Source organism: Mirounga leonina, unplaced genomic scaffold (genome assembly GCF_011800145.1).
Source record: "Mirounga leonina isolate KUSES-001 unplaced genomic scaffold, KU_Mleo_1.0 Mir_418, whole genome shotgun sequence".
NCBI classification, from domain to species: Eukaryota; Metazoa; Chordata; class Mammalia; order Carnivora; family Phocidae; genus Mirounga; species Mirounga leonina.
Window position 1 is genome coordinate 7,038,817 of NW_023270739.1, and position 138,742 is coordinate 7,177,558.

Here is a 138,742-nt window from a genome sequence, read left to right on the forward strand (position 1 = left end):
AGCTACACTGTATATTTGTCTGCTGATGGTAAAGGCACATCAAGCAAACACAGAGAGTCAGCGCTTGCTGACTATGATAGAACAAAATTACATTTAGGCCAAAAGCATTAAAAATGATGAGAATGTGGACTTTATAAAGCTAAACATTATAAAGAGATTTTAAAATATAAATACTTATGCACCAAATAATAGCATCAACAACCATAAGGCAGAAACCACAGGAAATTTGAGGAGAATTGAAGCATGTGGGGAATAGGAGCCTTGGATCGTCTTCTCACAGATCAAATGAGCAAAAGAATCTAGAACCGTTGGCTGACCGTGAAGCTGCCGTAAACCCAATACTCAGATATGTACTCAGACGTACCCCAAACATCTATCCTATTCTCCACCTAGAGACAAGTTCATATACTATGCATTTCACGGCTCAGTCAGACACATTCAGATGCACACGCTTAGGGATAAAAGTTTGAAACATTTTCACCAAACTGTTACCACTCTCTGGACAATGATATTAGGAGTTTTACTTTCTTCTTTTTGTTTCTCTGTGTTTTTAATTTAATCTACAATGAATGTATGTCACTTATATGCTTTCCAACATTGTTTTTTTCAGTGCAGAGCAGAGAGGATTCTGGTTAGTTGGAAGTTCAAATGATGCAGACTTCAGTACAGGGAAGCCTGCCTTTCATCTCTCCCTGCATGAGGAAGGTGATGAAGATTCATCCAGAAGACACATCACAGAATATGCAGAGCCCACAGTGAGCACTCAGGGAACTGCACTGTGTTGGTATTCCCACCCGCCTCCAGGTCTTTCACTCCAGCCACTGTCTGACTGGTTCTTGAGCCTCTCCTCCTCCTTTCTCCCCTCTGACCCTGTCCTAGACCAGGTCCCACCATCTTTCACCAGGATTAATATCTCAGCCTCCTAACTGGACTCCCTGCCTCCAGTCTCTCCCAGCACCTCCCTCTCTCCAAGGCCAGCATGCATCTCCCATAATGCTTTGAGAGTGAACTTCATTATTTTTTTAAGTTTTTATTTATTTATTTATTTGACAGAGAGAGAGAGACAGGGAGAGAGGGAACACAAGCAGGGGGAGTGTGAGAGGGAGAAGCAGGCTCCCCGCTGAGCAGGGAGCCCAACACAGGACTCAATCCCAGGACTCTGGGATCGTGACATAAGCCAAAAGCAGACACTTAAGGACTGAGCCACCCAGTCGCCCCGAGAATGAACTTAAAAAAAAAAGTCTGATCGTGTTGCCACACTTCCTCCTTCTTAAAGTTTCTCCATGGCTTCTCATTGTCCTTAGGATAAAGTCCCCTGCCAACCTTTCTAGTGTCACTCTGACCCCTCCCCTGTTCTCCATACCCTAAGTCCAAAATAGCTTGCATTCCAAATATCTTGCACTTCTTCCAAATTCCCCATGTGCTTTATTTTCCCTGAACCTTTGTTCATATATCTTCTTCTTCCTCAATTACCATTAGGCCACTTTTCCCTCTGTTCAGACCCTTCTCTCTAAGGTTTGACCCGAATATCCCCTCCATCAGGAAGCCCTCCTTGATTGCTCCAGCACAGTTCCCTTTGCTGAGCACCCTCAGCACTTGGTGCACAGGATCATTTCCTAAGACCCTTGTAAGTCCCAGACTGACCTCACATCATATCAATCATATTAAAAAGTACCCATATCGGGGTGCCTGGATGGCTCAGTCAGTTAAGTGTCTGACTCTTGATTTCCTCTGCCCCTACTAGCCATCTTGCTCTCTCTCTCCCTAAAATAAATAAATAGATAAATAAAATCTTAAAAAGAAAAAGAAAAAGTACCTATATCAATTATTAAAAATACTTGTTTGGCTATAAACAAGTTTTAAAAGATTTTTGTGATTTTTTTTCATTTGAAATTTTGTTTAATTTCTATTTTGCTGGGTTTTTTGCTTATTTTGCAGCTAGTGCTTTTGTGTTTAGTTCTCAAACATTTTTGTGGGGTGACAAAAAGCCTCTAGGCCCTGAGCCCTGAGCTCCCCCTGCCAAAGGTTAAGAAGACTGCACCCAGAGCTGACCACTGTTGGGTGTAGTAAATTAGGCGTTTATCCACCTATCTTCTCTGAGGGACCACGGGACCTCAAGAATCAGAGCCTGCCTCCTCTCTGTGCCCGTGGTGGCCAAGAGTCAGCCAGCACAGAGCAGCGCTCAGGCACTGCCCATAGAATGAATACGTTCATGACTTCCCCTAAAAAATCTTTCTTCTCTATGAATCTAATGAATTGCAACTCGTATTTATTTCTGTATCTGTCAATTGTGTCTCTATAAAATATTTCTTTTTTTTTAAAAGATTTTATTTATTTATTTATTTATTTATTTGAGAGAGCACAAGTGGGCAGAGGGGCAGAGGGGGAGGGAGAAGCAGACTCCCTGCTGAGTAGGGAGCCTGATGTGGAGCTCGATCCCAGGATCCTGGGATCCTGACCTGAGCCCAAGGCAGACACTTAACCAACTGAGCCACCCAGGTGCCCCTCTATAAAATATTTCTATACTTTATCCAAAGATCTCTGCTCACATCACACTGTTTAAATGTCCAAAGCGTACACAGTCAGGAGCCCACGTTACCTTTCCTGAGCCTCATGACAACTTCATGAAGTAGATCCTGTTATCACCGTTTAACAGAGAACAACACTGAGGCTCAGAGTAGAGAACTAGCCTGCAAGTAAGAGACTGCGGAGTGAGGAAGTGAACGAAGGACTGTCCCGTTCCCGGTTCCCCAGCTCCCCTCAACACCCCTCTCCTGCCACCCACAGATCCCACCGCCAGCCATCAGTCCCAGCCTGCTCCTCGTCCCATTCCTCGGCTTCCGGGCAAGATGCGGACCTATCCTGCGCCCAAACGCGCCATCCTGCCAGCAGCAGGGCTGTCTCCACACCATCGCACCATTCAGTCCCACCAACCTACCATGTGCCAAGCCCAGTGCAGAGAACCAGAGCTAAAACGAAGAATGCCAAGGTCACCTGGCCACAAGCTCCTGAATGGCAGGGACCGAGCCCAGAGCAGAGAGACAGCGGGGGCCCTCACCAGCCATCCTCTACCTGGAGGATGGTGGAGAATGTCGCTTTCGTGCACCCGCCCCCTCTCAAGCCAGCCAGGGAAGCCCTGGGCTGCCCCATCTCTCACCCATGTTGAGTCTGTTCTCCTGAGCACAGAGATGGGCCTGGCCCACCTGCCACCCTCTTCCCAGGGCCTCTCCAGAGGATCGGCACATTCACGAGGGGCCCCAAATGGACCGTCCTCAAAACTCCCCAAAGGTAGAGCACTTTTCAATTGGCAAAAGGCTCCACCTGCTTTCCTTCCATCGATCCTGTCCCCATCCCACCTACGGGGAAGGAATCCTCCAGGTCCACTTGGCTCCTTTAGGCAGAGTTCGGGCTGGGACCCCGGAGTCCCTTAGAAAGGCCCCTCTCGGGCGCCTGGGTGGCTCAGTTGGTTAAGCGACTGCCTTCGGCTCAGGTCATGATCCCGGAGTCCCGGGATCGAGTCCTGCATCGGGCTCCCTGCTCGGCGGGGAGTCTGCTTCTCCCTCTGACCCTCCCTTCTCTCATGTGCTCTCTCTCATTCTCTCTCTCAAATAAATAAATAAAATCGTTAAAAAAAAAAAAAAAAAAAAGAAAGGCCCCTCTCCTTCCTAAAACTCAGCTCCCCATCTGTGCTCTAAGGGGGTTCGGCTGGACAACCCCTGAGATCCCTTTGGGCTTCAATGTGCCCAGGGTCCACCATGGAAAGGAAGGCTGGCCCCGTGACAGAGGAGGGCACTAAGGCCCCGAGGTTTCCAGGACCCCGACTGGCGGTGCACGGTGGCCGAACAGTGTGCACAGTGTCCCGCAGCTGCACTGTCAGGGAGAAAGGCGCCACCTCCCACCAGGATCGGCAGGAGGAGCCACCCAGTGTGGAAGCAATGCTGGCACGAGGGGGTTTGGGAGCCGGGAGGCTCACCCCCACCAAAACCAGCCATGGGATTCCTAAAATCCACCTGAGCGGGCACAGGCTGCCAGGCACGGATTCAGACAGCCCAATGGTACGCACGGTATGCCTCTCAGCCCAGGGCTGGCGGAAGCGCCCAGACCTCCAGTAACGATGAGCAACACAATAAAAATAGCAGCACACTCAGTGGTTCGCGTGCCCGTTACCTTCCCTCCCCACAAAGCTGCTCATCTCATTTTACAGATGAGAACCCCTGGCTCTTGCTCTGCCCTAGCTCACACAGGCAGGAAGTAGGGCACCCTGCTCTGACCGCCCCAAAGCCCTCATCCTTCGACGCCCCCATCACCCCGGTTCTGTCTGTCCCCCGCGGTGGAGGCGTGTTGCCACTCAGTGGCCTGGGAGGGCCTCGGTGGGCCAGGGTCAGGGCAGAGGGCTGAGAGGGAGATGACCCAGGGGCAGGCGAGTGCCCGCCAGGGACCTCAGCCAGCACGTCTGCAAAACCAGGAATTTGACCAAGAGCTTCGCCAAGGCCCTTCCTCAGGCTGTGATATTCCTGTGTCTCCAGAGGCCTGCAGACCTCCCCAGCAGGCCGCTGCTGAGGCTGACGCCCGTGGGGGGCTGCACCCCTGTGGGGGCCGACGTGCTCCAGTGCCTCCCACGTGCCGGCAGCTGATGGTGTCTGTGGTCCCTTGGCAGGAGTGTGTCGGAGCTGGACCTGGAGCCAAGCCACAGACCTGAGGACAGAGGGTACAACTCAGGAGCCTGAGCTGGTACTCCACAGTGCCAGCCTCAGGGCCGTTCCTAAGGGAACAGCAAGGACCCCTAAGCAAAGATAGGGACAGAGTAGGGGCACCCAGAAGAGCAGGCCCATCGGCCCGCCCCGACAGGCCCATAGCCTGGGCTGGGCTCCAGGCCTCAGGGGAGACAGTCACATGGTGGTGGAGGGTGTCGCCATCCTGGGAAAGAGGGAAGACAGAAGGAGGAGACCCTTGGTGAAGGAATGACAGGAGGGGGTCCCCATCCCAAGTAGGAACAGGGGTCCATCTGTGATGAAAAGCAGACCTCCAATCTTAGGGCCGTGGGCCCACCCGCCAGGGCGGGCTCCCATTACCAGCTGGACCCTGATGCCCTTCCTTTGACATGTCTGCCTCGGGCCTCTCCCCGCGCCACCCCCACCAGCAACTCTTTTTCTCTCTCTCTCTCTTGCATTCCTCTGGGAGCTGATCAGGGCTTGAATGACACCCCAGATGACTCTTTGCTATTAATTCCCACACACAGAATGGGCCCCTTGTTCTCCTCTCCCGGAGGAATAGCCGTGGCCAAAGCCATCCCAAGAGTTCCTGACTTAACCCTTCTCCCGGCTGCTCCTCCGCACGTCCCCACACCCAGGGCCACGGGGCCAGCAGGAGGTGGGATGCAGAGAGGGAGTCTGGGAAAAACAGGGACTCCTCCAACCCAGAGTTGCTGGAATGAAATCCCTAGGATGGGACAGCAGGACCACCCAAAATTCCCCAGGGATTCTGACCCTGGCTGCTCACCTGAGGCTCTCAGCCAGGCCCTGGTGGCCAGAAGGTCTCGCCACCAAAGTGCGGGAGGCCCCGGGCCTACAGCCTCGCCAGCCTGAGGCCTCTGTCCCCCTGGGAGGACCCTTCAGGGGCTAGCTGGTGGGCTTGGGCTCTCAGCCCTACCTGGCCCTGAGGGGGTTAACAGGACTGGAGGCAGCAGTCACCTGTCCAGGCAGGTCACTGATGAGAGACAAGAGGTGCGTGGCCTTTGGAGTCTGGAAACAGAGGAGGAACTGGTCTGTTGAGTCAAAGCACACCATCCCTTCTTTGCCGGCCCCCACCCCTCCAACTTAGACAATGGGAGTGAGAAGAGCTTCAGAGGCCATCTAGGCCAGCCCCTCCCTGCTCAGGTGGGGAAACTGAGGCCCTGAGAGGGGGACAGGATGGCCTCCATCCCTCCACAAGTCCGTGGCACAGCCTGGGACCCAGATCCCTAGCTTCTAAATCAAGACACTTTCTCCTCCATCCCCTCCTTTTCCATATTCCACCCTCTCCCTCCCTGCCACTGACCCAGTTCTGCAAGCCTGCTGTGTGACCTTGAGCCCATCACCTTGGCTCTCTAGGTGGTGGAGAGCTCATGCTTGAAGGGAACATAAACATCTGCTCTATGGTCAGCATCAGCCACCTCGGCCTCCTGCCCCAGGACAAGGTACAAATCCTTCCATCTGCAGCTCAGTGAGGACCACCCCAGAAAGACTTGAACCCATCCTCCCACCTTGCCTCTTCCCATCACGGACAGTGCTGTGGGAACTCAGGGAGAAGACCCCAGAGGCAGTGGCAGTTAAGCTGAGAAGAGGAAGAGGGAGGTGGGGTGCAGGGCACAGGCCCAAGACAGCAGCAGTGCGGCCAGTGCGTGGAGGTGGCCAGGGCAGGGCGGCCTGGGGAGCGGCAAGCTGAACCGGCAAGCTGAACCGTGGACTGGAGCCAGGCTGGGGGGGGTGCGGCCTGGAAGGTCAGGACAGGCAGCCCTGGGTGCTCAGCCCCAAGAGCTGCTCTGCAATCACGTGCTCACATCTTGGTTGCTCTAACTTGTCACCTCTGCCATTTCTCTCGCTTTCCTGGGGCCCTCCACCCCCTGGCAGCCTCCCCAGATTTCCAGGTAGACGGGGCCAGGGCAGGTGAAGGATGGCCAGGGGAGCCGGGGGGGGGGGGGGGGGAAGGGCGAAGACAGAGAAATTTGTGGAGAGAGAGAGAGAGCGCGAGAGATGGAGGCCTTGAGAGCAGAGCCCGGGCTGGAGAGAGAGGGAGAGCAAGGACAGAGACGGCCAGCCAGGGGCAGAGTCGGCCAGAAAAGGAAGGACGCTGAGAGACAGAAGCAACTGGCTGTGGGGTCAAAATGACAAAGCCTCCTGGAGACAGGAGACTGCGGACAGAAAGAGGAGGGAGAGGAAGCAATGGGCAGAGAGAAGGAAATCGGGCGGAGAGGACAAGAGGCAGAGCCAGGCGTGGAAAAGAAGACCGAAGGCAAAGGTCAGGAGGAAGATGCACGGGCCGAGGAGGAGGGCGGAAGGGGGCCCTGCCAGGCAGGTACCAGCAGCCCCCTCGCAGCACCCCGCTCGCCAGGCACGCGCACACGGCGCTCCAGCAGCATGCAGAAGGAGGGCCAGGAGCTCAGCACACAGCAGCAGGGAGGGCACCACGAAGCCCAGAGGGATGACCTGCCCCAGAGGCGGGCGTTTTGAGGCTGGGGAGGGGGACTTAGAGACCATCTATTCCAGTAGTTTCCCAACCAGCTGCACCATAGTCACAGCGGAGCTTTTAAAAAGAGATTCCCGGGGCGCCTCAATCGGTTAAGCATCTGCCTTCATCTCAGGTCATGATCCCAGGATCCTGAGATTGAGCCCCATGTCCGGCTCTGGCTCAGCAGGGAGCCTGCTTCTCCCTTTCCCTCTGCCTCTCCTGCTAATGCTTTCTCTCTCTCTGTGTGTGTATCTCTGTGTCTCGAATGAATAAATAAAATCTTAAAAAAAAAAAAAAAAAAGAGAGATTCCCACCTAAATCTGTGACTGAGAAGCCTGCAGACCCACGTGGCCCCGGGGTTAACCAGGCAAACAGATGAGGGGGCCGCTGATGGCCACGCAAGGTTTCCTGGCAAAGCCAGGGAGGCCTCCCAGGTCCCAGCCCCGGGGCTGCACATGGGAAGGGGCGAAGTGGGCAGTGCCCCCTCTCTTTCACTCCGTCCCTCTAGCCTCAAGGCCAGGGCCCAGTTCTTTGGGGGCTGCCAGGTCAGTCACCATCCTGAGGCCCAGAAATCAAATGGGGGAAAGGAAGGCATTGGGCCAGAATAGGATTTCTGTCCCCCATTTCCCCACCCCCGTCCCCCTAGTGCCAAGGCCTAGGGCTGTGAGCTCTAGCCAGAGATGGGGGCGGAGGGTGGGGCAGGAGGGAGGAGGGGGAGACCCGGGTGCTTCCTGTGCCCCCCTCTTTCCCTTGGCCTCCTGGGACTCAGGGCTGGGTCCCCTGGGGCGGTGGTGTCTGAAGCTGACAGATCTGCCCTGTCCTTCCTGCCTGCTAGGGGAAGGGGTGGAGCTGGCTGGGGAGCTGGCTCAGATCCCCCTTCCCTAGGTCCTCAGGGGTTTGGCGTCTCACTAAACCCAGCCTGTCCCTCCAGGAGCCCCAGCTGCAGAAGAAAGAAGAATACCGGACTAGGGATCAAGCCGCCTGCCTCCATCACGTGAGAGACCTTGGACCAGTCTCCTCCCTCCAACCCTCAGACTCAGACTCCCTCCTTGCTCCTTTCCCCTCTCCAGGCCTCCCACCCCTTCCTCTACCGGTCCTCACCCCTTCATTCATTCATTCACCCATTCGTTCATTGGACACCTCCAGCATGCCAGGCATTCAGCAGATCACCAAGGATTCGTGGAGCTGACATCCTTGTGGGAAGACGGACAATGAATAACTAATCTCACAATAAACTTAAAATCGTAAATTGCAGTGAGCGCTCTAAAGAAAAAGGCCAGAGTGCTGTCACAGGGAAATAACTGATGCTGGAGAATCAGGCGGTGTCTGTAGACACGACCTCGAGGCTGAGCCCACAGGAGGAGCCAGCGAGGAGACTGTGGAAGTGCATTCAGTGGAGGGAGGGCATCTGTGGGGCTTGGCAGCCACTCTGGCTGGAGTGTTGGGGATGAGAGTGGGGCCAGGATATGAGGGCCAGGCTGAAGATTTAGGATTTTTTTTTAAAGATTTTATTTATTTATTTGACAGAGAGAGACACAGCGAGAGAGGGAACACAAGCAGGGGCAGTGGGAGAGGGAGAAGCAGGCTTCCTGCGGAGCAGGGAGCCTGATGTGGGGCTCGATCCCAGGACCCTGGGATCATGACCTGAGCCGAAGGCAGACGCTTAACGACTGAGCCACCCAGGCGCCCCAAGATTTGGGATTTTGATCCCAAGAGCCATGAGAAGGAAATATGTATTTGATCCATCTCTGATTTGAAGTGTTATTTCCCTACGTGCACGTGCATCTGCCACATCTGTGCGCTTTAGACCGAGTGAGCAAACAGCTGACTGTGGTGTGAACTCGTGGGTCTTGCCCCAAAGGGTCAGATAGAAATGACGTGATCAGGCCTGAGGAGAGGAGAAGTAGCACAAGGTTCTTAGTGGGTTATCCCTCTGGTCAACGAGGTTGGACAAGTCCTTGTTGAGCACCTGCTGTGTACTCCCGCATCCAGGCCTGAGCAGCTGCCTCGGGGGAGACAAGACCAGATGTGGGCCTTTTCCTACAGAACCCTGAAACCCCTGCTAGTAAATCTGAAAGAGCCCCCCTGAGATCAGAGGCCAACTCTCTCATTGTATAGAGGAATGGATGAGCAAGCCCAGACAGGGCAGCTGACTACCCCAAGGTCACACAGCAAGAGTCTGGACCTTGGCAGAGTTGGGAGCAGCTCCTCCCACTGTACCTGCCAAAGCTGAGATTTCCACTCAGGGTTCTAGCCCCAAACGGAAGACATTCAAACTCTCTGACTTCTCAGCCTGCCACCTGGTAAGGGGGCGAGACATGCAAAATCCCCATGCCTGGCAGCCTCGCGGATATATTACACTTCTGCTTGCACCAGAGCACCCGGACACGCGACCACACCCCTAGGGTTGTGCCTGAGTCCCTCGGTCTTATCGTGGTAAGTGCGTCTCCTCCCCCAACAAACGAAAGAGATTTTCCTGAGTGTATTATATCCAAGTCATTATCATATCCAATACATTAGCCGTCCTACCTGGAAAACGTTGGACACCGACGAGAGAAGTGAATGGCCATGTCTACCTTTTGTTTCGGGCAATCTGCTGGACACTTGCTATTTCTCATTGCTTTTTCATCTTTGAGACATTCCCAGGAGGCAAGTATTGGCATCCTCATCTTACAGATGAAGTAATTCATTACGAAGATAAGTAAGCAGCCCAATCCCACAGCAGATTAGTGGGGCAGGACCGAATTTGAACCCTGGTCTCTCTGGCTCCAGATCTCAGGCTCATCACTCAGCTCCTTTGTCATTATAAAGTGACATCATCAAAAGAAATGGTAACTTTCTTGTGGAGGGGCCCCTTCGAGCTCATACAAACACTGAAATCCCACCAGATCACCCTGTGTTCACTTTCAGGGGAGAGAGGGGAACTTTGCAAGAGCAGAGATACACTCACAACGCCAAGCTCAAATGGGTGATCCTGACTCCCATCACGCCCAGCCCGGTCCCCTGCCCTTCAGCATCCACAGCCCTGGTCCGTGGTCATACCCTGGATGACAGAGTGAAATGACAGGGTATCTGGTGTGGGCAGATCTGGGTTTTTCCAGCCACCCCCTAAACTGGGCCACCTGGACGAGTCCCTCGCCCCAAGCTGCCCAGGTGATGGAGGTTCAGAGGCCCTCGTTAGCCACACTCAGCCCACCCTGCTATAACAGCAGCAGCCCCCTCCAGGTCAATACCAGGGTCCCCTCTGAAAAAAGCCACCCTCGGCCCTCCCCCCCCCTCCTTTCTTTTCTCCACCTTCCCCAACCCGATCTCGTCACCCTCAAGCATGTCTGCACCATGTTGCCCTAATAGGTGTGGGAATGTGTGAATGAATGACCCAACTCCCCATTCATCAACAAGCTCCTCAAAGACAAGCTGACCATTCGCCCCTCTCTATTACCCCAGACAGCAGAGCCTTGCCTAGGGGTGGGTCCTTGGTAAACCTGGGGCAAAAAGTCAGGGCAAAGAGGTCAAGTTCCAAGACTAAACAGTCATGTGACCTCAGTCAGTCAATCGCTTCCCTTTCTGCTCTTGTTCAACGGGACGATGGCCCTGCCCTTGTTCTGCCAGCCCCCAGCTACTAGGGGCTGACGGGAGAACATCCAGTGATAGCAACAGCACTTGGACAGGGAATGAGGCAAGGACCACTGTCAAACCCAAGGTCAACTGGCAGCCACCTTCCGAGGGCCGACCCCTAGATGCTGAGAACAATAGCTGCCATTTACTGAGTCCCGTAATGTGCCAGGGACCATCCTAAGTGCTTACACACTACATCCGGTTTCATCCTCCGCACAGCCTAGTAGGAAAGTGGGACTCAGAGGTGTCACGTCCTCTGCCAAGGACACACAGCTAATAAGTGGGGGTGGCAGGATTCAGACCCAGAGCCGTCTGACTCAAGAGCAGCACATCTTGCTGCCTGGGCAAGTTTATCTCCTCGAGAGGCATTCGTTCATTCGCACCGCTGGGCACCTTCTAAGTGCAAGGCATCATGCTGGAAGGCGGGAAGGACCCAGCTCACAGGGACAAGGTCCCGCTGGAAAGGCGAGGGATGCAGGAGTCGGAGGAGGCTCCAGGCCCGGCCACCAGGTGTCCTGAGCGATGCTTGGCCGCTGGGGCCTGGGCCGCAGAGTGGGGGTGGGGAGAGTACACAGGGCTGAGGAGGAGTTGGGGATAAGTTTTTTTTTTTTTTTTAAAGATTTTATTTATTTATTTATTTGTCAGAGAGACAGAACACAAGCAGGGGGAGAGGCAGGCAGAGGGAGAACCAGGCTTCCCGCCGAGCAGGGAGCCCGATGTGGGACTCGATCCCAGGACCCTGGGATCATGACCTGAGCCGAAGGCAGACGCTTAACCGACTGAGCCACCCAGGCGTCCCGGGGATAAGTATTTTAAACAAAGATCCATTTCCTAACTGCAGAACTTAGAGCTTTTGACAGGCCCTGCATCTCTAAAAAGAGGAAGTGGAAAGCAGGGTTTCCGTAACTTATTTGCCCACAAAACTGCCTTTTCAAGAGACGCCAATCCATCTCTGAGGAACACCAAGGCTTGGAAACGTTAGCTCAGGCACTGGACGCTCGTTCTGAAACATAATTCACGTGCTACCAAATCTGGAAACGCCCTCAGAGATAACCCAGTCTGCCCCTCATTTTATGGATAGGGAAACTGAGGCCAGGGGAGGGTAGAGGTGGCCGGGGCAACAAAGGGCCTCCACAGCCCAGCCGGGACTCAAGCCCAGCCCTCGGAGTCCCCGTGGCCCACACAGCCCTGGAGGCCCTGGGTTGTGCCAAGGCACTGGGTATCTGTGTAGGCCTCTCCCCTCAAACTCTGAGCTCCCGTGTCTCATACAGAGTACATCCCCGAAAGTTCAGCTCAGCGTGAGAGATCCGGGGCAGACACCAGGAAGGGCTTTCTAGCAGCAGGGTCTGGAGAACAAGAACAAGAACAAGCAGTCTCCTTCTGGGAGCGCTTCTGAGAAAAGGGCAGAGGCCAGCGGCCCTGAGGCTGCCCGAGGCACTGGCCCAGCCTCCTTGTGGCCAGAGAGAGTGGGGCAGGGCAGGAAAGGAAGACTCAGGCCCCAGGAGCTACCTTCCTGGCTTGGGGTGGGACCCTCAGCTTGGACCAGAAGAAACAAGGACAGGCGAGAGCCCCTGTTGGGACAAGCCCTGGAACGCTGCCATCCTTCATCCTCCACAAGAGCTCAGGCCCTCCACCTCCAGGAAGCCAGTCCTGCCGGTTCCAGCCTCGCCTATCTGTTCCTCCTTGGAACCCTGACAGCAACTCAACTCAGGAAAGACTCCCTGAGGTCATGCTGGGCCCTGGGGGGGCCAACACCAAGAAGGAAGGCATGGCCCTACCCTCAGGGGGCTCCAGATAGGAGGTGGAGACCGGCCAGACGCCAGGCTGTGTAAGGGGAGGTGCAAGGCCATCTCCACCCCCACTGGAAAGTAATACAGGAAGAGAATTCCAACTGAGTTCGTGTCCAGGAGTGCATCCCTGAAGACAGGGCCTCCAAGCTGGGCTGTAAGCAATGATGGATGGGGAGCACAGGGAAAGTGCAAAGGCCTGGGGGGTGGGTGGAGGAGGGGACTGGCCCATGGTGGCACCTGGGGTCTAGTGGCAGGGGGGCAGAGTGGTCAGAGGCTGGGCTCAGGAGGTAAACTGTGGGTGCCAGTGCATTCCCACCTATCACTAGCTGGGTGAGCTCGGGCCTGTCACTGAACCTCCTGTGCCTCAGTTTCTTTCCTAGAAGGAGAATAATAACAGTACCCACTCACTGGGTTGCTGAGAGGACAGAGCGCTCAGAGCTGGGCTGGCCCACAGGAGGCTCTGGAAGTGTGGGTCTCTGCTGTCAAGGGGGCACAGGGTAGGGGAGGCCCGGCCCCGAGGAGCTTATCACACACCACCCTGGTCTGATGCTGGGATTCGATGGGCAGATTATAAACTCCTGAAGGCAAGTCCACAGTGGCTACTCAGTAAACACTTGCGCACTTGAACTGATGTGAGCACCGTTCCCACCTCCCAGCACATAAATTACTACTACATACCAAACGTTGAGCCAGGTACTTGTGTGCGTGCGTGCGTGCATGTGTGTGTGTGTGTGTGCATATTCTTAATTAATTCTCCCATCCACTCCCACATGTAGTGATATATAATATTATCAGCATTTTACACATGCAAAAACCAAATCCCAAGAAGCTAACAGCATAAATTGCCCAAGGCCACGTGGATGCTAATGGCACAACTTCCTGACTCCAAGTCCAGTGCTCTTTCTATTGCCCTCCAAACCACAAACAACACAGCCTGTCCAGAGGCAGTGGGAGCCTAGGAAATGTTCGAGGGAGCTCTCACACTCCCCATGCACTCACCCAGACTAAGCTTCTGTCGAGGTCACTACCATACCCTTGACCCCTGACCTGTGCCCCTGAGCCCTCCCTCACCCCAATGTGCAGCCCCTCCCCTGCCACATCCCCCAAATCCCCACACACTCCAGTGTGACTGCAGTTCTGACCTCCAGCTCTGGGGTCCAGAGCCCTGGCCCCCTGCCCTCTCCCCAGAGATTTGGGGCTCTGCAGGGGGTCATCACAGCCTCGGGGCTCCAGACACCCAGTGAGGGAGAGCAAGGCGCAGAGAGCTCGAAAAGTAAACACATCTGGACTGTCCCCCCCCCCACCCCCCATTCAGAATCAGCCAGTCTGTGGTGGGAGCCAGGCTTCAGTACTTTTAAAAAACTTCACACATGATTCTAAAGTTCAGCAAGAATTAGAACCAATCCTCCAGACACCTGCCAGGAGCTGGTGAGAAATGCAGACTGGCAGGTCCCATCCCAGACCTGAAGAATGGGAGCCAGCGTGCTGCACACCTTTATGGTGAAAAGTACTGCCCTGGGCCGACGCCCGGCTTCCACACAAACCAGCAGGGAGGGATGAAGGCGAATCTCCTCCCCCTCCCCGGCCCCAGGACACTGGACGTGGATAGTGAGTATCTAAAGCACTGAGAGAGGGGGCCACAGGCCTGAGGGAATGAGGGAGTGACAGCCTAGACCAGGCAGGTGCCTGGAGGTGCTAAAGTGCTTTCCCAGTGTCCCCTCATCTGTCCTCAGTCAGGAAGAGAGTGTCATGCCCACCTGGGGAAACCGAGGCTGGAGCAGAGGCTCGACTTGACCAGCACCACCCTCGCCCTCACACAGCCCCAGCCCCACTAAAGAGCAGATTTCCCCCATCTCAGCTCAGTGTGTCCTGGGAGGCAGGCAGGGAGGCACTGGGGGTCACTGCCCAGGTGAGAGATAAGGGCCTGAGACCCAGGGCAGGGAGCCCAGGGCAGAGCCTTCCACAGAGCAGGCCCAATGCCCTAGGAAGAGAAGCTAAGGGGTTAAGGGTCACTGCTGACGGAAGCAGCTCTGCCAGGCGGGGTCCTCAGCGGGCTTTCCGTCTGACGGCCAGGGGCTGTCATTCACTGTCAGGGCTGTCTGAGCAGTAAGGCTGGGGCTGGCGGCAACAGAACCCAGGCGGGGTCCCAGGAAAAGCCTGTAGCTCCTGAAAGTCCTCTCCACCCAGGGAAAGAAACCTAACTCTGCACCATTACGCTCACACTGTGGGCCCCCGTCTCTGCTGGGGAGAGAGGGCAGGCCACAGAGTCCACCGGCCGCCACACCTCAGTGAGGATGGGCAGACTGGTTGGGGTGTGGCTGTTCTGCCAAGGGCAGAAGCCAGGGTATCTTCACCCAGCACCAGTGCCCGCTCTCCAAACTCACTGCTCTCCAGGGATGGCTGGGGCCTTTGCCCTCTCTGCTGGAGGAAGCTGGGGCCCCCAGGGCCTGGGATGGGATGGAGAGGATTACAGTTGTCAGCATGGGGGTGGTCACGGCAGGGGTTCCCCCTCCCCTTCACCCCCCTCCATGCCCACAGCTCTGGGCATCTGGCAGCCCCTCCCTGCACCCCTGAAGGCCCACCTGCCTTATCCAGCACCTCTCAGCAGAAAGCCCAAGCACAGCAATGAGGAAACGGGAGAGAGGGAGAGAGAGAGACAGAGGGAGGGGAAGAGAGAGGCCCCCTCTGTCCAGCGTGGCTTCTCTGCAGACCCAGAGCGCCCACTGCCACCCCCACCCCCATCCTGGCACAGCTGGGCCAAGGAGGGTGAGGGAGAAGGCGGGGAGCCGGAGAGGGGCGCTGTGGGACCCCACGCCCGGGCTTCTTACCCTGGGCCCTCTCCCTCCACAGCCACCCCTCCCGGCCCAGGGGGTCTCAGACACCACGGGGAGCAGGGAAGTCCTTCCCTTGAAGAGGAGGAACCAAGGGGACGGGAGGACGAGTGGGGACCCACCGGGATCGAGAGATGCCAGGCAGGCGGGCAGCGGGCCGGCAGCAGCGAGTGCTGGAGACTGCTGCAGCAGCTGGACGCGACCGGCTGGATGCGCGTCCCTCCGTCCCTCTGTCCACCCAGGGCGGCTCCTCTCTGGGCGGTTCTGAGGCCGGGCGGGCGCTGTTAAAAAGCTTTTTATGTGTGTGTGTGTTAATCACATGATTGCCGTTCACCTGTATTTCGAACAAAGACAGCTCACTGTTTCAAGGCCCCGAACAAGAGTCTGGGCACAGGGAAGAGAAGGGAGGCGGGGGGAGGAGGGTTGGCAGCGCCGGGGGTGGCGTCGAGGAAAACTGGGGGGAGATTGTCCAAGGCCGGCAAGCGAGAGAAAGAGAAAACCCTTATCAAACTCCTAATTCACTGGGCTCCGAGGCCCCAGACACACTGGCCCGATTGTCTGGCTGGTTGTGTGTGCGAGCATGTGTGTGTGTGTACTCCAATGTCCGTTCCCCCCACCCCCAACATGCCTTTGCCTCGTGTGACTACCTCATTGTGTCCCATTACCCACCCCCTCCACCCCCTTGGCCTTTCCCAAGCATGAGGCCTTGCCTAGACCCCCTTTGCAGGCCCACTCCAGACAAGACTCCCTTGGGGTGGGCCTAGGGCCTTGCCCAGCCGCTGAGTTCAGAATCGTACATGGTCGCCAGCGCGGCCCGGGCTCCATCTGCCCCCTCCATGCCCACCCGCACCTCTGCCTCGACACCCACCCTCTGGGAAGAGAGAGGGGCTGTGACCTTTGGGGGAGAGATCTGGGAAAGGGGAGAGGAAAAGGAGCCTTGGGTGATGGGCGGGAAAGAAAAAGGAGAGCAATCACCTCACTAGGGAGGTGGCTGAGGACAGAAGTGGGCAGAGAGGCGGGAGAGGAGGGTGGGGGAGTGCAGGACTTCATGACAACCCGGCCTGAGACCCCCCCACACACCAAGAGAGCATGAACCCAGTGTGGAGGGAGCTGCGGCCCCAGAAGCCTTTTGGACCTACTTGAAGAGGATCCCCCAGCCCAGGCCCACAGCCAGCCCCCTAGGAACTTCAGTCCTGCCTCTCTACCTTGAGCCAGCCCAGCCCTTACAAGTGCTGCGCATCTGGTGAGAAGGGCCCAGGGGGGCAGCTAGGGCCTCTGCCCTGGGCAGGGCGTATCTAGCTGCCCCTGCCTCACCAGGTATGGACCCGCGTGTGCTCTCTCGCCATATGAGCAGAGGCAGAGGGTAGCCTGGGTCGGGGTGGGAGGCAGGCGAGGCAGGCTGAGAAGCAGCGTCGCTCCGACCACAGTAGGCACTCCCTAAGAGTCTTAAACCAGCGATGCAGGCCAGCCGCCCTCAGATGTCCACAGAAACTTCACCCGTGTTCTCCTCATCCAGCCCCAATCCTTTGCCACTTGCCCATCCCACCACCTGAGGCAAAGGTTGGGGGTCCCAGTTGGGCCCAATTTTCCTGCAAGTAACAGGTTCTGACCCTGCCCACCTGCATCCCTTGGCTCGCCTGGCCTAACCACCCCCACTCCTACACCTCCCTGACTAAGCCCAGGCCCCAAGACAGGCCTGGGACAGCAGCGCCTGGAGCTGGGATGGGGGGGCCTGGCGGAGGAGCCCTGAGTGTTGGGGATGAAGGACAGCGCTGGAGGCTCCACCTTCTGCCCTTCCCTCCCTCCCCTCCCCCTCCCCCTCTCCCCCTCCTTCCTTCCCAGCCCTCCGCAGCAGCTCAGTGCTCAGTCAGTCTCGGGCTGTCCGGCCAGGGTGGTTGGTGGTGAGGTTTCAGGCTCCGTCCTGACGAGGCCGTGGCCTGAGGCTCAGGGCCCCCCAGCCCCTCCCTCCCAGCCCACCAGCGTCACCCCCAAGCCCCGAGCTGGACCGCACACCTTGGGACACGGTTTTCCACTTCCTAAGGACGAGCCCCAGACTGGAGGAGAGGTCCGAGGAGGTGAGTGAGTGCGCAGACCGCTCCTCGGCTCCTGCCTTCGTGGGCCCCGGCCTGGGACCCTGCGGTGGGGCGTGGGTGGAGAGAGATTGACACCGCATCTGCCCCCCACCCAGCTCCTCTAGACCCCATCGGGGGGCAGGCAGAAGGGAAGACGGAAAGGTGAGAGAAAAGGTGGGAAATTCCAGGAGCCAGGATTAGAGCAGAATAAAGAGTCCGTTTTTCTTCCTTTCCATCAACAAACCTCCACCCAAAAAGAGGTTTAAAAAAACCCAAACCCACCCACACCAAGAGACGGTTGGGACCAGGTGGTGGGAAGACGCGGAGGCGGGCGCTAGGAGGCCGAGCCCGGGTCTGGCATGTGCGCGGGCCCCAGGGGCTCTAGCGAGTTTAGGGGGAGCCGAGCGGGCGCCACCTCGGGGCTGTGCCCGTGTCGCGTCTCGGGCTGCCGTCGGGGCTGCGCGCTCGGCCGCTCCATCGCGCCCTCCTTCCCGTCCAGGTGGGCGTTGGACTCTTCGCAAGGACCCCGGCGGCGGGCCCCGGGGAGGCGGCCGAGGCGGCGGCGGCCGGGGGCGACATGGCGGAGGAGCAGGACCTATCCGAGGTGGAGCTGAGCCCCGTGGGCTCCGAGGAGCCCCGCTGCCTGTCCCCAGGGAGCGCGACCTCGCTGGGGCCCGACGGCGGTGGCGGCGGCGGCGGCGGATCGGGCCTGCGAGCCAGCCCGGGGCCCGGCGAGCTGGGCAAGGTCAAGAAGGAGCAGCAGGACGGCGAGGCGGACGATGACAAGTTCCCCGTGTGCATCCGCGAGGCCGTCAGCCAGGTGCTGAGCGGCTACGACTGGACGCTGGTGCCCATGCCCGTGCGCGTCAACGGCGCCAGCAAGAGCAAACCGCACGTCAAGCGGCCCATGAACGCCTTCATGGTGTGGGCGCAGGCGGCGCGCAGGAAGCTGGCCGACCAGTACCCGCACCTGCACAACGCCGAGCTCAGCAAGACGCTAGGCAAGCTCTGGAGGTGAGCGCCCCCGACTCGCCTCCGGGGAGCTCCCGCGGGCCCCCTAGCTGCGGGTGCATTCAGGCTAGACCGGCACTGCCCGGGCCCTTCTCGCGGGGGCAGCCACCGCTTTGATGGGACTGGAAGACCAGGTGTGGGCACTGGGCCCGCCCTTCCCCCCATGAGTACCCCCTTGAGGTTGCACTGGCTTAGAACTACAGCGGCCTAGGCAAGGCTCCCCACCCGGGGCAGCGGACCGGAGGGCGCCCCCTCGTGGTTGGAATTCTGTCGGTGGCAGGCGAAGGGCCTGAGCTTCTTGCTGGGGGGGTGAAGGCGAGAGGGAGGGGAGGATCCCGAGGGCCCCACTCCAAAGGTCTTCACCAACGGCTTTCCCGCCGGCACAGCACACTCGCGGGAGCCACCGCCACTGGCCCCAGTGGTCAGGGGGATGCCTGAGAAATGCTTGGGAAAGAATGGAAGGCCTGGCTGGAGAGGCAGGGAAACTAAGGCAGCCAGATGGAGAACTGGGGGGCAGTTCAAGGAAAATAAGGAATTCAGACAGGAGTCTTTGAAAGAGTGAGGGATGGAGAACTGCCAAGGGCAAATCTATCACTGCAGGATCCTGTCCTGTCCCAGCTACCTTCATCGTGCCTTCCTTATCCTCCCCTCCTTTGGGGGGGGAGGGGGCTCTTCTCTTTATCCTCTAGGGAAGGGGACACAGAAAGAAGTCTCCCCTCCCACCCTGTCCCAGAGCTGCCAGGCCTGCCTCTCTCTCCCTTCCTCCCCCAGTCCGGCGCCATCTTCTTTTCCAGGGCCCCACCCAGCGTTGAGTAACCTCCTACCCCTCCAGCCCCAGAGCTGGAGCTGAGAGCCCTGGCCAGGAGGAAACCTTGGCTCCTCTTCCTACCCAGGGTGCCTCAGAGTCCTTGGTTCCCTGGGTCCAGCCCAAAGCTCTGGGGAAAAACATGCCCCCCAAAGAGGAAGTCTGCCACCCCTCACCTCAGGTCTGGGGCTCAGCCTGGCCCGTTGGGTTATGTTGAGCAGGGTAACAACCTTGGGTTGTGTTGAGTAGGGTAACAACCTCCCACCTCAGGCGTCCTGGGCAGCTCAGAAAAAGAACAGGGGTTCCAAGAGATGCAAGCCTGCAGAGACCACCTGATTCCCCACTAGCCTGCCCAAGAGACAGGCCCAGAAAGGCAAAGGGACCTCAAAGGCCACAACACAGCTGGTGGCAGAGCAGGGCCACAACCCAGGTCTCCTAACTCTTCGTCTAGTGGTTTTCCCCCACACTGTCCTTGGTGACAGTGGCGGGTCACCCCTTCGCTCTAAAGCGTGATGGGGGGGTAGGGCAGAGAAGGGGAGAGCAGGAGTGAGGCATACCTGAGTTTCAGAAAGTTGGGGCTTCTCAGAGGAGCCTGCCTCCCTCCTGCTGCTGCCCACCCCTTGTGGGCCCCGGCATAATGGAGATTGGGCCTAGAAGGCCAACGGTTTAGAGTAGTAGAAGAAGCAAGAAGGTCCCCCAAGAGACCCAAGAGGGATTCACATCCAGCCCCGTGGCCCCATGTGTTTGCTGATGGCGTGGTGCCCCTTCACCTCCCCGACCCAGCCCTCAGCGCTCTGCTCATCCTGGGCAGGCAGGCTCTGGGCTTAGTGGCCAGCCTGCTGTGTCAACTCAGAGGCTCCAGCTCTGCCCAAGAGCAGAGGTCAAAACTAGCTCCTCTGCCCAAGGTCCATCTGCACCTGGGTAGGGCGCAGCCCAGGCCAGTACCCTTGGTGCTGTGGGACAGAGAAGAGCAAATGAGAGACAGACAACCAGGAGGGAGACAGACAGGCAGATCGAGCAGACCTGGGGCATCAGGAACCGACCACAGCACCAGCCCAGGGACAGCATCAAAGCAAGGATGGACCCCCACTTCTCCCTCAGCCCACTGTGAAGGATTTAAGACTGGACCTGCCATTGTCCCTGTCCCTGTTCCCCCAGCCCACAACCCTGGGCTCGGGCTCTCTCAGGGGACTAGTTTCTGGCCATCACTGATTGGCCCCAAGGGCCAGTCTAGCATAGGGCCATCAGGAAAGCGGATGCTGCTTGCTCAGGACCCAAGCCCAGGGGTAGGAGGGTGGCAGGACAATGACAAGGATGAAAGGCTATGCCTACAGGTGGGGGGGACACCTGGGTCCTGGGTGGGGACCCCTCCTGAAATCCCTCCCAGGCTCATGACTCCCAGGCCTCCAGGAAGGGGGATGGGCTAGACAGGCAGAACTGGAAAACAGGGCCCTGTTTTCCAGGCTATGCCCACAGGCTGGGGTCGGACACACCAGTGTCCAGGTCCTGGCTCCTAAGAGGCTATGTGAGCTCTGACAGTCAGGCTAACCTTCAGGGCCCACCTGGGAAAGGACTGCTGGATGCTGATCACATGTTGACGCTTGTACATCGGTTGACGTGCCCGGAGAGAGTAATTAGACCCCAGAGACTAGAAAGGGGGTCACAGGCTGGAGCCTCTCCTGACCCCCAAGTCCACAGGTGCCTTCCCTGACAGGAAGAGCAGATGGAACAGCAGCCGGTGCCCCACCTTGGGAGCCCCCGCCCCGGTCGGGATTCCCCGTTTGCAGGGGTAACCAGCCTACCCTCTCCTGGCCCCTATTCCAAACCTTGGAGACCTAGAGGACAGAGGCCAGGTGGAGAGCAAATGAGGATCAGGTTTAAAGTTAGAGCTTTGGGTGACGTGGGGGCCTGGAGGGCAATGCTGAGCGAGGCTGGTGCTGGGGTCAAGATTAGATTTGAGGTGGTTTACCTGGTGGGGGCAGGATGGGCCTGGGGTTAGGAGAAAATGAACAGAGCTGAGGTTGGGGTCGGGGCTTGGAGGCTCGTTAGCCAACTGTAGCTGCTGAAGGACTGGGACTGTTGAGGGACTGGGCTGGGGTGGGTGCTGAGGGCTGGGGGTTGGGAGGGCCGGGGGTCAGGATTCTGTCAAGGTTAGGGTATTGCGGGGAACTAGCAAGGGAGGCGACAGGGTGTGCTGTGTTTAAATCTTCCCTCTCTCCATGCCCCCTACTGTTTTCTGGCTGATTCACACCCAGTTGCCAGCTGGACAGAGGGCACAAGGAAGGTTTGGGGTAGGAGAGGAAGCTCAGTGTCCCCAGCCATTCCAGAGCCTCTGTGCTGGGGCCCTTGGCTGTGGGCTGAGCCTGCTCTACGCCCTCTAGTGCAGCTCTCTCCCCGCCCCCCAACACACACACACACACACACACACACACACACCTTCAGGGCCCGCCCCTCTCTGCTGGCCAGCCTCCCTGAGGCCTGGCTGGAGTGGGGGTTGGGGTGGGGGGTTGGTCTGCATGGCTCGGGGAGGAAGGCTGCAGCCCACTCCCTCACCCCGGAGGAGGCGCTGGTCTGGGGTCTTCATGCCATCACTCAGCTAGAGGGACCCTTGGAGAAAGCTGCCTTAGGGCTGGGTTCTGGCAGCCTGCGGGGAGGGGGTGGCGGGGTGGGGGGGGAGGCTAAGCTGCACAGGAATGCTGCTGCCGGCTAGGAGGTGCCTGGTATGACCACCCCCTCCCATCCTGGGCAGGAGGGCTAGGCCTTCCTGACTGGGGGAAGAGGGCACCCACTGGGGAGGGGGTGGGCGGCTGGAGAGAGAGGCCCTTTGGGCAGGACAGAGTCGCACCCACACTGTCCCTCACATCTAGGATTCTATGAGTTTGTTCTTTCCCCTCAGCCCCCTCTGCAAGGTACCCTATTCCGCCCTCCTCACCTAGGGGCAGGGGGAGAGGGTCTGTGGGCCTCTGTCCCAGGGTCTGGGAAGAAAGTCTAGCTTCCTCTAGCCTCTGTCACCCCCTGGACAAGGAGATATGATCTCCCCCAGGATGCCGTGACCCCGCATAGCGAAGGGGACTTACATCCTGCCCCTTCGGCCACACCACACTGGAATTCACAAAATGAGCGTTCCAGAGTTGAGAGGGCCCACCCCAGGTCCTCCTGCCCAAGCCCCCCAGCAGTAGTAGAACAGCACCTGTTTCTCAAGGTGCCCGCCCTCCATCCCCAGGCCTTGTGCAAAGTGCTTCACACCCAGGACCTCGGCCAATCCCACACCCACTGAAGTAAGCATTATCATCCTCATTTGATAAGCAAAGAAACTAAGGCTCATAGAAGTGATTTGCCCATGGTCACACAGCTAGCCAGTAGCAGAGACTGGACTCTTCCCCCTCACTACACTGTCGCTCAGTTTGCATACCTCCAGCCCCAGGGAGCTCACACCCTAAGGAGGCAGCCAGCTCTACCTGCAGACAGCTTTGATGATGAAAAAATTTTTTCTTTCCTTGAACTGAAGCTCTGTGTCCCTCAAAAGCTCTATTCCTGGGGCGCCTGGGTGGTTCAGTCAGTTGAGCATCTGACCCTTGGTTTCGTCTCAGGTTGTGAGCTTCTCCTGACTCCTGGGGTCGAGCCCCAATCTTGGGCTCCTCAAGCAGAGTCTGCTTGTCCCTCCCCATCCCCCCTTGCCCCCCCCCCCCCCCCCCCGTCGCTTGTGTGCTTGCACTCGCGCACTCTCTCTCTAGGATAAATGAATAAATCTTTAAAAAAAAAAAAAAAAAAAGAAGAAAAAGAAAAAGCTCTATTCCTACTTTTAACTCCATCCTCAGGGTTGCCAGGAGCAGCAGGCTGATCCCTCTCACACCCCAGCCCCCAAGAGTTTAGGGAGAGAGATCACAGCCTTCTGAGCCTGTGGTTCCTTGGGCCTCACTTCCTAGTTTGTAAATCAAAGAGCAAGCCCCTGCCCTGGGCCCTGCCTGCCCTCTGGGCTTGCCATCCCTGGACCTCATTTGTTTGAGGGCAGAGACTCACGCTGGCCCCTCTACTATCTCCCCCAACTGTACCACCCCAGGCTGCTGAACGAGAGTGACAAGCGCCCCTTCATTGAGGAGGCTGAGCGGCTCCGGATGCAGCACAAGAAGGACCACCCGGACTACAAGTACCAGCCCCGGCGGCGGAAGAATGGGAAGGCGGCCCAGGGGGAGTCAGAGTGTCCTGGCGGGGAGGCGGAGCAGGGCGGGGCTGCCGCCATCCAAGCCCACTACAAGAGCGCCCACCTGGACCACCGGCACCCGGGAGAGGGCTCCCCCATGTCAGACGGGAACCCCGAGCACCCCTCAGGTGAGCGCTGGGCTGATGACGAGCTGTGGGTGGGGAGAGCCTGGGCACTGGGGAGAGGCGAGGGCTGGCTGCTGTGAGACCCGGACCCACAACCGGCCTGGGGGCTGGGGAGGCTGCCAGGCTGCACAGTAGCCCCAGCTGAGGTGCAGGGTCCCGGAGGGAGCTCAGTGGGAACTCAGACGCCAAAGGAAGTGGCTGGGCACGATGGCTCCGGCTGATGGAAGAGGGTGCAGCTGCTGAGTGAAGAGGCTAGTTAAGGAGGCCGTGGAGGCCAAGGGGTGAGTTACAACTGGAAAAGCAGAGACAGAATGATTTTGAGAAATGGGAGATCAGATGCAGGAGAGATCACTGCCGGGAGCCACGGCATGTGATGTTGAGCAAGTGCCATGGAGGGGCCAGACACAGGGCATCTCGTTGCATTTGCATTTATGAAAAGAGCACCTACTGTGTACCAGGCACCCTAATTGCCTTAGGTGTAATAACTCATTCAATCACTCTGAGCTGTGATGAGGCAGCCACACTGCCTGGGCTCAGACTTCAGCTGTGTGACAAGTGACTCCCATGTCCTAGATGAGAAAACGGGCACAGCTGAGTCTGAGCCCAGGCAGCTGGACTCTGGGGCCCCTGCCAGCACCACCGCTGCCCCGCTTGTGCTCGTACAGCGTATAGAATATGCCATACGTGGGCTTGGGCACACAGGAAGTCTCCGTAAGCACAGCTCTGCCCTCAGGAGACATGCCCGAGCCCTCCTTTGTGCCAGACCTGGGAGCGGACACCAGGGGCACCAACAAGAGAAGCTCCCTGGTCTCGGAGGTCCACAGTCTAGAGGGAGGAACAGGGATGAAAACGAATGAAGAAGAAACAAGTGTGCATGAAGCCTGTACCTCCAGAAGGAGGCCATGTCTGAGCCGCTCGGTATCATCTTTGTTTTACTGATACGGAGACAGGTTAGAGAAGATGGGCATTTTCCCAGGATCACACAGTAAGTGATAGAACCAGGATTCAAGCGCAGGCAGCTCTCAAAATCCAGAGCACTTGGCCAGTGCAGGACCTGGCATTGCCTCTGGTCTGATGAGGGAGACACGGGCCGGCCCTCAAGGAGCCCCCAGTCTCACAGACCATGGACATGTTCTCTCCCCGATGGGATCCCCAGTCCGGCTGTCTCTCCCACACACTTACATACCTCATCTTCAGAGATTCAGGGACACACCACACACACACACACAGAGCAGAAGACCCCAGACCACATACCATACAGCCACCTCAGAATATAACTGTGGGCATGGGCTTTTTCTCAGCCTTCAAGGCCAGCTCAGCTTCCTCTCCTCAGGGAGACCTTCCCCAGGTCCCCAGGACAGGGTGGGTGGCTTCCTCCTCTGGTCTCCTGAGCCCTCTGCATATCCTGTCACTTCTGATGCTGCCCTCCAGTTCTGTGTGTCTCTGGATCCTCCACCAAGACTCTTGAGCTTGTAAAGATAGGACCCATTTTATTTATGTTTGCATGCCCTGCACCTGGCACCGTGCCCCCTAAGCATTTGCTGAATGAATATGTGAACGAGAAAATAGAGGAACAGGGGTGGAGCAAGTCAGCTATCTAAGTGTCCTCCTGATCAAGCAAGGAAAAGCAGCTGGAGGGACGAGGGGCAGCACAGCTGAGCGAGAGGCCGGGGGGGCAGAGTCAGAGGGAAGGCTTCCTGGAGTGAGGGGCCCTTGAGCGGGCTTTGGGAGGACAGACGGGGCTAGAGGGGACACATGGCTGTTTGGGGGCCAAGGGCAGAGGGGGTGGGGGTAGGAGGTACAGGCAAGCTAGCCAAAGTGAAGCAGTCAGTAGTGATGAGGGCAGGCGAGGTCAGCAGCAAGGAGAGCAGCGGGCAGAAGCCAAGCATGCGTTCGAGAGAACAGGCACGCACAGAGCGATGGGCCAGACCCGTCAGGGCGGACAGCTAAGCAGCAGTGGGAGCAGGGAAGGAAGCCGACTTCAGCTGATCTGAGGAACAACTTCCCAACAGGGAAGGTTTTTCAAAATGCAGCACGCCTGTCTAGGAGGTGGGTGACAGAGGGAGTCCTGCTCTGGGGGAAGAGGCAGACGCACCCCTCAGAATGGGAAATTTCAGAAACAACTGGAGACCAGCTCTAGACCGTTACAGAATTAAGTGCCAACTCGGGCTGCCCAAACACGTAAAGCTTACAAGGTCATGCAGTGATCCATCCTCGGCCTCCTGGAGGCATCTTTTCTGATGGTGAACCTTCAGAATCCAGAAGCCTCTGACCTCGCTTCCCACTTTCTGTCTCCCTTTCACCCAGGCCAGAGCCATGGCCCACCTACCCCTCCGACCACCCCAAAGACAGAGCTGCAGTCGGGCAAGGCAGACCCCAAGCGGGATGGGCGCTCCATGGGGGAGGGCGGGAAGCCTCACATCGACTTCGGCAACGTGGACATCGGTGAGATCAGCCACGAGGTAATGTCCAACATGGAGACCTTTGATGTGGCTGAGTTGGACCAGTACCTGCCACCCAACGGGCACCCGGGCCACGTGGGCAGCTACTCGGCAGCCGGCTACGGGCTGGGCAGCGCCCTGGCTGTGGCCAGTGGACACTCCGCCTGGATCTCCAAGCCACCAGGCGTGGCTCTGCCCACGGTCTCGCCACCCGGTGTGGATGCCAAAGCCCAGGTGAAGACGGAGACCGCGGGGCCCCAGGGCCCCCCACACTACACCGACCAGCCATCCACCTCACAGATCGCCTACACCTCCCTCAGCCTGCCCCACTACGGCTCCGCCTTTCCCTCCATCTCCCGCCCCCAGTTTGACTACTCTGACCATCAGCCCTCAGGACCCTATTATGGCCATTCAGGCCAGGCCTCTGGCCTCTATTCGGCCTTCTCCTACATGGGGCCCTCGCAGCGGCCCCTCTACACGGCCATCTCTGACCCCAGCCCCTCAGGGCCCCAGTCCCACAGCCCCACACACTGGGAGCAGCCGGTATATACGACGCTGTCCCGGCCTTAGAGCGAGCCCCGTCATCACCACCCTGCCCGGCCCCTCTGGGTAGCAAGCCCCTTCCCCCAGCCCTCGTGCCCTGTTCCTCACCCATCTCAGGCCTGCTGGTGGCTGTGGAGGAGGCTGCAGAGGCTGACAGCTGAGGGAAGGCTTTCTGTCTGGCTCACCACCTTTGATGACCCCACCCCGTCCTATCCAGGCTCCAGCCCAGGCAAAGCCCTGGGCTACTAGGCTGGGCAGAGGAGAAGGAGGTTGACTGTCGCCCCTAGAATGAACGATGAGGGGCTGCACCTTCCCCCCAGGAATGACCCTCATCCCAGGACCTGAGAAAGACCCGCTCACCCTCCTCTGGGAGTAGGGGAGGCATCCAGGGTCAGATGGGAATCGGAGGCCCTGCCACACCTGTGCCCGTGTTCGCGCTCTCGTGGAGAATGAGGGGTCTGACATAATCCGTGCCACTTGGGCCACGTGCCTAAGATCAAAGCCGGCCAGAGACCTGCATCAGTGCCTACAGTGGGCTACAACTGCCCCTCGGGGGCTGAGGACAGTTTTGAACAGCTTTGGGGGGGATCTCAGAGGGAGGGCTCCTCATCCCCTCAGGGCCCCCTCCCTTTCTGAACACAGGGAGGAATTGGCACAGAGGCCTCCAGATGCAATTCTGTGCCAATCACTTCATTCTTTGTCTAACGGAGAAAGAGCACCCCGGCCCTACTCCACTACAACCTCCCAGACCTTGAGGCACCTCCCGGATGAGGAGGCAGGGGCTCCAGGAAAGGATTCAGAGACAATTCACAGAGCCTTCCTCCCAGGCTCCCCGCCAACTCCCTCTCCCCTCACCAGGCTCTGCGGTCCCTGCTCTGTCAGCCCCAACTCCTCGGGCTTCCCAGAGCGTCATAGCTGCTCGGGCCCCAGCCCTCAGCTCCAGGAGGAGACACAGGGCCTGACACCCAGGTTGCTGGCAGCAGGCTGGACACTAAACTCCTGACATGTACGTTCTGCCCTGGCCTTTTGCCCTTTGCCTCCCAGTGGTATTTGAATAAAGTATGTAGCTCTGTCTGCCCCTATTTTCCTGTTCTGCAGCCCCCACAGTCCACATGTAACTCATTACTGCCCCCCTTATTTATCTCAGTAGAACCCTCTCCCCTCTCCCCTCCTCCTAGGTACTCCAGCCCCTATTAACTCTGCATTAAGCATTCCACATAATAAAATTAAAGGTTCCGGTTACCTGCTTGGTGGGCCTGACCTGGCCTGTCTCTTGGTCTCTTATCCCTGCACCTGTGCTTCCTCAGAATCTCTTTCTGGAAACAGCTAGGGGGTAGAATGCAAAGGACAGATAATGCAAAGGTCTCCTCTCTCCCGTGAGAAGGTGGGGGCCCTGCAGTGTGTTGGGACAACTAGCATCCCAATGGGGTCAGTGGGTGCCCAGGGTTGAGGCCTCCGCTGGGAGCTCTCTCCCAGCCCAGCTGTGCCCATACTGTAGGTGGGTCACTTGCCGTTCCAGCTGGAGCTCAGCAAGAGCACCTTCCGAGTAGCCCCTTTCACTTGTCCAGCAGAGGGGTGGGGCTTGAAAGAACTCAAGGCACACGTATTTGAAAGAGGTGGGTCAAGCCTGATGTCTGGCTGTCTGCAGCCAGCAGTCCTGTCCGTTAGGATGTGTGGACTCTCACTGCCCCCCTCTCTGTGCCTCCCCTCCTCCAGCACATATACACCCCTTGGTCTGCTCCGGGATCTAGCCAAGTCTTCCTGGCAGTTGCCTGTGTCTGGGTGTGAACCCAGGATGGCAGACATGCAACCTCATCCTTCAGTGCTCATTCCCTAAGAGCTCTCCCCTCAGTGGAATTCCAACCTGTGCTCGGGGGCAGAGGCCACTCCTCAGGGACAAGGGAAACCTCTTTACCGCCATGCTCCACTCATGGATGGCTCTGGGGTTGGAAGTCTCCCTTAGACCTGGCTCCTAATGACAGGAACAGCTCCCGTGCCCTGAGTGCTCCCTGACCAAGTGCTCTGTCGAGCGCTTTATTATCATTCAGGCCCAGGAGAGAGTGGGTCCACTCGCTATCCCTATTTTCCAAATGGGCAGCTAAAACTTTGAGAGGTTGATGCTAAGAAGCACTGGTACCAGAATCTGCAGCCAGCTGACTCCAAAGCTTGTCACCTCTTTCACCCTGCCCATGGCTTGCAGGCCTCACTTCTGCTTGTCATCGGGAGTGATGCTTCTTCCGCTGCTCCAGACCAGCATCCCCAGCTCCCTTATCCATTTCTTCCATCCGTGGGCTCCAGCCCCTCACCGCCTAGTCAGGACCTGGGGTGGGGCAGGGAGCACCAAGAACTAGCCCAGTCCCCCAGGCTGGCCACACTCCCATCTGGAAGCTGCGTCATGTGGGCTCTTCTGCCAACTTCAGCCACAACCACTGGCTCCCATGAAGCTTAGTGGTAACTACAAACCCCTGTTCTTATAGATATATCTGCTGCCAAGTCCGATCACCCCAAACTGTATAGAAACTATTTTCTGGTGTTTTCTTTCGTTGCGTTGTGGATAAAGGCAGGATTTTATACTGATTTTTAACAGATTTCATCTTGTTGGATTTGACCATTTTCCCACCTATACTCACTCTTGGAATTCTGAATCCAACTTACTGGCGCTCCTTCTGAGCTTTAAATATCTGCAAACTTGAATAACCTTATTCAAGTCACTAATAAAAAAAGGTTGAAATGAAGAGGACAGGCCCACATCCACAACTAAGTACTTCTCCATCATCAATTCTATTACCTACACTCTTAGGGAAAGACTGTCCAATCAATTTTGAATCTAACTATATCGCCACAAGTACAAACTTCTCCGTCATAGCTACATGGGAAGACTGCCTGATGACTTGCTAAAATCAAGATTCGCTGCATCTGTCGCATTCCTCCAACCTACCAGACCAGACCTACCAGACTACTAACCTTTGAGAAAAGGAAATTTGATTCATGTGGCAATATTCTTAGAAACTCTGCTAGCTCCTGGATCTCCTTTTTATTTACCTATGTGTTCTCAAATACGCAACAACCTATTCTAGAATTTTGTTAGGGATCAAGGAGTACTAACCTTAGGTTCTCCTAATTTTTACGACCCACCCGTTCCCCTCTATTGCAAAGCATGTTGTTAGTCCATTTCCAGGTGTTCACTGCTCCTGCTCTCAGTGGGGTTGTGGACACAGAGCCAGCAGGGCAGAAGGGAGGGGCTACATCAAGATGAAACCAACACTTCCAGGACCTGCCTCTTAAGAGATGGAGATGGGGATATGGGAGGAGGTAAAATGGCCCCAGAGAGGACAAATGACCTTGGAGAAGTCGGAAGACCTGGCTTGTGCTGACCCCTTTAGACCTAAGGTTCTGGATGTGCTTGGGCCTCAGGAAGGCAGTGGCTCCATGTGTGGAGAGATGGGGCCAGGTGTTTCTGGAAAGGATTAAAGAGGCTGTGCCCAGGCCTAGTCAGCTGAGCAGCAAGGGACTGACTCCATGAAAGAGGAGCAGGATGGGAAGGGAGAGATGGGAGGAAAGCCACCCCTTTCTCCATCTCCCCCACACCCTATCCCCTAAGGGTTAACCCCCTACTCCCTCTCTCAGCCCCTTCTCTCTTCCCCCGCCCAAACCCCATCTCCCTTTAATCACATCTGATACTGAGCGGCCCAGCAGGAACAAAGAGACCATTTAGAGAATCGGGGCCGAGAAAGTGACCCCGCACTCCGGGGCGGCCGGCTGGACGCCAGCACAAAGGCGGCATTTCAGAGCTGGAATTTCAGCACCCTACTTGATTAAAGGACTCCACAGGCTTGGAGGAGGGAGGAAGGGGGTGCAGAGTCCACTGCTCCCTGGATTAACCCTTCTCCAGAGCTGCAGGCACCCCTCCCACTCCTGGGGACACTCGTCACTCCCACTCTGTCCACGGTGCGCCCACCCCGGAGGCCCTGCCTCTTGCAGAGGTCAGGCAAGCCCACTCCTCTTCTTCCTGGAAGGGAAACCGGCAGCAGAATGGAGGTCAAGGCTGGAATATTCAGGGAGCCAACTTTGCCTCTATCTCTGTTGGTATCAATATACACCCTCTCCCTGTCCCCCCAAGGGAGGGAGAAAGCAATGGGATTGGTCTTACTAAGGGTTGGGTAAAGCAGGGTGAAGAGAGCAGGACCCAGAACCTAGGGCAGAGGAAGCGCCAGTCTCGACTTCATGTCACACCTGGAACCCGGGAGCCCTGTTTCCCTGCCCACCGTCATCCCAGTCAAGGCCTTGGAGGGGCACGGGCCCTACACAGAAGGGAAAGGACATCCTGCAGAGGTGGGGAAGGAGACGGGATGGGTGTGGCGGACCAGAAGACCATGAAGGACAGCGGCCTAAGGAGTGGGGACAGAGTGAGGACAGGTGTTCGGTCCTTGCTACAGCTGTTGCCTTGCCCAGCAGGGCTCTGCCTGGGGAGGGCGGGAGATCACTGCATCCCCAAGCTTCCTGCTGGGGCACTAGCTCCTGAAAGGGGATCCGAGCCCACGATAAGAGGCTCGAGGCAGGTCCTCAGGAAACAATGGGTGGCTTGATGAGACCTGCTCTGTGATACTCCTGAGAAGGGAGAAGCCCCTGCAGCCAGTCCCCACTGGAAAGGAAATTGGGGGTTTCCGTGGCAACCAGCTCCCTGGGCACAAAGACTCGTCTGTCTGCTGGGAAGGCAGCTGAGGTGTCTCCCTGCAGCGGCCTTTGCGCTGGTGAGCGGGGAGATGGAGGGAGGGATGCGGGGGATCCACAAGGAGTAAGGCCCCTGGTGCTCCTCAGCGCCAACGGTCACGGCGCCACACAAATGGCAGGCAGCGGGGCAGTAACAGAGAAGTAGCGAGTGGGCATCACAGAGAGCTGGAGGCAGAGCGGGGTGAAAGGTTGAACAGTTTATTATTTACATGTAGAAAGAATGTGAAAATAGAAATTAGGATGAGGCACAGGCAGGAAGATGATTCCAGCTCAGTCGGTGATGATGAGCTCGTCTACCCCCCAGTCTTCATAGCTCCCATCTGGCAGGTAGCGGCGAATGATGATGGGGATCTTTCGGGCCCTGTGGCGGGGAGAAGTCACAAGTATATGAGGGTTGATGACCCCAGTTCTACAGCAGATGAGACAGACTGTGTGCACAATGCCAAGAAAGAGAAGTCCTAGCGGCATCCTTTTGGGACTATGAGGGCACTCTGTGGGAAAGAAATTACAATAAAAAGAAAGTTCCTGCATCCCTGAGTGTGGGACAGTGGGTCCAGAAAGGCTCTGCCATCCTATGGCTTAAGGGAGAAAGAAGAAGCGGGGAGGGATACTGGTAAAGCCAAGGGCAGCAGGAAGAGGGAGATTTCGACAGACAGGAGAGGACCGTGTCTCATTAAAGCCCTCCCCCTTCACCTGCCCCTCCCACCCCTCTTCGTAGCGGGCCTCCTGAACAAACTAAGGACCGACAGGAACAAGAATCACACCTCCCCAGCCAGGGATGTGGGGGTGGGGGTGTGCAGCAGAGAGGCCAAGGGATGCCTCCCAGGGCTCTGAGGCAGTGAACCACGGTCTGGGTGACTTACTTGAGCTCTTTCATGGCGATGAGCAAGGGATCTGTCTCCCCCTCCAGCTCCACCATCACAGGGGCACACATCCTGTAGGTATAGGGACACGTGTTGGGGGAGAAAGGCCCAGCAGGAAGACGGGGGGGGGGGGGGGTGCTCACTTCACAAACAGGATCAGATCAGCACCCCAGTCCTCCCTGGGAAAGGTCACCTTCTAGGGAGGCAGGCAAGCGTGGGGGGTGGGAAAGGGTTCGGGGGCACTGCCGTAGTGACTATAAGCAAGTGGGAGCCAGAATACTGGATTTAAATTTTGCCTCCAGAGACACTGAATTTCTCTCCAAATCTCAGTATCTTCACTCAAAAATGGGAGACAAAGAGCCCTGACTTGCCTACAATGACATGAAAACACTACTGACTAACCTAGTCCCATATGCTGTTCTCAGCTCTTTCCATAGAGGATCTCATTTGAGGTGACGACTGCTCTAATTTCCATTTTACTGAGGAGGAAACTAAGGAACAGAGATCAGTGATTTGCCCAAGCTCACAGAACCAGTAAGTGGCAGAGCCAAGACCGGAATCCCATATGCTCCTACCCACTATGCTGTAACACCTCCCATTAATAAAGATCCATCAACTTGGGGGCGCCTGGGGGGGCTCAGTCGTTTAAGCGTCTGCCTTCGGCTCAGGTCATGATCCCAGGGTCCTGGGATTGAGCCCCGCATGGGGCTCCCTGCTCATCAGGGGGCCTGCTTCTCCCGCTCCCTCTGCCACTCCCCCTGCTTGTGCGTGCACTCTCTCTCTGTCAAATAAATAAATAAAATCTTTAGAAAATAAAAATAAAGATCCATAAACTTAAGAAAGGTACTGTGTGAGGGGCACCTGGGTGGCTCAGTCGTTAAGCGTCTGCCTTCGGCTCAGGTCATGATCCCAGGGTCCCAGGATCGAGCCCCGCATCGGGCTCTCTGCTCAGCGGGGAGCCTGCTTCTCCCTCTCCCACTCTGCCTGCTTGTGTTCCCTCTTTCACTGTCTCTCTCTGTCAAATAAATAAATAAAATCTTTAAAAAAAAAAAGAAAAAGAAAAGAAAGGTACTGTGAACAGGACGCATGTAGGCTTTTGACACTGGGCCATATGACATTCTTCTTGTGAGTTCCCTTGCTTGCCAAGGGCCTTCCACAGACTCCTGAGCCTGGCCCCCACAGCAGAGTATTCCAGCACAAAGGATTGGCCATGCAGAGGCTAGCTCTAACCCAACTCCTCAGGCCTGCCTCAGGGCCCAGCCAGCTCATTTTCCTCCTCTATCCAGGCAACACCCCTCAGGGTCTTGGTCTTCCAACCTCCACACAGGGCCTGTGGTCAGGTGCTCACCTCTTTACAACCCTTCCACGACACCCCACGGCCATCAGGCAGAAGCCAGTCTGCTCACCTTTCTGGTAGCACCTTCTCATGCTACTTGCCTATACTTATCCCATGTTCCCACCATACCAAACTCCCATGGTTCCCCGGACACACCCTGCTGGCTCCCTTCTGCATCCTCTTATAAGCTCTTCCTCTCCTTACAAGTCTGGGAGAGGCTCACATTTCTCTACTCTGGCAGTCTCTGCCCTGGAAATCCCTACTCTGGCAATGCTCAGCGCCCTGACACATTTCACCTAAGCTTCTCAATCTCCCTGTACTGTAGTTGCTTATTTGAAGTCTTCTGCATTAGACCATGAGCACCTGGTGGCCCGGGACCACACGCCCTAATACAACACTCGGCCCGCAGCAGAGGCTCTCAAAATGAACAAGAGGAATGCCAATTCTAGGCCTACCTCCTCTAGGAAGCCACCATTCATGATTTCAACACAAGTTTACACGAATGGATCCCAAACCCGACAATCATCAGAATTACTAGGAGAACATGCTAAAAATACAGGCTCTCAGGTCCTGCTCCAGACTCTCTGAATAGAAATTCTAGTGAAGCCTGAGAACCTGCATTTGAAAGCTCACCAGGTGATTGTGATCATAGCCAGTCTGAAGGCCACCAGTTTACACAATGTAATTTACTAATTTTATTATTATTTTGATTTCTGTTACTCCCAAAAGCCTGAAAATTTCCCAGGGGCAGAGACCAAATGTTTAACTTTCCCCATATCCCCTCTCAAGTATTTTAATTTAAAGCTTTAAAGAATGTAGCGTATACCTTATTTTCCTGATCTGCGTACACCTTATTTCTTTCAAGATATAAATAATTCAAGTCCATTCATCCAGCCTTGTGCATACAACGTGGGAATCATGAGTGTGCCCTTGGGTATTTTGTCCTGCACCAGGGACCCCACAAACTTGGCAATGATCCTCAGGAAATGGCTGTGGTAAACATCAGCCGCCAGGTGGTGCTAATGAACCAGAGTGAGACTTCAAAAAAAATCCAAGAAATGTTTGTTCAGCACCTACAAGGTGCAGGGTCCCATGCCTGGTACTAGGTGACAAGATACAGCCCTGGCTGTCCGAGGGCCTACAGCAATCGGGGAACCACCAGACAGCGTCCTAGCCCTTACATAGAAGGAGCACAATAGACCCAACTAAGCTGAACCAAGCTTCTCTCTCAAAACAAAGCAAGACACTGGGACTTGGTAGTGTACTGAATGTCTGCCTCCCAACTTTTGAGTGCCCCACACTGCCCACCAAATGCACGCTGATCTTCTGAACTTGTCACTCAAGGCACCAGTGACATCTTTTCCAGTCTTCTCCAGCCCAGCTACTTGCCATTCCCCCACCACAATCCATGCCTTGCCTGCCCCTCCTTGTGCTGTCTCTGGCACCTGGTATACCCTCAAAACCACCGGCCTTTACCCATCCTGGGCTCTCCCAGGCACCCCTATAGTGACTCCCTTCCCTCCTTCCTCATGCCTTCTCTAAAGCACAGCGCCCGTCTGCTGTGGGTTCTGGTTCTTTGTGAGCCATCTTGCCCCAGCAGGCGGCGAACACCTGGAGGCCTGGGGGTCTGGGGCCACCTGTAGTCAGCTTCACCTCCGCAACAGGTGCAAGCACAGTACCTCACTCAATGCTGAAAGACTCTAAGCTTGCAGAGAATCATTCACTTGTTTGAAAAATAATTTAGAAGTTATTCTTTCTGCTGGATCATTTTTAGCCTGGACAAGCGCTGCCCACTGGAATGTTCTGCAATGATGGAAATGTCCTCTATCAGCACTATCCACTATGGAGCCCCTAGCCACATGTGGCTACTGAGCACCTGAAATGTGGCTAATTAGACTGAAAATCTGAACTTTTAGGGGCGCCTGGGTGGCTCAGTCAGTTGGGCATCTGCCTTAAGCTCAGGTCATGATCCCAGGGCCTGGGATCGAGCCCCACATCAGGCTCCCTGCTTGGTGGGGAGCCTGCTTCTCCCTCTGCCTGCTGTTCCCTCTGCTTATGCTCGCTCTCTCGCTCTCTCTCGCTCTGACAAATAAATAAATAAAATCCTTAAAAAAAATTTTTACTTAACTTAAATGGCCACATGTAGCTAGTGGCTACCATAATTGATGGTACAGACCCAGAGGATCCTGACCCAAAAATTATCAAAATTATCATAGTGAGTGCAGCTCTCATTCCACCCAGACCAGCCAGGAGTACCACCAGGCTAGAGAGGTCTACTACTTTGAAGATGAGGAACAGTGTTGCCCACCCATAAAATCCTGTTCAAAGTGGATACGGTGGTCATCTTTACCCCGTAGGACTAGGGAGGATAAAGCCCAATGCTATTTGAAAACAAAGAAGGGAACACAGATTAGAATCTCCTCCAGCATGCAGGACTCCACAGAGCTGACCCCAGCTTTTCTTTCTAGCCAATTTTCCACTATTCCCTACTTAAAGCACCCATTCCTCCAGATACCCACCATTTCTCACACCAGCTTATAAGATGTTTGGGGTGGGGGTTCATTTCCTCAGCCTGTGTTTCCCTGGGGAGGACATTCTATTAGAGTAACCAATAACACTTCTGCCCCCTCTCTATCCCCCGACTCACTCCTCCCCAGGAAGGAGGAATAACTCCCAAGAGGAAATTCTGGGAGAAAAAGCTGTTACCTGTAGCTCAGCGTCGACAGTCCCTGCTTTCTCAAAGCCACCTGCCTACAAGGGAGGGTGTTTTCAGGTCTGTTCACCCACAACCTTGGCTTGGCAGACACAGCTCCTGGATGCCTGCACTGGCTATGGCTGACAGGGTGAATATGCAATCATCGGACATTTTGATCTCTACCTGTCTACTGGCTAGTTCCTAAATCTTGTTATTCTTCACCTGGCTCCAAACTTGGGAAGAAAGGAACGGTCTGATCTGCCTCTACGTGGAGGGGATCCCCACTCCTCGGGGCTGGCCACAGTCTACCTCGAGTCAAGAACCACCTTAAGCCAGACAGGTGCTGCCACAGCCCCCTTGACTAACCAGCCCACAAGGGTCTATGGCTCCCTGTATTCACACTTCTTTCTTTCTTTGTTTTGCTTCACTAACCTGACAGGCACTCAAGTTCTGTATTTTTATGTTCCTACTATACTGTTATCTGGCTTCTCAGATGGTCATGTTCTATTTCTCCCATTGGATCACAAACTCCCTGAGGGCAGGAGTCTAATATACTGCCTGGCACACAGAGACAGCACCAGCCTTGTTTAGCACGTGAGAGCAGGGAGAGTGTTTTCAGGTGTCTGCTGGGCCACATCAATAGCTCGGAAGCTCACCATGGCCTGACCGACGGAAAAGACCATGAAGGGACATACACTCACGCGATCTGGAGGGCGCGGGTGCCGAGTACACGCGCTCGCTCATACTTCGTCATATACGGTGTGGTGATTCGCTTCTGGTTGGCCTGTGGTCGCTCTCCAGAGGGGAGAATCTCAACATTCTCCTGGCCCTCCTGGACACCAAGACAGAAAAGACGGGAAGTCTCAGGGAGTATGTTCTGGGTTGAGGGGGAGGATGATGATGACAACGATGACAATCACCGCTACCACGATCGCTTATTACATGCCAGCGCTCACGCTGCTGTAGTTAGTGACACCTCATTTAGTCCTCACAGTAACGTTACAAGGTACGGTGACAGTGCCCATTTCAGAGGCTCAGAGTGGAAGCTAACTTGGCCAGAGTCTCAGACCTAGTGAAAGAGAAGAACCATGATTGGGATTCCAGAGCCAGCTGCCTCATCCAGAAGAGAGAAGCAGACAGCCTGGAGATGGGGTGGTCCCAGAACATTAGCTGTATGCAAAGTCCTTGAGCACAGACAACAAATCTCTCTAAGCAGGAGACAAGGAGAAAGCACTCCATCTTTCAGACAGGTAACTGAATCAATAGGTCAAGTGGCTAAAAAGTCAAAGTGACGGCAGAAATATACACACATTCACATGTATTCAACAATTACCTATCAAGCATTTGTCATGTGCCAAACATCATCATAATGGGTGATAAGACAGCAAGCTAAGCAGTTCTGCTCTCAAAGAATTCAGTCAGAGGGGGGCCTGGGTGGCTCAGATGGTTAGGCGACTGCCTTCAGCTCAGGTCATGATCCCGGGGTCCTGGGATCCATCGGGCTCCCTGCTCGGGGGAGGCCTGCTTCTCCCTCTCCCACTCCCCCTGTTTGTGTTACCTCTCTCACTGTCTCTCCCTCTCTGTCAATTAAATAAATAAAATCTTTAAATAAAAAAAAAGAATTCAGTCAGGAGAGGAGACGTGGGTAAACAAAACAGCAGGTGCTACAAAGGGATGCAAGTGTGGGGGTTAGAAAGACAGTCCAGAGATGAGACTTGAGCTACTTAAGAAGAATGAGTAGGAGCTGCCAAGCCAATGAGGAAGAGAAGAGCATTCTAGGCAGGCCAAGTTGCATGCATAAAAGCACAGGGGTGGGAGAGAATGTACTAGTTGTGAAGTATGATTAGAGCAAAAGGTGAGCATAGCGTTTTAGGCAGGAGAGTAAATTCTATAATAAATAATTAGGGGCACTTGGCTGGTTTGGTGGGTAGAACATGTGACTTTTGATCCTGGGGTCATGAGTTAGAGCCCCATGTTGGGTGTAGAGATTACTAAAATAAATAGATAAACTTTTAAAAACAACAAAGAATTAAGTCAACAAATATTGAGTATTACTGCATGTCAGATAGTGTTCTAAGTGCTTGAAATAGAAGAGTAAGACAAATAAAAATTCTTTCCCCTATAGAGCTGATGTTATGAGAAGAGATAACAAAATCAAGTAAAATATGTAGTATAAAAACAAAAGAAAAAATAAGTAAAATTAAAAACAAACAGAAAAAAAGACAGGGAGTGCCAGAATGGGTGTGTTGGAGGAGGGGGAGCACATTGCCACTTTAAATAAGATGGTCATGGAAGCCTCACTGAGGGGACACTTGGACAAAGGCCAGAAGGAGGTGAGCAGTAGGTGATGTGCATATTTACAGGAAAAGCATTCCTGTAAGAGGGAACCGGGTAATCAAAGATCCTGAGCAGGAGTGACCTGGCAGGGACAGCAAGGAGAGATGAGAAAGCAGGTGGCCAGAGCATGGAGAACCTTGTACTTCTGTTTGGCACTTACTCTGTATAAGACGGGAAACCCCTGGATGAGGGTTCCAAATAGAGGAGAGACACAATTTGACTTAAGATTTAAAGGTATCCCGACACCTGGGTGGCTCAGTCGGTTAAGCATCTGCCTTCAGCTCAGGTCATGATCTCAGGATCCTGGGATAGAGTTCTACATCTGGCTCCCTGCTCAGCGGGGAGCCTGCTTCTCCATCTCCCTCTGCCCCTCCCCCCTGCTCGTGTACACACGCTCTCTCTCTCTCTCAAATAAATAAAATCTTTTAAAAAAAGTAAGATTTAAAGGTATCCCTATGGATGTTCTGCTGAGAATAGTCTGCAGAGCGCAAGGGCAGAAGCAGACCCTCTAGGAAGACCAGTAGTAATCCATCAGGTAAGAGAGACCACTCTGGCAGCAGAATGGCAAATCAAGCACCGTAGCAGGAGACTGAAGGCAGGAAAACCAGTAACACATTTCCACAACAAAGTGAGTGAAAAGCAATGAAGACCTAAAGCAGGCTGAAGCACTAAGAATGGAGAAACAGAACCAGGGCCGGACCATGTGTGGGAAGCAGAATCAACAAAATAGGGATGGTAGGGCACCAGGAGGATGGAGAGGAGGTTTCTGACTCAGTGAATAGGTACCTGAGAATGCCATGCAGAAAGAGAAAAACCAAAAAGGGCGGCTTTGGCTTCCAAGCCTAAAAAAATTGAGGGATCGTTCACTTTATGGGAGCCATAAAGCAGTTCTTCCTCCATCAGTCACAGGACAGAAAGCTCTATGTCTTTCATGAAGTTAGCAACCCATCCACCTGGTTACGCAAGCCGGAAACCTGGGGGTCGCCTTTGTCATTTCCCACTTTCTTAGCTCCGTATCCAATCCACCAAAATATGTTTCATCCATTTTCTCATCACCTACATTATGAGCACCCAAGTCCAAGCCACAGGTCTCTCACCTGGATGGAGAGACTCTAATGGTCTCTTTTACTCCTGCTCCTCCCCAACTCACTCGTCACCCTGGGGCCAGAATGCCCTTTCTAAAGTGTAAACTGGATCATGCCACTCTCTGCCTCAACACTTGCCGGTGGCTTCCAGTGCCTTTAGGCTAGAAAATCCTGCCTGATGTGGGCCCTTACCTCTCCAGCTTTATCCCAGGTCACTCCCCCGCTTGGCTCCTTACATAAACCCTGCCCACTGGGCACCTAGTACATAATAAACATTCAACATATGCTTGCTGAATGAATGACAATATTTCACCCATCAGCAAACCAACTGCCCCAAAAGCCACAAGTTATGGCCCACCCTGTAGGACTTTTTCACTACTCAGTACTGGAACACTGCTCACTCATTCAGGCAATTATCACCGACGCTTATTTGGCAGCTTGGGCTGCAGAGAAAGGGAGCCCACAGCTAAATACTCACCTCCTCGGCATTCTCCAAGTCACCTAGCCCTTCATCCTCCTCCACATCATCAAAGTCGTCACCATCAAAACTGTATAAGAAGAAGGGATCAGTTAGTTGGAGCATCAAACTACAATCAAAGAAAGAAGAGATCTCTGTCTCAACTGATATGTAGAAAGGGCTCAATAATAAATAACTAGTTAATGAGTGAATCAAACTTCTGTTCCGTTTTACTCCTTCATCCATACCCCATCAGCCCACAAATTTTGCTAGGACTCATTCATTCACCATCACTGTTTCCCTCTCTAGTGGATCATTCCCATCAACGTATAAACATGTAGTTATTTCCCCATCTCAAAAAACAAACAGGGGTGCCTGGGTGGCTCAGTCGGTTAAGCGTCTGACTCTTGGTTTCGGTTCAGGTCATGATCTCAGGGTCGTGGGATGGAACCCTATGTGGAGCTCTGCGCTCAACACAGAGTCTGCTTAAGATTCTCCCTCCCTCTCTCTCTCTCTCAAATAATCTTTAAAAACAACCAAACAAACAAAATTTACTTCTCTTATACCACCCAGGGCCCTAGTTCCATGCTTCTCTTAGAAGCAAAATTCATGAGAGATGCCCATCTTCCCTGTCTCCAATTCCTCTCTTCCCATTCTGTCATAATCTCACTCCAGTAAGACCTTCACCTCCACAGTTCCGGCAAAACCACTCTTCTCAAGTTCATTAACGACTGCCACGTTGCTGAATCCAATCGACAATTCTTGTTCTCATTTGGCTTGATCTATCAGTTGGCACACTAGACCACTCCCCCACTCCCCCCCACCACCACTCAATATACTCTCCTCACTTGACTGCAAGGCCTCCTCTCTCTTGGGGTTCCCCACCTCACTGGCTGCTCCATCTCGGTCTCCTCTGCTGGTTTCCCCTCTTTTCCCACGAGTACTCAATGCTAGAATGCTCCAACAACTCGATCACCAGCCATCTACTCTTCCCTACTGACACTCCCCTGGTGATCTCACCTGATTCTTAGTTTTGACTAATATGCTTATGCTGATGATTCCACTATTTTTACCTTCAGAAGAGACTCTCCTCCGATCCCGCACATCCGGAAATCTTCGCGCCCTAGCTTCGAAATCAATCCAGAATTCAAAACCACTTGTCACCACGGCTACTAGCGTCACCCCAGTCCAAGCCACTACCTTCTTTCACCGAGATTACTGCAACCCTTCCAGGCCTTTACCACCCCCGGGTCTCACCACACTCTCCCCTGGATGACTTCGATACTACACACTTCTACCGCGTACTCTCACACGAGCCCGTACTATCTGTTTCTGGGCCTGTCCCCTCTCCGGTGAGCAGGGACTATGCCGGATTCACCTCAGTACTCCCATTACAAAACACACAGCCCGGCCCGCTGGAAGTCTGCTGAAAGACCTTTTTCACTGCTCCTCTCTGGACCCTCGAGTCGGGCCTTTCCGTGCCCAGCCTCCGGCGGGTCTCTGCTCCTGGCTCCCCGCCCTTCCCCTCTCCAGTCCCGCCGAGCCCCCTCAGCACCCACAGTCCCCTCAGACACTGCCCCTCGAGCCTGGCTCCGCAGCCTCCTTCGGCCCAGGCTCCCGCTTCACCCGCTCCTTCCGAAGCCCCCGCACTCACTTGTCCTCGTTGTCTGACATGACGCCCGCACCGACGCGACACGGCTCTGAGCCCAAGACCCGCGCGGAAACCCGCAAACAGCGTGCCTGCGCCTCGCGCGGCGCCCCGCGTACTCTGCGCCTGCGCCGTGACCCAGAGGCAAGTACTTCCGGGAGGCAGGCCGGAGCCGTAACTGTGCGCACGCGCCGAGAGGCGTGTGCCCGTTACCATGGTAGCCAGAGCAGCTAGCGGCGGCTCTGGTCGCCGAGATCTGCCAGTATTTGTGCGGGGCCCAGGCGCGGTGCCGCTGCGGAGCTGTGGTTACGGTCTCCCGAGCCCAGCCGCTCTCTGTGGCGGGGGACAGCCAGCCGGGGTCTTACTTTAGGGTGAGGTTTCAATTTCGGCGTATGCCCCAACGGGCCCTGTCCGGACCACTGCTGTCCTAACGCCCCCTTCCTCCAGAGACGCTTCCCTGCCGCAGGCGTCGGGTCAGGATGAGGTCTCCGTTCGTGTGTGTGGGTCTGCCTGTGTCTCTGTTCGGGGTAGGAGGATAGGGCACTGTCGCGAAATTGGCGGCGACGTCACGATTCTCCTGTGGCTCCAGGACTTTGGGTGGCACTGTGGGGTGCGCGAGCAGAGATTGGACCTGGGAGACGGGGGTTGTGCCACTGCGTTTTTCCCTCCTCAGAGCCTTCCCATGGCTTCCCAGGAAAGGGTGGAGGCAGTGACCAAAGGAACAGAGTTCTGGCGCTGCCCCAAGCCGGCCACTTACACCCCGGGGACCTGCGAGCTGCTCAGAGGTCAGTGTGTTTAAAGGACAGGAGAAGAGTGGTGGTAACAGTTACCCTCTGTTCTCCCCTACATGACCTGTGGCTTAGCAATTGCTCTTGTCATTTTATAGATAAAAAGCCTGGGGTTCAGAAAAGTTCAGGGACCCTACAACTTGCAAGTGGCCAAAGGTCAAAGAAATTAGAATTTTAAAGAGATGGGCTCCTGTGCATCCCTTAGACCACACTTTCTGTTTCCCCAGGAAGCCTTATCTCCTCCCCACCCACCACCACCACAGTGGTTCCGCCCTTTCACACCACCAAATACCTTTTCCTTCAGTGGACAACACAACCTGTAGTCAGATATTTAGTTGTCTCCCATTGGATTAATATTCATCTACCCGTCTAGACCATGAACTCCATCAGGGCAGGGATTTTGCCTGTTTGGGCTCACAACTGTAGCTCCAGCCCCTGGCACATGCTTAATAAATATTGTCCATTCATTCATTCACTCAACAACAGCAAAAATTTTAAACCTACTTCATGTGCTTTAGACATTGCTCTAAGTGCTGAGGACACAGCAGTTAAAAAAAAAGAAAAAAGGAAAACAGCAAAAATTCTTTCTGTCTCATGGAGCTAATATTCTAGTAGGAAGGGGACAATAAATAAGTAAAATATATAGAATTTTGATGGTAGTAAGTGCTCCAGAAAAAAACAAGGAGAGAAGGAGTACTCAGGTGCAGAATGGGGTTGGGGGTGATACAGTTTTACACTGGAATAGGGTGAGATGAAGGGCTCTGCCTGCCACCCAGGAGACCTCATAGAGGTGCTTTATCTTTGCAGTGATGATGAAGGAATCCAAGCTGACTAACTTCCAACAGCGCCACATCATGGACACCATGAAAAGTAAGAGGCAGTCCACAGAGGCTTCCTGGGCAGAGGGACTCTGGACCACACTTTTAATCCTCTTCCATATTAAGTGGTAGGGAAGGGACTTCATTTAAAAAGACCAAAGAAGGGGCGCCTGGGTGGCTCAGATGGTTAAGCATCTGCCTTCGGCTCAGGTCATGATCCCAGGGTCCTGGGATCGAGTCCCACATCGGGCTCCCGGTTCAGCGGGGAGCCTGCTTCTCCCTCTGACCCTCTCCCCTCTCATGCTGTTTCTCTCTCGCTCGCTCTCTAAAAAATAAATAAAATCTTTAAAAAAAAAAAAAAAAAAGACCAAAGAAGGGGCGCCTGGGTGGCTCAGTTGGTTGAGTGTCTGACTCTTGGTTTAGGCTCAGGTCGTGATCTCATAGACTGTGAGATTGAGCCCATGAGGGCTCCCACCCAACGGGGAGTCAGCTTGAAGGATTCTCTCCCTCTGCCCCTTCTCCTATGCTCTCTCTCTCTCCCATTCTCTCTCTAAAAATAAATAAATCTTTAAAAAAAAAACAATAAAAAATTAAAATACCAAAAAAAAAAAATTGAGGAGTATTTCTGACCCCTGCTCCTGGGGAACTGACCTTTTAGGGCTTTTGCTTCTTCCCAGGACATGGGTCCTAGCACAACAACAAGCCTCTTGCGGTCTATCTCTGGCCAGCCTTCCGAGAGATCACAGCCCAATCGAGACATCCTGCCCAGCCAAAATAGTCTCCACATGGTCATGTCTGCCATCAGTCCCTTCCTGTTATACACATACCACATGAGCTCTCTGGAGGAAAGGACTGTGTGTGTGTGTCTTACTCATAGTTTGATTCAGTCACAGCTTAACTAGCAGAAACAAAACAATTGGCAGAATTCCAACATAGGAAGAGTGTACAAAGGCTTCCCACAGCTCACCTCTGGCCACCCACCGTATTAGTTATTTTGAAGAAAAACCAAAAAGTGGAAGGACATGAGTGCGATAGGAAGGTGCTCTCCAAGATCTTGAACACTACCTTCCTGAGCTGTAACTGAATCCGCACTTAATGGATCAGAACAGAGACCTGGGAAGTGGCCTTGAAGAGAATGTCAGAATCTTCTCTACTGAGTCTACCAGAAGTGATGGCCTTAGGTGCCGAAGGATGTGCTTGTGGGAGGACACCCTGAGCAGCCACAGGAGCAAAGGGGAGGGAGAACCAGAGAGGCAAAGATGGGCAGTACGTGTCCAGCAGTGGCCAGGGCAGGCTCTGCCATGCCAGCACAGGGGTCAAGATCCTCCTCGTTGGGGACAAGGACAACTCAGGCTGTCAGAGCCCAGAGCCGTAGCACATCCCCATCCCATCACTCCATCTCTGCACTCGGCAGTCCACAAATAATCTGGTGCCCACTGCCGCATGACTACAAAGAGAAGGTGCTAGAAATTCCAATAAAAGTAAATTCCAGGAGACCAAGGACTATGTCTGCCTTGTTCACCCCAGTACCCCCAGTGCCCAGGTGCTGGATATTTACTAAGGGACTGATTTGATTAGTGGGGAAACCAAGGTAAGGAACGGGTTTGCTGGACAGTTTTACTCTCCTAAGTTTGCTTTTTCTTACTTATTTATTTATAAAGATTTATTTATTTATTTTAGAGAGAATGGGAGGAGGGGCAGAGGGAGAGGGAGGAATCTCCACGCTCAGAACAGAGCCCCACACGGGGCTCAGTCCCAAGACCCTGAGATCACGACCTGAGCCAAAACTGAGAGTCAGACTCTTAGGCAACTGCACCACCCAGGTGCCCCCTTAGTTTTCTTTTTTAAAAACTTGCCTCCAAGCATTGGTGTTGAGACAGCTTTCTTCTAGAATCCCCTCTCTTTTTTTCTCCTCTTAACCAAATGCTACTTGTTGCTTTGCGGCTTCATTCGGATTCCGTTGCAAGCCGCAAATGCCTCTCCTTCACCTGAACTCCCAGAATTCCTTGGGCTGTAACCATCTGCTGAGGACGGGCCAGAGGAGGTAGCACTTGGCCCTGGGCAGGCGGACATAGGGCGTGGAGGGAGCGGGAGGGACATTCTAGGAAGCATAACATCTCTTCAAAGAAGAGCGGGAAAGGTGTGGTGGGGCTCTAGGTAGAGGCTCTGGGAAGGGGAGGGTTAGTGGGATGTAACGGTGACTCCATGCTTCCAGGCCCTCAGGACAGACACCTCGGAACCATCCTTGACTCCTCTCTTTCTTTTTTTTTTAAAGATTTTATTTATTTATTCATAAGAGAGAGAGAGAAAGGGAGAGGGAGAAGCAGGCTCCCCGCTGAGCAGGGAGCCCGATGCAGGACTCGATCCCAGGACCCTGGGATCATGACCTGAGCTGAAGGCAGACACTTAACCATCTAAGGCAGACACTTAACCATCTGAGCCACCCAGGTGCCTGACTCCTCTCTTTCTCCCAGACCCCACATCCAACCCATCTGCGTGGGTCAGCTTGCCCTTCAAACCATATCCTGACTCTGACCACCTCTGCCCTTGGTCCCCACACCGTATTTTCCTCAGCAGCCAAAGGACCATGTAACTTCTCTGCTCAGAACCCTCTGATGGCTTCCCACCTCAAAGTAAAAGTCAGTCTTTCCAGAGGCCTACAAGGCCCTATACTTCTCTTGCCCTCCCTGACCTCTGACTTCTACTCCCACTATCCCCCGTCTTGCTCACCCCATTCCCGGCACCCTAGCCTCCTGGCTGTTGCTCAGACCCTCAAGGCACATTACCACCTCACAGCCTTTGCTCTAGCTGTTCCTTCTGCCTGGGATGCTCTTCCCCAAAGTATCTGCACAGCAGAGCTCCTCACCTTTGGGGTCTTCTCTCCAAGTTTACCCTCTTCATGAGGCCTTCCCTGCCTATCCTTTGTCAAATTGTAAATCCTGCTCTGACATACTCTGTTCCATCCCTGTACTGTCACAATCTATGTATTTTACATAGTCATCATGCACACCCCTCCAACCCCAAATGTAAGTTCCCTGAGGGCAGGACTTTGTCTTACTTTACTACTTTACCCCCAGTGTCCGGGGCCTGGCACAGAGCAGATGTTCAGTATGTCTTTGCTGAGTGGATGATACAAGATCGGAAAAGTAGAAGAGGTAGATGGGAACCAGATCAAAATAACGGGTGGGGCCTGCTCTGAGCTGGGCTTTGGGGCGATTGAGAGGGACTGGTGTGTATTACCATCCAAACCATCCCTCCCTGCCTGTGGACCAAGCAGGTTTTAGGAATCCATCTATAGAAATAAAAGCACCAGTATAGAGGCTTGATGCACAAGAATGTTTATTGCAGCATTGTTTGAAGTAGTAAAAAAAAAAAAAAAGAAGGAAACAGCTTGAATTTCTGAGATTAGGAGACTAGTTGAATAAAATAAATAATGTGTCCATTCTAAGAACTAGTATATAGCTATAAAAAATAAGTTATATATAAATGGAGTGATCTGGAAGGTTGTCCATGATAAATTGTTAAGTGAAGGGTCTATTACTGAATATAATACAGTATGATCCAGTGTTTGAAACACGAAGGTCATATACGCACATATATCTTTGAACATGTTTGTATTAACATCAGAGAGTCTGGAACAAGACCACCAAATTCTACCAATTGCTCGTTGTGGGGTGGGGGTGGGGGTGGGGGATCAGAGGGCAGAAGGGAAGACTTCTATACTCTTTGACTTGTTGTAGCAAGGCAGTATCACTTATAAATTCACAAAACACAACACAACCCAGGTGGCTTCCCACCCCCAACCGCGCCTCACCCGAACCTTCCTGCCCCAGGAGGAGATACTCTGCCCCTACGGTGCAGCCCAACATCCAGCCAGAGGGTCTTGCCTTCCAAACAGCCAGCCTCAGACATCTACCTGCCTCCCATCCTGGCGGCCCGGCCCCACCTCCGGCCTGCCAGCTTGTGCCAAGCCCGCGGGGCCTACAGCCGGGAACCATTCAGGCCTCAAGCCCCCCGTAAGTGAGAGGGCCTCGAGAGCCCCGATTCCCCCTCCCTCCCCGAGGGGGCCAGTGAATTCTCATGCTGTGTATACTCATGTGCTTGAACCTTGGCACTTGTTAGCTTGGGGTGTTCAGGGTATGGGGGAAACCAGTCAGGTGATCCTTTTTTGTTTAGAACTCAGTAATGATTAACTGGAGTCCACCCGTCCCTGAGGAACGTTTGTTTGGCTGTCAGGTCTCACGGCCACTGCTCTTTTAAGGTCACACAGTCGCTCCAATCCAGAGCTCCTCTGCATGCCAGCCTCCTCCACGGAGCCTTTGTCCCCCTCCCTACTGGGCGTCCGATGTGACTCGTGGCCCCGACCCGCCGACAGCTCCCTGCAGCCTCGGTACCCAGGCTGCCATCACGACAGTCATGTTTTCTTAGCCTCGCTCTGCACCCGAGCCGCGTGTGGGTTCTGACTTCCATTCCCCCAGCCCTTCCCCTTCCTGCCTGTCTTGACACAAGCTCGGGGTGCCCAGGGTAGAAGGCGCCCGGTTTGCGGAAGCCCGCTCCGTGTGGCCCAGGGGCCCTGGAGCAAGCGTGCGATGAAGGGGGTGCCCTGCCTGCCTTAATGAGGCCGTTTCTGGGCCCTACAGGAGATCTGGAGAAGGAGAAGCGAAGACTCCAAAATATTTTTGCCACTGGGAAGGACTCAGAGGAACGGAAAAAAAAGCCCCCTCCGGTGCAACAGGAGGACTCGGCCCCTGAGCCGGACCGCTTTGAAGAATGTAAGCCACTGAAGGGCCACTTATGCTGGGGTGGGGGGTGTGGAGGGGCCCACAACCTGCGGCCAGAGTGAGAAACACTGGCCACAGAACTGCTTCCTCTCCCCACGAGAAGCAACCTGTTGCCCCCACCACCCATCCCAGGAGCCTGCTGGCCCCCTACTGCCCTGTACACGGACGGCCCTTCTCCCCCCGTCTAGTGGTAAAGGAAATCCAGGAGAGGAAAGAATTCCTGGCTGGCATGGAGGCACTGGGGCAGGGCAGACAGTACCGAGGGATCATCCTTGCTGAGATCTCCCAGGTAGGAGAAGCAACAGGGAAGGGGTGGGGGAGGGTCGGCCATGAGTGCGCAGCGGAGACTGAGTGGACAGGGCAGCTGCGGCCCAGGTCTGGGAGTCCACTCTAGCTTCACATCAGCAGCGGCTCCTCAAGTCCCCTCCCTGATCCCCAGCTTTCCCTAATGCCTTTTGCAGAAGCTACGGGAAATGGAAGACATTGACCGCAAGAGGAGTGAGGACCTTGGGAAGGCTCTTGCCACCCCTTGATCTGTCTCCAGAGACAGGGGCAGAGTAGCTCATCCTGGACCACTGGAGCCCACCCCCTGGCCAAGCAGAGTCACCCCCCGGTCAGCCCACCTACCCTGGCCTTCAGTCACATCAAATGGTCATGCAGCACTGTCCTGGCCCAGGGGACCCTGGGCACACACGGCACCCTAGAAAATGGGCCATTCTCAGGGAATGAGCTGGTTCTCCTCAAGACTCTGCCCAGGGAGCCTGGGTCAGCTGAGCTGCTGAGACCCACAGTCACAGACACAGACACGCACACACCACACACACACACCATCACACACACGACTTCTAGTCTTTTCTCGGGGGAAAAGCCCATACACAGTGAAGGCAAGGCCCAATCTCACCATTTTGGGTGTGTGTCCGAGGGCATCCAATGGGCCTCTTCCTCCCCCGCCCCAACACCCACTGTGTGTCCTACATGTTTTCAGAACTTCGGAATGAATACGATTCCTTCCTTCCTACTTGCCTTAGGACCTACTTATTTGACTTCTTACAGCCTTAGGCAAATGTTTAACCACATGATTAATTGGCCAGTAAGACACATTTAACGTAGGTCATTGCATACACTGTTTTGTTTTCAGAAGGATAGACTATTTGTTCAAGGAGTTAGAATTTTTCAAGCACAGATGTGTTTTAGCTGTTTGCAGATCTCAAGTGGAAATGAGAACCAACACTTCTTGAACACCCCGAGGCCGGGCACTGTGTCGGGCTGAATTTCACTTGGTTCATTCTCTCAGTAAAACCCTCCGATGACGGTTCGCTCTCCCTGTGTGAAACCTGAGGCTCCCCAAGACGCTGTCACTAAGGTCATTCAACTGGCAAGGAGCCCACTCGGGGTTAAAAGTTCGTTCTCGGGCTTTCCACGAACCCCCCAGCCCACAGAAACACAAAGGTGGGAGAGAGAGAGACCAAAAGAGCGTGGCTTCGGAGCTCCAACCCCAGCCTGTGCCCTGGGAGGCTGGGCAGCACCACAGCCTCAGCTCCGCTGCCCCCGGTGAGGCCCTGCCTCGGAGGGCTAGGGAGGCAGCCCCGGGACCACACGCAAGTCCCCGTGTCTTCTGGCAACCACGAGCCCTGCACTCTCCAGGAGCCTCTCACTTCCCCATCCCCATACATCAAAACAGTTTGGAAAATTCAACCAACACTCCCACCTGGAGGGATTCGTGTAATCCTACAGGCCACATGACCCAAGTTTGGGGCTGCAGAGCAAACATGGCCCCACAGCCTCGAACAGGTAAGCGGAAGGGGCCAGATCAAGGGCTGGTTCAGGGCCATTTCCATGGGAAGCCTGCGTCACATACCCTCCAGAACCTGAGGGCAGAGGCTACACCGTGGTGAGGACAGCTCTCCTCCACCTCCAAGGCCCCCTCATGTAGCTCCGAGGCAGCAGACTGGAGAAGCCCAGGACACCTCGGGCCCACCCGTGACAACACAGCCTACCCTTGATTTAAATTCAGATTAGTTGCCAACACTTACAAATCACACACACAATCTGGATTTCTAGCTTCTTTTGAAAAATGGAAAGCTCTGGCCACACTGGGCCCGCATTCCCACAGGCTACAGTGACTTAAGGAAGGAAGAACTTCCCCCTTGAGTTAGGGCACAGACACCCCAGTTCACCTCAGGCCCCGCTACCTGAGTCTCCAGACACAAGACAGCCTGCCAGAGCCACCCCTCAGGTTACACCCAGCCTGGTCAGGTGTGTGACCTGCCTGGCCCTGAAAGCCTTTGGGGTTGGTGACCAGCTCCAGGTCAACGGGCATGTTTGGAAGGAGACCACCAGGGGCTGTGCAGGGGCGGGAGCTGCCCCTCCCGGCAGAGGAGGAGTCCTGCCCCCTGGCAGGCCCTGGAGGCCAAGGCCCCTGGCCGTGGACAGCCCCAGTCGCCCTCTCCCGGGCGACCAGAGCGGCCCGGCCACGGGGCATGGCGGAGGCAGGGAAGAAGGCGGACCCGGCTGAGGGCAAAGCGCCCGAGGCTCCGGGGCACTGGCAACTGAGGTGGTCTCCATTTATTGTTGGTGAGGAAAATCCTCGCGAGTTAATACAGTGCGTACTCTCCCCAGAGGGGTGCTGAGGGAGGGGGCCCTAGAGCGCCCCAGAGATAGCTTATACCAACAGGGCTTTGACCGGGGGCTGCTGGACACATTCCCTGGGGAAAAGGCAAATGTCCCCGTCGGCTCCTCCTCTCCCGTGGCCATCAGAGGGGTGAGTGGCTATCAGTCCTTCGGGGGGACAGGTCGGGAGAGAGCGGACAACAGTCAAGTGTGAGAAGACAGACTGGTGATGACCATACCCAGGGATGGGCCCACCATCCCCCAACCCTGGGGTGGCGGGGGGCAAGTCTAAATGAGGGGTCAGACTACAGCGTGGTAAGGAACCAGGATTAGCACCTCCATGAAGCACAGCTCCCTCCGCTGACGCTCGGGGACCAGAACTGCCCCTGGGGCCTGTCTCCCAGAGGCCCTCCCTGGGGACTCAGCTCTAGGGCACCCACCCAGCCCAGCACGGCCACCCAGCCCCCATTCCTGGGAGCTGAGGTTTCCGATGGAATGAGGGGGGACAAGAGAAGCACCTCCTAGAGCTTTGAGGGACAGAGGGAGGCATTTGTCCATCAGGCCCATTTGTGTCTGAGGACACAGTAACAAGCTCAAACCTAATTAGACTTCATAAATAGAGCTCCTGAGTGAGGAGAAACAGATTCAGGGCCACCTGCACTGGAAGGAAAACGGGGACTCGGAGCCAGGGCTGGGGCGGGAAGAAGCCAGGGCGGCCAAGCCAGGCTCGCGGCCTGCCAAGAGCAGCAGAGCCCTGAAGGCAGGAGAACCGGGCCAGAGGTCCACCACGGGCAGACCGCGTGAGTGGAAGGACCTTCGGGTCAGAACTTTGCCAGCTAACAATCCCATCTGGACATGGTACAGAAGGGAAGAGGGACCCAGGGGCTGCCCGTCACGGCAGGCGGTGGGTGGGACGCAAGGCAGGGGTGGTCAGCCCCCGCCGCTCCCTGGACCCAGGGCCCTGCTTGCTCCTTGGGTCAGTCACAGCCTCTAGAGTCATGAGAACCAGACCGGGCAGGGCTGAGCCACAGCTGCGTGCGGCCCCGAGAAGAGGGAAGAAAATTCTTTGGCCCAGACCAGCCAGAGGACCCTGAGGAGGAAGAGGCTGTCACCCAGAGGCCCCCTCCCGTGACGTCATCTTTCCCCGGGACTGATCCCGATGGGAAGCAGGGTGCCCCCCCAGCAGAACACAGCCCAAGGGCTGCGTGCTCCAGGGGGGGGTGGAAGTCCCAGCTGGTTGCCCTCGCTGTTAGCTCTTGTCCCCTGGGGACTTGCTCTTGGTATCCCGCTTGTTTCCTAGCAGCTTCAGCACCTTCATGGTCTTGAACTTCCCCTTCTTCTTGCCCTCGGGTTCAGCCTCCTTCTGGAACTCTGCAGAAGAGAAAGGGGAGCGCTTAGCACGTGGGGAAGGGGGGGTACGTCGGGGCGGGCCAGGGGCAGTGACGAAGGCCCAGCTCCTCTCCTCCAGCTCATCTGGAGTCTTGGGCATGTCACTTCACCTTTGTGAGCCCGCAGGACGGGGACCGTGCCCCTGTCCCAGTGATTTGGCAAGGATCCAGAAATAAACAACTGTGGAAGCAATCTGGAACTCGGAAGCATGGCATGGATTTATGACACGGACACTGACAGAGCTAGAAGGAACGTCAAAAATCATCTGCCTCACCCTCAGTTTTCACAAGGCAACTGTGGGCCTTTGAAATGGACTAACACCCGCTGAGCTCTATATGGGCGCCAGGCCCAGGGCGAAGCGCTTTCTGTGCACCATCCCGGGAACGCTCTGCACCCCCATGCTGCAGCCGAGGAGGGGGAGGCCTGCACGGCTGAAATGACGGGCTCCAAGTCACCCAGATAGTTAAGTTCCAGAGCTGGGCCTGGAAGCCAAGCAGCCTGACTAGAGTCCAGACCTAACCACAAGGCCACAAAATGAGTCACTGGTGGAACCAAGATGAAACCAGGTCTCCTGACTCCCAGGCCAGTGCTCTTTTAGCTGTTCCGGGCACCATCTTATCTCCAGTAGGCACGGCTGCTTGAGCCCACAAACTTCTTTTTTTTTTTTTTAAGGTTTATTTATTGAGAGAGAGAGAGTGCATGTGCAAGCACCCGGGTGAGGGGAGGGACAGAGGGAGAGAATCCCCACTAAGCACAGAGCCAGACGCAGGGCTCCATCCACCACCATGAGATCGTGACCACAGCCGAAATCAAGAGTCAGGGGTTTAACTGACTGAGCCACCCAGGCGCCCCTAGCCCACAAACTTCTCCAAGATCAGCTGCAGATATCAAGGAGGAACTCCTGACTTCAGGCAGCCGCCCTGGGAAGGTGCTCCTTGCCCACCCCAGCCCTCCCTGTAGCCCACCCTCTGAGCCCAGGCCACAGCCTTCCTGCCTCTAGGCTAGCCTGCCTCGGCACACATGGCCCTCCCTTCAAGAGAGAGGCTAAGAGTTTGCACACACCATCCCTGGAGTGCCCACTCCGACCCTCTGTTCAACCTGCCCCCTGCCCTCCCACAGTTCGGGTGGACCAGAGCCCTGGGAGGGGCCTCACCTTTCCTCCTGATCATGGCTTCCAACATCTTGTCTTCCTCCTCCTCCCTAAAATGAGAAAGGGAAGTCGAGTGTCCCACAGGAAGAAGGACACATATTCTCTCAGTCCCTTCCAGGCTGAGTCCCTCCCACAAATTGAGGGAGGGTGTGCTGGAATTGCTTGCTGTGAGGGCAGAGCTGGCCTGGCCCGCTCTGGGCCCCTCCTACAGGGACCTCCCCCCTCCCCAGCCACCTCACCTCTGCCGGTCCTCATCCAGGCAGTTGACGATGGCGTTGCGCTGCTCGATGAGGGTCATGAGCTCCCGCATCAGCACCTTCTCTCGGCCCCGGTCCTCCTCTGTCCAGTCCTTTTCTGCCCAAGGAGAAAAGTTGGGGAACTGAGTCGGGGGGAAGCCCTCCTGCCTTCCCAGGAAGCCAGGGATCAACGCCTAAGTGCTGAGGTGGTTGCGGCCTAGCCACATGCTGGATCCTGTGAGGACAGGAAGGAGGGCCCACCTGGGGAGGGATGACAAGTTTTGGGGGAAATGAAGGTTGTTCAGGAAGAGACCAAGGATACTAGGCTGCCTACCAAAAAACCCCTCAAGGGGGCTCCGGGACGGCGAGCACAACACATGTTCTGAGAACAGAGACCAGCTCTTGCCAAAGGGGCTCCTGCTTTTGCTCATTCATTCAACGAATGTTCACTAGATGGTTTCTTGGAGGCAGGATTCAGGCTGGGCCTGCTGAGAGCCTCCAAGGGCGGGCTGGCCAGAGCAGGGCAGGGCTGGGGAGGTAACAGGGGACCCCAGGGGTCCTTATGCAATAGAAACAATGTAACCCAAGTGGCATATTGGGATCTTCATATGATGCCATGAAGGAGGGCAGATTAGAGGGGACAGGACCCTGGAGGTGGTGAGCCCAGCCAGGAGGTGTCCCTGAAGTGTCATATATCTGCTGCCCCACCAGCCTCAAGAACCCGAGCCATCCCAAAGGACCACCCAAGGGCCCACCTGCACCTTAGTTTCCCTTTCAACCAGCCCATAGGCTCCCAGGGGAAGGGTGCCCACACCTAGCCTTCCCTCTATCACATCTGCCACCACAGGCCTCCCTATCTTGAAATAAACATCCTGAGGACAGCCCCCCCCAACCCGGTCATGTTCCAATGTCCTTACACCTCACCTTGCCAGAGCTCAGGAGCAGGTGGCCCAGCATAGTTCTGGGGACAGCATGGGAGTCACCATCCCAATTCAAATCCCTCTGCTACTTCCCAAATGTGGGGCCTGGGGAGGTCATGTCCCTACACTACATGTGGGGAAACTGAGGCTCAGGGAAGTTGGGTCCTTGGCCAGTGTCACACAGCAAGGGTGGAGCCAGTCTTTGATCCTGGGTAGCTTGACATCCCCAGGCTTCAGCCCTTATGGTGTTTTATGGGTCCCTAACCGACCTGGGGCCTTATAAATCAGGCCCACCCTGCAAAAGCAACCTCCGGGACAGGATGACAAGCCCAGGACGTGCAGCCATCACACAGGCTAGAAAAGCAACACAGTAAGCCCAGGGCCAGGCTGGCCTGGGGCACACACACAGGACGCACTGCGCCCACTCCAGCCACAGGGCCTCACTGTGGCTCCCTCTGGTGGGGGCCGTGCCCCAGCCTCCAGGAGATATGGGCATGACTCATAGAGGGCGGTGGAGTGGCCTCCAGAGACACTTCTGCCTCTGCGTCTTATCTAGCCTCCCAGGTTCCCTAGTCGGTGGAGAAGCAGGACCACTGTCCCAGCAGGCAGGAGGGGCTGCGTGCGCTGGGACAGGCCAAGTCAGAGACAGGGATTAGAAGCCCAGCGCCAGCACCAATGGGCAAGACTCAACCTCTGGCTCTCCATCTCCTCACCTGTGAAATGGAAACAGTGAAGCCCACGGTCTGGGCCAGAGGAAGTGGCCAAGAGCCCTGGCTCCTGTGGTCTCTCTGCCTGCCTGTGGTTCAACTACACATCAGGGCCACAGACCCCAACTCAGCCACATAATAACCATCAACCACCAGCCCCTCGGGGGGCACGGAGGGTTTCCCATCCGCCATCTCCTGTCCCAGGAATACCCTGCAAGGCGGGTCCCTTCAGCCTGCCTTACACTTGAAGCTACTAAGGCTCAGTAAGGCTAAGAAACCTGCCTAGCCCCCGCTCCCCGGCCCCTGCCTCCAGCATGTTCGCGGTGGAACACGGCAGAACACAGGACTCCGTAGGACTATGTAACTCCACACCCAGTCCCACCCGCTGCCCCTCCACCATTCTGACCCCATCCCGCCCGGCACCCCCAGAGTCCTTCTGAGCCACAGTGTGCGCGGGATCCTTCCACCTTCCCTCCCACCGCGGGTGAAGTCTGGCTGTGCTCTGGCCTCACGGCCATGAGCCCCGACCTACCTCTGCTGTCACCCACTCATCTGGGGCAGCCCTGGGCCCTGGAGCCTGAAGGCTCTCCCCAGCGGGGACCTGTCTACCCACAAGTCCCAGGAGATAGGCCAGCCTGCTCCTGGGCCTGGTGCTCTCTGCGAGCCTGTCTTCCCTGATGCCACATGAGGCCACACCCCCACACTGGCCATGCTGTTCCTTCTCCTGCCATCACTCGAGCCTATTTATCACCTGCTAGGACCCAGACTGCACCTCCTGGCCCTCTCGCCCATCAGGGCCGGTAGGGTAAGACCTGGGCCCACTCGTGAATGTCACAGGCCCCCAGGCAGGTGCCAGAGGAGTACGGGGGTGGGGGGGCATGCTCACCTGGCTTGTTGAGAAGACAGCGGAGCTCGTACTCCACATCCGCCTGGCGCTGCTCCAGGTTCTGCTGCTTGAAACTAGAGGGTGGGAACAGCCAACTCTTAGCCCTGCCCCGGGGCCATCAGTGAGGAGCGAAGGCAGGGAAGGTGCTCCGTGCTGAACTCCACGGATTCCCGGGAGCCGAGCAGGGGGCCGAGCGGGAAGGACTCACACATAGATGAGCTCAGACTCCCGCCGCACCAGCAGATGCTTCTCGTGGATGAGCTTGAACCAGTCCACCAGCATGTCGTCCTCACGGCCCTCTGGAAGCCAGATGCCCACTGAGGCCAGGGCTGGCAGCACCTGCAGCCCTCAAAGGAGCCGTCGGGGAGGGAGGCTCCCGCCACCCGAGCCCCACCCACCAGGCCCTCCCAGCAGCTCCCGCACCAGTCACTCCGCCCCGCAGCTTCTCCTCCAGCAGGACCCCACGGTGTTCCAGGGCATCCAGCTGGCGCTCGATCGTGTCCATCTCTCCGTGGATGTCCTCCTCGGGGATGTACTGGTCGGCCTGGACCTGCCCAACAATGCCCCGGTCACCGGAAGGACAGCCCACCTGTCCCACCTGCCCGCTGCCGGGCGCTTTGCCATTTCGCGGGCCAGCACTGGCCTCCACAGACCCTGGGCCTGGGCTCTGTCCCACACCCCAGCGCGGCCAGTGCAGGAGCCCGGTGTGTGGAAGGGCCGCTCTGGAGAGGGGCCCCAACCCCTCCGTGCCCCCGGCCCCAGGGCTGAAAGGCACCCCCAGAGGGACGCACAACCTCCTGCCTCTCGTGGCAACCCGCCCCCCTCCTCTGCCACTCCAGAACTGATATCACAATGTAAGAGAGTGACCCTAGGGGAGAGAGAAACTCAAGAACACTCTAATCTGTTTAACTCCAAGTGTATCATGTGAGTGCTTCCATCCTTGAACTATTATTAGTAACAAGTGAAATGCACCAGCCACGCTCCAGCTTGAGAACAGCTGGTCTGCTCAAAATCCCCCCTGGCTGCAAGTTAAACCTTCCCATCGGGGCCCCCCCAAGTGCCCCTCTCAGCACCCCCAAAAGCAGCTGCCCAGACAGCCCATCCTCTCAAGAGTCCCCAGGACACCTGAGGCGGCCAAGCGCCTGCGGGCTGCCGGCCGGTACCTTGCGCTTGATGAGCGGGAAGCCGTGTCCTGGGGCAGGTGGTCTGGCTGGCTTGGATCCCTTGGTGGTCTTCTTTGTGGTTGGGGATGCTGTGGGTGACGCCTTCCGGTTAAAAGGGTTCTCCTTGCAGGAAGACTAAAGGCAGGGAGAATGGCAGAGGATAAGTCTGGGGAGGGGGGACAGTAAGACCCCCAGCAGCCTGACTACATGGGACTAGGGCCTGGAGGCCGGGAGGGGGCAGCCCAGGCAGAGAGAGAGACTCCCCTAGCACTCCAGCTCTGGTGCACAGAGGCATTCGACAAACATTTTCCTTTCCACGGGCTTCCCGCCTCCAGTCCTGCACTGGATACCTTTATACACACTTTTCTCCCAACCTCTCTGCAAAATGGGTATTGTAATGCCATTTTATAGCTGAGTACACTCAAATTCAGAGAGCTTAATTAATTGGCTCAAGGTCATGCACTTCCTAAGGGCCCAAGCTAGGGCCGGGGCAGCCGTCTAGCACCGGGGGCAGTGGTCAGGACGTGGAGTTTAGGGCCAGATGGCTATGCTCACTCACTCAAGCCTCACAACCACCCCTTTCTAGCAGGAACTCTCAGGCTCAGAGAGGGAAATGAAGCTCCTGGCCCGTGTCACCCTGACAGGAAGCAGGGATCCCACCTTCCATCTGGCCGGGAGATGGAGGAAAAGAGTAGCTTCCTTCCTCCCTGTCCAGGAAAGACCCCTCCCCTCTGCTGCACCCCGCTCCATGCACCCCAGCCCTGCATCTGTCTGACCCTCTGTGGAAAGCCTGCCCCCTGAGGTCAGCACAGCCAGACAGCCGGGACGGGGCCTCGCCTGCCCCACGGGCAACGCCAATGTCCTCCAACTGCTTTCCCCAGCTCATCTGACACAGTGTCGTCGTGACGGGCCCCATGGAAAGGTCTTGCTTGAGGCCTGCAGTGCTCCCAGGAGTGTTTACCCAACTTTCTCCCAGCAGCTGAGGGAGGCTGGAGGGAGCCCTGCTCACCCCACCCACATTAGCCCATGGAGAGATTCTTTCAGGCAGGCAGTTGCCCTGGGATTTCTGGAGCAGGGAAAGTACCAGGGCCTGAGTCCAGGCATGGCAGGGTTTGGTTTCCACAGGGCAGCACCTGGAGGGGCCCAACCCCAGCGACGGGGTTGCCGAGGGCGGCTCTGAGTGTGACAGGCGGGTGGTGTGCAGAGCTGAACAAACGAGTGGAGGGGCCCAGCAGGGTCAAACAGCCCAAGGCCCCTGAGTCCCCAAGGGTTCTCAGCCTTTCAGCCTGGGTGGCTCAGTCTGTTAAGCGTCTGCCTTGGACTCAGGTCATGACCCCGGAGTCCTGGGAGCGGGCTCCCTGCTCAGTAGGGAGCCTGCTTCTCCCTCTGCCACGCCCCCTGCTTGTGCTCTCTCGCTTTCTCTGTCTCTCTCCCTCCTTTTCTCTGTCAAATAAATAAAAATCTTTTAAAAGATTAAATAAATAAATAAATAAATAAATAAATAAAAGGTGCCGCCTGAAGGTGGAGGGCGGGGTGTCCAAAGTTGACCTCTTCCCCCACCTGCCACCACCAGGGAACCCTGGGCCTCCTCAGAGCAGTCTGAGGCCCACAGAAGGGGCAGGGTCTTCTCAAGGTCACACAGCAGGTGGGTAGCAGAGCTGGACAGGAGGCTACTGGCCAGGTCAGGGCAGGTGAAATGTCTGAAAGGTGCATAGGTAAGAGCTGGACCAACAGCTCAGCCTGCTCCCCAGACTTAACCTCTGTCAGGTCCATTAGACCATGACTACTGCCGCCCTACCTGAGCTGTCCTGACACCCTCCACCCGGGGCCACATGAGCCTTGGGCCTTCAGGGGCAGCAGAGTGTGCACAGACGTGGACAATCAGAACCTGGTGGCCCAAAAGGACTATGGCTACAAGAGAGGCGCCCTCAGGAACTAGATGCCCAGAGGAGTGTCCTGGACCCCTGATGACCCCCGGTTCCCGGTATGGGACTGAGGAACAATTACACGAACAGCCACAAAGGTCACCTGGAGAACGAGCTCCCTGAGATGGGTGCCCCCGAGAGGAGACGGAGTGCAAGGAGGGCCTGGGAGGGGGCCTCGGCATAAACAGGGCCTCGTGAACAGAAAGGATGTGAAGATAGATGGTGGCTGGGGAAATGGGTCCCGGATGGGCACGTACACGGGATAGGCAAGTAAACAGGTGCCCAGACGCATCACTCTATGAAGGACCAGGCAGGTGGACAGGTGAAGAGATGGATGCGAGGACGGATAGATCAATCTGTGCCTCAGTGAACTGAGTCAGGAATGGGCAGATGGACACAGCAAGGTCAGAAAAGAAGTCAGAGGCCAGCAAAGATGGAAGACCCTGGACATTCCCGCCCTGAGACCAGACAGGACAGCAGCTCTTAGCAAGGGGGAGGACTCACCTTTACTTGGAGCTGCGGGGACGAGGTTCCAGGGGAAGGCACGGGGCTCTTGTCTCCAACCAGTAAGAGAGGGGTGGCGGCAGCGCCACTGCAGGGCTTGGCTGGCTGGGGAGCCGGGCTGCCCCTAGTACCGGGGGCAAGGCCAGGGCTGGCCTGAGGTGTCTGGTCTGCGCTGGGCTGCACCAGTTCCCCAGAGGAGGACAGGGAGGAGGAGTCGGCAGAGAGGCTGGCAGAGGTCCCAGGGGTGCCAGGGGCATGGACTGCAGGCTCTGAGGAGCTCTTGGGCACAACTGGGGGCTCCAGAAGCTCCCCAGAGGGGGTCCGGCTGGAGCTCTCAGAGGACAGGCTCTCCACACTGAGGGCTGGTGACGGAGTTGCCGAGGGCGGCTCTGAGTGTGACAGGCGGGCAGTGTGCAGAGCTGAACAAACAAGTGAGCACATGAGCACCCCGCGAGGAGGCACAGCCCCCCAACACCGTCCCCTCTCCACAGAGTGCTTCCATGTGCAGACAAGGCCGGGGCCCAGAGAGCAGCAAGGGCATGACAGGACCAAGGTCAGCAGCCGCCGAATTGTCCACATTCAGCGCCCACCCTTCGGGATCTGGGGCACCACCTCAGGGCACATCTGTGGTCCTGGGTTCCCTCACTGCCCCCCACTTCCTCCTGCACGTGCCCACTGCCTCCACTTCCCCTCCCAGGTCTGATCTGACCCAAAGCAAAGCCCAGGGGAGGAGGCGAGGCTGCCGGGGGAGGAGAGGGCAGAGAGCCCAGGCTGGCCCGTCCTGTGCGTCGGACCAGCAGGAGAGGGGAGGAACCGGCAGCCCTCGCAGCGCCGGCCCTGGCCAGGCACCGCCCCGGGCCGCGTTAATCCTCGTGTGGGTGATGGATACCATGCTCCGAAGCATCGCCATCTGTCTTTTCCAGATGAGGCGGCAGACTCAGAGGGAAGGCACTTGCCCGGCAAGGGCCGGGGCTGACACAGCTGTGTGTGGCTCAGCACTCAGCGTCCTGCAGCTGCCCATCCCCCGTAGCTGGAGGGTCCCGGGGTTCCGGCAGGGGCCGGAGCGGGGAGCCCCGGGCCACCTGAGCCCTGCTTCCCCGCATCTCTCATGCACTCTCAGCCCCCCTGTCCGAGGGGCTCCAGCTGAGGTCTTGGAGGCGGCCGCACCCCAGCCATGATGGCAGGTGACCAGGCCTGAGGCCTGAGAAGCCCCCAAGATGGTGACAGACAAACACTGCAACAGGGGGTGCCTGGGGTGGCCCAGTCAACTGAGCGTCCGACCCTTGATTTCAGCTCAGGTCATGATCTCAGGGTCCTGGGATCGAGCCCCGAGTCGGGCTCCACGTTCAGTGGGGAATCTGCTTGAGATTCTCTCTCCCTCTCTCTCTCTGCCCCTCCCCCCACTTCTCTTTCTTTCTCTCTTTCTCTCCCGGTCTCTCTCTCTCACATAGATAAACAAATCTTTTTAAAAAACAACTACAACGAGGCTGGATGAGTGGGCATGGTTGGAGGGAGGCACAGCGCCCCGAGGCTGGCCCGCCACCACTGTCTTCCAGATGGGGACACTGTAGGCAGACACAGGGAAGGAGCTGCTCAAGGTCACACACAGCCAGGTCAGGGCCCAAGGTGCCCGGCGACGGGAGGGTAGTGACTAGACAGGCAGCACTCAAGCGAACCCCGGCCACATGCTCTCCAGGAGCCGGGCGGTGCTGAGCCCCTCACTGAGGCACACATCGCATCCTCACAACACCTCACCGTGAGGCGGGTCACGGGGGGTTAGGAGGAGAGAGCGTGGAGCCTCTGGCCTCCTGCCTGTCAAATCTTGCCTCTACTGCTCAGTGCTATGAGGCCTTGGGCAAACCCCTCTGTGTGCCTCCTTCCTCACTGCAAGATGGGCGCATGCTACCTACCCGACAGGTGTGCTCTTGAATTAGCTGAGAGGACACACGTGGCCCCCGGCCTGGTGGGGACCCCAGTGCACCACACAGCCTTCCCCAGCCCTGGGCTGACTCCGGCCCCCGAGCCCAGCATTTCGTCAGGAAAGCTCCCAGAGATGGCACTCACCGAGTGGGGACGCGCTGGGCGCGCGGGGGGCAGGGCGCTTCTTCGTCTTGGGGCTGCTGGTGGGGGTGATGCCATACCAGGGGTGCAGGGACTTGGGTGTGGACTCGGCCGACTGGGCCAGGGCAGGGCCAGCAGCCAGGCTGGGTGCAGCTGGGGGGTCCTCCTCCTCCTCCTCCTCCTCCTCAAAGGGGTTGTAGGGCTTGGGCTCCGGGCCACCTGTCACCTGGCTCTGCTGGGCTGCCTCCTCCCCGCCTCCATTCTCCACCTGCCTGCCGTCCCGGCTCGGAGGTCCGGGGCTGCTGCTCGGGGGGAGGGGGGCTGGCTTCTTCTTTGGCTCTGCCTGCACCAGTGTGATCCATGGGGGGTCTTTCCTGGGGGCTGGTGTCCTGGAGGGAGGTGGGAAGAGGCAGAAACCACTGGGTGGGGGAGGGAGGCAGCATCCTCCTCTCTCTGGAGAGTTTTAAGTCCATTTCAAAGGGAGTGGATGAGAAACTGCACCCTTCTCCCCCAGCCCCGTGGGGTTAGTCTGGGCCCAAAGCTGAAATGGGGAGAGTGAACCTTCACATCATAGCCTCCGTCAGCCCGGCCCAGGAAAGGACCCACAAGGGCTCTCTGTGTGAGGCTGAGAAAGTCACCTGGCCCCTCTCCATAGTCGCCCACCTATGAAATGGGGACAGTAACCTTCACAAGGGCATTCTAAGGCTCCAATGGGCACAGGGCCTTGCGTACAGCAAGTGCTCTTTGAGCATTAACTACTATTACAGCTGGGGCCCACTCTCCCAGGGGACGCACAGCTCCAAAGAACGGCTGGAAATAGCTGTCCTCACACGGGACACAGAGTCCCAGTCTGGAGGGCCTGAGCCAGGTACACAGCGGAGCTTTTCTGCGTCTTTCTAGACCCAGCTGCCACTTCTCACAGCAGCTCTGTGAGTGAGGCCTACGTCTCCCACGTTACAGAGCAGCAGGGGCGTGGAGAGGTCCAGGGGCTCCAGAGGCACTGTCTCTACCAGGAGTCCTCCCCACAGGAGTGGGGACCCCAGGGGAGCCCCGGGGAAGGAGATGTGGGCCCAGCACTCAGCCCCAGCGTCACCCACCCAGAATGAGCCTTGCACGTCCTCGGGAGGCTCTGCTGGTGACTCATGTGCCCACGGAAGCCTTGCCCACCCCCCAGACCCCAGGGGCACCCCCATTCCCAGCACGAGGGCCTCCAACATGGGAAAGCCTCTCCGAGCCAGCGTACCTCTCTGACAGCTTGGGCGTCCCTCTCGGCTTGGGGACAGGGGGCTCGTGCAGCCTTCCTAGATGGGAAAGGAGAGTCAGACAGGCCTTCTTCATGGGCGGCTGTGGGCTGGGCAGCAGAGCCGGGCACTAGGGAGCCACGGCGTGCCCTCCCTTTCTACCTGGCAGAGCCGGGACTCCAGGTGGCCAGGGCCACCTCACCTCCCACCTGGCACCACCCAGCACTTGGGGAGATTAGATAAGCACCAAAGGTAACAGGTAAAGAATGGTCATGGGGGCAAGGCCAGGATTCCTGGAAACCCCATCGGCATTTCAGCCGAGAAGGGGGGACCCAAGTGTCCCTCGGACACTTCCCAATGTGGACAGGAAACACTGCCTTAACTCAGCCTAGAAGCCTCCCCTGACCCCCGAGTGTCCCCCATGAAACCCACAGTAGCCTCTGCTTCCCCTGTCTTAACAGACTTCCACATTCTATAGAAATCTCTATTATCTGTGCTTGTCTCCCCACTGAGCCTGGCAGGGCCTCGAAGGCACAAATAGGCCTGAACAGGACTGTGCCCAGGGCCTGGGCTCAGAGCGGGCCCCCCCACCCGTGGATGTGGAGCTGAACAAGGCCCAGAGAATGCGGACACACGAATACTCCCGATGCGCACGTACATTTAAACACCAGACGCGCCCCTGCAAGTGCCCGGCCCCCGCTGGACCCTTGCTCACCATTTACTAGGCCACTGCTGCTACCCTGCTCGGCCAAGTTCTCGTGCTGCAGACTGGACCGGGGCCGGGGCGTGGGGGGTGTCAGGGCTGGGCTCTCGGGGGCCTTCCTCGGGGCAGGCGTGGGGCGGCCGGCCGGGGCGCTGCCCAGGTCCTGTGGTTTGCCTGGAAGCCGGGGCTTGGTGGGGATCTGGGGCCGGGCCTCGGGGCTGGCCTTGGGGACAGCCACCTCAGCCCCTGCGGGCGCGTTACCACCCGTGCCGCCTCCGTCCACATCCCTGACTTCTTCTGCAAGCTGCTGCTGCTTTGGCTGCAGATGGGGCCCGGCCTTGGCCCCCGACCGCCCCCCCGGGCCCAGCCTGGCACAGTGCGCCGCGCACACGAAGGTGCCTTCCTCAGGCCCACTTCTGTAAGCTCCGGGGAGCAGGGTGCTGGAGCACCGCCGACACCTGCCAGGGAGAAGGTGGGGAGGAGGCTTCAGCGGAGCCGGGCACCCGGCCCGGGGCACCGGCTCCTCCTCCCCCAGGAGCCCCCGCTGTTCCTGCCCTCCCTCCTCGCGTATGCCAGCCTGGATCTTGTACCCCGGCCTTCCCACGGGAGGAGGCGAGGGGTAACCGCCAGAAGCACAGAACAATAAAATCACATGAAATCAAGCAACATAAATTGTGAAACATGCCTTCAGTTTGTGCTGCAAGAGGAAGCAAAGGTTTGTCCCCGCGCGGAGGTACCAGCCAGTGCCGGGGCCGTCGGTCACCAGCGGCTCAGGAAACCGACTGAGTTGTTGTCAACCAAGCAAGGTTTTTTTGGTTTTGTTTTTTATGAAACAGAGTAAAATACAACATACCGGAGTGCACCGCACAAGTAAGAATATATTGTTTGAGAAAATTCTCATTCCAGTTGTGCGTCTATTTACGCGGGGTCTTATTCAGGTGTGTATTCACAACTGGTCACAGTGTCACATGTATTTCTTACTGGGGGTCCCTGGAAAAAGTCCTTAAAATGCTGTCCTCACGGCCAGATGTGAATGTGTTAGTATAAGGGTGCCCCTGCTTGAGCTTTGCCCTCGTGACGCCTCAGTTCTGCAGTCAGGCCCCTGGGGTTCCAGGCCTGGCCACCACACCCCCACACCCCCCCCCAGACATACACAGACACACAGAGACACACACCCACACACACACACAGACACAGACACACAGACACACACTAACCCACAGTCGAATGCATGTTGGAACTCAGTCGCTGGCTTCCCTTGACTATTTTTTTTTTCTTTTTTTAAGATTTTATTTCTCTTTTGACAGAGAGAGAGACAGCGAGAGAGGGACCACAAGCAGGGGGAGTGGGAGAGGGAGAAGCAGGCCTCCCGCAGAGCAGGGAGCCCGATGCGGGGCTCGATCCCAGGACCCCGGGATCACGACCCGAGCCGAAGGCAGACACTTAATGACTGAGCCACCCAGGCACCCACCCTTGACTATTTTCTGCTTGCTTTTTTGCAACATATAAAATGTTTTCAGGGGCGCATCAGTCAGTTCAGTGTCTGCCTTCGGCTCAGGTCATGATCCCGGGCTCCCTGCACGGGGCTCCCTGCTCAGCGGGGAGTCTGCTTCTCCTCCCTCTGTCGCTGCCACCCGGCTCCTGATTTCTCTCTCTCGCTCGCTCATGCTCTCTCTCAAATAAATAAATAAAATATTTTTTAAAAAATGTTTTCATACATGTTCTAAGTTATTTGTCTTTTCCCTGTCTCTTATTCCATTTTCTTTAAACTTGGCTTCTTCCGGGAGCCACACATTGAAAGCAAGTTGTTATTGTGATTTTTTTAAAAAATCCTTTCTTTTTTCAAGGGCTTCTAAAGCAGCTCCTCAATCGTCATCAGGTCGTTGGCCTCAGAGAGCTCCGGCGCGGGAGGCAGAACCCCTGAGCTCAGCTCCTCTGATTCTGTGACTGACAAGGCTTCTCCCCTCACTAAGCCTTAGTTGGCTCATCAGTAAAATGGGTTGATAAGCAAGATGCTCCGGCATGAAGGGCCCTGCAGTGTGCCTGGCACACTGTGATGCTGGATCCACAGAAGCTCCCCTCCTTGGAAATGGGGTGCTGGGGGGCTCGCCCCCCCCACCCCCCAGGCTCCCACGGCCACTCACCGGAAGCAGTGGCGGTGGTAGAGCTTGCCCTCGGCCAGGTAGCGCTGGACCAGGTGCACGTGCTGCTGGCAGGCAGCACACGTGCTACTGGGGGTCTGCTGGGCGCCCCGCTCTGACAGGCTGCCCGACGACAGCTCCTCACCCTGCAGGGAACGGGGCGGGCAGAGGGGCGCGGGGCCACGGTCACCAGCCTCCCTGTTCTAGAACAGCCCCCTTCCCCTCCCAGCAGCCGCTGTCCCCCAAGTGCACACGAGCTTCACGGTGCTAATGCACATCATCAGGGCCCCGGAGGAACAGAGGGAGGGACACAGTCGCCGCTTTGCGGATGAGGAAACTAAAGCCCAGAGCGGTGGCGGGGGGAAAGACTTGCTCAAGGTCACTGAGTCAGAATGGAAACAGAAATCCTGACTTCCAGTTTCTGGGGCCCTCTCTGCCAGAAAGATGGCTGCTGGCTGTGTAACTTCCCTTCCCCTTGGCTGCTCTGACCCCTGTCCCATCCCTGCAGGTTGGCCCCTGACGCCTGACCTCGTCTTAGGCCCACCTCATCTGCCTTCTCTGCCTCCCCTCCTACAGCTGCAGCAGGGTTTAAATCCCAGTGTCTCCACTTCCAAGCACTGTGACCTGAGCAAGCTGCTCACATCCCTTGGCCTTGGGTTCCCAGCTGCCAGTGGAATCCTATAACCCCTGCCTGTCTCAGCCCCACCTCACTGGGCACCCACGCCGGGCCAGGCTCCCCGGGCCCTCAGGAGCTCCTCCAGCAAGGACAAATCGGGGAGCAGGTGGGAAAAGCCCTTTGCACCCCGGGAAGTGCTATCCAGATGTGAAGGGCTGGTGTCACTCTAAGCATCTTGGAGCGGGGCGCTGACCTTAGACAAATGACCAAACCTCTCTGAGCCTCAGGGTTCTCATCTAACAGGACTCACACCACCCACCTCCCAGGGTTGTTGAGAGGACAAAACGGAATCATGCTAGGAAGCTAAAAGCTCTGTCTTGACAGGAATCAAGGAGAATATTTGCTACATTACATGTGTAAATCCTGTCAGTGCCAGGATGACAAAGTCAGTGTGGCAGACTGTCTGATGCCCCCTTCCTAGGCTTGGTGTCTCCTGATCCTGCCCCAAGCTCTCGAGAAAGAATGGAGCTCCCTGCCCACAGAATGGGACCGGAATCTGGCCCATGCCCCCTCAGCCTGAGGCTCTACTTCCAAAGCCAGTGGGGAAAGGACCAAGAATCAACACTGCAATGGTACCCACTCAGCCTCCCCCCCAGCCAGGCATCCGCCTACCTGAACCCTGTCTTCTGGTTCTGCTGCAGTAGGTGCTTCGGGTGGCGGGGAGGAGGGTGCCTGGGCCTTTCTAGGTGATGAGACACCAGCTGCCAAGAGACAGGAAAGAGACCCTGAGGAAGGTGGAGACCCTGGGGCCCAGGAGGCCCCCAGCCGGCCTACAACTTGAACTCCCCAGCTATGGCCTTTGGGAAGACTACCCAACACCGCCAGACCAGAGCAGGCTCCCACTTCACACAGGCCAGGAGACACCTCCTCTTCCAAACCAAGGGCCAAGGGCAGGCTGCTTAACCTCCCCGAGCCACCACAGAGTAGGACAGTGACTGACCACACGGGGTCAGTGGAAATGCTAGGGCAACAGTAAAATCACAGAATGGGCAGGTGCCCAGCACGCGGCAGGACCAGGAGCTTCCGTCCCAGCAGGGTAAGGGGATGGGAGGGAAGGCAAAGAGAGGAACCACGTGGTGCTGGCTGCAAGGTTCAGGAAAATGGGCTGGTGTGGCCGCACGCCCTCACGGCAGAAGAAACGCACCCACCCCAGCCCACCAGCCCCCTTGGAGACTCCACTCCTTTCTTACTTCAGCAAATATTCACGCAGCACCTACTCTGTCCCCAGTGATGAAAATAAAAAATGAAAATTCAGAAAGCCGTATACCCCAAAACATCAATTTTACCATTTGATGATTTTAGGAATAAAATCCAAGTTCCTTACCGTCGTCTAAAATATCATTTACCAGGGCGCCTGGGTGGCTCAGTCGTTAAGCAGCTGCCTTCGGCTCGGGTCATGATCCCAGGATCCTGGGATCGAGCCCCGCATCGGGCTCCCTGCTCCGCGGGAAGCCTGCTTCTCCCTCTCCCACTCCCCCTGCTTGTATTCCTTCTCTCAGTGTGTGTGTCTCTCTCTGTGTGTGTCAAATAAATAAATAAGATCTTAAAAAAAAAAAATTTTTAAATATCATTTACCAAACTAGATCACAATCCGTTAGCGGACCTGGAAATCAAGTTAGTGGTTACAACCAACACATTTAAAAGGTGAAATAGAAAATATCTCCATGCATCACATGTTGCTGTGTTGTTTTTTTGTTTTGTTTTTTTTTAAAGATTTTATTTATTTTTTAGAGAGCGAGCGAGAGAGAAACAGCATGAGAGGGGAGAGGGTCAGAGGGAGAAGCAGACTCCCCACTGAGCCAGGAGCCCAATGCGGGGCTCGATCCCAGGACCCTGGGACCATGACCTGAGCCGAAGGCAGATGCTTCACCGACTGAGCCACCCAGGCGTCCCTAAAGATTTGATTTTTAAGTAATCTATACACCCAATATGGGGCTCAGACTTATAACTCTGAGATCAAGAGTCATGTGCTTTACTGACTGATCCAGCCAGATGCCCCTCTTTTTGATTTATTTAAAGAAAATGTAATATATGTCTTGTGCATATATATAAAAAAGGACTAGTGAGTATGTTTAATAAGAAATTTCTTTTTAAAAATTTTTTATTTTAAAGACTTTATTCACTTGTTTTGTCAGAGAGAGAGAGAGAGAGAGAAAGAGTACAACAAGCAGGGGGAGCGGCCCATAGGGAGAGAGGGAGAGGGAGAAGCAGGCTCCCTGCCGAGCAGGGAGCCCGATGCGGGACTCGATCCCGGGACTCCAGGATCATGACCTGAGCCGAAGGCAGTCGCTTAACCGACTGAGCCACCCAAACGTCCCCTCCCACTGCTTTTTATCCCATCGTTTTGTCTCCTTCATTGGACTCCCGTGAAATTATACTAACTCTTCATTTGTGCTCTCTCTCTCTCTCTCCCTCCTATTCTCAGCTCTCTCCCCAGCACCTAGCACAGTTCCCGGCACACCGTAGGGGCTCAATAAATATTTGTTAAATGAATGAGTAAGTAGTAGGTGCTGGGGGCTACGTAGCTGGGAACCAAACACAGATGGTCTGCAGGGGAAGAGGGAGGGGTGATCCAACTATTTTGACCAGAGTCTTCTGTGTTCACCACAAGGCTGGGGGCCGCAAGAGCACCTGGGGTAAATCAGGGCAGGCTGCTTAGAGGAGGCAAAATGTGAAGATCAGAGGATGGGTAGGAAAGAAATGTTTGTGGGTGGGAGAAGTGGAACAGAAAATGGAGTTCGGGGCTGGAGGATCACCAGGAAGAAAGGCTGAGCAGAGAAGGAATATGATGTATTCAAAACACAAAAAATTTAGTATGCCTACGGCTGGGGCAGTGAGTAGCTCAAGGTAAGTGGGGAGAGACCCTCAGAGGCCCCACTAAGAAGCTGCACTGGGGGTTAAGCATCCAACTCCTGATCTCAGCTCAGGATTCGATCTTGGGGTTTTTGAGTAGGCCCCATGCCCAGCGTGGAGCCCAACATGGGGCCTATTCAAAAACAAAACAAAACAAAACAAAAGAAGCTGGATTTTATCTGGATAACACTCGCCCTGCCCCCCGTGACTGCAATTTCACACAGCCGCTGGGTGTCCTTCACTCACACTCTGGTCCCAGACCACACCGTGGCTCCTGGAAGGAAGGGTCAGTGGCTGGGCCCAGGGTCACTGGCACCATGGAGCCTGGCACCAGCGAACACTCAGCATGGTGCTGTGTCTTAGCCAGGGCCAGGTTCCAGAGCGACCCGGTCCAGGGAAAGTCAAGTCTGGTCCAGATTGCCCCTGAAATCCTTCTAGTCACCCAGAAAGTACAGCCCAGGACCATCTAGGGGAGTCTCACAGCCAGCTCTGCCTCCAGGGTGGGAACACACTGCTGTTTCCTCTGGCGGAGCAGTGGGTGGGATACAAACAGTTCGCGTTTAGAGGCCAAGTTGTATGAGAAGCACAAACTGTACCTTTATCAATAAGAACCCCCACAAGCCCAGGGGGGGTGCCCCCTCCCAGGCACGGCTAGGGGAGCTGGGCCCACCAGGGCTGCCCCGTGAGGACCCAGGAACCCAGCGGGCACCACCAACAGTACTGTGGGGAGCCGCTGCCCACCCCTCCCGCCTCGCAGGTCCCCGGAAGGGTGGCCCTCCAGAAAAGAGCTTAGTTGAAAGAGGTTAGGGTTTGGAGACAGGGAACCTTCCAGAGGGTGAGACTGAACTGTGATTCTAAGTAAGCAAGCTACACTCTAACCAGTGAAATAAAGGAGTCATAATAATGTGAACCTTGAGCCCTAAATAAGGGCCAGACACAGGTGCACACTTCCTCACTTACTCTTCACATCAACCCTAAGAGATGGAGCACTGTTCTTACCTGCCTTTCAAAGGAGAAACTGAGGTAGACAGGTGACCATGGTGGCCCATTGTCATCCAGATAGTCAAGGACACCCATGCTCTTAATTTCCACCCTACTGCCTCTCACCAAAGACTCAGTGGCCGGGAAATACTTTCATTTTGATTCCTACTAAAACACACATAATGTTATTTGTTCAACTTTAATACTGATCTCTATCATTAGGGGGGCGGGTAACAGGTTATCTTAATTTTTATGCTCTTTGCTATGTTCTCAATTTTCTACAGTAAGTATGGTTTGCTCTTAGTAAGAAAAAAAAATAAAAAATAAAAATAAAAACCCTGACTTAGTAGAACACTTTTTCTTAAAGAGACAGGCTGAGATTGTCCACATGGAGAGCCAAGGCAAGGGGGAGGACCAAAACGGGACAGGGGAGGGGCAAGGCCCCCAGGGACCCAGCACAGGTGTGGGGACACCTGGATTCTAGTCCCGCCATTCAGCTTTCCTGTGTGTGACCTTGACCTCCTTGCTTCCTCTCTGGGCCCATTTCTTCTCTGCACAAGGAGAGGCCCAGCTGTCCCCAGGAGAGATTCCTGCAGGAGGATGCCCCAGGTGGGAGGCTCAGGAGCCACCCAGTGATGACTCAGAGAAGCACCCTGTGGTTCTCTCAACCCCCACCCCAGGTCCCCAGCCTCTCAGTTCTCAGACCTTGAAGGTCATTTCAAGGGGACAACGCTGCACCACAGCCCCACAGGGCCACTTGCTGGCTTTGGAGGAAAAGCCCCAGGGAAGTGTCTGCAAACAGGAAGTGAGGGGGGGGTGGGCGCCAGAGAGGGGAACTCACAGCGAATGAACGAAAGCGCACCCTGCTTTGTCTACTTTTACTCTCGTTCAGTGATTGGTTTCGGGGTTTGCTGCCCAGACGACTGTGGGCTGCACGAGGACAGCCAGCACCCCCAGGGCCCAGCACAGTGCTGTCTTACTCAATCCCTATTTCAACGACCGAATGAATGATCCAGTGAATAAATGATGTGCTGTTTTCTGAGCTCCGCAGCCGGCACCTCCCCAGCCCCACGCCCAGGGCCAGCCTCCCTCTCACCTTGGCCAGGGCTGGCGAAGTGGTTGTAATACTGGGACACGTAGGTCATGATGCTGAGGCAGTCAGGGACACTCATGGAGACCATGTCATTGGGGTCCAGGAGAGCGGGAATCCCCAGCTCCTTCTCAGCCACTTCAAAGGCCTGGGGTGAGGGCAGGTGCAGGGGGTGGGGTGAGGGGAGTGGGAGTTGGGGGGGGGCAAGGGTAAAGTGGGGTAAAGTGGGGGAAGGTGGGGGGATGGGGCAGGGGTGGGAGTGGGGGCAGGTGCGGGGCGGTGGGGGGGGGGGGAGTTGCGGGGGTGGGTGCGAAAGCGGCCACAACAGGAAGAGGAGGAGGCAGGGTTAGGGTTAGTGCCCTGCAGCCTAGGCCCAGCTTCCCGCAGTGGGATGAAGGGTCCAGGGCTACGGGCTCCCCTCAGCTCTGGCCGCACAGGGTGCCCCAGGCATACATGGGCCAGAAGGAAGAAGGGGGGTGGGGAGAGGAGCAGCAAGGGCCCCAGTGCAAAGCAGCTTCTCAGAGAGCCAGTCCAGGAGCCCCTCGCCTCAGCTCCTACTCTGCAGAACCCCTGCCCACCCCGCCCCCCTCCACACACTCACAGCCTCTAAGCCTTCCATCTGTTTGGGGACTCACCAAACGGTTATTCTCGAAGACATTGTCCTTGGAAAGCGAATCAAAATCTCTGCAAGAGGTAAAGGGGAGGAGGAGCATTGAGGAGGTGACAGGGGCAGGGGTGTGGGTCTGGCAGGAACGGAGGTGACCTCATCCCAGCCAGCGTGGGCCTCAGCAGGGTTGGGGGAGGGGTCTGTGGATGGCCAACGAGGAAACTGAGGCAACATGCACAGGCTAACAGAGCCAGGCCTGCCGGGTGGGCGCAGAGCAGGAGCTCATGGCCCCCACACCGCCCCAAGCATCCAAGCAGAGCCTGGAAATCACTCTGAAGGGGCGGGGCTCAAGTCCAAGCTTTTTTTTTTTTTTTTTTTTTTAAGTCCAACCTTTCAAGTCTAAGATCTCTCACTATGCCGGCAAGCCATGTCCTGAGTCAGTGGCAAAGACAAAACCGAGACCAGGACTAATGTAATGACGGGGACGGCCACGGATTGCTGACCTCACACCAGGCACTGTGCTGAGCTCCTGTCGGGAGTTTATTTTCATAGCAACTCTCTTGGCAGGTACTGACCCCATTTTACCGATGAGGACACTGAGACCCAGAGAGGGGAAGCCACCCAGCCCCGAGGATCCACAGTTCTGGACCTTCCACCGGCTATCACAAACCCAGAGGAGCCGCACCGACTTGCCGAATCCCCGACCCGGCCCAGAGACGAATGTAATTTTTTAATGGGGCCAGGAATAGAAGAACAAGTCTGAATCCGACTGGAAACTGTACATACTCCAGAGCTACTGAGAACGTCTGGCCGACCCGCTGGGCCACTCCTGGGGACCCCTTCCCTTGGGGGAGCAGTAAAGGGTTTCCCAGTTTCTAAGCTGGGATAGGTGAGAGGCAGCGGGGCCTGCCCTGGGGACCCTGGCGGGAGACACCTGGCCAGCCTGCCGCCTCTATCTGTCCCCTTCCTCCCATTCAGCGCCCCAGGCTGCTCAAGTGGCTGAAACTGGGCAAAGGCACCACAGCCTTCTGGCTCGGCAGCCTCCTGGGGGCACCCTCCCAACGTCTTGCCCTTCTATGGCTGAAAACTGCAGCCTTGACTCTCCCACATGGTGGGCCCAGAGATCAGAACAGGCTAGCACCACCTCCAAGCTCAGGGTCCCAGACTCGGCTCTTCCAGGCCTGGCTGTGTGACACCTGGGGCAGGTCAGCAGTCTTCTCGGCCTTCATTCTCCCATCTGTAAGTTGGGGGAAGCTCTAGCACCCCCTCCCAGGTTGGTGGGGAGGGCTGGATGAGTCTGGGCTTTGGGAAGGGCAGGTCTCACTGATACAAGGGCGCAGGCAAGCATGCCTCCCGCCTCCTGCCCCCAAACTGCTCCAGGCAGAGTCCAGGTACGATGAGCGATGAGCGAACAGATGAACGGTAGGCCGAGGCGAGAAAGGGTAGCCTGAGAACCCCAGAGGGAGGTGCCCCAAGGTTGGGTGGACTAGGACAGGGGAGCTGACTAAGAATGAGCCTCAGCCCTTCTGCCACCTCTGGCCAGGCCTCTTCCCTCCCCCCTCCCCCCACCCCTGCCCCTACCCCCCACCCCACCCGAGCCGAAGCTGGGTCCCTAGGCACACTTGCTTTGCCACTGCCTAAGAGTGTGACCATAAGCAAGCTATTTAAAGTCTCTAAACCTCAGCCTCCTAGTCTGTGACCCTGTGAACCGGTGAGGGGACACCAGCCCAGCCACAACAAAGGCTTGTTCAGAGACCAAAGGACACAAAAGCAACTTGCCTTGGCAGTTAACTTCAGTCTCCCCCACAGTGTTCTTAGAAGGCTGGGCTCACGTTTTGTTCACCCTGTGCCCCCAACACCCTATGTAGTTCCGGGTACTTAGTAAGTGCTCAACAAATATTTATTAAATGAATAAATTCTGTGAAAACTGTAAAAACCCCGGAGACGCTGATTTTTCCTGCAGCTTCTTCCCCACTCCCATCTCTGTCCCTAATCAACATCTGGGCTTTGGTAACACAGATATTTTCTGAGAGTTTTCAAAAGCTGGGGAAGTTCTATTTGGCTCTGGGGGAGATGAAGTACACAAAAATGAAACCCACATGGTCTCTGCCCTCAAGGGAGCTTAAAGATGCCTGGATTGGGGGTCAGAGGGGTGGCCAACAATGAACCAGGCCCCCCAGCATGACAAACCCCGCCCCCCAGCAGCGGCAGGGCCCACAGCTCCAAGAGCTTGAACCCCTTCAGATGACTTGCCCCCAGCCCCTACCCTACCCCTACTCTCATGGAGATCCTCCCTATGCCTCCTGTGGCAGTTGGGCCTCAGTTTTTCTTCTGCACAATGGGCTGGTAGCCAGGCAACTGGCCCGCTCCACAAATGAATGTCTACACATGATTCTGAACCTCTTCTCAGGAGGGGAGCTGCCCTCCCCTGCTTAAAACCCACAAAGCTCCGCATGGCTCCATCCACCCTCCTTAGCCAGCAAGAGGCCCTGGCGTTCTGGGCCAGCTGCATCTCCTGATCCTCCCTGCCCCATGCTATGGGCCCCAGCAGTGCTCCACCCCCACCCCCGCGGGGCTCTGCTCAGGTGGCCCCCTCTGGCCGCGGGAACACCCTTCCCTCGTAGGGGGAGCCCCTGGCTCCTGCTATCTCCATTACCAGGCAGGGCCCGGCACAAACGAAGGAGTAACATACCCTCATCACACCCTACTGTCTAATCACACAACTTGTAATAACTCATGTTAACTGAATACTCATTATCTCATATAATCCTCACAACAATTCTGTGACATAAATCCTATTATCAACCCCACTGTACAGATGAGGAAACTGATGTCTGGAGGGGTCCAGTGATTTACCCCAGCTCGCACATCTAGAACACGGAGTGGCTGAACGAAGCCAAACAGCCTGCACTTTGATGCTGGCCAGCTCAGGTCCACCGATCACCTTAGCCTGACCCTGAGGTCCCTTCACACACTGGCCCTGTCCCTTGCCTCCTGCCTCACTGTCTGCTCCCCAGCCGCAACCGAAGGCCCCTTGAGCCCTCTGCTCCAACACAGGGGTCCAATCTGGGCGCCCTTCCTCCAGCCTTCCAACTCCCGCTCCTGAGCTCCCCCGCCCCCAGCCCATGGTTGTGTTAGAGCGGCTGCCACCCACCCCACAGCGGGCAGGCGCCCATGGGCGTCTCCACCTCGTCTTCCTTCGCTTCTGCAGCCGCACCCCCCCAAAACCCTCTCCTCCACGGCCCAACACGGGGCCCGCCCCAGCACCCAGACACGGTAGCACACAGATGGGATCCTTGAGGCCATTCTCTCCTCCCTTGTCGCTTCCATCGGGGCCCTGCCAGGTGCCATTAGCGGGAGCACAGGTCTGCAGTGGGACAGACACCCAAAGACCCCAGACCCGGCCAGGCTCGGGGAGCCCTGTCGGGGGCGCTGTTGGCAAAAGAGGCAAAGACCAGGTCTCTGGGTCTCAAGTTGCAGATGAGACAGGAAGCCCAAGGAATGGTGGGCCCCAGCTTAATTTTCACTCCGTGTTTGATGAATGAGTGAATGAGTGAATAAATGAAGAGGTTCCAGAGTTCAAGGCAGGGGGAGCTGAGAGAGAAGCCCCAAGTCGACTGCTCTTGGGGTCTGAATAAATATCTCCATGAGAACCTCACCTGGCAGCTGGGGGCAAGAAGGGGCCATTTCACACCCTGGAGCAGCGCCCCGGGGGCTGTCAGTCAGACCTTGGGAATCTTCCCTCAGCCTCCCTGCCCCATTGAGGACCGTAGGGCTGTGGGTACACACTTGGGAGGCAGATCTGTGTCCTAACTGGGGTGGGAGGTAGGGGGTGTGGATCCATTCATCCAACCACTATTAACCCAGGGTCTCCTCTGTGCCAGGCACTAGACACAAGACGGCACGGGGCGGGGGGATCAGAGAAGTGAGCCAGAGGACTCCCCTCCCAGATGGCCGAGCCTCAATGCCTCGCGGAGAGGGGGTTGCTCAGTGCGCCTGTTTGAGTGGTGCGGGAAAGGCCCAGGGTCCCCAAGGAGGGCTAAGGTGTCTCTTTGGCGGAAATCAGTGCCCTGTGGGCGGGGCCAGGGCCCTCTGTGCAGGGACCAGTATGGGGGGCAGGTTCAGTGTCCCAGTGGGCGGGGGCGGGGCCTCGTGAGGAAGGGGTCCCCCGGGGGGGGAACGGGTGCTCGGTGACCCGCGAGTCGTTGAGGGCCCGTCGGTAGGGTCGGCGTCTCGGTCTCCGTGGGGGCGGCGCCTGCCACCGCCCGAGCTCCGCGTCACTGAGGGGGGCGGGGGTCCCCAGCTCGGGCCCGCGCCGCCCTGCGCCCCGGCCCGCCCGCCGCCCCTCCCCCCGCCCCCAGCACTCACAGCAGGTCGGGCCGGTGCCGGTGCAGGATGGCGCAGAAGGCCAGGCCGTCCCGGAAGGAGCTGCTCAGGTCGCGGATGTCCACGCCGCCGTAGCCCTCGCACTGGCGGCGGCACCAGGCCAGCAGCGCGCCCCGCGGCCCCGCCATGAGCCGCGCGGGGCTCGGGACAGGCTCCGGGCGCCTCCGGGATCAGGCTTCACCCCCGGGCCCGACTCCGGCCGGTTTCCGGCGGCGGCTCCAGCTCCGACTCCGGCGCCGCTCCGAGCTGCGGGCGCCGACCCGCGGGCGGCGGGCGCAGGGCGGGGAGGAGGCGGGGCCGCGGCCTCGGTGTCCGCGCTCGGGCTCCGGCGCGGGGTCCCGGCTGGGCTCGCTGCTCCCCGCCCGGCCCTGCCCGGACCTGCCCGAGCAGCCGCCGCCCGCGTGGCCCGGCCCGGCCGGCCGCCGCCTACTCACCGCCGCCCGCCCCCCTCGCTGTGGGCCGGCCGCGGGCGCGGGCGTCCCGCTGGCTTCGGTCCCCGCCCGCCGCCGCCGGGAGCCCCCGGGGCCTGGCGCCCCACCCAGCGGCGGCTCCGCCCCCAGACGCGCCCCCGCCCACGCGAGGGCCGGACACCCCGCAGTCCCTCTGCTGGGCGATCGCGGTTACCGCTTTTCCTCGGGAACCCCTCAGAGAACTCCGGGACAGCCCCTGGACCCCTCACCCACTGCGAACTCGCCCGTCCCACAATGACGTCTTCCACCCGACTACCTCCACCACGCTGCCCACCTGGAATTCTCCTTTCTCCCAGCCTGCCCTCTTCCCACTCTTTGGCCTAAGGACGTGCAGATCCCCCACACTGACTTCCCTAAACCCACTCACCTCTCCTGCCTGAAACTTTGGGCAGGCATTCCCCCCCACCTCAGGCCAATCAGGCAGTTGCCCCGCTGACCCCAAAGCACCCCAGATGGCCTGATCCAGGGCCCTTCCCTGACGCAGTCTCACCACTCCAAAACGCCCCTGACCTCCGTAGTTCTATCTGCCACTATCCCCTTCCCCCATCGCCTGCCAGGGAGACTTCATGCTCCCACCCCACCCCCATCAGTCCAGGTGTGCACTCCGCGATGTAGTGAGCCTGTCGACTGGTCCTTCAGAGTTCTCCTCTGCCCCTGTGTAGGCTCAGGGATCTCCTCCCGCCCCATTAGAAGGGTGGTGGGTGGGGCCCCTGTGGGCAGAACCCATAGGAAGCAGGCACTTGTCGAGTGGGGCTCTGGATCTCAGGCCTTGGAACCCCAAGCCTCGTTCTGCTTCCCTCCCCAAGACCTGGCTCAGCCGCTCCTCCCCAGAGGTCCCTCCTGACCTCAGATGAATCAGCCTTCCACTCGCGCTGGTGGTGACATCACTCTGACCAGTATAATAGTGAGCTGGGGTGGGTCTGTCGCTCCACCCCCCATGGGAAGGAGCAGGGTCTTAGTCACCTCTGTCACCCCTCAGCCCTCGGAGGTTGGAAAGAACAGGGCTTTGGGAGTCCTAGGCACCCAGGCTGGAATCCTGTCTTTCCCCACTACCTCAGCCGTGTGATCTTGTGCCTTCTCCTTCACCTCAGTTTCCATACCTTAAAAATAGGGATAACTCCTGAGTAATGTATAGAATTGTTGAATCATTATATTGTTCACCTGAAACTAATATAACACTGCATGTTAATTATTCTCCAATAAAAAAAAATAGGCATAACTCTAGCTTTACAAAGTGGCTGAGAGGATTAAGATATAATGTGCCTGACCTTTCAGTCATCACTCATAAATTCTAATTCTTGTTACCTGGTAACCTGGTATTTAAACGTGTGGCAAAATGGATTGAAAACATTTTTTTTTTAAAGATTTTATTTATTTACTTGACAGAGAGAGACACAGCGAGAGAGGGAACACAAGCAGGGGGAGCGGGAGAGGGAGAAGCAGGCTTCCCACAGAGCAGGGAGCCCGATGTGGGGCTCGATTCCAGGACCCTGAGACCTGAACCGAAGGCAGACGCCTAACGACTTTAGCCACCCAGGCACCCCTGAAAACATTTTGTACCCAGCTTCTCACGTGGGCCTTTTGAGGAAATTATGGAGGAGAGAAGCCCACTTGGGGATTGCCACCTCCTCAAGGACTTCCTAAGCCCCAAGTCCAGAATGCCGTTATGACCCCAACTGGGCCAGCCTGCCATCTTAGATCTGTTCAAGGCTGGAAGGCCCATTCTTGGCCCAGAATGTGGACTCTCTCAGGCCACCTAGGAAGTGGCTGCCGTGGGCCAGGTGGCCTAGCGAACCCTCTTGGCCCCTCACCAGCCTGTGCTTGCCACCTCCTGCCCTGTCCCCTTTGAGAGAGCAACTCCAGGAAAGGAAGGTTCCTTTCATTAAATCAGAGACTCGTCCTCAGGACCCACCTTGGCCTTCAAAGACCACCAGGACTCTTTCCTTAAAACCCAGGAGGGATTATATCCCTGTCCTCACCAGCCTAAGGGGCTCCCCCCAGGTCCCCAAAGACAGCTCCAGAGCAGACCTTAATCCCGTTGCCGTAATAATAACTTATATGGTACAGCCCTCTGGGTCCCCGTTAGCCCATCTGTGGGCTTTATAAACTCATTATCTGAGTCAGCTCACCGCGATAGGAAATAAGGACCTGCATGAGCACAGCTGTGTCTGCAGGCCAGACAGCTCGCCCCTAGGAACCCCAATTTCCTACCTTATAACATGGGGATAATAATCTTTGCCTTGCCTGCAACCCAGGGGTGTGGGTCATCAGCTAAGATAATGGATGACAAACTTGCACACGGGGCACCTGACTGGCTCAGTCGGTAGAGCACTCGACTCTTGATCTTCAGGGTGGTACGTACAAGCTGCACACTGGGCATAGAACTTGCTTTAAAAAAAAAAGTGCTGGGCAGACTGTAAATCTAGGGTTCAGGTGAGTGTTGGGACTGCGTTTACAGGTGAGGTCAGAAGCCACAGACGGCTAGGCAAGTCAAGTCACTGGCCCCAAATTATACCATAATTTCAGGATTAGGACTGAGGGATCTGGGCCCTTAATTCAGTGTTTTTCTTTATTTTTTTAACTACCAATTAAGGGATCCCATTCTCCTCATCAAAAATTGAAAAATAAAAGCTAAAGTTCCTAGTTGCCTCCCTCAGATCCAGTCCCCTTCTAAGAGGTAGGCACAGTTGTCAGTTTGAAACTTATCCTTTCGGACCTTGTACATGCGTTTGTATTCACACATGGATTCAACACAGATTCCCTGAGCACCCACTTCCCAGCTTGGGCATTCAAGGGGAAAGAAGAGTAAACGAGACAGGGTTCCTGCCCTCATGGAATTAACTTTCTAGCAGGGAAGACAGGCAGGGAACAAGAAAACAAATCAACGAAGATAATTTCAGATGGTGAGTGGTGCTGGGGCAAAAAATAGAAAAGACGCTGTGAGAGAGCCGTGGAGACAGACAGGGCCACCAGGGAAGGCATCTTTGAGGTGGGGACATTTGAGCTGAAGAACACCCATCCCACAAAAAAGCACATTGAATGCAAGCCAGTGAGCGATGTCCTTGCAGGTAGAGTTTGAATCTTTTCTGGTTTAATCCAGGCTAACAGCTGCAGGGGTCCCAGTGGTGGGGCAGGACTAGTCTGGTGAGTGAGACAGACTACTGGGTGATCTTTGTCGAGCACGATAAAGGGCAAGGGAAAGGAAGGTGTCCAGGGGAGCTCCCGGACTACTTCGGGAAAGAGCACCTTGCTTTCTCCACTGGCCATTCTTTCTACCAACCTGTTTTGCAGGAGGGCTGTGGAGAGGCAGAGGCAAAGACAGAATGAAAAACCAGAACCCACTGGGGTAGGAGAAGCTAATATAGGATGAACACTGGTGGGAACGAAGAGTGAGGGAATGACCAGGGCCTAAGGTTTACATTTGTCTTCCCATGCAGATCTCACGGTCACTTTCAGAAAGATAAAAGGGAGAGGGATTGGGGGCACCTGGCTGGCTCAGTCAGTAGAGCATGCGACTCTTGATCTTTGCTTGAGTTTGAGCCCCATGTTGGGCAGAGAGATTGAAAAAAAAAAAAAAAAAAGACAGCCTTAGAGGGGACGCCACTAGGCACCTCTAGCTGTTGAGTTCATCTGATTCTGCACCTGCTCAGAGGCCGGTGGATTGCTTCTCTCTCAGAGCCAGAGAACTCCATGTATGTATGTGCAGTTCCTGGGGGTGGGAGGGGAGGCCTGGTTGGCCCCATTTCACCCACCACCCCTCTCTGCCACACACTTGCCTGAAGATACTGGACAAAGATGTCATCTGCCCAAGTTCAACGTCAACATCTATAAAAGGTGGAGGATTCTGTCCTCCAAAATACTATCCCAGGGGCCTTGAGATGCACACACAAATATGGTCTTTGTTTGCTAACAGCAAACACTGGAAACATGCTAAATATTCATTAGTAAGGGACTGGGTAATTACGATTCAGCACAGCTACATGACAGAAAACCACACAACTGTTAAAAAGAATGTCATGGAAATACATCCTCGAAAGAAGTGAAAAAAGCAAGCTGCAGAATAATAGGTATAAAAGGATCCCATTTTTGCAAAACAAAACTTATATGTATGTGATAGATATTTCATATCATATATATTTATGTATCTAAACATTTCCATGAGCATACATATGGAATTTTTAAACATCAGGAAGAGGGGCGCCTGGGTGGCTCAGTTGTTAAGCGTCTGCCTTCAGCTCAGGTCATGATCCCAGGGTTCTGGGATCGAGCCCCACATCGGGCTCCCTGCTCAGCGGGAAGCCTGCTTCTCCCTCTCCCACTCCCCCTGCTTGTGTTCCCTCTCTCGCTGTCTCTGTCTGTCAAATAAATAAAATCTTAAAAAAAAAAAAAAAAAAAAAAAACTTGAACTCCGTATCAGAGCAAAAACTGGAGCCAACTCTTAAAAAAAAAAGTCATTATGCTTTGAATTTATGACAATAGGAGGTATAACTTTTTAAAATAACAGCTTTGAGATATAATTCACATGCCATAAAATCACTCTTTTCAAGTGTACAGTTCAGTGGTTTTTAATATATTCACAGAGTTGTGCAGCCATCACCACTATTTAGAACATTTTTTTAAAAAGATTTTATTTATTTTTTTGACAGAGAGTACAAGTAGGCAGAGCAGCAGGCAGAGGGAGAAAGAGAAGCAGGCCCTCTGCTGAGCAGGGAGCCTGACGTGGGGCTCGATCCCAGGACCCTGGGATCATGACCTGAGCTGAAGGCAGACACTTAACCAACTGAGCCACCCGGGTGCCCCTATTTAGAACATTTTCATCATGCCCCAAACTCTGTACCCATTGGCACTCGACCACCATTTTACTTTCTGTGTATTTGATTGCACTAGGTACCTCCTATAAGTGGGTCATGCAATACTGGTTAATTTTTAAACTCTTGTTCTGGTCACGGTATTAACCAATCACTTGAAAACACTCACTTTAACTTTCTCATCCCAACACAACATTGTTTGCAATGTAATCAACAGTGCTAGAAGAAAACAGGGCTCTGATTTTCAAGCAAAACCAGCCCCACCTCAGCAAGACGAAATTTGTCCACATGACGCCAGGACCACGGGGCAGATCACAGGAAAGACGAGAAATCTGGGTAGGTCAGGTGGGGCAAGTATAAATTTATAGATTAACAACTAAAATAACACAAGGGAGTGGGGCCATGGAACTGGGCCATCCCTCCCTGAGCCTCAGCACCCATGCTTTTCTTATTCTAAGATCTCCTTCTTCTAAGTAAGCTTCTCTGCCAGATTCTACGATTCTCCAAGTTCCATGTAGGTGTGACGACTGTGCGTTTCTGCCCAGGCTGTGCCCCCAGGAATCAGGGCCCTGCCCAGGCCCTTGGCTCTGAGCTGCTCCCTGGGGCAGCCTGGCAGAGCTGGTGGACAATGGGAGCATTGTGGGACCTCAGAGCTGGGGCCTGGGAGCAGCAGGAGGTGTGTGGGAGGCTCGGGTGGCAGAAGCAGCAGGTGCTTCATTGCTCATTGCTCATTCCTCTTCGTCCTCACCGGGCCAGAAGCATGCCCTGAGCAAGCCAGGACAGCATCCTGACCCCGGCCCGCCAGGGTGAGCTCGGTCCCGGGAATCCCAGCTATGTCTGAGGATAGGCAGCTATCCCAGACCTTTCTTCAAAGGCCATGCCTCTCCCCACATACACACATTCAGCAAAATCCACCTGGGACTAGGCATGAGGGCTTCTATCCTTACCCTAAAACCAAACAACCTTCCCACTAAACTCTCCTGAACAGAGAGGACCACATGCTGCCTGTCACTGGGAGGGTGCTCTCTGAGCCAGGAAATACTCCTACTTTGCCATCTGGGTCTATCCCAGGAGGGGAGGCAGGTCAAAGAAGCCACTAAATATCCAAGCTGGCAAGGACTACTAGGGGCTAGCTAGCAAAGCCCCCTCATTATACTGATAGAGGAGACTAGAGCCCAGGGAGGGGAGGTGTTTGCCCAGGGTGGTAGAGGTAGAGGGGAAACTGGGACTGAACCCCATCCCCCTGACCCTCACTCTCTGTGCTACAGGCTGTCACCCGGTCCCTCACCCCTTTCGGCTGCCCCTGAAATGCCTATGGCTGTTGTTCTAAATCCTGCACAGGCTTCAAGGCCCAGTGCAGACATCACCTCCTCCCTGAAGCCTTCCATGATAGGCCCAGACAGAAACCACAACTCCAGGCCTTCTCACAGAATCCCAACCTTGCTATTAGATGGAACCTAGAGGAGCTATCCTTGCCGATTTCAGGAAGGAATTTCCACATGCCTCCCCTGGAGGGACTGGCAGACCGTGTAGAAGACAGATATGTAAACAATTGCAATAAACATTCACAGAAAGACAAGGGATGCGATGGAGAAATGAGCAAAGGGCAACAGGGCTTCCAGAAGGAACCTCTCATCTCCTGCCTGGGGACTCAGGGTACATCCCCAAGGGCCACATGGAGGAGGTGGCATTTGAACAGTTGCTCACATTGTGTGGCATTTATTTGGGCATATATGTCTCTCCCCAGTGGACTGTGAGATCCTTAACGCGCTTGTTTTTGTTGTTAAAGTGCATTACCTCTTTGACTCCTCACAGCACCTCTATCTATGGGCTAGGGCCTATCACAGGATCCCCATTTGCTGATAAAGAGAAGGCTTTGAGAGGTTAAAGCCTGTTTAAAGCCATTCTGCCTAGCTCTGACTTCACCAAGAACTTTCACCACAAAGATGTGTCACTGGTGTATTGAGACAGGCTCTGTGTCCAGTTCACCACCACACACCTCGTTTGTACTACGGATTCACTCCTTCTTATCTACCTGTGAGCTTGGTGAGCAAGAACCCTCCCTGGAGCCTCCGGAGGCCCTGTCCACAAGGCTGGAGACCAACCCTGGACAGGGAGCCCCCAAGGCCTCCAGCCTGGCTGTGCTTGTGACTTTCCATCTCACTTCCAACTGCAGTCAACATGACTGGTACTAGGATTCTTCTAGCAGGGTTCGTGCTTGGGTGCTGATATGGTATTCAAGATCCTAACAGTCCACAGGAGGGGCTCAGGGCAGAAAGTGGACAGGAAGGAGCAGGAGGAAGACTGGAAGGCCTGACTCAGAGTTGAGTCTGCAAAACCCGCCCTGCTTATGCTCTGACTCTTCAGGGGTGACCAGGGGTTCTGGTGGAGATGAGGAATGCTGGAGCCCTCCCCGTGACACCTCTTTATCTACCTGGCCAGCTCTGCAGATGAAAAGCAGGCAGAGCAGGGCGCCTGGGTGGCTCAGATGGTTAAGCGTCTGCCTTCGGCTCAGGTCATGATCCCAGGGTCCTGGGATCGAGTCCCACATCGGGCTCCCTGCTCAGCAGGAAGCCTGCTTCTCCCTCTGCTTCTCTCTCTGTCTCTCATGAATAAATAAATTTAAAAAAAATCTAAAAAAAAAAAAAAAAGGCAGAGCAGAAAATGGACTCAGAGCCTTTCTGACACTGGACGGTCACCTCTCCTCTGAGGACCGAGTGACAAGGGAGGGGCTATCAGGCTGGCGAGAGTTCGGTTAGCCAGAGGTCAGACCACTTGACAAGGCTGTCAGACACTAGAAAAGGACTGCTTGTCTCCCACTTACCTATCTACACGGAACCGTGAGCAAGGCAGCTCTTCCTGTCTGAAACAGAAAGTGAGACTTTGCTGTGGAAGCTCGAGAGGGAGTTGCTTTTTCCGCTAAATAGAACAGAGGTTAGAGAGGGTATGCCTCTCCTCCAGGTGACGCAGCACAACACGCCTGGGGACGGATGTAAACCCAACACTCGCAGCACACTCCCCAGCTTTATATGCTAAGACTAAGAGGACCCAGGAGGCAGGTGGGGGGTTTGACCAAAGAGGAAGCCGAGGCTCAGACAAGTTAACTGACGCGCCAGGTATGTCCCTGCTTGTGAGGGGGGGCGGTGTCAGGACTGGGACCTAGGCTCCCTGCCACTTCCTAACCATGACCAGAAAGGCGGCCACCATCCCATGTCCACTGGCCCCAGGGGAACATAAGGGGGTGGGGGTGGGGGCAGAAGGGAGGTACCTTGATCTTGATCAAGTGGCTCGATAGGGACAGGGTGGGGCCAGAAATAAGGAAAAGCTGGGATTTTCAGCTGCCGGCTGGACAGGAATGTGGAGCCACAGGAACCAGGATGATTTGCAGCTTCCCATAGCCCCTGCCCTCCGGAAAACATCAGGAAATTGCTGGTTAGGCTTTGGACCTTCAGAGTGCCCCTCCCCCGCAGCCTCTTCCTGATGCCCTCCCCCCCACACCGGCGCAGCTCTGGACCCAGAGCCATCCGGACCCAGACCCCCAGCTCTGCAGGCTGCAGGCAGGCTGGGGGTGGGGAGGAAAGGCCGCTGTGAGGAGTCAGCACGGGCACACAGCTCCCACCGGCTGAAGCCTGCCAGATAGTACGCACATTCATCATTTATTCATTCTCTGCCTCTCCGTTCCAGAAAGGATGTAAGGCACACTCCCATCACTTACTTATACACTTACATTGTTTCATTCAATGCTCTTTCACTCACTTCTTCAGGCACTCATCATTCACTCAGTTTATTCTCTCTACTGCAAAGGACACGGCTCCTAAGTGCTGCTTCTCTTGCCTCTACTGTTCGAGGGACTCCCGGCCCCTTTGAGTCCTAGGATGTTACCCAGAATGCTGCAGCCCTCGAACAGCTGGGCTCCCTACCTCATTAGGCAGATGAGGAGGTGATCAGTAGCCACCCAAGGTCACAGCCGGTCAAACCCCATCTTTGGTTTGCAGCCCAGTGTATAGGAAGCCAGACAGAGACACCGTGGAATGGTAGCCAAGGCCGCCAGAGGCTGGTCTATGTACCGAGGAACCAGCTCTAGCCTTGGCGTCTGAAGATCAGGGTTCCAGCCCCAGCTGTTCACTGCCTCTGCCTAAATTCTTACACCCTGGGCATCTCCACCTGGATGCCCCACAGGACCCGCAAACTCAGGCCCGAACCCAGTTCTCTACCTACCTACACATGCCTCCTGTTCCAAACCTGCTCCACCTACTCCCCCATCTCAGAGTTCACTATCTCCCCAGCTGCAAAAGCCAGAGGACTGGCCAGCTCTCTCCCCTCCGCCTCCACCTCCAGCCAACTACCAAGTCCCGTCCTCTGTGACTTCCCCAAATCGCTCTCGAAGTCTCCCACTTCCCCCCACGCCTGCAGCTGCCACTGCATGAGGGCCCGTTCCTCTGTGGCTGGCCTCTCTAGACAGGTGCCTCAGCCTTTCTGTGAACCGGTCTCTTCAGTGCCTTTACACAGGCCTGCCGCTGAGGGCACCAAGAACAGGGAGTGGAGAAAGCCCCTGGATGAATCTGGAGGCTGGGAGTCCCAGCTCCACCCCAAACTAGCCATGCAGATCTACACAAGACCTTTCTGCCCCTGTAATCTAGCACTCTGACTTCCAAGGTCACGGCCAGCTAATCCCTAAACACACTATGGCCAGGTGCTGGGCTAAGTACTTTGCATAATCTAATCAACAGAACAGTTCTAAGGCAGGTGTGTGAGACAATGAGGTGCTAAGTAACTTGGCCCAAGATTACACAGCCCATATATATGGAGTTGGGATTCAAACCCAGATTGGCCCAAGCCCAACCCCACGCACTTTGCTATGCCGCCTTGTCTTGTTGGTGCAGAACTTTGGTAACGGGCACCACCTGGGGCTCCCCATTCCCTCACAAAACCCGCACTCCCTGTATGTGTGGGAGGCCCATAACCCTGCTTCTTCCATTCTGGGCAAGCTGGAATAAAAGTGCTGCAAGCTGGCCGCAGCTGCTGAATGCCCTGCATTCCTCGAGCGGTACCAGGCAGAGTTCAGCTGTGCCTCCCCTCCCCCCCAACTGCCCCCGAGGGCTGCTGGGCCCAGACCAAGCTACTGGGAAGTGGCCCCAAGCCAAGCGCTCACACACTGGGTCTGTGTGACCTTGAGCTCCTGAAATGGCCTGTCCCCTGGCACAGTAAGGAGAGTGCTGAAAGGCTGTGTCAGACACCACACACCTTGACCTGGCATAGTTTTAATGATGGAGACAAGAGACTGACATGAACTATGAGACTCTGGAGTTGAATGTAAAACAAGTTAAGCCCAGGCGGCTGCTCAGGTGGGTCTAAATTCCTGAGCCATGAGAGCCGAACTTCAGTACTCACGGTGGGGGAAGAGCCTAAGGGCTGGTGCTGGTTAGGCCATCCTTTAGGAGGCCGGGGAACCACAGACTGGCACCGCAGGGGTAAGGTCTGGCTGGCACTGGCCTGGCAATCAAAACGCATGGCAGGATCCAGACTCTGCCATTTGTCAGGATCCAGCAAGGTAACAGATGAATAAGTGCTTGGAAGGCTACCAAGAGCTCCGTGAATGTTTGGACTTACATTAACAGAGGCTGCTTTTGTTTTTCCCCCGTTGGGGGGTGGGGCGGAGTGGTAGGATGGTTGTCCTAGAGACAGCACAGGCTCGAACACTGGGCTGACCCGGGTTCAAATCCTGGCTCCACTCTAGCTCTTGGCCAAGTTCCGTGACCTGCCTGGTGAAAACCTCCCACCTCACTCAGACTCAGTCACAGTCCTTGTAGCCTAGAGATGACTGGGAAGGTCCCCCCGTCTCTGGCCCCTTTCTCCCTCCCTCCCTGGCTCACTCCGCTCCAACTGGCCCCTTCACTATGTTCTCTCAACACACAAAACATGCTCTGGCCTCATGGCCTGCACTTGCAGTTTCCTCTTTCTGGAACACCTCCCCCAGGTAGCTCAACGGTTGCCTCCTCACCCCCTTCAGGTCTCTGCCCAAATGACACCCATTAGTGTGGTCTTTGCTACCCTATTCAAAATGCTAACTCCTACCCTTGACTTACAAGGAGGGGCTTCCACCGAGAGCCATACTGGCACCCACCTCAGGGTGGTAGGGACCACGCTAACACCGAGGGTAAGGAGGAAGCCACGCAGCTCACTCCAGCAAATGCCTACCATCCAAATCCCCACGACAGCACCCGCAGCAGGCCCAGCTCTGCCTGGGGGCGGGCATGAAGACCCCTCAAGGGCACTGCACATCAGCAGGCAACATCGCACTTCCACATTCACCCCTCACAACCTGGGGAAACACCTTCATTTTCAGACTAGGCTACCAGCCCAGAGGAGCTACATGGCCTGAGTGACACGATTCAGACCCGAATCCAGGTGTCAGTGGCTCTTTCCATGTTCTTAAGCTCGTAATCCGAAAACTCAAACAAAACCCACTGCATACCAGGTGAGCACAAAGTCTAGCTCAAGAATTCCTAGCAACCCTGTTACCAGGACACACAGAGCAGCCTCGCCAGTCCTGTCCTGCCAAGTTCCAGGAAATACGCCTTCGCTTTAGGGCTTATAGACCATGCAGATTTTTACGGGCTATCTATTGCTCCTTCATCTCTTCCTACCAGTCTTAGGGCAGAACTTTGTAAAGTAAAAGTAGATCGGGGAAACAAAAGACCTGTTTTCACTATTACCTTGATCTTGGACAAACTATGTGATTATCACAAACCTCAATTTCCTCATTAATAAAATCAGGATACCAAGTCTACCTGGCTGCAGAATAAATGAGATGATGCATAAACTTTATGCAGACCTCCCTGAGGATTTACTCCTGAATACAAAGCTTCTGCAGCGACAAGAACATGTAAACGTTGTTGAGTAGGTCCGGTGAGATACCTGAGGCAACCAGCTTCAGTGAAGTTTTCAACAATCTAAATTTTCAACAATGATAGATCTGTGTCTGTGTTTTGTTAAAAGGTTAGAAATTGGGGCACCTGGGTGGCTCAGTCGTTAAGCGTCTGCCTTCAGCTCAGGTCATGATCCCAGGGTCCTAGGATCAAGCCCCGCATCAGGCTTCCTGCTCCGCGGGGAGCCTGCTTCTCCCTCTCCCACTCCCCTGCTTGTGTTTCCTCTCTTACTGTGTGTCTCTATCAAATAAATAAATAAAATCTTTAAAAAAAAAAAAAAGGTTAGAAATTGGCTCTGATAGTAAATAGTGTGGGCTGCCAGGTTTTGAGGTGGCTCTTCCCAGGGGAGTTCCCAAGATGGCAGAGACCCTCTGGGCGTTTAAGGAAGGAGTTGCAGAGAGTGAAAAGCACACAACTCAGTTGTGACTGGCCGTGAAGGTGTTGACAAGCAGCTGTTATCAAACTCACTGAGGGTGGGAGAGGCTGCACACAACGTAAGTCACGGTTTTCAGTGTGAGGCATAAAAGACATGGGCAGCAGAAAATGGTAGGAAAAAGTAGTCGCTGGGAGCTTTTTTAGAACTATCTCCCTCTCTCTCGTTCTAACAAATAAATAAAATCTTAAAAAAAAAAAAAAGAACTACACAGCCTTGAGCAGTCACTTTACAACCTGAGTGCGATTCCTCATCAGCGAAGTGGGCCTACGACTGCTAAGCCTGCGCCGTGAGGTGTCAGCAGCGTACCTGGCTTCCTCGCAGCTCAGTTCATGGCCACAGGAGGTGTTCAAGTTTCTGCCTAAGACCCAGCACCTCTGCTAACATGCACGCATATCATAGCAGGGCACTTAATGCTCACAGGATTCTTGTGAGGTGCAAATAAGATACTGAATGTGAGAATGTCCTGCGAACTGCAAATTCAACTGAAACACCAACAACTGACGCATCAGGAGAAAAGTGTCACAGGAAATCACATATTGTCGCCCTCGACCACAGATTCCCCGCAACAACGATGAGATGACAAATCTGGCTCCAAAGATCTTTTACTGAGACCTATTTAAAGCATTTCAGTCCTTAATTCAAATAAACTTCAATTCAGCTGAATGGCTGATGGCTGATCTAGGTAAAGGCTTCACGGTGACAAAAATATGCCCACCTACAAAGACCTCAAAATAAGTTCCTAACAAGAGTGTGAATGTACTCAGGGTCTCTGTCCCATCTTCTTCAGGGTTCGGTTGAGCTAGAAGAAAAAGAAAAGCAAAATTAAATATGGAGATTTCACCAACCCTTTTCCTCCAGTGTGCACAATCACCAGGACAGACCCCTGGGCCGCCCCTCTGAAATCAGGAAGGGGTGTCTCTGATGCGGGCATGGGTGTCCACCTTGGGTGCATAAAGCCCCAGTTAGGTGCTCCACTCCTGACACTCCTATGGCCCTACACATTTCATGCAGACCGTTCTTCTACCTGACACACACACACACACACACACACACACACACACACACCACCCCCCTACACTGCTCCACTCCTGACACTCCTATGGCCCTACACAATTCATGCAGACTGTTCTTCTACCACACACACACACACACACACCCCACCCCCCTACACTGCTCTGTCCATTTTATAAGACACGAGGCTCAGAGAGGCTGAACTTGCCAGGGGTGCATTATTCCGGCAGAAGGAGCCTCGTGGCTGGACCAGAGCATAGCAGTGACCTCTGCTGGAGAACTCAGAACACCAGGATGAAGTGGCTCCAGCTATGACCACAGGGAGACCCGCATGCACACACCCTGCATCCTCGTAGCGTTTGGCCTGACCCACAAGACCTCTCCTAGGGCAAGACGTGAAACACATGAAGTCTGTCAAAACACAGCTTTCCAGTCCTCTGCCTCCAAGAACTGGCCAGACCTGTCTAGGTCGGAGAATAACTGCCAAATGGGGAGGGATGGGTAAGAGCAGGCAGGGAATCCACCCATATTAGGAAATACCAGGGAGGGAGAGGAGAGCTGGCCACCCGCAGAGAGAGATCTTGGAAAGAGATGCTCTAGAGAAGGCTGACACAGCAAATGCTACAGGCCCAGCCCCACTCCCCAAACCCCAAGCAGCCAGCCAGTCTCGCTCAGAAACTTTAAAAAGGGCCAACTCGAGGCTTTCTTGAAGTGAAAAATAAAAACTTTCAAAACTCCCCACTAGTTCCTAACCTCTTTCTCCAACCCATACACCACTCTCTGACTTCTCACCTCCTCAAATTTGTGAATCTGCCGGATAAAGAAATCCCCATAGCGCCTGGCAACCTTGGTGTCTGCGATGTGGATCATGTCCTATGGGAAAAGCAAAGCAGAGTCAGAGGCAAGCAGTGAGGTACAGCCACTTAAGACTTGCAAGTAACCATGCTGCTAAGTGCTACATAAACCCCTACGGTGCTTTTCAAAAGCAAACGGGGGGGGGGGCGGGGGAACCCTATGAGCATTACCAGTTGATAGCAGCTCTTTCTTTCCAGATGCTTGATTTTTATTTTCTTGTTAACCCATTTATTTTATTTATTTGGCGGGGGATGGACAAACAGACCCCCACCCCCAGCAGGGAGCCCAACTCGGGGCTTGATCCCAGGACCTGGAGATCATGACCTGAAGGCAGGTGCTTAACCTACTGAGCCACCGAGGCGCCCCTATTTTTATTTTCAAGTCTTTTTTAATGAACACAAATCTTTCAGCAATAAAAACATTTAAGACAGCATTTTATTCTCATATACTGTTTAGGAGTGTAAGGATGCAAATGAGTCCAGATTCTAAATTTTGTTTTTTAGCTCAAATGTGGTTGAACACCATTTTACTTGTAAATTCCTGCATAATCTAGGTTAAGGCCCAAGAACTCTCTGAATCTCTTTGGATTTTTTTTTTTTTAAAGATTTTATTTATTTATTTGACAGTGAGAGAGGGAACACAAGCAGGGAGACTGGGAGAGGGAGAAGCAGGCCTCCTGCTGAGCAGGGAGCCCAATGCCAGGCCTCGATCCCAGGACCCTGGGATCATGACCTGAGCTAAAGGCAGACGCTTAATGACTGAGCCACCCAGGTGCCCCTGACTGGATTTTTTTAAATCAAGGATGAAAAAAGAAAAGCCAGAAAGAAAGCAGGGACGCCCGGCTGGCTCAGTCAGCAGAGCACGCAACTCTTGATCTTGGTCATGAGTTACATAAAAATAAAATCTTTACCAAAACAACAACAACAACAACAAAACAACCCAGAAAGCAGCATTTTGCCAAAGACAAACGTGAACCAGTTAAGAGGAATAATAACCCCAAAAACATGCAATCAAAAACATTTTCATGGGGCGCCTGGGTGGCTCAGTCAGTTAAGCATCTGCCTTCGGCTCAGGTCATGATCCCATGGTCCTGGGATCAAGCTCTCCTTTGGGCTCCCTGCTCAGGGGGGAGCCTGCTTCTCCCTCCTCCTCTCCTTCTGCCCCTGCTGTGGCTCTCTTTCTCTCAAATGAATAAATAAAATCTTAAAAAAAAAAAAACAATACTTTTTCATGTGTGGACTTTTGAATCATATTATTAGTATTTAATTATGTTGTAATTTAATTAATACATGAATACAACCTCATAAAAATTTTATTTGTAATAACCAAACTGTTAATTCTTGGGAGAAGTATTTTATGTATTTATTTTGAAGCAAAGCTTTACACAAGGTGGAGCTTGAACTCATGACCCTGAGGATCAAGAATCATGTTCTACCAACTGTGCCCACCAGGCATCCCAGGAGAAGTGGGTATTTTTTGTTTTTTTTAAGATTTTTATTTATTTATTTGACAGAGAGACACAGCGTGAGAAGGAACACAAACAAGGGGAGTGGGAGAGGGAGAAGCAGGCCTCCTGCCGAGCAGGGAGCCCGATGCGGGGCTTGATCCCAGGACCCTGGGATCATGGCCTGAGCCGAAGGCAGACGCTTAACAACTGAGCCACCCAGGCGCCCCGAGAAGTGTTTTGTTAAAGACCATCCAGATAATTGGGTCTACTTCAGCGGGGTTACAAAGTGATGACAGGGGAATGGAGCAGATTACCGATACTGCCAAAGAATGTATGTTAGGCACTGAGAATAAATTCGAAAAGAACTTTAGTTGATGTGATACTACAAGGGATAGTTTTGATTTTTAAAAGCATGAATAAAACACTGGAAAACTTCCCTATTGACATGTTTCTACTTTCAGTGAGATCGTTCATGTCAGAGATAGCTAAGTTCTGCCAAACATCAAGTCTTCCAAAAGCCATAAACTCTAAATGAGAAGGTTTGGTTTAGCAAGATGAGTTTTCAAAACAAACTACCCAAACTGACCCAGCAATTCCCCAAGTAGGTATACACCCAAGAGAATATGTTCACACAAAAACTTGTACATAAAAATTCATAGCAGTGTTATCCACAATAGTCAAAAGGTAAAAACAACTCAACTGTCCATCAACTAATGAATGGATAAAGTGGTGTATCCATACAGTGGAGTAATTCCTGGCCATAAAAAGCTATAAAGTACTGATATGCACCACAACTTGGATGAGACCTGAAAACGTGCTCAATGAAAGAAGTTAAACTCGAAAAGGCCACATATTTTATCATAGCAAATATCAAAAACAGACAAATCCAGAGAGACAGAAAGCAGATTACTGGTTTGCCAAGGATTAGTGGACAAGGGGACTTGGGTATGACTGCTAATGAGTAGGCAGTTGTGCACATGTGGAATTAGACAGTGGAAATGGCTGTGTCACATTGTGAATATATTACTAACCACAGAATTACATCCTTTAAAATGGTGAAGTTTAGGGCGCCTGGGTGGCTCAGACGGTCAGCGTCTGCCTTCAGCTCAAGTCATGATCCCAGAGTCCTGGGATCCAGTCCCGCATCGGGCTCCCTGCTCAGCGGGGTGCCTGCTTCTCCCTCTGCCTCTGTCTCTTATGAATAAATAAATAAAATCTTTAAAAATAAATAAATAAAATAAAATGGTGAAGTTTATGCTATACAAGTTATACCTTTAAAAAACTGCCCCCAAAAATAGTATGTTTAGACCAACACTTTTCTCAAAACAACTAAAAATACAGAATAAATAATTTTTAAAAATCTCCTCACAGCATCGAAGAGCTGACAGTAAAGAGCTACTTAAGAGAAAATAAACCATTCTAAGCAAAACAAAGAAGCCTGCTCTGCGCGGAGGGCATTTGCTCATCAATCCCAGAAGACGAGCAGAGGGACAAACCAAGGCCAGGGCCAGTCTTACAGAAGACCCTGTGTGCACTGCTGGGTCCCTACAGGGCTACACCCTCAAGCTAAAGGCAGACCAGGACTGGGCAGCCATCCCACTCCAGACACCAAGCAACGCTCACCAAGTTGGGGGAGGAACATAAAAAAGTAAAGAGAGAGACCCATTCCCGGGGACATTATAAACACAAGGTGATTCTTCTGACAATCTGTAGCCTGGGCTTGTTCCCAGGCACTTTGAAGAAGCAAAAGCAAATCCCTTCTAGAAGAATGAATGTTCATCCCACACTTCAAAAAATGCCAACAAAGTTTTTCAAGAACAACGAACTGTATGTAGTAAAAAAAATAAATAAATAACCAAGCACATTAAGGAAACACTTGATCATGAATTTTTAAAAAATTAGAGAAAGCAAAAACAGAGCTGAAGAGATCAAAAAGGACAGAGTAATCAATCAAAAGAATATTATCCAGAACAGAGACAAAAAAAGATGGAAGAAGGGTTTAAGCAACACGAAGACAGAATGAGGTCTAACATATATCAAGTAAGAACTCCAGAAGAAAACAGAGCAGAGTCAGTAAGAGATATTAGCTAAAAATATTCTAGAAGAGATGAAAGACACCAGCCTACTCATTTCAGCAGACTGTTTTAAGTCCATATCGGGGTTCCACATATGTCTGAGTAGTACATCTTCTTTACTTCTGAGTGTACGCACATGGGTTAACAAAGAGGGGAGGGTGTTACTTCATGGAAAGAACAATTCTAGGAGTCTAGCATATTTTAAATCTGAAAAAAGACTCACCTAGGAAAACAAAACAGAACTTAGTTATTTTAAAAACCTCATTAAGCACATTAAAATGTTACCTTGAACTTAAAATCCAACAGTGAAAACTCACACTGCCCCTCAACCTGCCCCTCCCCCTGAGAGGAGCCTAGGACGTTGCTTGTGCCTCCTTCCAGAAATAACTCTGCATTCTCAAGCAGATATAAATGAATCACTTAAAAAAACATCTTCAATGAACCACCACTGACAGCCACTTTCTAAAACCATGTACGCTTTCTGTAATAACCAAAATCACTCAAAAGTCCATCCGCATTAGAATGGGAAAATCGCAGCCAACTCCTGCAACAGCAGGGGGCCAAGCGCAGAACAGTAAGCACCAACGGACTATTGCTGGGCATGGCAACGCTGGATGGCAATGCTCTCAAATCTAACACTGAGGAAAAGAAGCCACACACAAAAAAGAGCACATGCTGTTGTCAGTCCATTACATGAAGTTCAAAACTAGACAGCACTAATCTAGGGTGGACAAGTCAGGACAATGGCTCCCACTCGCTAAACTACTTCTGAAAGTCTAACCTCACCTTCCCGCTTTCTTCTCTGATCTTCTCTTCTGCCACAGCCTCTTCTCCCAGGTCACTGCAGCCACAATGAAGCTGTCCCTCAAACATACTGGATCCACTCCTGCCCCAGGGCCTTTGCCCTTACCACTCCAGCTACTTGGAATGCTGCTCCCTCAGATATGTGTTTGGCGAATTTCTTCACCTCCTTCAAGTCTTAGCTGCAATTTCACTTCCTCGACAAAGGCTACCCTGAGCACCTTATGTAATACTGCAACCTTTGCCTTCCACTACCACTACCCTTAACTGCGCGGCACTTGGCAGTTTCTAACCTGCGAAAAAATAAAGGAAACTTTTAATTTTTCATGTTTGTAGGCCCTGCTCCTGGTAAAACATTTACCCAAGGTCAAAAATGACTTGGCAAAACCTCAAAACATGGGCTCTATTCCTGTCCCAAATACACACTGTACATCTGCTTCATTAAAAAAAACAAAAACCCACTAAAAAGGAACATTCCAAACATAAAGATAAGAAAAAAACTTGCTGATTCCCATAAGATTCCAGTTTTACAGCCTTTCTGGAAAGTCTTTCATTACAACTTGTAACTCTATGTAAAACAAGAATGAAAACAAAAACAAAACCATATATGACTCTTGCACCAACTATTCCTTCCCTGGAGCACTCTCCTCTTTGTGAAGACTATATCCCAGGCAGCTATCTTAACTTGGACTAGAATGAAACTTTTTTTTTCTTCAAAAAAAATGTTGGGGTGCCTGGGTGGCTCAGTCAGTGAAGGGTCTTGCCTTCGGCTCGGGTCACGATCCCAGGTCCTGGGGTCAAGTCCCACATCGAGCTCCCTGCTGCTTCTCCCTCTGCCCCTCCCCCGGCTCGTTCTCTCTCAAAAATGAAATAAAATCTTTAAAAAAAATTTTTTTTTTTAAAGATTTTATTTATTTGAGAGCAAGCGAGCATGAGCAGGAAAGAAGGTCAGAGGGAGAGAGATGGTGCACACTCCCCACTGAGCAGGGAGCCCAATGTAGGGCTTGATCCTAGGACTCTGGGATCATGACCCAAACCAAAGGCAGATGCTTAACTGACTGAGCCACCCAGGTGCCCTTTTCTTTAAAAAATTTTTAAAAAGTTTGTTCATTTTGCACTGACACCTACTACAGGGTCTGCTTCATTATAATGTTTATTGTCCACTTTTTTACATTAGAATGTCACTGTGAGGACAGAAACTTTTGCTGATTTTGTTCACTGCTAAGTCCCAAATGCTCAGAAGAGTGGGTGCTTAGTAAACACTGATTGCTGAACAGATGAAGAGAGAGGGCCCCAGAGGCCTAGGCTGGAAGGCAGCCATACCTTATCAATGTAGAAGTCAACCTCAGAGGCCGACTGAAATTCGCCATCGAGGGCAGAGATGCCACTGGTCCACACCAGGTTCTTCATTTTGTGCTTGAAGACAAGGAGCTGGATCCGGAACTCCTGCTCTGTGAGGTCCAGGAAGCCAGCCAGCTTGGCCACAGGCATGGTGGTGTAGAGCTTGAGGAAGCTGCGGATGGTGGAGAGCTGGGCCTGCTGCTGCACTTCATCGGAAAACACCTTCAGCTGCTGCAGGAAGGGCTCCTTGTGGTAGTTGGGGTGCACGTTGTCATAGTTGGGGACCACAGGCGACAGGAATTTGGGGCACGAGTAGCTGAAAAGTTCCTCATAGACCTGTGGGTCACCCTTTTGCATGCGGAGCATCTTGTCCCCGTATTTCTCCCGCAGCTGCAGGTGAATGCTTTCATCGATTCGCATGGGGTACATGGTGAGGGCAATGGCCAGCAGCGCGTGCATCTGCTCATTCTGCTTGTTAATCTAGGGGTGCGAGAAATTGGTGCAGGATCAAATGAGATGGACTTTCTGAGGTCCCCACTGCCAACGTGGCCCTACCACCCTCCCAAGAACACGCTGCACAGACCTCTGATTTCTCCCTGGTCTTGCACTGGTCAGTTAACTTTCCCGAAGTCTCTCCCAATCCACCCTCTAGCTCTATTGAACTTCCAGCCCACTTCTGGGGCCTCCTCAGCTGGCTCCTGGATTCTTCACTGGGGCCTCCTTCTAATTCTCCCTGGTCCACCCCATCCTTCACCAGCAGATCAATCCTCCCACACTATTATGACTGAGTCATCCAGAAATTTTGATGGCACCATAATGCCTATAAAAATTAAATACTTCAGCTAGGTAGTGAAGGTTACCCCAGAACCTAACACCCCAATTTGACTACTCTACAACCCTCCAACAAAACTGTTCATTGTCCTGCTACATCACCATACTTCCAAGTCTCAACACTTTTGCTCTGCCTAGAAACCTTCCCAATTTGGGGCGCCTGGGTGGCTCAGTCATTAAGCGTCTGCCTTCACCTCAGGTCATGATCCCAGGGTCCTGGGATCGAGCCCTGTGTTGGGCTCCCTGCTCAGCGGGAAGCCTGCTTCTCCCTCTCCCACTCCCCCTGCTTGTGTTCCTGCTCTCGATATCTCTTTCTGTCAAATAAATAAAATCTTAAAAAAAAAAAGAAAGAAAAGAAACCTCCCAATTCTATGCACGTCTTGGACCCTCCCTCCTCCATGGCAAACTGCTTGAGGATGATACCTACATCTAACTCCTTTTTAAATACCCAGAACCCAGTGAACACTCAAATTGTTGCTGAATAAATGCTGGGGGACAAAAGTAAAACAAAAGATACTGTCCTTATCGTCAAGGAGTTAATGATCTGAAATAATAGGTACAACAAAAGAAACTTAAGAGTAGAACAGCCATTAAGAAATCATCCTATTGAAAAGACATACAAAAAGGAAAATTTTGGATAGTGTTTACCAAAAACTGTGGGGATTAGGTGCCAAGGGGTCAAGCTGGTCAGAGGCTTCCTTACCATCTCATACTTGTAGGTGGTCCTCTGGAACATGCTCTTGGTCCTCTGGATGTAGAGGAGGATGTTGGCAAAGACCCGGATGGCATCCTGGTAGCGACGCATCATCAAATATGCAAAACCGACGTAGTAGTATGTGGTGACCTGGCACTCAGGCACCCGAGAATACATGCTCTGTGCAGGGAGGGAGAAGCACCCATGAGTCCTAAAACCAATTCATCCCAGAGAGAGTCTGGAAGCTGGCAGGGCCCAGTGTCAGCTGAGGTGGAAGCCCCTTACAGAGGCCCTGAACTACCCAGGGAAGCCCTGGCTCCGGAGTTAGAGGCTCTGAGTTCAGACCATACCATTTACTGATCAAGTTATAGGACCTGAGAACTCCATATTGTTAGATGTAACAGAAAAGCACTGGATCAGGTGACCCTAACATTTCTTTCAGCTCCAAATCCCTCCACACCTCAGGTGTGTATTCTTCCTTGCTTTTCCAGATAAACCCGATAAAGACAGATAAACAAGAAAGACTGAAAGACAAAGACACACACAAACAAAAAAGTACTGATTTTTCTGTGGCTAAGAAAAACCACCACAGCTAATCATCATTGTCTATACCATCTTAGAACTAAGCCTCTTACTAATCCCTTTACTAGTAAAATTTGAATAGTAAAAATATGAAAAGTAAAAATCTGCCATTATCATTGTTCTGAAAGTAGAATCAAAGACTGAACATTTTGAGTGTTACTAAGCAACAAAGAGAAAGCACCTTGTCTACGTGCAGATGTTCACTACAGTGCTTCCCCCACGTCTCAATTTTCAACTAGCCTGGGGAAGAATCCTCTTTTTGATCCCTGAAATTTGTCCTTATAGATCAGAGTCTCTGAAAGCAGACTCTGGCTCTGGGTAGGGGGGTAGGGGGAAACAGGTAATCACCTTCTTATTCAGTTCGATATTCTCCAGCACCTTGATGGCCTGGTAGTAATCCCCCAATAGGGAGTGCAGACGCAGAAGCCCCACCAGGCTGAAATACCCAAGCATCTTGTAAAGGGAGTGCCGTCCATACTCGCCAGCCACACTCTCGGGATCACCTGAAAGAAACAGACACTATGACCATAGGGGCAGGTGAAGGAAGGTAAACCTAAGCCTTGAGTGTCACTGAGTCGACTCTTCACCTACTACTGGCCTCTAAAGCTTCCTGCAATAGGGAATAACTGCCTTCAAAGGAATACCCAGAAGCAGCATGCCTGACCTGCATCTTTTTTTTTTTTCTTTTTAAAGGTAATCTACACCCAACGTGAGGCTCAAACTCATGACCCCAAGATCAAGAGTCACATACTCTGTACCGACTGACCGGCCAAGTGTCCTTGGCCTTATACTAACCTTAAATTTACCAAGGAGAGTTGTGGGGGGCGGGGGGCCAGGTTTTTGTTTGTTTGTTTGGTTGGTTCCAAGACCCCTGAGATTACTGAAATGGCCCCTTTTATCAGGAGCAGTTACTCATCAAGGCCACTACTTTCAGGAAGTTCATAAGGTCAAAGCTACTTTCCTAATAACACTTAGATGCTATTTGTCTTTCTCACTGAAATGCCATTTGCACTGATGGTGCAGAAACAACAGTGGGTAAAACCACTGACAACCTAGCATAAACCAGGCAGTGGCAGCAAACTCTATCAGTAATTACTGTGTTCTTTCCCACCATATGTGGTAAAAGAACCAGCCACTTTTCCACAAAACACCATTTTTACTTGAATGATTGACACACAAATTACGGTTACTTAGATTTGGGTATTTAGCAGACATTTTTTCAAAAATGAATGAGGTGAGCCTGTTACACTTCAATAAAAACAAGGGAGAGTGCTCACTGCCGATGAAAATGTGAGCTTTTAGGCAAATTCTAGTTTTAAAAACATGTATCTGCCACTATGAGCCCAACAGCTTCTAAATAAAGACTTATCTGATGAGGCTGATGATGAAAGTGGTATTTCTAGGTTGTATAATAAAATATGTCAACATTGAGAAAATCTTTGTAACTCAATGAACCAGTATTTTACAAAATTGTGCAGGAGTAAAAAGATCCATTCAAGCTGCAGGATAAACCAGTAAACCTTAACATAACCAAGTAAAAGTTCACTGCTAAGTTTTCGGATTCCTCACTGCAATTTACCAGTATGAAACCCCCATTGTCAAGTTTGGATGCAGTAGCAAAGAACAGCAGAACTACCTGAAAAGGCTGTTAAGATACTCCTCCCTTTCCCAACTCCATGTCTGGGTGAGGACAGGTCTCCCTCATATACTTCAACCCAAACCGCATATTGTAATTCTAACAGACTGAAGGCAGGGGCAGAATGAGAATCCAGCTCTCTTACTATGCCAGGTGCTAAGGAGATTTGCAAAAATGGCACTCTTCTCACAGGGAAAAAAATGTATATGGATAAACTCTGTGATTCTTAGTCTTTAAAGATCGTAAAGTGGTCCTGACACCAAAAAGTGTGAGAAGCGCTTACCTACACGAAGGCCCTGGAGATACAGGAGTGTCTGCAAATCAGACCTCGTGAGTGCCGGCTGGTTCAGTGTGCTGGCCTACAGACGGCCAAGCCCGACAGCCCTCAGCACCCGCCCTTGGCTGCTGTTCACAGCCAATACCAAAGACAGGCAGCCGTTTACCTAATCCGCCGTGGCTCCCCCACGCTCCCCACGGCCGCTCTTCCCCTGGAACAGATGGCAAGCAGCACTCACCTCCACTTGTATACACCTCCAGCTGCCGGTTAATGTTGGACTTGTCTACCAGGGAGTGAAGGACATTGAGGACACTGTGAACATTCCAGATTTTGGGATTGGAGCGAAGGAAGTCGATCTCCTCCTCCGACTTCTTGGCAGTCTTGCAGCGGTACTGACTGAATGACTGAAACTGTGGGGAAGAAGGGAGAGAGGCAGGAGTGGCACACGATGTTGAAATGGGGGGACAGTGCCTGGGGTCCGAGGGGGAGGGCACAGCACCACATCTCATGCTAAACTGTTCTGTATGCTACTTGTTTTTGCAAACCCATCTTTGATTACACTGAATTGTGTTCATTACTAAGTATGTCACTTCTTCCACAGCTAAATAAAAATCTCTAAGATGAAAGGTAGTTTGTGAAAAAACATTCGATTTGGAGTCAAACACAGCCTAGAGTCATTTAATGTCTCTGGGCTTCACAATGCAGTCGATCTGGCTGTCAGAACTGGGTGGCTTATAACAGATCTTTTTCTCTTAGGCTGTGCCATGCCCGAGTCAGGATTACGAATGACAACATGGTGGAGACAGGGTTAGGTGTCTGTATGTGTGAGTCTTGCCTACTGGAGCTGACCATCCATTCACCAGGGACAGGAACCCAGTCTGAGTCACCTCTGTATCGACCACAGGGCCTCACCAAGTGGAAGGCACATCTAGGGCCCACACCACAGGTATTCTTTAAGGCAGTGGTTCTATCTGGAACCAGGAATGGGCTGGTTCCTTCAGTCACCCAGAGAACAGCACAAAAGATCTACCCACTCAACCAGTCTTTTTTTTTTTTTTTAAGACTTTATTTATTTATTTGACAGAGAGTGAGCATGAGCAGGGGGAGGGGCAGAAGGAGAGGGAGAAGCAGGCTCCCCACCGAGCAAGGAGCCCGATGTGGGACTTGATCTCAGGACCCCGGGATCATGACCCGAGCCGAAGGCAGCGGCTTAACTGACGGAGCCACCCAGGCGCCTCTCGACCAGTTTTTAAAAGTTCCTTGGTCGATTCTGGTGCACACCAAGTTTGGAAACCAGTGACCCAGAATCAAGGTCCTAGATGACCTGACCCAAAAATGCTCTTCAAATTAAGTCCAAATTAGCACCTTCCTCTAAGAACACAGAAAAAAGTTTCCAGATTTATAATAAACAGAAGAGTATCCAGAATATAGAAGGAATTCTCATAATTCAGTAAGAACAAGATAATCCGATAGAAAAATGAACAAAGGATACTGAGGATTACTTCAAAGAAAACCAAAATTGGTTAATTAACAGGGAAAATACCTAATCTCTTCACATATCAGAGAAATGCATATTAAAATGAGATTACCATTTCTTTCCCATCAAACAGACAAAAATTAGGCCAATAACATCCATAGCAGAGAAAAACTCTCAAATGCTACAGATAGCAATGTAATTTGATACAGCCCTTGGAGAGGACACGGTATTACTATTTATTAAGGTCCAAAGTGATTGAAGTGTTCTGCATCTTGACTGTGGTGGTGCACACACATTTGTTAAATCTCATCAACAGCACACTTAAAATCAGTATTTCACTGTATGCAAATTTTGACTCTATAAAGCTGATTTTAAAAAACTTAAAAAGCGGGGCACCTACGGGTGGCTCAGTCAAACATCTGACTCCTGATTTCAGCTCAGGTCACAATCTCAGGGTTGTCAGATCAAGCCCAGTCTCGGTTCTGCACTAGATGTGGAACCTGCTTGGGATTCTCTCTCCCTCTGCCCCTGCCCCCCTCCTCCCGCAGACACTCTCTCACTCTCTCAAAAACAAACAAAAAAAAACCCGTAAAAAGCAAAAATTCTTCAACCAACAATTCTACCTCTGGTGATCTCTACAGACAGACCTATGTGTAACACATACAGGAATATTCATGGACTGTTTCTAATAGTGGAAACTGTACACCCACAGCTTCATCACAAAAACAGTGGTATATCCGTATCATGTACATGGCAGAAAAAAAATAAAGCCATCTCTACGTAGACATGTTAAGTGTTCCACATCACAGCAAATTACACAACATAATACCATTTAAAAAAATTTTTTTTTTTAAGGAAACACTTTTTTTTTTTTTTTAAGATTTTTATTTATTTGACAGAGAGAGACACAGCGAGAGAGGGAACACAAGCAGGGGGAGTGGAGAGGGAGAAGCAGGCCTCCCGCCGAGCAGGGAGCCCGATGCGGGGCTCGATCCCAGGACCCTGAGATCATGACCTGAGCCGAAGGCAGACGCTTAACGACTGAGCCACCCAGGCACCCCAACATAATACTATTTTTAAATGGTGTATTTTATACGTACGTTTATATAAATGCCCGAGAAGCATGAATGTAATGCCTATCTTTCCAGACAATAACCGATGCCTCCGCAAAGGCAAGGAAGACACTTTATTTTTTTTTTAAAAGATTTTATTTGTTAGAGAGAGATAGAGAGAGCAGAAACACAAGCAGGGGGAGTGGGAGAGGGAGAAGCAGGCCTCCCACCGAGCGGGGAGCCCGATGCAGGGCTCGATCCCAGGACCCTGGGATCATGACCTGAGCCAAAGGCAGACACCCAACGTCTGAGCCACCCAGGCGCCCCAAGGAAGACACTTTAAACTTTATCTGCAGTTTGGGGCCACCTGAGTGGCTCAGTGGGTTGGGCATCTGCCTTCGGGTCAGGTCATGATCCCAGGGTCCTGGGATCAAGCCCCCCATCAGGGTCCCTGCTCAGCGGGGAGTCTGCTTCTCCCTCTCCCTATGCCTCTCTCCCCAGAGGTTCGGGCGCATTTGTGGCACTCACTCTAAGAAAATAATCTTAAAAACAATAAAGATAAAAATAAACTTTATCTGCAGTTTGAAAAACACAAAGTTTTTAAACAGTAATGACACATTCACACATTACCTGTACTGATAAAAATAAATGAAAGCAGAGTGGCAGGGAAAAGCCACTTACCCCGTGTGACATCTACCTGGCCGGGAGGAATCACACCTGGCTCTTGCGGGCCAGTCTTTGCTAGAGTGAGAGCACTTTAAGCCCCTTAAGAGAACACCAGCTAAACCCAAGGGATTATGATAATCTTAAGAAGGATGAAGAACCTTAGCACAGATGATCCTCCTTTGACTTGCTATTAGTCAACAGGACCACCAACCTTCTAAAATTATGCCAAAGGGGCTGACACAAACCAAGGAGCCAGAAAAGGCAAACAAGGCCAGTGTGGTTTTTGGCCTTCTCTGTGCAAAGGCACCGAAGCCTCATAAGCCTCTCTCTCAATGGGCCTTAGGGGGGCTTTTTCAGCATACCAATCGCAATCTGCCAGCACTTTGTAAGTCTCTTTGGTCTGTGCAGCTCAAATAACAGCTTTATTAAGAAACTCATTTCTCCTGAAACACCCAGTGAGAGTTATACCATCCCCATAAAACTCATGGAAAACAAGTATTTTTCCAAATTCAATTGTTCTGGGTTTGTTTTTTTAAGATTTTATTTATTTAAGAGAGAGAGGGCTCAGGTGCACAGACTCCACTCTGAGCGTGCAGCAGACACGGGGCTCGATCCCAGGACCCCGAAATAATGACCTGAGCCAAAATCAGGAGTTGGCCACTCAACCAAGAACCCAGGCGTCCCTCAGATTTATTCTTCAGAAACAGAATATAGACTTAAAAACAAAGTAACTGACTCCAAAGCTTATGACGCCTTTATTTTTCTAACCAGATCAACTCTCAAGTCAGCTCAACTCTGCTGCCTTCCAAGCTCATATCCAGAGCTCTTAGGCTCTTTTCTGGCTCTTCAGAAAACCATGACATCAAAGACCACCACAGTGGGATAGTTCCCACAGTGATGGGACATTTTTATCCCAAGCATGTTTTTAACAACGCAAACAATGATAACAGCTGCTCTTTTGTTGGACTAGTTATTTCAAATTAGACCAAAGCTGACCAGATACCTGATAGATGAACTCATCAATGATATCCCAGAGCCACTGGTTGGGTAGTTCAAGGGGAGCAGGACCATCAGCATCTGTGCAGGAGATCACAGAAAAGTCAGACGCAAAGCAATGACTATGCTCACTTAGTAAGCCTACAGAATGCATTTTCTAATTTTTCTCTTAAAAGAACTATGAATCATGCGACATCCCTCCTTCCCACTCCCATGTTAAAATCCTGCTAAAAAGAGCTGGAGGCTAACACTAGGCCTCATCGTAGTCTCACACCCTGGCCAAACCTCAAACTCACTAAGAATGTAGTTGAAGAGATTGCAGTAGTTGTAGTAGGACTCAAACCTCTGCTCCAAGGAAGGCCCTCCCTGTAAAGAGAACAGAGACATCAGGACAGATATTTAAATATTGTACTCATGGTCTGCCATGACAGCTGAACACACATGAGAACCAAGGCCTAATCTCCCCTTCTTGTGCAAAGAGCACTCAAGTCAGAGGGAAGACAGCAGTACTAGAGCAGTTCAAAAGGGCACCGAGTATCTGACCACAATGATTAGGCTTTATGGCAAACAACCTCAACTGACCATTTGAGAACATGCATGCAGATCTGGTGAAGCAGACAGAAGTACTAACAAAAGCAAAGAACTAAAATCATGGTGCTCGAAGGATGGTGAGTAAGCGCAGATAACGCTACTATGCTGGACTAGACTACAACAGGCTAGGAATGTAGAGGTCTTTCAGCGCCAAACAGGAATCTAGGCCAGGGAGATCAGCAAATCCACCATCACCTGTTTCTTGCAAATAAAAAGCTCAACTGGCATATAGCCATATACACTCATTGTCTATGGCTGCTACAAAGGCAGAGCTGAAGATTCAACAGAGACCACTATGGCCTCAAATCCAAAAAACTATCTGGCCCTTTACACAGAAGGCTGTTGACCCCCCAATCTAGACTTGATATTGCTGGCAACTGACAACCACTGAAGATTTCTGAGCTGGGGAACAACATGATACTATTTGTGATGAGCTAGAAAGAACACAGCCCTGGAGTTTTAGGCCCAGTGCTTACTAACTGTGAGCTTCTGACACAGTATTCAATCCCTCTGTAGCATGAGACTATGTAGTGAAAGAGCCCAATGTAATAAATGCTCTTTCAATAAGCTCCCCCCCCTGCCCCGCACCGGGTTTAAAACGGGTCATATATATGAAAGTACTTTGGTACCTAACAAAGAGGTTATACAGTCAATAAACTTCTGCTGAATCTTCATTACGGACCAAAGGGAAGATGAGAGGTGGTAAAACCAACTGTACTGTGGGTCTGATGCCATGGTCTTCCCAAAGAAGCGATGTTACACAGGCTAGCTAGATTCTCAACCTAGTCCACAAAGTACCTGAGCTAGAGCAGCAACGGTAGGAGGGAACCTTTACTTTCTATCAGATGAGGTAGTCCGAGATCTCACTGGGATGCCAGAAAAACATGGCCCTCTGCGTTACTTTGACAACAGGAACTCCTCCAGCTACCACTGACGGTGGCTCCTGTGGCAAGGTAAGAGATCTAGCCAGGTCAGGTGGTCTTCAGAGAGATGAAAGTTGACTGTGAGAAGGTGGAAATATTCTAAGCAGAGATCATGGTGCCAGGTTCCTTCATTTACACGTACACATACAAGCTCCAACAATTAACCTGTCACCATCAAGGATTAGGCACCAGATTATAGCAGTGACGAGAAGAAGTCCATGCCCTGGTGGGGTTTTACCCTCTAGTGCAGGTAGCAAACAAAACCCAAGTAAACAAACACTACAGTGTCAGCCAATGATGTGTGCTCTGCAGGGCCAGAGTATGGCCAGGAGCCCAAGAAAGGAAGGAAAGTTGTAAGAAAGACCAGCAAGGGAGTCAGGGGCCAGATCAAGCAGGACTATGACGAAGACCTGGGATTTTATTCTAAGTGTGATGAGAAGTCATGGTAGGATTGTGACGGAGAGCATGACCTGACGAGACCATGTCTCAAAGGGATCCTGCAGGTTACTAGGCTGAGAATAAGCTCAAGTGAAGAGTGGAAACTGATACCAGAAGCAGCTACATGGTTCAGGCAAGAGACGACATAACACCTTGAACGAGGGCAGCGGCAGTGATGGAGGTGAGAAGTGGATAGTTTCAAGAAGTATGTTGAAGACAGAATTGAGCAGGATTTGCTACAAGGCTGGAGTGAGAGAAAAGTCAAGACCACCACCAAGGGGGAGCCTGGGTGGCTCAGTCGGTTAAGCGACTGCCTTCGGCTCAGGTCATGATCCTGGAGTCCCAGGATCGAGTCCCGCATCGGGCTCCCTGCTCGCCAGGGAGCCTGCTTCTCCCTCTCCCGCTCCCCCGTCTTGTGCTCTTTCTCTCTCTCACTCTCTCTCTCAAATAAATAAATAAAATCTTAAAAAAAAAAAAAAAAAAAGACCATCACCAAGGTTTTTATTCTAAGTCACTTGGGTGGATGGTGGTATTATTTATTGAGTTGGTTGACTTAAGAACAGGCTTAGAGGGAAAATAAGACTTCCGTTTGGGGTATGTTAAACTTGATATGATGTGCCTGGGTGGCTCAGTCAGTTAAGCATCTGCCTTCGACTCAGGTCATGATCTCTGGGCCCTGGGATAGAGACCCTTGTCAGGCTCCCTGCTCACTCGGGAGTGTGCTTGTCCGTCTGCCCCTCCCCCTGTTAGTACTCTCTCTCTCTCTCTCTCAAATAAGTAAAACCTTTTTAAAGACTTTATTTAGGGGCACCTGGGTGGCTCAGTCGTTAAGCGTCTGCCTTCGGCTCAGGTCATGATCCCAGGGTCCCGAGATCAAGCCCCACATGGGGCTCCCTGCTCCACGGGAAGCCTGCTTCTCCCTCTCCTACCCCCCTGCTTGTGTTCCCTCTCTCACGGTCTCTGTCAAATAAATAAAATCTTTGAAAAAAAAAACAAACAACTTTGAGAGAGTACATGCAAGTGAGAGAGCACAAGGTAGGGAGGGGAAGAAGGAGAAGCAGACTCCCTGACAAGCAGGGAGTCTGACGTGGGGTTCAATCCCACGACCCCAGGACCTGACCTGAGCCAAAGGCAGATGCTTAACCGACTGAGCTACCCAGGCACCCCAAAATAAAATCTTAAAACAAAACACCCAAATTTGAGATGACTATCAGACAGCCAAGTGGAGATGTGGAATAGGCAGCTGGATATACAAGTATGGATTTGGATAAACAGGGGCTAAAAATAGAGATTTTCAGTCATGGTGTATATAAATAGTACAGTTATTTTAAGAGACTTGCGCATTCTAAAATTCAGAAATGAGAGAAGAATCAAACAAGTGCCCAAAGCTGGGAGAGTACAGTAGAAAGAACACTGGTATCACAATAAGCCAGGCCTGGGTACAAGGAGTTTTGCCACCTACTCGTTGCATGAATTTGAGAAAAAGCAACCTCTTTGCACCTCAGTTTGCCTGCCTTGCAGGACTACTGTGAGGATTAGAGTATAGATGCCTGCCAAGTACCTAGTATTATGCCTGGCACACAACGACAGTTTCATGTGTGTTTCAGAGAGCAGAAGGCTCATAGTCATGCACTGAAGGTAAAAAGCAAGGGCATCACAAGCTGAGGCAATAGAAGGTGTTTGGGAACACACCATTAGGATGGCATCCTGCAACCCAATCAATGTGATGAGTGCCGAGTCAGGAACTGTGGGGATGGAGAAACTGAAAAGGACAGACAAGCTATGCCATACCACAGTTTGTCTGGGACAGACACCCAACTTGTTGGATTCAATCATTCCCTCTGTCATTTCTCAACACTCAAAACACATGCCAACCACTCTTGGACACTGAACCAATAGAAACTAATGATTGTGTTCCAAAGGCAAAAATGGCATAGAACCAACAACAGTTAGATACTCACACTGACTTTGGCATATATGTGCCTGTAGTATAATTCTTTGTACAAAATTAGGAAGACGGCATCTGAAAGAGATGGCAAAGAGCTGCTTTAGTAATCCACAAAACAACTAGGGTCTTCAGGCAGTTTTAGCCTTTTGAAGGGAAGAGAGGAATAAACATGATTTAAGACACAAAATGAAATCTAAATTCTAATACACCCCAAGAATACATGCAACAGGAAAATTCATCTCTCGTTTTATCATTTTTTTAAACCTTTTTTTTAAGATTTATTTATTTATTTGACAGAGAGACACAGCGAGAGAGGGAACACAAGCAAGGGGAGTAGGAGAGGGAGAAGCAGGCTTCCTGCTGAGCAGGGAGCCCGATGCGGGGCTTGATCCCAGGACCCTGGGATCATGACCTGAGCCGAAGGCAGATGCTTAACGACTGAGCCACCCAGGCGCCCCTCGTTTTATCTTTCAACCTCATCTTAATCTCATTCAGATCCATTTCCCTTAGCCACTTAGATTTTTGCTATCCAGTTGCTTAGCAAACCAACACATAAATAAATTGTAATAGCTCCAAAAAAGGCAATGTCACATTATCAAAATTGCAGACACATAGGTACTTTCGACTTAGAAATTCTAAAGAATTTATCCTATTGACATGATACAACCACTAAAAAGAAAGGAGGAAAAAAAGTTCTTTGGGTACAGACGCTGTACAGAAAAGAATTAACAAAGTAGGTCTGAGACTTCTATCCTTTGGCTAGTAAATTTGGTCCTTGGCTGGCATCCGGGAACCTGGATTTCAGGAGGGTCCCCAGTACCCCGACAAGGGCAATCTGCGCAGCCTAAACTGTGCAACACTATGGTTTATGCTGAACTCCTGCCTTCCTTCTTGGAGCCTGGAATTTTGGTACATGCTAGGCAGAGGGTGTACCCACAAGACAAGCACCCAATAAAATCCTCGAACACTGAATGTGTTATAAGCTTCTCTGATAGACAACTTTTCACACGTCACAATTCTTTGCTCAAGGAATTAAGCACATCCCAAGTGATTCCACAGGAAAGGACTGTTGATAACATACATGCACCTGGTTTCCTTTGGATTCCACTCTGTGTGCCCTTTCCCTTTACTAACTTTGCTCTGTAGCTGTGGGTACAGCTATACCCAGAGTCCTAGCAAATCATCAAACCTGGGGGTGGTCTTGGGAATCCTGGAGATGCAGAATACTCTCCAAAAATATAATAAACTTTAAAAAGGCAAGAAAATGGCATTTGGTCTATGTAAAAAAGAAACAAGTCATTCCTATTTGCTTACGTATGCATGGACTATAACGGAAAGGATAAAGAAGAAAGTGTTAACACTAGATGGCTCTAGAGAAACTGAAGACTTGAGGAGGGAAGAGGGAGGAGGATTTTTACATCAAATCTCCTTTTATACTATTAAGCCCTGTGATTACTTACCTGTTTAAAATTATACACAGTTGACCCTTGAACAATGTGGGGGTTAGGGCCATAGACCCCCTCCCACCCCGCACAGTCAAAAACCCACATACTCCTTTTGAGTCCCCAAATATTTAATTGTTAACTTTAGCAGCCTACTGCTGACCAGGAGCCTTACCAATAACATAAACAGTCAACACATATTTTGTATGGTATACATATTATATACTGTATTACCACAGTATACAATATGTAAGTAATCTAAAGAGAAGAAAATGTTAAGAACATCTTAAGGGTCAGGACTGTATCAAAAAAAATCCATGTGTACGTGGCCTCACCCAGTTCAAACCCATGCTGTCAAGGGTCAACTGTATTTTGAGATTGCTACTGTTAACACACACAATATTACATTCTTTATAGACAACATATTAAACAGAGCTTATGGTCTGAGCAACACAGAAAATAACACCTCCTACAAAATGAGTTCTAAACTTGTGTACCAATAATACTAAAAATAAAGTGTTCCCCAAAAATGCTAGCTATATCAAAGAAGTACAAGACTTGTACATTGAAAACTATAAAATGTCATTAATATAAACACCTAAATAAATGGGAAGACATCGCATGTCCATAAATTAGAGGGCCTAATATGATGGGAATATTCCCCTAATTTATCTTCAGATTCAATACAATCACTATCAAAATCCCAACTAACTTCTTTGCGGCAACGGACAAACTGATCCTAAAATTCATATGGAAATTAGGGGCGCCTGGGTGGCTCAGTTGGTTAAGTGACTGTCTTCGGCTCAGGTCATGATCCTGGAGTCCCTGGATCGAGTCCCGCATCGGGCTCCCTGCTCGGCGGGGAGTCTGCTTCTCCCTCTGACCCTCCCCACTCTCATGCTTTCTCTCTCATTCTCTCTCAAATAAATAAATAAAATCTTAAAAAAAAAAAAAATTCATATGGAAATCCAAGGGACTCAGAAAACCGACAACAATTTTGAAAAAGAAGAACACAGTTGGAGAACTTACCACCTCCCGGTTTCAAAACTTACCACAAAGCTACAATAATCCAGACAGTATGGCACAGGCATCAGGATAGACACATATCAGTGGAGTTAAACTGAGAGTCCAGACATAAATCCTTACATTTACGTGATAACCAATTTCAACAAAGGTGCCAAGACAATCCAGTGGAAAAAGAATAGTCTTTCCAAAAACTGGTCTGGGACAACTAGATATGTACATGCAAAAGCATGAAGCTGGATCTTCCTATTTTACACCATATATAACAAACACCATCATAAAGTGAAAGGTGGGAGGAAGCCAGACAGCCCATTCCCAAGTGAATGTAATGACCCCCAAAATCACAGGGGGAAATGGAAACAAGTCAGGACAAAGATCTCAAATTCAGCTTCATCACATGTGAGATGTCTCTGTCCCCTTTGTTTATTCCGCCTTCACTCAACAAGTTCTTTACTAAGGGTCTACTATGTACCAAGCCCTGAGGAAACAAAGCAGTGAGCAAAACAGACATACTATTCTGAGCTTCCTCATGACCCCTCAGTCACAGAATCCCATCCAGCATACAGAACACAAAGAATGCATACCTACCATTGCCAACCTGTGGAGCAATGGCTTCAGCCTCAGGCCAAGGTGTATTCTTGAAGAATCTTTCAGTCAACTTGGTCCAGCTGAAAATCAAGCAGAAAAATTCTAGAACCCCAAAACAGGAAGCACCAAAGAGGCAACCCACACATTTTACGGATAAGGACCCAGGCTCATAAAGAGGAAGATGTCACAGAAACAAAGTCAGGGCCAGAACCCTCCAAGTTTACAACTTTCCTCAACCCAAAGCTACACCTCAACTTTTCTTAATACGGTGAACACTGTCCTTTTTATCAGTTATGCAACCACCATGCTCTTTAGGATCATTTCCTGCCTCTGTATCATGAACTCTACTCATACATAACAGCTTACTGTTCCCTGATCTGGTAACTACTTTTTAGACACTCCCACCCTTCCCCCCTTAGCAATATTTTCCCTACTTTCCCAGAGCACTGTGCCTCCTCCCCCTATCCAAACTTGGAAGAAAATCAGTCTGTCTGTTGCAGTCTGATGCCACAACAGACCCACAGCACCCAACCCAAACACTGGTGCCCAAGATGCCTCACAGCCCTGATCCCCTCAGGAGCGACTTCAGCTTTCTCCCACTCTCCTTAAGCCCCACCTCTCCTCTTCTCCAGATCTTTCAGTTTAGCATAGAAACATATTCAAGTCCCCACTTCAAAATATATAAAAAAACACAAAGCATCTCAGTAACACTGTATTTTCCAAGGCACCAGCCATTCTACTCACCACACATTCTCCTACAGTAAGATCTACCACATGCTTGGCTTCAACTAGTCTATATCTGCCTGTACTGTCCAATACAGTAATTATTTGCCACATGTGATTATTTTGACTAAAGAACTGAATTTCAAATTTTTGTTAATTTTAACCAAAAAACCAATACTTAGTTACTGGAAAACATTCAAGTAAATTTAAGTTACCTGGTTATGTGAATCTGCTTTTTCTATTGTAAATGCTATGAAATCTAAATAGAGATCAGGTATTTCCAACATACACAAACTGAGATGTGGTATAAATACAAAAGATAGGGTTTAGAAGACTTAGCATGAAAAAAAAGTAAAGTAACTCATTAACAGTTTAATACTGATTATGTGTGGTAATATTTTAGATGTTGAAATAAGTTGGGGCGCCTGGGTGGCTCAGTTGGTTAGGCGACTGCCTTTGGCTTGGGTCATGATCCTGGAGTCCCTGGATCGAGTCCCGCGTCGGCCTCCCTGCTCGGCAGGGAGTCTGCTTCTCCCTCTGACCCTCCCCCCTCTCATGTGCTCTCTCATTCTCTCTCAAATAAATAAATCTTAAAAAAAAAAAAAGAAGTTATGAAAATTAATTTCACTTTTTTTTTTTAAGTCATCTCTACACCCAATGTGGTGCTCAAACTCACAACCCTGAGACCGAGTGGTACACTCCACTGATTGAGACAGCCAGGTACCCCTCCTTCTACATTTTTTAAATGCAGCTGATGAAAAAAATTAAATCACACCTGTGGCTAGTGTTATTATTTCTATGGGACAGCACTGATCTACATACTTCAACTAGAAAGACCAGGAGATGAAAGAAAAAACAGTTCATGGATTAATTCTATTCATTAATCCAAAAAGCCTTTGGCTATTCATTTTGTCCACCCACCTTCTCAGGAATTAATTAATTATTTTAAATTTATTTATTTATTTTTAAGTAATCACTACACGCAACATGGAGCTCGAGGGTGCCTGGGTGGCTCAGTTGGTTAAGCGTCTGCCTTCCGCTCAGGTCATGATCCCGGGGTCCTGGGATCGAGTCCCGCATTGGGCTCCCTGCTCCGTGGGGAGCCTGCCTCTCTCTCTCTGTCTCTCTGTGTCTCATGAATAAATAAATAAAATCTTTAAAAAAAAAAAACAGAACATGGAGCTCGAACTCACGACCCTGAGATCAAGGGTCACGTGCTCTTCCAACTGAGCCAGCCAGGCACCCCTCCCAGGAATGGTTTAAATTCTATATCCCTGGTGAAGTCTTTTCTGACTATCTCAACCCTAACTAACCTGTCTCATCTCTAATGCAATTACACAAGGGCAATCCCCTCAAAACAGAAGCAACCACTCAAAGTTTGGCTCACCCTGTTATGCATTAACTTGTACAGTAACTTAAAAATTAGACTCTGGGGGCACCTGGGCGGCTCAGTTAAGTGTCTGCCTTTGGCTCAGGTCATGATCCTGGAGTCCCTGTATCCAACCCCAGGTCCCCAGGTCCCTGCTCAGCAGGAAGTCTGCTTTCTCCTTCTCCCTCTGCCCCTCTCCCTGCTCCTTCTCTCTCTCTCAGATAAATAAATAAAATCTTTAAAAAAATTAGGCTCTGATATCAGGCTATGCCGGTTCAAAACTCAACATATGCACTCAACTAGCTATATGACTTACCCTTTCTATGCTTTTTCCCTCATCTGTAAGATAAAGAAAATAATACTACCTACTCCATGGGGTTACTGTGAAGAGTAATGAGTAAATACAGGAAAAGCATTCTGAACACTGCCTGATCTATACTGGTCAGACATACTAATTGCTGCTACGATTACTGATAATGATATTATTATTTTAGGCCCTATACAAGTTCTAGGAATACAGTCCAAAAAAATAACATGTCTCCTCACAAGGAATTACAGAACTCCTTGGGCACTCTCTTTACAGAGAAATGACTAAACAGCATCTCCTCCCCCCCCCTTAGGGGCTGTATCAGTAAACCAGTCCCACCCAGAAAGAGGGTCATTTCAGTCAGCACTCTGTACCTGTTCTCATAGATGTCCTGGATCTCATATACCTTCTGATCAATGACATCGCTGGATACACGACTGGCCTGCAGCTCATACACCTTCTGGTCAATCAAATCTGAGACGGTTTTGTGGAAATATTGGATGAAGTTTTTGATCACTTCAGGGATCACCTGATAGGTCTGCTGTTCATACTGACGTTCATAAGCCAGATCCTGCTTTGGATCTCCTAGAGGTTGGATATAATAAATACTTTACCAAGTGTTTTCAAACCCACATATGTTACAAAACAGAAGGGCAAGACCATCCCCCAAACAAAACTCAAGTCTATAAAATCAGGTACAATTCCCTTTTAAACAAAGATTTAATTGTCCCCAACTCACTCTCAATCCCATCGTCCTGTTTCTTCAAAACATTTACCACTATTTACAATTACATACTTGCTTATTATCTGTTACTTCCACTAGAACCTAAATCCTATGAGGGCAAGAACCTTGTCTGTCTTGTACTCAGGTATACCCTCGCACCTAAAACAGTTATATGCGTGTTGGAAGAGAGGGGAAAACCGTGGGAAGGGGAAGTAAGTAGGAGACAACTTATACACATACATTTTAAATATATACATTTATATATTTTTTTAAGTAGGCTCCATGCCCAGCATAGAGCCCAACAGGGGGCTTGAACTCAAGACCCTGAGATCAAGACCTGAGCTGAGATCAAGAGTTGGACGCTTAACCAACTGAGCCACCCAGTGTCCCAGCACTTAATATTCATTGAATGAATGACTGCTATTTTCTACCTACACAACAGTGCAAGTTACTAAACTTCTCTGCTCAGTTTTCTCATCTGAGAAAATGGAGACAATGTTAATTTAGGTACTTATTGTAAGGACTAAACGAAACACTTCGCACAAAATACCTGTAAAAATGCATGGCACTTACAAAATGCTAAGCCAAGCCAACTCATTATAATATTTCAGGAAACCTCAAAACCTTCCAAAAAGATTTCATCTGGGCTTGGTATGAATCACTAATTTTTCACAACAAGATTTTCTTCTTCAGCAAGTAGTTTAATAAGGAAGCCACAGCCAGGATAGTAAGCCTTCCCTTCTGAGACTTTGAGGTGGACCATGAAAAAGGCCTGATTTATTAGGCTCTATCCCACCCTCCTTCTAAGAACTAATAACTGACTCCAAACCTGGACCATGGAGAAGCAGTGTTTCACAGATGCCCGTCAGAGCTGTTCTGAGACATTCAAAAAGGTGCCAAACCCTAGAAGTACCCAGCGAGCCAGACAAGCCCGTAGTCTCACCTGTGTGCATATCATAGTCGCCTGGGTATGCATAGGGATCATAAGCAGCCTATTAACGAAAGAGAGATAGGAACAGTCACCAATTCATGAATCCAAAATGCTCGTTCGAGGACCTATGTGCCAAGTACTAAGGATTCAAAAGTGGATAAAACACAATCCCGACCTTTGAGAAACTCACATGCCCGTGAGAGAAAGGAGAATTAGCAGAAAATACAACGTTACGCGTGCAACAAAGCAAAGCACAAGAGGCTGTGGGAACCAACGGGGACTGACAAGTGAGCCAAGCCCACAGGAACTAAGTTACAGAAACAACCCATAACCAGCCTCCGTCTCCGATCTCGGAAAACGAGAGGACGAGGAGACCGGACTTGCGAAGTGGGCGGGCAGAGACCCGGCCGGTGAGGGCCGCGCACGCCGCAAGGCAGACCGCAGCTGGTCGCGGCCCGTGGAGGCTGGCAGAGAGGCCCGGACACCGTCTCACCGCGGGGCCCAGCATTCAGAGAACCCTGCCTCCATGGCGGAGCCCAGTACACGCGCAGGACCCGCTTACCTCGGACTCGTAATCATCAGCCGGATAAGACATGGCTGCGGGGCTCAGGAACACCGCCGGAAAGAACGAAAAGTGGGGCCCGCGCCTGCGTCGTGAGGCCGGAAGTTCAGCCCTCCAGGGCCCGCCGGGAAGCCGGAAGTCTTTAGGAAGCCCCTAGCGATATGAGACCGCCATATTAAGAAGGACGAAGACAACAAACCCCTGAATTTTTCTTCTTTCTTCAAACAGGGGCTCTACAAAGAAGCGTAACTCTTTAGCGCTTGCGTAAATTCAGAAATAAGGTTGAACTACTTCGGCATAACAAATGGGCAAAGTAAGAGACACCAGAAATAATGCCACACAAAAGATGGCTGACAGCCGCCTCAGGCGATTTCTCGCGAGAAGGGAAATTCGGGTATGGGGGCCTATTGTTGGTTTTAGGTGTAAGTTAAGTTTGCCTGCGGCAAGGCATGTCTTGAAATATTCGGCCTCAGAAGGGTGAACTTACTGGTGTAAAAGTTGAGAACTGGTCCCATGCAGGCGAGAGGTCATTGAGAAAAGGCGCCTGCCGACTTTGGACAATAAGGTTGGAGCAGGCAGTGTGAGGCCAGCTGTGGTGTGGGGCCCAGGAGGCAGTCCTGGGACCCACCCCGGCAGCATCCACGCTTAGGCTGAGGTCATTTTCCCATCGGGAGGTAGGGTAGGTTCGCCTCCCAGAGAACGCTCGAGTTAGGGATGGGGTTTTAAAACCAGCAGAAACCAGCATGTGGATCAAGGACGTTCGTACGGTCGTCTGCCATCCACAACACCTGATAGAAATCTGGATTCCAGTCCCTGCTCTGCTACTGATTTGCTGTGTGACCAGGAATTTGTATAACCCATCTTAGGACCCAGCCTCCGCTGCTTCTTGTGCAAACAGTTCTTCCTTCTTTTCCCTGTGAGGCACAGTCTGCCTGTGGTCTTTCGCATTCACATTTACTGGTGTAGATTATAGAATGCATTCCTCCCAGGTATCTGCAAGGCTGGCTCTGTCACCTTCAGTTCTCTGAGCATCCTGTTTAGAATTGCGATGCCCTGCCCCGCCCCTTGGGTCGCTTTTTTGCTTTGCTTTTTACACCTGAACCTAATCTAACATTGTATGTTAACTATACTGGAATTTAAAATAAAAATAAAAAATGTTGATCTAACATGCTAGAAGAAATTATTTTTCCATTCTCATTATGGAAAATGATCAAAATTGTTGTCATATAAAGAGGTGATCAAAGCATATTCAGCCTGAAAAAGAAAAAGTATTATGGAGGTGTTTAAGAAAACTAGCAAACATGTTTCTTTTCTGGACTTTGTGATGTTTGTGTTATTTGTCAGCTTTTTGGGTGAAGTTACAAATTGTAATTTGTAATGGGCTGATTTCTCCCACAATTTGTGTTGTGATTTCTTGTACTAAATAAACATTCTCTTTCTTACCTAGTTTGGTTTTTGTAATTTCTTATTCTTTTTTAAAAAAGATTTTATTTATTTATTTGACAGAGAGAGACACAGCAAGAAAGGGAACACAAGCAGGAGGAGCGGGAGAGGGAGAAGCAGGCTTCCCACTGAGCGGGGAGCACGATGCGGGGCTCGATCCCAGGACCCTGGGATCATGACCCGAGCCAAAGGCAGGCGCTTAACAACTGAGCCACCCAGGCACCTGTAATTTCTTATTCTTTATTATTCCTCGGGTAAGCTTCAGTCACCAGAAACTTGGATCCCTTGTTTATAACCATCTAATTATGTGTATGTGTGTGTGTATATTCATGTACATGTATGTATTTGTTACTTTCTACCTCTTACAGGATGTACACTCTAACTTAAAGAATAGTAAGGCTCTGAGAGGACCTTCCTCACTGGCTACTCTTTCTCACTTTTTTTTTTTTTTTAAGATTTTAGTTATTCATTTGAGACAGAGATTCATTGAGATACAGAGAGAGAGCATGAGCAGAGGGAGAGGCAGAGGGAGAGGGAGAAGCAGACTCCCCGCCAAGCCAGGAGCCAGACGTAGGACTCGATCCCAGGACCTAGGGATCATGACCTGAGTCGAAGGCAACTGCCCCAACCATCTGAGCCACCGAGGCGCCCCTCTTTCTCACTTTCTTTTGTTGATTTCTCCTCATCTCTCCAATCACTAACTAGTGGACTGCTTCTTCTCCCTGGGCTTGGTCTCTTCTCTATCTCCCTTTACTCTCTGGGTGGGTTGTCCGGTCCAGTAGGTTTAAGTATCACTCATATGCTGTTGACTCCCCACATTTATATCTCCATCCCAGATCCCACCCCAGAAGTGGGCTCAATGGCCCATGTAAGTACCTGCATGTCTGAAGGCACTTCAAACTTAACATGTCCCAGTGGAGCTTCTGGTTTTCTACCTCACCCTGTTCCTCCCACAGTATTCCCCATCTTAGTTAAGGGCAACTTCAATGCATTCAGATGCTCAGGCCAAAGCCTTCAGAACCACCATGGACTTGACTCTCATACCACACATTTCAGTGCATCTGCATTTTGCTGGCTCTACCTTCAAAATATTCCCTCTCAATTCTTACCACCTTGTTTCCATCATTCTTGTCCAAACCACTATCATCTCATTAGTATTGTAATACTACTTCACACTTCCTGCTTGCAATTCTCAATCCATATTTGTAGAACTGCATTTGAAATGAAACTTAGGCCATTGCTTGGCAGCACCTTAAGCCTGCTTAGAAACACAACTTTGAAAAAAATAAATAATGGAAGGAAGGAAGGAAGAAAGAAATGCAACCTGACCTGAAAGCAGCCAGAACCCCATTACAGACTATGAAAGGTCTGATCACAGAGTGTTTGATTTTGCAAGGCTCCCTTGTTAATGGAAAAGCAGTAGTTCAAAGGCAAAGAAACTGTGGACAGACCAAAGCTCCTGGAATAATTTTACCTGGGGGAGTCGTTGAGAGGATTCAGCAGCTGAAAAGCTGCCCTGATTCTCTTGATCTTCTTTTGCCTGGGATTTGAGGCCAAAACTCTCTAACTCAGAAAAACCATTACATTTTACAGTCTGCCTGATCTCTTCAACAGGGTTCACTTCAAGCTCCTCTTCCCAAGAAACCTGCATTTGTCTATAGTTCACTTACTGTCCTGCTTATTTCGCTCTCTTGAGCATGGTCTCACAAACTCCTGCCACCCTCCTTTACTGCAGTATTATGTGGGCCCTGGGAGAGCAGTAGCTCAGTCTCTACAAGGCAGAACTAGAGGTTCCTTAGGGGTCATCTGGTACAAGGAGTCCACTAGACCAAAAAAACAAAAAACAAACAAAAAACAAAAAACAGAAACAGTGAAGTAGCAGGCTGTTTCCTGACATGCTAAGTTGTATCCCTTCTTTCACTGCGGACATTAAGACTATTGTTCTTGCCCACTGTTCACAACACAAATTGAACTGAGTAAATTTAAGGATCAAGTTGGCTTTATTCAACAACTCATGTATGGGGCAGTAGCCCATCTAGCAATAGAAAAGAGTTCTGCTGAGCTGTAGAAAAGGAAAAGTTTTGGGGCACCTGGGTGGCTCAGTCGTTAAGTGTCTGCCTTGGCTCAGGTCGTGATCCCAGCATCCTGGGATGGAGCCCCACGTCGGGCTCCCTGCTCGGCGGGAAGCCTGCTTCTCCCTCTCCCACTCCCGCTGCTTGTGTTCCCTCTCTGGCTGTGTGTCTCTCTCTCTGTCAAATAAATAAATAAAATCTTAAAAAAAAAAAAAAGAAAAGGAAAAGTTTTAAAAGGCAGAAGGTGGGGGTTGCCTGGGTGGCTCGGTTAACTGTCTGACTCTGGATTTCTGTTCAGATCATTATCTTGGGGTCCTGGGATTGGGCCCTGTGTCAGCTCCAGTCCTCTGGCCCTCCCCCCACTTGTGTTCTCTCTCCTCTCTCAAATAAATAAAATCTTTTTTAAAAAAGTAAGATTTACAACTTTAAGAGAAATAATGTAAATTAAAAAAAAATTTTTTTTAAAAAGCAGAAAGGGAACAGTAAAAAGAAATTATTTGCAAAGAATGTATACTTGCAGGCAAGGTCTCCTTCCTAAGCAGAACAGAAGGGCTCTCTCCGGCAGATTATTTCACTAGTGCTGACCAGGTAACCCTATGGTGACTGGTTAAAGGCTACATTCTGGGGGGTGGGGGGTGGGTTTGAAGCTGCAATTAGGTTAGGTATTAAGTTTTGGTTTGCTGATGTAGGACTTAGCACAAGTGACTCCCTTTGGAACCTGTTGTCTCTCTCTTTTTTAAAGATTTTATTTATGGGCGCCTGGGTGGCTCAGTTGGTTAAGCAACTGCCTTCAGCTCAGGTCATGATCCCAGGGTCCTGGGATCGAGTCCTGCATCGGGCTCTCTGCTCCTTGGGAGCCTGCTTCTCCCTCTGCCTCTCTCTCTCTGTCTCTCATGAATAAATAAATAAAATCTTAAAAAAAAAAGATTTTATTTATTTATTAGAGAGAGCACAAGTAGGCAGAGTGGCAGGCAGAGAGAGAGGGAGATGCAGGCTCCCCAGTGAGCAGAGAGTCCAATGTGGGACTTGATCCCAGGACCCTGGGATCATGACCTGAGCCGAAGGCGGACGCTTAACCAACTGAGCCACCGAGGCGCCCCTGTTGTCTCTTTTTTAACCCAATAAATAATCACTTTTTTTTTTAGATGTATTTATTTGAGAGAGAGAGAAAGAGAGACCATGAGCCGGGGGGGGGGGGGGGGGGCAGAGGGGGAAGGAGAGAAAATCCCCAAGCAGGCTCCCCACTGAGCTTGGAGCTTGACATGGGGCTTGATCCCAGGACCCCAAGATCATGACCTGAGCCCAAATCAAGAGTCAGATCCTTGGGGCGCCTGGGTGGCTCAGTCGTTAAGCGTCTGCCTTCGGCTCAGGTCATGATCCCAGGGTCCTGGGATCAAGCCCCGAATTAGGCTCCCTGCTCGGCGGGAAGCCTGCTTCTCCCTCTCGCACTCCCCCTGCTTGTGTTCCCTCTCTTACTGTGTCTCTCTGTCAAATAAATAAATAAAATCTTTAAAAAAAAAAAAAAAAGAGTCAGACCCTTAACTGACTGAGCCACCCAGGCGCCCCAATAATCACTTACATTTCTGAAAACACAGGGCTGTCTCTAGCCTAAAAGAACAATTCTCACATTGTTAAAAATGTCATTGTCAAAAGATTAATACCTTTAAGAAATTAAAGAAATAATTCTCATACCAATAAAGAGCGAGCTTATTTAATTGTTAATGAAGGAACCAACAGCCTGACAGAGCTGGTTTGGAAAGAATTTGGGAAGAGTAAAGAATACTGAGTTATGATTGCTGATCATATTTCATGCCCTATAGGATAATACAACTGTAATCTTTGGGATTATTTCCTTCATCAGACACGCAAAAATTATTGCATCATATTAGTTTCCTACAAGCTAACTTCTAACTTTACAGAGTTAGAAAACATCACTGGATGCTAATCAATTGTTAGTCAAAGTTAAATTTCCCCAGAGAGTCAGATGGCTCTTACGTGGGTTTACGAGCAATTCTCTAGCATGATATTAAAAAGCCACGCAATCACCATATGACATATTTTCAGATACTAGATCATTTCCCTCCACACTAGTTTTCATATTCCATATTTAATGAAGACAAGACATATATTCATTTCCTGTTAACTCTGCCTAAGAAAAACAACAGCACAATATGGCAATAAATGCCAACTGCCTTTAAGCCTCAACAGGGAGTGGTGGGGACTGTGGCAAGCCACAACACCATGTCCCATCTAAAGGGGAAAGTTGCTGTGCAGCTCCAGCCATCTGTTGCCATGTGGGAGGGCTGGTCCTGTATTGCCATATCTCCCCATTTTTAAAAGAATCTGGACATTTAGGGGCGCCTGGGTGGCTCAGTCATTGGGCGTCTGCCTTCGGCTTGGGTCGTGGCCCCGGGGTCCTGGGATTGAGCCCCGCATTGGGCTCCCTGCTCGGCGGGAAGCCTGCTTCTCCCTCTCCTGTTCCCCCTGCTTGTGTTCCCTCTCTCGCTGTGTCTCTCTCTGTCAAATAAATAAATAAAATCTTAAAAAAAAAAAAAAAAAGAATCTGGACATCTAAAAAATGTCCGTGAAAGCTCTCAATTTTTAAATGTTGGCAATCAGTTCAAATTGCTCTAAAATACTGTGAAGGCCAACAGAATGAGGGAAAGAATGAAAGGAAAGTCCTACTGAATCTAGCCTGAGCCAGTGTCACTTTCTGACCTAGAACAATACCTTCTTACAGGAAGACTGAGGCCTAAAGAAAGGAAACACTTAACCTCACACCATGAGGTGAGTTTGGGCCAGATGGGACTTTGAGCCCAAGTCCCTGGATTCCCAGGTAGAAGGTTTTTCCGAAAGGCAAACATTGTAAGTACTTTCTTTGTCTCCCACCCAGTGCTTTATGTTTTATTTGCTGACGAACCAAATAAAAATGACTAGTATGAATGCTTGCAGTACCCTTAGGTAAAAGTTCAAGCCAGTGTGATGGGCCCACTGTTGCATAGGATTTGCATGGGCCCTAGCCTGCATTCTACCCTTATTTATTATAATAATAGCACTAGATACCATTTTTTGAGCACTAGTTCTGTGCCAAGCTCTGTGTTTTACTCACATCATATCATTTAGTCTTGTGATAAGCATATGACATAGGTACTGCTATTACCTCCACTGAGGCTCAGAAAAGTAAAGTCACTTGCTCAAAGCCATAGCCCCCCATATTTATGGCTCCAAAGTTGATGGTTTTAACCACTGGGCTATACTATCGTTAACTCATTCATTCATTCAATGAATAGGTCAGTCACTCAGTCAGTCAGTGTGGTGGTTACAATGTGGTGGTGCCAGATGCTAAGCCAGGCATTATGGGGGAATACGGCTCAAGTTCCAGTCTAAAGCCCAGAGGCTGAGGCTAACTGGATTCATATTCAACACACATCCTATTCTTCAAATCCAAATAAGTGGTTCATGAAACACACAGAAGGTTGGGCTATGTAATTTATACTTCAACAAAGTTCATTTATTTATTTTTAAAGATTTTATTTATTCATTTGACAGAGAGAGAGATAGCGAAAGCAGGAACCCAAGCAGGGGGAGTGGGAGAGAGAGAAACAGGCTTCTCGCAGAGCAGGGAGCCCAATGCGGGGCTCGATCCCAGGACCCTGGGATCATGACCTGAGCTGAAGGCAGACGCTTAACAGTCGACTGAGCCACCCAGGCGCCCCAACAAAGTTGATTTAAAAATGAGAAGTAACAATCACCTCTAAATGTTTAGAGATCCTGTTCAAATGAAAAAACTGTACCAACGCACACATATTTAGTAGACTAGATTGACTGAGGACCAGCCCCGCTAGTAGGAGGAATACAATGGCTGACTGCTAGGATAAAGGGTTTGCACTTTAAACCTGAACTCAATGGGTAGACAAATCCTACAGACACAAAGAGAATTGTGCCTTAGCCAGCAGGAGCACCTTGAATCCTACAAAGAGAGACTGGAGGGATGAAGGCTACTTGGGAGGTTATTACGTGGAAAAAGAGGAGGAATGAGTAATGAAATTATTTCCAGGCACATTCAGCAGGAGTAAAGTATAAATACCCAGATTGTCACTTAAACTCTCTGGACCCAGGGTTCCAGCAGGCTCTTCATTAAAGAAAACAGTGTGATGGAAAGAGAGGACTTTTAGGGGCTCAAATCCTAGTTCTTCAACTTTCTAACCCCGTGCAAGGGTACATATAACATCTCAGAACCTCAATTTCCTGATTGGCAAAGTAGGTATAATAATATCTACCTGCTAAGGTTCTTGTAAGGAAGAAATAAATGGTGTAATATATATCAAGCACTTGGTATATGGAATATGACACATATTCAGTGTTCATTTCTTTCCTCGGTTTCCTTGTAGCTACCAGTGGAGTTGGCATATATGTACTTACCTGTTACGGGGCAGAGGAGATCAAATAAACAGCGTTTGTCTCCATACAGCACCATGAGAAACCTCACAGTGGTGTTCTGAGAGCACTACAAATTTTGAAAGCGGTTTTCAACAGCCAGAGAAAGATTACGTTTTTACTGGGTCGAATGAGAAGGAAGAACTTCTCCTGGACAAAAGCCCTGGTCCAAAGAGAGCTGGGCATCCATAACAAGTCCCTTGTCTCTCTTGCTTCAACTCCTTATCTGTAGAAAAGGGATGGTCCTCCTTGTCCACCTTAGAGAAGTGTTTATGGGGTACTGGCTGTCAGAGGGGTTGCGAAGCTCATCCACCGCGCACGGAACCCTTCAGTGTTTGCGGCTCCGTCCGCCCCCATAGGGCTGTGAGCACCTCAGCGAGCGTCGAGTCTGACCCTCACTTTGCTGGTCACACTATGCACTTCCCACCAGGAAGTCCTTTTTTTACGTTCCTTGCTTTAAAATGCATCTGTATTTACCCCTATAGCGCGGCTTCTTCGTCTTCCTTAGTGATTGGGTGCAGATCATCTTAACGGTATTGGTTAAAGTATCTGCCCGTTATCTTTCCCAGGACCCGGTGGGGGAAATGGGTGGGGGGAAGAGAGAGGGAATGTCATAAGCTTAGCTGTTTTATTGGCTCCGGTGGGGACGTACGGCGAGGGCGTGGGCGGTTCAAATTCGTGATTGGTTCTGATGTCCGTCAATCATGCTGCCGGAACTCAAGTCTCTCGCCCGTACTACGCCCGGTTGGCTGTTGGAGACGGGAGCTCGCCCCTCGCTCGGTTGCCGTGGTTGCAGGCCGGACCCGCCCGCTCGCCCGCTGACAGCGAGGCTTTGGGCGGAGGAAGCGGGTCGGTTGGTCGGTCGGGAACGAGGCTCCCGCGGCCAGGCCCGCGCAGAGCCGTTGCCATGGCAGCCGCCGCCGGGGGCGCGGACGACGAGCCGCGCTCGGGCCACTCAAGCTCGGAGGGCGAGTGCGCCGTGGCGCCGGAGCCGCTGACGGGCCCCGAGGGCCTCTTCTCCTTCGCGGACTTCGGATCCGCGCTGGGCGGCGGCGCGGGCCTCCCGGGCCGGGCGTCCGGCGGGGCCCAGTCCCCGCTGCGCTACCTCCATGTCCTGTGGCAGCAGGACGCGGAGCCCCGCGATGAGCTGCGCTGTAAGATTCCCGCCGGCCGGCTGAGGCGCGCCGCCAGGCCGCACCGGCGGCTCGGGCCCACGGGCAAGGAGGTGCACGGTGAGGAGCGCGGCGGGAGGCGGGGCCCTGACCTCCCCCGACCCCGACCAGGACGGGGTCCTCGCACGACCGAGCTCCGGGCCCACAGTGACCCCGGAGTCTCCTTCTAGTAGTAATCAGGATGTAGAGCGGCTAAGGACCGTGAATGTGAAAGAGACGGTCTTGAAGCGCTTGGTAATTCCTGAATAGAAACTTTTCGTGACTCCAGGTGTTTATTAGATTAAAAAAAAAAAAAAAACAAACAGGTTGGGGTACTGGCGAATGCTTTTATTATCAGAGAAGGGAGGCCAGAGCCTGTAGCCAAGTTCTACCAGCTTGTTTAAATGCACAGACCGGGATTGGACTCCTCTACCTCGCTGAAGCCTCAGGCAAACTAGAACCTTTCAGCCCTAGTTTTCTCGTCTGTACATGAGTACAATACTTGCTTTACAGGGATGTTGCCAGAGTTAAGTAAGGTGATGAATCCGGAGAGATTATTCTGCTTTTGTTGTGTGCCAAACACGGTTGGGTGGTATGTGATCATTTTTAATCCTCACAATAACTCACTGAGATCCAGATACTGTCCCCATTATATGGAAGAGGAAACTGAGGCTCGGAGAGATTGCCTTGCTCCAAGTTACAGAGCTAGTAAGTGGCTGTGCTGGAATCAGAACCCACCTCTGCCAGACTCAGACTCCTGTTCTTTTATGTCCACTGTACTGTTTTTCACATGTTGTGGATGACATGGAAATCAAGGCCCTGAAAGATTTAAGAATGGGGCCTTTTAGTGTCCCCTTTAGGAGTATCTGTGATTCCACCCACACCTTAGTGATGCTGTAGAAATTAAATGAGACTTTGAAAGTGCTATATAAACCATAAAGTGCTATACAAAAGTAAGGAATCATTAAATGTATCTGGGTTGCAATTTTGACCATTTCTCCAATGACTCTATTAGCCGCTAATACAGAGGTAGTGTCATTGTAGTAGAAAAACGTTTCTGCTTAGGAATTACCAAATTTAAGTAAGTTATTTGGGAATGGCCTCTTTTGGAGAATCTAAGATTATCCGTGTAACCGACTCACACAGAGCTTCAATCTAAACATTTCATTTTGTTTTTACAACTCCGGGCTCTTAGGGCAGGGCTCAAGTTTTTTTTTTTGTTTTGTTTTGTTTTGTTTTGTTTCTTTTTTCTTCAGATGATAAACCTGAGGCCCAGGAGGGTTAACTCACTTGCTCAAGGTCACCCAGCTACTATAAGTGGCAGAGCCAAGATCTGGCTCCAAAGGCCTTGAAGGATTTGCTACAAAATGTGGCTTTTTTCACTAGCTCTGCCACGTTTCCGGTCTTTCCTTGTTCCCAGTGTCTCTTGTATCCTGGTACCTTTCTTTCCCTTTAGATGCTGTCGTGGGTGAACTGTGGATTAACTAGGCAGCCATCCACTTTCAGCTTCATCATGACTGTTTTATTTTGGTTTTAACTGGAACTGTTTTCCTCTCTTTATAGCTCTGAAGAGGCTGAGGGACTCGGCCAATGCCAACGATGTGGAAACAGGTGAGTGTGCAAAGCCAGGTCTAACTCCGTGGGATGGTTAAGGAAAGCAAAATCTGGGCAACCCATTCCTGGGAAGACAGTGCTTGAATTCAGTATGCCCGCTCACCCTGTGGACGAGGCTCATTGTATATATTCTATAACTGTAATCATCTCGCAAAAGATAAGTCTGGCTTAGATGCTTACTCTTCCTGTGCTTTTCTGTCACCCTGAACTTCCTGATGTCATAGTGTTGATCACTCTGTGGGCTCCTTGATGTTGGGACCATGTCTGCTTTTGTATCCCTGGCAGCCAGCAGCAGGGTAGAAGCTTTTTAGAACTTCCGGTTCCTGGGAATGGACAGTCAGCTTTAGCTGCCAGCAGAGCCACCGTCGGAACAGAGCCACCACCTTCAACTGCTCCCCAAAGCTTTGTGGTAGTTGGGTCAGTGGTCTCAAACTTGTTCAGTTGACAGAACATCGGACAGGAATGGGAGGGGCTCCCAGCAGGACGCCACTCTGGTTTTCTGTTGTTGCTCCCCAACGTTCCTTGGCTGACAGGACAGTAGCAACATCAGAGGTACAAGGACAAGTTCTAGGGGAAAACTTGTAATTTTATCCAGATACGAGTTTTCTAGGGCTGCTGCAACAAATTACCACAAACATAGTCGTTTAAAACAACACAAATTTCTTAGCACATAATTCTGGAGGTCAAAAATCCAACACAGGTCTCACCACGCTGAAAGCAAGATGTCAGCAGGGTTGCATTTCTTTTTGGAGGCCCTAGGGGAGACCCTGTTTCCCTGCCTTTTCCAGCTTTTAGGAGCCACGCACACTCCGTGGCTCATAGTCTTCTCCCTCCATCTTCAGCAACAGTTGACTGAGTCCTCACACTGCTGTGTCTCTGGTTCACACAGCAGGGAAAGGTGCTCTGATTTTAAGGACTCATGTGATTAGTTTGGGCCTGAATAATCCAGGATGATCTTTTCAGCTCAAGGTCCCTAACCTTATTCATATCTGCAAAGTCTTCTTTGCTGCATAAGGTAACATGTCCAATAAGCTCTGAGGATTAGGACATGGACATCTTGGGGGCCGTGATCCTACCTCAAGTGGACATCATTCTGTTTTGGTGGTGGTGGTTTGCTACAGTCAACAGAGAAGACGTGAGCGTCGCTTGAGAGCCGTGGGATCAGAGAGCCCATTTACAGCGGGCGTGGAGAGGAAGTCATTTACCTCAGGGGGCTGGGTGTTAAAATGTGGGCCTTAAAATGGTTCCCTTACCCCAGCTCTCTTCACTTTGGTCTCTTTTCCATGAACTTTAATATTTTGGAATATTTGAACAGCAACCTAGATAGCTTTTCAAGGAAAAATGATAAGTGTTCTCTTTTGAATATCTCTAGTGTGTGGCTGGAGAATATTTGAATTATACTTCCCTTCCACAGAAAGCCTAGTTCATCTTGAATCAGGTACACACATGGTGGTTTCAGTGTTTTGACAGAAATGCTGTAATGTTCCAGTCAGAGTCTCTAACACACCCATGTTCAAAGCTAAATGGCTATCAGATTGACCAGCCTCTTGCAGGACTCTGCTGGTGACCCTGGCTGTGGGGTTAGGCTCTGTTCCTTTTCTCTTATGGTTTGCATTTCCTTTTCCTTCTCTGCATGTTTGTTGGGGTTTTGGTGTAGTTAAGCAGTTGTAATGGACACAAAATTGATGCCCTGCTACTGTTAAATCATAATATATTTTCATATATATGAAAAAAATATACATTTAAAATGTTTGGGAGATGAGGGAAATATGCAAGAAAAACATCCATAATCAGCACAGGAACTAATCTCTGTAAATATATTGGTGACTATCCTAGTCCTTTTTCCTATGCAGAGAAATGGGCTTGCAAACTGTGCCGGATACACAATTTTGTATCCCGCGTAACTTTTCATGGTTTTTGTAACCATTCATTTTTTTTCAAAAGGGAAATGTCTTTTTTTCCCTATTGACAGAATGAATACATGGCTGTATGATTTTTTTTTAAGCTTATAAGGTGAAAAGCAGGAATTACCTTATAATTCCATTCTCCAGTTATAACCACAATTTATAATGGATGCCCACTATGGCCTTCAGAGGAACAAAGCAAAAGTTATTTAGTCAGTCATATATTTGCACAATGGTTTTTCTTTTGCGGGGGAGGGCAGAGGGAAAGGGGGAGAGAGAATCTTTTTTTTTTTTTTTTTTTTGAAGAGAGAGAATCTTAAGCAGGTTCCATGCTCAGCATGAAGCCTGACGTGGGGCTCGATCTTACAACCCTAAGATCATGACCTGAGCTGAAATCAAGAGTCGGACACTTAACCAACTGAGCCCCAGTTTTTCATTTTTAAGATAATTTCCCAGGTATGGGGTTATCACGTCCAAAGGTGTGCGTATTTTGATGAGTTCTCGAAGTGCTTTCCAAGAAGACTAACTGCGCAAGTCCTAACAGAGAGGGGACTCTTTTAGCTTTGTCTTATCTCTTTGGCTGGCTAGCTTTTGGTGAACTGACTGGAAGCTCTTCTTTCTCTTCCACTCTCATAAACCTTTTCCTGCCACCTTTATTCATTTCTTCAATCAGTCAACAGCATTCATGGAGCTGAACAAGTCCGATCTTGATCCTAGGTATTAAGATAAACAAAACGATATAATTGGAGACAATATAAAGTGATACCATTTTTCTAAAACAAAACCCCCAGAAAAACTGAAGTTATGTATTTAGTTGGAGAGGCAGAAGTTCTGGAGCTAGAGAAGCCTGGGTTTCTATTCCCAGCTTTGCCTCCTGGTAGCTGGGTGAGTGTACCTGGGGCCCTTCACAGAATGGGACACTTCTCCTGGTTTGTGAAATGGACATGATGCTTGGCTGGGTGGGCAGGGGGCTTAGCAGACAGGTGCCTGGTGCCAGGCTGGTGCTCAACGTACGCTCCAACGCCCTAAAATGGCACAGCCTGTTCACGTTAGAGTAGCAGGGTGAACAGGGCCCTGAGGAGATGCGGGAGCTGGAGCGGCCACCTGAGCCTGAGGAGAAAGAGGAGGAGGGGATTCTGGGCTTTGTCTGGAGTCCTTGAGAGATTTGCTGGCGGAGACTAAACTGTTGGTGGCTCTAAAATGATGTCTGGCAGCAATTTCTACATTTCAGTTGGACATACACATGTGGCGCGTAATGCCTCACAGTTTATAATGGCTCCGTGTTTTGCAGAGAAGGCATTTCACATCCATTATTCTCATCATAGCAGCTCTGGAGATGGGCAGGGCGATTATTCCCATTTGCTGGTGAATTGGGACCCAAATTCAGGCCTTCCTACCCCCAGCCCAGCTCTTTCCACTGCCCCATGCTGTTGGCAACGTACTCCTGTCCTCGTTGCTCAGCTGAGCCTGGGACTTGGTCGGTGCAGCCCCACATCTGCACTCTGGCCTCTCCGGAGGGCCACCTCCCAGGAGCAAAGGAGGCATCGCCCAACAGCTCAAGCAGCTGTGTCCGACCGGAATGGATGTGTATCCAAGTGGATGTGAGGCCAGAGTCTGTGCTAGGGATTTCTGTGACGCTAGAACTCCTGACTCTGAGGGCCAAGACCCTTCTATGATGTTCTGTCCCTAGACTCAGAGTTCGAGCAGCCAGAATCTGTGGTCCTCAGTCATGCCCTCAGGAGAACAAGTCCCTTGTCTTGGCATCCAGGCGGGAAGAGCTCTCCCCTGCCTTCTCAGTGCCTTGCCTGGAAGTGCCCCTGAGCATCCCTCTTCACGCCCTGGGGCCCGCTGCTTAGCTAGCACTGCCTCTCTGTCCCCCCGCCCCTCTGTCTTGGTGGTGTCAGTGCAGCAGCTTCTGGAAGATGGCGCCGATCCCTGCGCAGCTGACGACAAGGGCCGCACAGCTCTGCACTTCGCCTCCTGCAATGGCAACGACCAGATCGGTGAGTCCTGGGCAGGAGGGAGGGAACAGGGCTGGCCGAGGTGCTGGGGGAAGATCTGCGTCTGCACAGCCAGGGTTGGGGCCAGGCCTTCAAGACATTCAGGCAACATTTACTCAGTGCCAAGGCACCAGCAGGACAAACATCCTTCCCCCTTTTTAGAGTCCTTTTCGCATGTGGTATAACTTATAAACAGTGAACTCTCTATGTATGCCCTGGCATTACCACCACCTGGATCAAGATAAAGAATATTTTCAGGGGGTGCCTGGGTGGCTCAGTCGTTAAGCGTCTGCCTTCGGCTCAGGTCATGGTCCCAGGGTCCTGGGATCGAGCCCTGCATCGGGCTTCCTGCTCGGAGGGAAGCCTGCTTCTCCCTCTTCCACTCCCCCTGCTTATGTTCCCTCTCTCGCTGTGTCTCTCTCTGTCAAATAAATAAATAAAATCTTAAAAAAAAAAAAGAATATTTTCAGGAGCACCCTGCTGGCTCAGGCAGTAGAGCATGTGACTCTTGATCCCAAGGTCATGAGTTCAAGCCCCATGTTGGGTTAGGGCCTACTTTAAAAAAAAAAAAAGAAAGAAAAAAGAATAGTTTCAGCACCCCAGCAGCCTACTGATGCCCCTTCCAGTCCTTACCCCTGTGTAGACCTTGTTTACCATAGATGAGTTTTCCTGGTTTTGAATTTCACATAAATGGAAGCATAGAGTATGCACTCTTTTGTATTCTCTTTCACTCAAACTTACATCCCTGAGATTTATCCCTGAGTGTTTGTATCAGGAGTTTCTTCTTTCTTCTTGCTGGATGGTATTTCATTGTGTGATTTCCCACAGTTCACCCATTCTACTGTTGATGGACGTTTATATTGTTTCCAGGTTTGGGCTCTTATGAATACACTGTTGGGAACATTCTTGTACCTGTGACTTGTGGATATAAGCATTTAACTGTGTTAGATACTGTCTCAGGCATGGAGTTGTGGCTCACCAGGGAACGAGTACATTTAGCTTTAGTACTGAATGTACTAAATGTACTCTACTTCCACCCTGTTTCCCCTCGTGGCTGTCCCAGTGTACCCTCCCACCAGCAGTGTAAGAGTTCCACATTTTCTTCCAGCCTTGCTCGTGCCTGGTATTGTCTCTTTTTAATTTTAGCCATTCTGGCATGGTGGCATCTCGTTGTGGTTTAATTTGCGTTTCTCTTGTGGCCACGAATGTTGAGTATGTATATATTGGCCATTTTTGTAGCCTCTTTTGTACATATTGGCCATTTTTGTATCTTCTTTTGTGAAGTTCCTGTTCAAGTCTTTTGTCCGCGTTTTATTTTAATTTTATCTTTATTTTTTTTTAAACTTTGTCCACGTTTTAAAACAAGCTGCCTGGTTGTCTTTTTTTTTTTTTTTTTTTTAATTATTGATTTGTAGAAATTCTTTATATATATTCTGGATACAAATCATTTATCAAATATAAATGACTTAACTTTTCTGATCTTGCCTTGTTCTCTGAGTGGTGTCTTGATGAACCCAAGTTCTTAATTTTAATGAATCCAATGTATCCATCTTTTCTTTTTTATGGTTGACATTTCTGTGACCTCTTTAAGAAATCTTTGCCTATTCCAAAGTCAAGGAGATATAGTCTTGTTTTCTTCTACAAGCCAGACTAGAGCTTTCACATGTAGGTCTATGATGCGTCTCACATTTGTTTCTGTACATGGCGTGCGGCTCAGCCTGACCACATCATATGCATTAGTCTACCTGCATGTTCATCTGGGTAACTGATGTCCCCTGGCGACACCACAGCCCACCCTAGAGGTGGCATAGAGACTCAGGGAGGGGGATGATCAGCATCAGCTATTGGCCTAATTCCCACTGTGGCACTTGGCTGTGGAAAGAGCAGAAAGTGTCCTTGAGAACCTTCACTAGCAGCCACTGCTATTGAAAGAACTTTCTTTAACGCTTAAAAGCTCAGTCCTTTCGTAGTCCTGCATAGGCCAGAAGGCTCTCCCAGAATCCTCAGTCCCTGGCCCTCAGAGTCCTGCACGTAAACTCTGTGAGTGAAGGAGTGAGCGAATGAATAAATGAACGACTGAATGAATGAACAAAACAACATAGAGAACCATGTTGCTTTCGGTGTCCCACACTTTGAGGAAGCCTCTTTAGCTAGGTTAGGGTGGGGGTTAGGGTCCAGTCCATAGAAGTCCTCCAACAGCTCCTCGTGGGTTTTCCTGTTTCCAGTGCAGCTGCTCCTGGACCATGGGGCTGATCCCAACCAGCGAGATGGGCTGGGGAACACGCCACTGCACCTGGGTAAGTGCCTGAGAAGCCTTCAGCACACCCTTCTCTGCAGCACAGGTGGGCTCCTCTGATGGAGAGCCTGGGGTCCTGCAAACTGCCAGCAGGATCTCCTGTCATCTGGGGAGAACCTGAGCCCCGGGGGCCCCCCAGGCTGTGTCCCCTGGCCTTCCCCTTCGGTCACCAGGGGGCCATTCCCTGGGCACAGCTGCGTTATCAGCAGGGCTCTGCTAGGGAAGGTGAGCCTGCAGCCTGTGGTTGTCCTGTGGCTGCCCCGTGGCTGCCCCACACTGTGGCTCGCGGTGAGGCAGGTCCCATCTCCCAGCCTCAGTCTCCCTAGCTGTACAGGGAGGGAGTTGGACCCGCCCCATGGCTGCCTTGGTGATGCCGTCTCTGGAAGTGTGACCCGAGAGGACACACTTGGGAGTCACAGTCCTGCTCCCTCCGACGGGCACGCAGGGCCAAGCCCTGGTGTCCTGGACTCTCAGGTCCCTGTTCTTCTTCCTCAGCGGCCTGCACCAACCATGTCCCTGTCATCACTACCCTGCTACGAGGAGGTATGTGCTCCCTTCCCCTTTGCCCTCCTCCCTTGCCCTCATGCCATCTGTGCTTACTTTGGCCTGCTCCCGCAGGGGCCCGCGTGGATGCCCTGGACCGGGCTGGCCGCACGCCCCTGCACCTGGCCAAGTCGAAGCTGAACATCCTGCAGGAAGGCCACTCCCAGTGCCTGGAGGCCGTCCGGCTGGAGGTGAAGCAGGTGAGTGCCCCTCGTGCTGAGCCAACAGCAGCAAACAAGCGCTGGGCGGGCGCTGCCTCCAGCCCTAGGGTTCCTGGGTGCTTCCCTCCGACCCCGTTTGGCTTCTGCTCTGGGGGCCGCCTAGCTGGAACCCGAGCCGCTCAGCCCCGCCCCTCATTGCAGATCATCCAGATGCTGAGGGAGTACCTGGAGCGCCTGGGGCGGCACGAGCAGCGGGAACGGCTGGACAGCCTCTGCACCCGCCTCCAGATGACGAGCACCAGAGAGCAGGTGAGCGGCAGCTGCGGGGCCCGGCCTGGCGCCTGGCAGGAGCCTGGGGCCAGTCCCTCTCTGCTGTGACACGGCTAGCCGCTCCCACAGAGAGAGGCCACGGCTGGGGGGTTGCAGCTCACTGTGGACCTCAAAGACTCTGTCCACTTCCTCTGAAGCTCCTCATGCCCCGTGGCTCTCGTCTCTGGGGCAGTCTGAGACCACCTGGAGTCAAGCATTATCGGTCGGACCGCTGTTCCCTAGTCACCACAGTGAAGCCATCATGTGCCCTGGGACAAGAGGCCATGACTACCCTCCACATCTGTGGCCCTGGGTTGGAGATCTGGGGGCCGAGACACCTGGGCCTGTCGTGGCACCGGTGACGGGGCCTTGGTTTTGTCCCACAGGTGGATGAAGTGACCGATCTCCTGGCCAGCTTCACATCCCTCAGCTTGCAGATGCAGCACATGGAGAAGAGGTAGCAAGAGAGGCTGCCTGCCTTCCCGCTCTGCCGCTGCCCCGCCCCTGCCCCCACCTCTCGGTACCAAGAAAAAGCCCAGTGCCTGGGACTTCGGAGCTGCACTTACCTGGTGAGGCCCTTGCCCCCAGATGCCACGGGGCAGAGATGCTCTCTCACCGACTTCAGAGCCACTCCCAGCCACGGCCTGTACCATCTCTGTGGGCCGGGACCACAGCCCCCAGCTTCTTCTCTGCTCCCACAGTACTGCAGCCACGCCTCAGCTCTGGCCGCCGTGCACTGTCCTAGCCGGCCTCACGTGTCCCGTGGCCTCCCCGGCACCCTCGGCAGGCCCCACACCCTTCTCTGTGTCCCTTCCTGGCCAGGGGCTTGTTGCGGCCAGCAGGGTGTGGGCTGAAGGCAGGCACCCTCGGGGGCTTCTTGGCTGGCCCTGCACCCCTCACCAGCACTTAGATTTGGACTTGGCACCTGACTTTCAAGGAGACCTCGCAGTGAGTTTCTCTGGTTGGAAGGGAGGGTCGATGAAGCCTAGACCTTAGAAATACAAGGTTAGGAAGGACCCTGCGGAACCCAAAACAGAAAAGCCCCAGCCTTTTTCACCCAGTCGTTGAAATACCTGGAGGGCGAGGTGGTCCGTTCTGCAGCCTAGTTGTAGTAGGCTGAATAGTGGCCCCCCGAGATGTCTGTGTTGTTATCCGAGGAACCTGTGAACATTACTTTATCGGGCAAAAGGGACTTTGCAGATGTAATTACATTAATGATTTTTGGACCAGGAGACTCTCCCGGCTTACCCCAGTGGGCTTCATGTAATCACAGGGATCCTTACGGGAGAAGAGCAGGAGGTCAGAGAGGAAGTAGGAGATACAGCCGGAGGGGGTCAGAGCTGAGGAATGCAGGCACCCACAGAAGCTAGAGCAGGCAAGGAAATGGATGCTCCCTGCAGAGCTCCCTGAGGGAACCAGCCCTGCTGATACTTTGACTTTAGCCCAGTGAGACTGATCTCAGGATTCTGACCACCAAAACTGTAAGAGAATAAATACGTGTTGTCTGAAGCCACTGAGTCTGTGGACATTGGTTGCAGCAGTGACGGGAAACGAACCTACTCGTGGAGGCACGGAACTCACTGTAGAGGAGGTACCCCACTCCGGCCCCCGCAGGAGCAGACGCCCCTTGTTGTGGGCAGTGGACACTCAGGGGTCCGGGCAGGGGGTTGCCACAGGAGGGGAGTGGAGGGCAGAGCACCCCCCTGGCTGGGCCCTTTGCGCGGCTCTGACTACAGAGTAAAGACAGACTCCCCAGGTCACTGTCCAGTCCACCCTGGCCCTGCACCACTTGCCCTCTGAGCACACTGGAATCCTGGCTACTTTTCAGAGGGGAGCTTGTCCCCCAAAGCCCAGCCCGATCACACAGGAATTGAACCCATGGCACCCAGCTGCTCCCCAGACCCTGAAGAGAAAAGGGCCTCTGTGGGCAGGAGGCACAGGCTGGGAGCTGCCTTCAGGACCCTGTGAGAGGAGAAGCCCCCCCAGGTCGGCGGGGTTGGGGGAGGGAAAGTGTGGTGCTAGCCCCAAGCCCGGGGAGCGAAAGGGGCAGAGGAAGCAGTCAGGTTTCCACGGGGCCCAAGCTGCTACGGCAGAGTGAAGTGGCTGCCTGTCTACGCGGAGTGAGGGGAGGAGCGCTGTGGGGGAGGGACCCGTGGGGGAGGGGCACCGTACGGGGGGGAGGGGTGCTGTGGGAAGGGGCGGGGGCAGGGAGGAGCTCCCCGTGAGGGAGGGGCGGGCTGAGGGGAGGAGCTCCCGTGAGGGAGGGGCGGGCTGAGGGGAGGAGCCCCTGGGGGAGGGGCGCACAGAGGGGAGGAGTGAGTGGGAGAAGTACGGGGTGGGGCGGCTTTTCTCTGAGGGAGTCTGGTCACTCAGGTCCAGGAGCACGTTTGAGTTCGTCCTCTGCAGGGGCTCTGCTGGTGCTGGCGCCTGGACACTGGCCCCTTGGCCCGTGGTTGGGGCTGGGCAGGGGAGAGTCAGGGCAAAGGGGAGGTAGGGGTGGCAGAGAATGGACCTCAAAGTCGGTGGGCCCCTTCTCTTGGGACCTGCTTCTCTGGGCCTCTCATAGCCATGCCCCTGGAGCTGATCACCCTGGAGAGGGTTGAAGCAGTTTCTCAACCTCAGGTCTAAGGGGTTCAATGAATGGGCCCTCAGAGAGGTATGAACCGCCTGAAACCGTGCAAGACTTTGTGTGAAGAGTGTGCATGTGTGTTTCTGACAAAAGTGACCATAGCTTTCACTCTCAGCAGGGTCCATGATCAGAAAAAGTTAGGAACTCTTGCTATAGAACTTTGGGAGCAGATAGGTAAGGGGCCTGCCAAGGGCACCTTGGGGACTGCTTGGGTACTTCTGAGACCGATTATCCCCTAGCGCAGGCTGCTTTGCATTGGCAGAGCTGAGAGGTGGGGGTAGCAGGGACTTTGTGAAATTGCCCTGAGATGACTTCAGCTGTTTCTAGAACAGTCTTGACACAGAGACTCACTGGCTGACTCCTAACAAGTCCGTGGCCTGGACCAAGCTAGGCCCACCTGGAAAGCAGGACACATCCCTGCAGCATCCTGCATCCCGGTGGTGCCCTGCCCACCCACTCCTGGCCCTGTAACCACATCACCATGAGTATGGGCCATTGGGACAAGCCAAGGAGCTATTGTCCACTCCCTCCCCAGCCATATAGGCCAGTTATCAAATGCTTGCCAGGCAGCCAGGCAGCCAGCCAATCTGCCTCACCCCATTTCCAGCCAGGAAATGTGCCACCCCAAATTTGTCTGGAGAGCCAGCCTGTTGAAGTCTGCCCCAGACATTGGAGTGAGTCAGAAAGCACACAAGTGGGCCCTAAGCTGGCTGAGCTGGGCAGGGGGCAGGATGGAGAACTGCACAAGGTCACCTGCACAGGACTTAATTCTGTTCCTAGCTGCTCTGGGAGTTACTGAGTTGGGGGGTGGAGGCAAAAGGGACTTTGCAGGGAGGGAGCAGGAGGAGGAGAGGATGCAGGGCTGGCAGGAAGAAAAAGAAATCCACCTCCGTTGATTTCACCTTCTGGATAGGGTCCTTTGCTCTATACCTCACATTTCATTCCTGTTAGAAGCACTTATTGAACACTGGCTATGCTCTAGGTGGGAGTATGGCCGTGAACAGGACAGAATCCCTGGCAAACAGTGGTGAGTGCTTAGAGAAGAATGTTCCCAAGTTCTCACAACCATCCTTCCAGATAACTAGCCTCGCTGCTCTTGATAGCAGAGAAAATGCAGGTTTGCCGGGGTGACCCAACTGGGCAGCTGGGCTGGAACCTGGATCCACCCCCAAAGCTCATGCTGTTCCCACCATGCCTGAAATTAGAGCCTTCCCCAAAGCAGAGTTTCCTAAAACTGAGGGGGATGACATTTGCCGAGTTCCTACTAGGTGCCAGCAGGCCCTTTATACAAGTCCTTTGCTTTAGTGCTTGGGATAAAATGTTAGGTAGCCAGCATGCTGCTGCTGCCATTTTATGGATGCAGAAAATTGAGGCTCAGGGGCGCCTGGGTGGCTCAGTCATTAAGTGTCTGCCTTCGGCTCAGGTCATGATCCTGGGGTCCTGGGATCAAGCCCTGCATCGGGCTCCCTGCTCCGCAGGAAGCCTGTTTCTCCCTCTCCCACTCCCCCTGCTTGTGTTCCCTCTCTCGCTGTGTCTCTCTCTGTCAATAAATAAAATCTTTAAAAAAAAAAAAAAAAGAAAGAAAAGAAAATTGAGGCTCAGAGAGAGAAAGTAACTTGCTTGAGGTCAGAGAGCTGGTGTGTGAGGCCCAGCCCAGGGTTAACGTAATCTCTGCCGAGGTTTCCAAAGTGCCAATGTCCACCAGTGTCCCCTAGGACACAGTCGGTAGGAAGTGCTGGACCTTACTGAGTGAACATCTCTGTTTCTTGACCAGGCTCAGGTGCTGGGAGAGTCTGGCCCTTTTCTTGCCAAGCACATGACA

At 52.5% G+C, this 138,742-nt stretch overlaps 6 protein-coding genes across 11 annotated transcripts; 3 read left to right on the forward strand and 3 right to left on the reverse strand.

The window, feature by feature from the left end:
- The first annotated feature begins 17,334 nt into the window (after positions 1 to 17,334).
- On the forward strand, positions 17,335 to 27,638 carry SOX10 (SRY-box transcription factor 10). Its single transcript, XM_034987538.1, has 4 exons — positions 17,335 to 17,517; positions 18,014 to 18,528; positions 23,391 to 23,659; positions 25,964 to 27,638. Exons 2-4 carry the CDS (start codon positions 18,092 to 18,094, stop codon positions 26,665 to 26,667), a joined length of 1,410 nt encoding a protein of 469 aa, XP_034843429.1. The 5' UTR covers positions 17,335 to 17,517; positions 18,014 to 18,091; the 3' UTR covers positions 26,668 to 27,638.
- A 3,915-nt stretch (positions 27,639 to 31,553) lies between these two features.
- Positions 31,554 to 42,012, reverse strand: POLR2F (RNA polymerase II, I and III subunit F). The gene is made up of 5 exons (XM_034987541.1): positions 41,799 to 42,012; positions 40,166 to 40,235; positions 36,967 to 37,097; positions 32,235 to 32,306; positions 31,554 to 31,732 (listed from the first exon to the last, which is right to left on the reverse strand). Exons 1-5 carry the CDS (start codon positions 41,816 to 41,818, stop codon positions 31,642 to 31,644), a joined length of 384 nt encoding a protein of 127 aa, XP_034843432.1. The 5' UTR covers positions 41,819 to 42,012; the 3' UTR covers positions 31,554 to 31,641.
- On the forward strand, positions 42,013 to 49,682 carry CUNH22orf23 (chromosome unknown C22orf23 homolog). 2 transcript variants are annotated; one of them, XM_034987539.1, is made up of 7 exons: positions 42,013 to 42,163; positions 42,466 to 42,577; positions 43,388 to 43,450; positions 47,184 to 47,414; positions 48,039 to 48,170; positions 48,368 to 48,468; positions 48,641 to 49,682. In XM_034987539.1, exons 2-7 carry the CDS (start codon positions 42,475 to 42,477, stop codon positions 48,710 to 48,712), a joined length of 702 nt encoding a protein of 233 aa, XP_034843430.1. In that variant the 5' UTR covers positions 42,013 to 42,163; positions 42,466 to 42,474; the 3' UTR covers positions 48,713 to 49,682. The 2 variants fall into 2 exon arrangements, with proteins under 2 accessions (XP_034843430.1, XP_034843431.1); XM_034987540.1 differs by having other exon boundaries at positions 42,014 to 42,163; positions 47,232 to 47,414.
- Positions 49,683 to 50,729: 1,047 nt separating this feature from the next.
- Positions 50,730 to 76,754, reverse strand: MICALL1 (MICAL like 1). 2 transcript variants are annotated; one of them, XM_034987537.1, is made up of 17 exons: positions 76,391 to 76,754; positions 72,051 to 72,099; positions 71,422 to 71,563; positions 67,104 to 67,192; positions 65,819 to 65,961; positions 63,687 to 64,132; positions 62,974 to 63,031; positions 61,734 to 62,119; positions 59,670 to 60,088; positions 57,241 to 57,375; positions 56,501 to 56,627; positions 56,286 to 56,376; positions 56,078 to 56,151; positions 53,568 to 53,682; positions 53,332 to 53,378; positions 52,102 to 52,160; positions 50,730 to 50,957 (listed from the first exon to the last, which is right to left on the reverse strand). In XM_034987537.1, the coding sequence occupies exons 1-17, from the start codon at positions 76,534 to 76,536 to the stop codon at positions 50,952 to 50,954; spliced, it is 2,532 nt and encodes an 843-aa protein (XP_034843428.1). In that variant the 5' UTR covers positions 76,537 to 76,754; the 3' UTR covers positions 50,730 to 50,951. The 2 variants fall into 2 exon arrangements, with proteins under 2 accessions (XP_034843428.1, XP_034843427.1); XM_034987536.1 differs by having other exon boundaries at positions 50,730 to 52,160; positions 76,391 to 76,752.
- A 12,881-nt stretch (positions 76,755 to 89,635) lies between these two features.
- On the reverse strand, positions 89,636 to 116,461 carry EIF3L (eukaryotic translation initiation factor 3 subunit L). 2 transcript variants are annotated; one of them, XM_034987542.1, is made up of 13 exons: positions 116,362 to 116,461; positions 115,812 to 115,860; positions 114,519 to 114,729; positions 111,746 to 111,825; positions 108,706 to 108,767; positions 105,089 to 105,158; positions 104,800 to 104,873; positions 100,840 to 101,011; positions 99,037 to 99,191; positions 98,116 to 98,286; positions 96,564 to 97,061; positions 90,855 to 90,935; positions 89,636 to 89,850 (listed from the first exon to the last, which is right to left on the reverse strand). In XM_034987542.1, the coding sequence occupies exons 1-13, from the start codon at positions 116,392 to 116,394 to the stop codon at positions 89,812 to 89,814; spliced, it is 1,695 nt and encodes a 564-aa protein (XP_034843433.1). In that variant the 5' UTR covers positions 116,395 to 116,461; the 3' UTR covers positions 89,636 to 89,811. The 2 variants fall into 2 exon arrangements, with proteins under 2 accessions (XP_034843433.1, XP_034843434.1); XM_034987543.1 differs by lacking the exons at positions 111,746 to 111,825; positions 115,812 to 115,860; positions 116,362 to 116,461 and having other exon boundaries at positions 114,519 to 114,597.
- Positions 116,462 to 125,103: 8,642 nt separating this feature from the next.
- Positions 125,104 to 135,308, forward strand: ANKRD54 (ankyrin repeat domain 54). 3 transcript variants are annotated; one of them, XM_034987545.1, is made up of 8 exons: positions 125,104 to 125,545; positions 127,028 to 127,075; positions 130,887 to 130,985; positions 133,208 to 133,279; positions 133,774 to 133,821; positions 133,897 to 134,021; positions 134,184 to 134,291; positions 134,678 to 135,308. In XM_034987545.1, the coding sequence occupies exons 1-8, from the start codon at positions 125,221 to 125,223 to the stop codon at positions 134,750 to 134,752; spliced, it is 900 nt and encodes a 299-aa protein (XP_034843436.1). In that variant the 5' UTR covers positions 125,104 to 125,220; the 3' UTR covers positions 134,753 to 135,308. The 3 variants fall into 3 exon arrangements, with proteins under 3 accessions (XP_034843436.1, XP_034843435.1, XP_034843437.1); XM_034987546.1 differs by having other exon boundaries at positions 125,160 to 125,545; positions 130,892 to 130,985; XM_034987544.1 differs by having other exon boundaries at positions 133,774 to 134,021.
- The last annotated feature ends 3,434 nt before the right edge of the window (positions 135,309 to 138,742 follow it).

Excerpts from the sequence above, each read along its gene's own strand:
- SOX10 (XM_034987538.1), top strand. The coding sequence starts at position 18,092 with ATGGCGGAGGAGCAGGACCTATCCGAGGTGGAGCTGAGCCCCGTGGGC. Across the intron at positions 18,529-23,390 it reads ACGCTAGGCAAGCTCTGGAG|GCTGCTGAACGAGAGTGACA; the intron begins GTGAGCGCCCCC and ends GTACCACCCCAG. Across the intron at positions 23,660-25,963 it reads GAACCCCGAGCACCCCTCAG|GCCAGAGCCATGGCCCACCT; the intron begins GTGAGCGCTGGG and ends CCTTTCACCCAG.
- POLR2F (XM_034987541.1), bottom strand. The coding sequence starts at position 41,818 with ATGTCAGACAACGAGGACAA. Across the intron at positions 40,236-41,798 it reads ATGTCAGACAACGAGGACAA|TTTTGATGGTGACGACTTTG; the intron begins GTGAGTGCGGGG and ends CTTCTTATACAG. Across the intron at positions 37,098-40,165 it reads ACTTGGAGAATGCCGAGGAG|GAGGGCCAGGAGAATGTTGA; the intron begins GTGAGTATTTAG and ends CTTGGTGTCCAG.
- CUNH22orf23 (XM_034987539.1), top strand. The coding sequence starts at position 42,475 with ATGGCTTCCCAGGAAAGGGTGGAGGCAGTGACCAAAGGAACAGAGTTC. Across the intron at positions 43,451-47,183 it reads CATCATGGACACCATGAAAA|GTGGCTTCCCACCCCCAACC; the intron begins GTAAGAGGCAGT and ends AACACAACCCAG. Across the intron at positions 48,469-48,640 it reads TCCTTGCTGAGATCTCCCAG|AAGCTACGGGAAATGGAAGA; the intron begins GTAGGAGAAGCA and ends TGCCTTTTGCAG.
- MICALL1 (XM_034987536.1), bottom strand. The coding sequence starts at position 76,536 with ATGGCGGGGCCGCGGGGCGCGCTGCTGGCCTGGTGCCGCCGCCAGTGC. Across the intron at positions 64,133-65,818 it reads TACCACCGCCACTGCTTCCG|GTGTCGGCGGTGCTCCAGCA; the intron begins GTGAGTGGCCGT and ends TCTCCCTGGCAG. Across the intron at positions 56,377-56,500 it reads GCTGCGGGGCGGAGTGACTG|AGGGCCGTGAGGACGACATG; the intron begins GTGCGGGAGCTG and ends TCTGGCTTCCAG.
- EIF3L (XM_034987542.1), bottom strand. The coding sequence starts at position 116,394 with ATGTCTTATCCGGCTGATGATTACGAGTCCGAG. Across the intron at positions 115,861-116,361 it reads CTGATGATTACGAGTCCGAG|GCTGCTTATGATCCCTATGC; the intron begins GTAAGCGGGTCC and ends TTTCGTTAATAG. Across the intron at positions 99,192-100,839 it reads GGAGGTGTATACAAGTGGAG|GTGATCCCGAGAGTGTGGCT; the intron begins GTGAGTGCTGCT and ends TGTTTCTTTCAG.
- ANKRD54 (XM_034987544.1), top strand. The coding sequence starts at position 125,221 with ATGGCAGCCGCCGCCGGGGGCGCGGACGACGAGCCGCGCTCGGGCCAC. Across the intron at positions 127,076-130,886 it reads TGCCAACGATGTGGAAACAG|TGCAGCAGCTTCTGGAAGAT; the intron begins GTGAGTGTGCAA and ends TGGTGGTGTCAG. Across the intron at positions 134,022-134,183 it reads TCCGGCTGGAGGTGAAGCAG|ATCATCCAGATGCTGAGGGA; the intron begins GTGAGTGCCCCT and ends CCCTCATTGCAG.